Source organism: Hoplias malabaricus, chromosome 2 (genome assembly GCF_029633855.1).
Source record: "Hoplias malabaricus isolate fHopMal1 chromosome 2, fHopMal1.hap1, whole genome shotgun sequence".
NCBI classification, from domain to species: domain Eukaryota; kingdom Metazoa; phylum Chordata; class Actinopteri; order Characiformes; family Erythrinidae; genus Hoplias; species Hoplias malabaricus.
In genome coordinates this window covers 42046511-42177068 of record NC_089801.1, presented here as the reverse complement: position 1 = coordinate 42177068, position 130558 = coordinate 42046511, and the positions used below count along the sequence as shown (strand labels likewise).

Below are 130558 nucleotides of genomic sequence, written 5' to 3'. Positions count from 1 at the left end.
GGTGTTTTCCCCAGAATACACCTCTTACAATGAGAAACATACTCTTTAACATCTTCCTCGATGGAAGCCCAATAAAACCTTTGTCTTCCAAGCCACAATGTACGCTGTTGCCCTTGATGACCAGCCTCATCACGTATCCCCTTCATGACATGATTTCTCAGAGCTGTAGGAAAAACATATTGAAACATGTTCTTTTTAGATGCTGGGTGTTTTGACAAACGATACAATATACCCATATGCGCATTGCAAGTTTTCCCCACTGTCTCAAAGTATGCATGGTTTCCTTAGACTCATGGATCCTTTCTCTCCTGGAAGGCAGCCTCCCTCGCTCCACAAAAAAACATCACTCTACTAATGACATGGTCTTGACACTGCTTATCAAGTAATTCCTAATGTGAAAAGACAATTCCTCATGTGAAAAGAAGTGTGCTTGTCCCCACTGCAGTTTGTCCCCACCAGGTTAGATGCTTGACTGACCATTGCATCACATGCCGAGGCCTCAAAAATCTATTTTTCTCCAGGAAGCTCACAGGATAATCGGAAAATGTTTTGAACATCATCCACATTCAGTGACCCTGCTTCATAGCGCAGCACATCATAAGGAGTTCTAGTCAGTCTGTTCATGATTCGTGATTCAACAAATGGCTCTCTACTCAGTGCATCTGCAACAACATTCCTAACTCCAGAAATGTATTGAATGTTAAAGGGGGCTAACTTTGCTACCAACCTTTGCTCACAAGCATCGAGTTTCGGCTTTGTCAATATATACTTGAGCAGATTATTATCTATCCAGACTGTAAATCTGTGTCCATGTAACCAATGACTGAATTTGTCATGTATGGCCCACTTCATGGCCAAAAACTCAAGCCTGTGTGCTGGATACTTTGACTGTGCATGATTATGAGATTTGCTGGCAAAAGCTATAGGCCTTGCAATGTCACAACTATCCTGAAGCTGCGAAAGTACAGCCCCAAGGTCGCTGGAAGAGGCATCAACCAAAAGTAAAAACGGCTTTGAAAAATCTTAATGAGCCAACAAGACTTGATTAAGTAAGGCTTCCTTCAGATTTAATAGAGCTTGCTTACACTCAATGGTCCAGTCAGCTGGAGTTAGTTTACGGGTTTGGGTAGATTTCTTGGCACCCTTGCCTTTCCGAGGCTTTTTCTGACCACCCAACAGCTGAAATAATGGTCTTGCTAATATGGAACAGTGCTCAATAAAATGTTGATAATACACAACCATTCCCAAAAACGATCTTATCTTTCTTGCCGAAGGAGTGACGCCATCATTCTCCATAAGCTGCTGTTCTGTCACATTCACAATCGCCTCCACTATGACTGGATCAGTGCTCACACCATCTTCAGACACTATGTGCATATTTAAAATTTAACTGACTTCCTTAGAAACTTGCACTTAGATGGAGATAGATTCAAATTGTGTTCCCTGAGACGCTAAAACATCATCTCAAGTCTCTGCAAACTTTCTTCTTCTGACTTTCCAAAAACCAGCAAAAAAAATTTTCAGTACTTCACAGGCTGTCCAAGAACGTCCTTAAACACTATAGCAAGATCTTTGTCCGGACAGATTTGAATGAACATAACTGCTAGTTCCAAACTCTTATTAAACATAGCCCTCCCTTCACTTTAAGACATTGCTCAGCCACTTCTGCGGCTTGATTTAATCTTACCTAATAATCTAATGGGTTTTCATTAGCATGTGGTTTTACAGCATAAAATCAGCTAGAGGTAACCCTGAGCTAATAGATTCACTGAAATGTTGCCTCAAAATTGCAAAAACTGCATTTGCATCAGTAACACCCGAGTTATTTCCCATCAAGACCTTTGTTATGTCTCTTGCACGACCCATGAGCCTATTCAGTATTTCTGCCATGTACTCTGATTCAGGGCAATCATGTTTGTTGAGGTAAGCTTGCATTAATTCTTCCCATTCAAATATGGTGCACCTATCTATGCCATCACCACGGAAATATGGTGGTGCAGATACCTGACTTGAGCACCAAATTTAGCTTGGATGCATCAATAACAGTAGCACTCAGCTGATCAGCGCTAGGAGCTGGTGTGCCCGGCTCATAATGAGTTCTTAAGACTGGATCAATTTCTGATCTACTTGACAGACTTGCTCGAATGGATGCACCAATCTCAGAACCTATCTGTTGGATTAGGTCATTAATATGATTGTTAGACAAACTCTGATCAGATAAATATTGATCATGTGCATTTTCTGAGCTAAAGATAAAGATTTCTCAGATAAATCAAGTAATTTCCCCCTTCCTCTACTTGTGAGCTCAGGGCTACTGAATATGACATTTTTCTCAGTGCATGCCATAGAAAATAATCCTCACACTGCACATATGCACATGTAAGTTTGCGATTGTGCAAGTTTTATACAAGTGTGCGAATGTGTTATGCACCATATATACAGCTACAAATGGAGCAAAACTGTGAGCGTATTGATGGAGATGGAGATTGAGCATGGGAAAAACATATTCATAGGTCAGGCATGGGACATTAAGTCAGGCATGGGATTTTCCTCACACACAAACAATATAGAGACATGTGGCTGTGAGAAACAAAGAATATAGAGACATATGACTGACATATGACTGTCACAAACAAATAATATAGAAACATGTGCTTGTGTTAAAAAAAGAGTCTTATGTATAGAAAGACACTTGAATTGATGACTCGGGCATGAACTCTGTCGTGAAGAGAATGGTGTGTGGAATAATATGAGACAGCCTGGTAGCATTTTGTTTACTTAGTAAACAACCTTGTTAAAAATAGGAGGGGCGAGATGATCTCACCCCAAAAGTTACGTATATAAACTGTGCTACTGAGATGCTCCCCAATACTTTGAAATAAAAACTGGACCTGCTGGATTTTCCAAGAGGTTGTCTTCACATATTTCTTTAAATCAAATCAAATCAAATTTATTTATATAGCGCTTTTCACAACTGATGTTGTCACAAAGCAGCTTCACAGAATTCCAGTAAGACAAAGATTTGACATGAAATGTAAAAACAAATGTAAAACCCTCAAGTGAGCAAGCCAGAGGCGACAGTGGCAAGGAAAAACTCCCCCAGCTGAGGAATAAAACTTGGGAGGAACCAAGGCTCACAAGGGGTGACCCATCCTCCTCTGGTCAATCTACTGGTGATGATAGTTAGTAGTCCATGAGAACTTTAGACTAGCTATGAGATCAAAGAGTCATGGAAACGACAGTATGATATTTTTGTACTTGTGTGTGTAGAACTGGATTTGTGCAGCTGCAGTGAAGAGTTTGTGAAGGTGTAACTGTTAAGCTGTACTTGTGGGAGAGGAAAAAAATCTACAGGTTTGCAACTCCTGAAGTGATTTTCTCTGTGACTTCAAATTTACTGATACATGTGTGACTATTTTCTACAACTACAAATCTCACTGTCACAGGTGCTCAGGGGTTTTGCACCAAATATACCTCCATTCTGGTGCCTCCTCCAGGGTGTATTCCTGCCTTGCACCCAATGATTCCAGGTAGGCTCTGGACCCACCGCGACCCTGAACTGGATAAGTGGTTACAGATAATGAATGAATGAATGATACCAGATTTATATGCTCTAAAATCGATTTGCAAATCAATACATCGATACTTTTGATACTCCAGTCATTTAAAAGGAACTAAACTATTGAAATCTTGTCTAAATGATATGCAGTTGGTGGGAACTATTTTCTAGTAATGTGTAATGTGTAAGCACATCAGCACAATGCTCAGCCAGTCAGTCACATAGTCTGCTTTTTCAGCTCCACAAACAGCCAATATGTGGTTTGTGAGATATGTGGAGAAACGGTAAGGAGTTGTTGCAACACAACAAACCTTGTAAAACAACTCAATGTAAACCACAACACAGATTACAAGGCTTTTATGATGCAGTGGACAGAAGGGGAGAGCACAGTGTCATGTGCTTCTGCTAGGGCAAGACAGACGTCTCTGGCTGAATCCTTCACTGCTGCAGGCAGGCACTATCCAGGTACAGAGGGAGAAAATGTGGAGCTTTAAGCATCACTAAGCACTGTTGCTGTTGGGGTTGTTCAAATTTATAAATATGGTTAAGAAATAAATACATTTTTTGTTTAGAATTACCAGACACAAAGTTGCACAAAGTATTGGTACTGGATCGGTATTGTACATCACTAATCAATGATAAAAATGGCCGCTTTGACCAATTGAGTGACTTTGGAAAATGGGGGTCTGAACTTGGGGTACTTTCAAAATGAATATGTCTTTTATAAAACTTTTCCAAATGGGCTTGCCTGAAGTTCATATGGACTTTTTACTGAAGTTCAAGTCCAAATGTGTCAGTCTCAAATGAGTTGTCTCATGGAAACTATAAAATTAAAACAATAAACACTTCTCTGCACTCCATGCATTGACTGAATGTGGTACTGATGTGCTAGACAGTCAGATCACAGAGACTAGAGGAGTTCACAAACAGTGGCAAAAAGCCACATCGTTTAGCTCACCATGTCAAGCTCAGGATAAATTAACATTTGTCACTCAAAATGAGTGAGAAGTTTGAGCACTTTAATAAATAAATAAAACATATAAAACAAACATATAATGAATCAGAAATCAACAGAAAGCAGATGCATAATGACTGGACTTATAAAAAGAATATTGAATGTTTTCACAGCTTGACAGAAAATGCTGTGTTATGCTGGTAAATTACATTCTGTAATTTGTTCTGTAATTGATCTTTTGTTATCGGTTAAATGAACACATTACTGTTCATTTACATTTGAAGTACAATTATTTAACAGTATTTTACAGTTATTCTAAAATACAGTAAGATGCTGTTGTAAATACACAGTAAATTTACAGGAATTTGTTAGGCTTCTAGGATCATATCAGGTGTACACATAATTTTAAAATATTTTTGTATAACATATAACTGTAATTCAAAATTGTGATAAATTGGTTCTGTTCTAGGAGATAAAATTGTATGCAAAAATACATGTGAGTTTTGGTAATTTTGAATTACAACTATGTAAAAACTCTTGAAATCTTATTATACACTTAGCAATACCTAGGATTCTGTATTTCCAGAGTCATGTGTTCCTAAGCTTTTTTAGGTTCTGTGGTCCAATATTTCCTATGACCTACATTCATGGCCAAATATGTTGGTACCCCTGAAATTTGTATTTCTCTCAGAACGTTATTGAAATTACACATTTTGTTATACACATGTTTATTTCCTTTATGTGCATTGGAATAACACAAAAAAAACAACAAAATTATTAGCATCCTCAACTTAATATTTGGTTGCACAACTTTTCGAGAAAATAACTGAAATCAATCACTTCCTATAATCATCAACAACTTCTTAGAACTCTCAACTGGAATTTTGTACCACTTTTCTTTTAGGTTTTTGCAAACTGTTCCAGGTCTCTCATATTTAAAGGGTGCCTTCTCGCAACAGTAATTTTAAGATCTTTATACAGGTGTTCAATGGGATTTAGATTCAGACTCATTGCTGGCTACTTCAGAACTCTCCAGCGCTTTGTTTCCTTCCATTTCTGGGTTTTGTATTAAATATATTTGGGGTCATTGTCCTGCTGTATGACCTAGGATGCAAACCTAGCTTTCCCTACATTGCGACCCAAAATTGTGTGTGCTTTACCAAAAAGCTCTTTCTTGGTCTCGTCTGTCCACAAGACGTTTTCCCAGAAGGATATAGGCTTACTCATGTTTGTTCACACTGACACTGATGCACCCTTAGCCTGTAGGACAGCTTGAATTTCTTTGGAACTTGATTGGGGACTATCCTGTGTTGCAAACTTTCATCAGTTTTTCTTTTCTGTCCATATCCAGGGAGATCGTTACAGTGCCATGGGTTGTAAAAGTCTTGAATAACCTTGATATTGTTGATATTTTTCAACAATTTTGGTTCTCAAGTCCTCATTTCTCTTCACCTCTTTCTGTTCTCCATGCTTAGTGTGGCACACAGACACACAATGCAAAGACTTCTCTCCTTTTTATCTATTTTCAGGTGTGATATTTATATTGCCCACACCTGTTACTTGCCACAGGGAAGTTTAAATGAGCACCACATGCTTGAAACAAAGTTATTTACCCACAGTTTTGAAAAGGAACCAATCATTTTGTCTGGCCCATTTTTGGAGTTTTGCACAACATTCTTATTCTTAATTGTAGGGCAGTATGATGAATGTGCATACATTTCTAATAAGACAATTGAATTTTTGAGACCTAATCTACAGAAACCTCTGTAGAAACTCTTGGCCACTGTTTTCAACCCCTTTTCCCAGGATCAGGAATCCAGATAACATTTTGGTGCCTAAAAGTCTGCATAAGGAATCATAAAACTGACACTACAGGCCACTCCAGGCCCTGTTTATGACACGAGGTCTCTAAATGTGTCAAGAAAAGGATTTGGCCTGAGCCACAAAGACAGAGACTCTATAAATGATTAAATTTCTCCCATCCGTGTAATAGCAGGACTGTTAAAACTAAAGGATCAAACTACTTAATTCCCAAAAATGAGAATTTTCACAAGTTTCTCTCTTTCACAAATATTAATGCTATAAAATTTAATTCCAATTAAACAATCAGAAATTGAATTATAATCTTGAGTTTAAAATTACCTTTTGTATGAACTTATTCAGGAACCAAAGTTGTCACATATATATATTTGTTATTTGGTTAAGAATTATGTAAAACAAGGTTTTGTCCAAATGATATTAATTTTTGTTAACATATAATATTTTATATTTCATCTTAATGAATTTCTCTCTTAAATGTAATCAACTCACTCTATCCTGAGAAAAAAATAATATTCTCACATGAGGACTCGTGTAATAAGATGGCATTAGGAATATTGTTTGATAATAAATGCATGAGCATGATTCAGAAAGCTTGGACACTCATTCAACAGAAAGAGATTGCAGGAGTCTTTCTCCCAAAGTCTGTGTCTTTTCAAATGTTGTAAATTATATGTGATGTTACTACTTAAAGGAGGGTTTAGTCTAAAAGAACATCCTATCAGAGGCAAGAAATGCTCCAGTCCTCAATCAGGCCTTCAAGGCTGATTTCCCGAAACCTAGTTTAAATCGCAAAAAGCGCAAAATCTCTTACAGACTCTCTTCTCTCCAGACTATCTATGGCTCTCTCTTAGGCTCGCCCTCGCTCGCTCTCCACCTCTTCAATATTTCAGCCCAGGCAGAACAAACCCAGAACAAAGAAAGAAAATGTAGAGAAAGAAGGAAAGAGGAGGGGTGGAATGAAGGAGAAATTTAAATTCACCCAAGGGTGAATCTGCTTCCAGTCAGGAAGCTCAGCTAAGAGAGCCCAGAAATCCCAACAGAAATGTTATCTTTATTTCTATTAGTAATGTTGGAAAGCTATAGTTCAAATTCAGCAAATCTTGATTCTATGCCCAGGGCATGAAAGGGAGCTCAGGCTTCTGACCCTCAAAGTGGTAGGGCAAGAGCTTCAGGATCAGTGATGAAGGAGAAGGCCACATGCTTCTTCAGAATGATCACTTTTTGAGGTGGCGTCTGAGCAAAGGCCCTGGAAAGACATGCATGGACGTGACTCTCACAAGGAGGAAGATCAGCGATGAAGGAGAATCCCTACATGCACCCTCAGAATGCCACCAGCTCCAACGCAGGGGTTGCTGTGTCCAAGGCTGTGTCTTTGACCAAAAGCCCAAATGGAAAAAGAGGTGCAATGCTACAAGGCCCGTGTCTATGAGAAGCTCCAGAAAACCCAGCGTCTTTGAAGTATTCTGCTGGCATTGTCTCCAAGCCTCTCAAGTGACATGTGAGCTCATTGGTTAAATTCTTTCATAACTATGAAAACTGGTGCGGAACACTTTGCTGGGATAAACTATAGCCCTTTTAGGATTTAGGGTAATTATAACAGAGAATTTCCCTCATATATTAATCTCTCTCATGTATAGCTTTAATTTATTTCATTATATGAATGTATAATCAATATTTGCTATTTGATATTACATTTAATAAACCAGTTGAATGATAAAACCAGTCCTTGGTTATTTGTTTGTGTGTGCACCTTTCTTGTACGGCATTATTACTTTTGGGTAAGATTAAATTTCGAGTCTAAGAACCTACAGTGGGTAAATAAGCATTATAATTATTTAATAACAATTACTTTTAGCTAATTCTGCTATATTATATGTAAAGTCGGCCAACACAATGGCCTATTTGTCCAAGCTGCACTGGACAGGAAAAGACACTACATATTACTTAATGGTTCCCAACCCTGGGGCTTAGCAAAATGGATTAAATAATTAAATATTAATTTAATAATAATTAATTATCACTGACTCCTCTACACAATTTTGGCTTTTTTTTCTCTGTTTTTTTTTTTGTGTTGTTCCAATTCACATAAAGGAAATAAACATATGTATAACAAAACATGTGTAATTGCAATTATTTTCTGGGAGAAATACTTAATTTTCTGGAAAAAATTCAGGTGTTCCATGACTGTATGTTCATCCTGTAGCTGCACAAAGAACAATATGTTACACACGCACGCACACAGTTATAAATAATGAGCTCATTGTGTATAAAGGTATGAATGGGGTTTGGATACAGCTGCAGTGTTTTGGGGTCCTGGGTGGGATCCTCTCCTCGGGTCACTGTCCCCCCCCCAGGAGTGACTGTGTGAAATTGTCCACAGGTGTATTTGTGTGTGTGTGTGTGTGTGTGTGTGTGTGTGTGTGTGTGTGTGTGTGAGGGAGACTGGGTGAGTGTGTGAAACCCCATGTGTGAGTGTGTGAAACTGTCCACAGGTGCGAGTGTTGGTGGGGAAAAACCAAAGAGAGAGAGAGAGGGGGGGACATAACTGAACATAAGTGAAGGGAGACAGGGCTAGTACAGAGACAGAGAGAAGGGTAAAGAAGGAGAGGTGTTCTAGTGGAAAGAAAGAGAGGGGGGGGGTGGTAGAGAGACAGAAAATGAGTTAAGGAGAGAGATATATATATAAAGAAAGAGAGGAAGAGAGAGAGAGAGGGAGGTAAAGAGAGAAGAGTGTATGTCATGCTGTGCCTAGGAGATTAATCCTATTTTAATCGTGCTGGGATTAAGAATACACAGCGGCTCCTAATCCACCCAGATTACCCATGCTGCTTCCACAAGGTTGGGGGTGGGGGAGTGTTAGGGCTGGGGAGAGGGTGAGCATTGTGTAATGAAGTGCATATAAGGTGATTTACTTACTAAGGTTTCATTCCTCTAGATCCAAGGTGCACACTGTCTTGAAACGCAGATAATGTCACATCTGCTGCCAATAATCCTCCACACCAACAGAGGTCGCTCTCACCAGAATAGAAGACAGAATGGCCCGCCAAGAACAAAGCATGGATGACTTACTGCGTCTCATGTAAGAAGTTTTACTTCGCACGGCTCCTTCCCTCCCTGAATCTCAGAAACAACCAGCAGCAGAAAATCAAACTTCTACAGCTGAGAATCAACCCTTAACCATATCCCCACCAGTTAACATCGCTCTACCAGAAAGGTATGATGAAGGTATGAACACCATCCAGAAGAATTTCATTCTGAAATGGACAGAATTCATTTTATAATTTCTCTGCTTACTGGGAGGGCCAAGGATTGGACTACAGCTTTATGGTCACAGAATAGTGGCATACTCAAATCTGAGACCCAGTTTCACTCTCCGTTTAAAGAGGTTTTTGATCATCCCAAGGCTGGTTGTGATGTGAGTACCCAGCTATGTGATATAAACCAGTGAAATTGCTCTGCTGCTGAATATGCTTTAGAATTTAAAACTTTAGCCACATGGAGTGGTTGGAATGAACCAGCACTTCTGATTATTTTTCGGATAGGTTTAAGGCCAGAATTGCAGGCGGAAATGGCTGTTCGTGGAAATGCTATCAATCTAGTAGAGCGTATCGAGTGTATTCGATCTGCAATTGCCTTGGATAATTTACTGGAGAAGAAACATAGAGTGACTTCATACAGATCTGTGGGTTTAACTCCTCAACATACGGCTACTGATCAAGAACCCATGGAATTGGGGAGAGCCCAGTTATCTGAAAATGAAAGGCAAAGATGATATAGAGTGCGTCTCTGTCTTTATTTTGGGGGATGTTGGAGGTGAGTTCTCTAATGCAAACTGACATCAATAACAGTTGTATGACAATAAAGGTACAGTTGACTTGGGGTTCAGAGTCTATTTTTGTTTCAGCATTGATTGACTCTGGAGCTGCCGGTAACTTCATTGATAGATGCATGGCTGAGAGGACAAGGATTCCCCTGACCAAGATGATGCACCGCTTGTCCCTGTGTGCCATGGATGGGAGTCCTCTTGGAGATGAGTCAGTGACTGAATGCACAGCTGAACTGACTTCTGCACGATTAGTCCATTTAATTTTTTGTCATTAAAGCACCTAAACATGCTATCATACTTGGGTTTCCATGGCTGAGTAAACACCAACCCACCATTACATGGAGTAGTTGTGACATTAACAAATGGGGAAAGAACTGCTTTGATTCATGTCTGAGTATTCTTCTAAGATCCACTGAGGGAGAGAGTCCAGAATGCCCAGTGTTGGAAAATATTCCTTCTTGTTATGATGAATTCTCTGAAGTGTTCTCTAAAAAGGCAGCTAGTCAATTGCCACCCCACAGACCATGGGACTGTGCAATTGATATTCTGCCAGGGTCTACGCCTCCCAGAAGTAGGATTTATCCTTTATCTAAGCCTGAATCAGAGGCCCTAGAGACTTACATAGATAAAGCCTTAAAATTAGGATATATTCGTCCATCTACCTCTCCAGCCGCAGCGAGCTTCTTCTTTGTGGAGAAAAACGATGGAGGACTATGTCCTTATATTGATTATCAGGGGCTTAACGCTATAACTGTCAAGTATAAATACCCTTTACCTATAGTACCAGCTGCTCTGGAACAATTGAGAGGGGCCACAGTATTTACTAACTTAGACTTAAGAAGCACTTACTATCTCATTCGCATTAGAGAAGGCGATGAATGGAAAACAGCATTTATAACTGCTAGAGGTCATTATGGGTATACTGTGATGCCCTATGGTCTGGCTGTGTCACCTTCTGTGTTCCAAGCTTTCATTAATGAGTTATTCCAAGAAGCTCAGAACCATCTTGGCTTCAGAGAGGCAAAGACTTTTAAGTTATCATCATCAACCGTGCATAACATCATCAAAAGATTCAGAGAATCTGGAACAATTGCTGTGCGTAAGGGTCAAGGCCGTAAAACTCTACTGGATGCGCGTGATCTTCGGGCCCTTAAACGTCACTGCGCCTCAAACAGGAATGCCACTGTCAAGGAAATAACAGAATGGGCTCAGGAATACTTCCAGAAAGCATTGTCAGTGAACACAATCCACCGTGCCATCCGCCGTTGCCAGCTGAAACGCTACAATGCAAAGAGGAAGCCATTTGTAAGCAAGCTCCACAAGCTCAGACATTTGCACTGGGCCAGGGGTGTTTTAAAATGGAGTATGGCAAAATGGAAGACTGTTCTCTGGTCAGATGAGTCACGATTTGAAGTTCTTTATGGAACACTGGGACGCCATGTCATCCGGACCAGAGAGGACAAGGATAACCCAAGTTGTTATCAACGCTCCGTTCAGAAGCCTGCATCACTGATGGTATGTGGTTGCATGAGTGCTTGTGGCATGGGCAGCTTGCATGTCTGGAAAGGCACCATTAATGCAGAGAACTATGTTCAGGTTCTAGAACAACATATGCTCCCATCTAGACGTCATCCCTTTCAGGGAAGACCCTGCATTTTTCAACAAGATAATGCCAGACCACATTCTGCAGTAATCACAACATCATGGCTACGTAGGAGAAGGATCCGGGTACTGAAATGGCAGCCTGCAGTCCAGATCTTTCACCTACAGAGAACATTTGGCGCATCATAAAGAGGAAGGTGCGACAAAGAAGGCCCAAGACGATTGAACAGTTAGAGGCCTGTATTAGACATGAATGGGAGAGCATTCCTATTTCTAAACTTGAGAAACTGATCTCCTCTGTCCCCAGACGTCTGGTGAGTGTTGTAAGAAGAAGGGGGGATGCCACACAGTGGTAAAAAATGGCCTTGTCCCAACTTTTTTGGGATTTGTTGACGCCATGAAATTTTGAAACAACATATTTTTCCCTTAAAATGATACATTCTCTCAGGTTAACTTTTGATCTGTGATTTGTGTTCTATTCTGAATAAAATATTAGATGTTGGCACCTCCACATCCTTGCATTCAGTTTTTATTCACAATTTGTTTAGTGTCCCAACTTTTTTGGAATCCGGTTTGTAGATAAAGAAGGGGTACGGATGAATAATGATAAGGTGAATGCTGTTTTTAATTGGCCCAAACCTAGTAATGTTAAGGAATTACAGGTTTATTATGGGTTTTAGCTCTGTTGTGGCACCTCTAACATCCTTGCTATGAGGCAAACAAAGGGTCATGAATTGGAATGAGGAAGCTTCTAAAGCTTTTGACACATTAAAGACTATTCATGTCTGCTCCTATTTTAAAGCATCCTAATCCGGAGCATCCATTTGTTGTAGAGGTGGATGTTTCTGAGTCAGGTGTGGGAGCTATTGTTTCACAACGTTCTGGCTCACCTTCTAAGCGTCACCCATGTGCGTTTTTTTTTTTCAGGTAAATTGAGTAAAGCTAAACGCAATTATGATGTGGGAAATAGGGAGTTGCTGGCTATGAAGTTAGCTTTTGAGGAATGGCGCCATTGGCTCGAGGGTGCACAAAATCCTTTTCTAAGTTCTAACTGATCATCGCAATCTAGAATATCTCAAGGCAGCTAAACGTCAAAGCTGATGCCTTATCAAGACTGTTGCCTGGTACACTAGACAGAGAGAGAGCTGACACCATCCTCAAACTGAAATGCATCTTGGCACCTATCCAATGGGAATTCATGGAGGAAATCAGAAAGGAAAGAGAAGCTGAACCAACCCCACCAAACTGTCCTAGTAATCGTGAGTATGTACCCACTAATATGAGGAAACGAATACTAGAATTAATCCATTGTACTCCTAGTTCTGGACATCCAGGTACTAATAGGACCACCATTTTAGTAAAGAACAAGTTTTGGTGGAAGGGGTTAGATGGGGATGTGGCAGCCTTTGTTAGTGTGCTCAATCTAAGAATCCTAGACAACTTCCTGCAGGTCTCTTGAAACCTTTACCTTTTTGTAATAATTGACAGATTCTCTAAGGCCCGTAGGCTGGTCCCTATAAAGAAATTACCTTCAGCACTGGAAACAGCTGAGTTATTCCAAAATGTATTCATGTTTTATGGTATCCCGAAAGACATAGTTTCAGACAGTAGTCCTCCATTTATTTCTCAAGTCTGGAAAGAATTTTGTAAGTTGTTAAATATTAATGTAAGTGTAACATCTGGATATCACCCTCAATCTAATGGGCAAACAGAATGGATTAATCAGGAAATTGGTCAATTCCTGCGTTCTTGTTGTAGCAGATATCAGGTTGATTGGGCTCGGTTTATACCTTGGGTTGAATATGCTCAAAACTCTCTGGTCAATTCTTCTATGGGTCTTAAGCCCTTTCAATGTATTCTTGGCTTTCAACCTCCATTCTTTCCCTGGTCAGGAGAACCATCAATGGTACCTGCAGTTGATGAATGGATGAGGAGTGAACAAACTTGGGAAGAGGCTCATGTTCATTTACAGAGAGCTGTTAGTAGGCAGAGTCTACAGGCAAATTGGCACAGACGAGATATGCAGCGATTTCGACCTGGGCAAATGGTCTGGTTGTCCACTAGGGATCTGAGACATAAACTGCCATGCAGAAAACTGAGATATATTGGCCCATTTAACATTATTAGACAGATAACATCAGTGTCATATAGATTAAAATTGCAAAGGTCCTATCGTATCTCACCTACCTTTCATGCTTCATTATTGAAACCTGCCTCTTCCCAGGTGCAGACAGAGGTGGCAGAACCCTCTCCCCCTTTTGAAGTGGATGGATCCCCTGCGTATATAGTTCATGCTCTACTAGATTCCCAGTGCTGTACTGCATGACTGTATTATCTGGTGTACTGGGACGTTTTTGGACCAGTGGAACGTTAATGGGTCCCATCAGATGACATCTTGGCCCCCTCTTTAATCATGGATTTCCACTGTGATTACCCAGACATGCCTGCCCCTAGGCAGAGGGGCCGCCCACGTCAAAGAGTTTTTTCAGCATCAGGAGCTGCCTGTCAGAGTGGGGGGTCACATCTGCTGCCAATAATCCTCCACACCAACAGAGGTCGCTCTCACCAGAATTTTAGAACCGGTCACATATTTCCTGTGTCTGCCATTTTGTATAAAAGCCCTTTGTCTTGCAGGCTTCATTGTGAAGTCTTGTTTGGTGTTTTCACTGCAATTCTGAGCATTCTTGTACTTGAATTGCTTTTGTGTGTATTGACCCCTTGTTTGTTCTATTTGGTTACTGTTTTTTGGATTGTGTCTATTGGATTGCATGCATTGTACCTTGGACGGATCTGAAGGTTTGTTGTTGCTGCCGACTTTGTGTTATTAAACCTGCACTTGGTTCTTACTCCTGTTTGGAAGTCCCTCATTACATATAAATGGACACACAATGGTGGAGGTTTATGATTGGGATAACTTTGAAAATGTCTTTTGAAATACCTTAACAGGCTCTCTTTCTGTAATTATGCTTATACATTGTGGAACACACACACACAGACACACACACTTGTTTTCAAGCATTAGACTTCCATTAATTTGATGGATACTTATTCTATAGTTATCCATAAGTACTATTACTCTAAACCTAACCCTCAGCCTAGCCCTAAGCCTCACCCTAAATCTATAATGCTAATCTTATCATTTCTCTTCACCTTTATATGAAATTATTTCACAGGAACTGACTTGTGGTCTCCAAGGAACAGGAGTCCCCAGTCACTCACACATGTCACCCAGTCACTCACACATGTGGACAGTTCCAAATGCTCACTCAGTAGCTCACACACACACACCTGTGGACAGTTTCACACACTCACCCACTCTCTCACACCCATGGACAGTGTCACACACGCACCCACACTTTCACACACTCACACCTGTGGACAGTTTCACACACTCACCCACTCACACCTGTAGAGAGCGTCAAACACTCACCCAGTCACTCACTCACAGTTGACAGTTTCACACTCCACCTACCAATGCATGTGTTTGGACTGCACACAGATACAGGGAGAACATAATAATGTTAAAAAAGGGCGCACTGAACATAACAGTTATAAAAACATATCAAACTTTATTGTTTATAATACCTCCATCCCAATTCGAGATGGTGAATAGTTTGTAAATACAATACCGTAAAAAGACTTATTATAATAAACACAACAAACCACACAACAACATCACACACAAAAGCAGATCATTAATATTCAAGAGAAAAACCCTGTTTAGAAGTGTATCGCCTTCCAGAAATAGAGAAATCTGATGGTCCAGACTTGTGCCAGTCAAATCCCTTGTTTCTGATAGGCTGTGTGGTGCATTAGTGTCCTCTAAAGTAGCGCGCAAATGTTTGGATACACACATTGGAAGGTTTATTTCTTTTTATTTTTACACTTTTTACATTTTAGAATACATTTAATAGGTAAATTATCTGCATCTACCTATATATATATATATAATGACATAAAAAACCAAAATAATACACTAAAATATTGTAAAAACTTTGCATTTTCTCAGTAGCTACTTTAATAATAATTTAATGTAACCGTTTTTTTTAACAAACTTATATATTTGCTGGTTATCCAGTGGTTCCTAAAAATGTATATATATAATTTTTTTCACACATCATTTGGCATCCAGTCTAATCAAGATGTTAATCGGGCAACTAATGTAGAGGTTAAACTCTGGTTCAGGGACACTTATTGGTGCAATGTGCTGCCTGAGCAGGGATTTGAACCACTGTCTTCTGAGTGAAAAAATAGCAATTTAACCTCTATGCTACACAACCCCACTCCCAGCTCAGGGGAAGTCAGCTCCAGTTCTTGGAGTCATTGGTCAGAACTCAGAATACCTTTGATAAAGTAAAATAAGTAAAAGAAGCTACTGAGAAAATGTAAAAACCCAAATGCTTTAACCTTCTTGCCTGGATAATAGGTCTCCTTCAACATGTTCTGTTCATGCAGTGTGTCCTACAAGCCAGTCAGAAGGATTTAACTATATGTCTTCCTTGATTTTTTTTTTAAAAACAGTGAAAAAGCTCAGTTCGAGCAAGTGAGTTCAGACTGTTTACAGCAACTGTGAAATCCACAAGCATAAATATGCTTTCAGACACAAATACACTTGTGTGTGTTTTTTTTTTGCTGCAGCCATCACCAAATGTTGTTCTGTGAATCAATTTGCTGGTACAGAGAAATGAATGGTATTTAAGTTTAGCTTAGCTCATTAATACAGTGGTGCAACATCCTGTGCATTAGCGCACTGCTGTCAAGTGCCAGCAGGCCACTAATAATGTATTCTTAAAAATTATGCCGGCCAATTAAAATCTTACAGCGGGCAGCATTTGGCCCGGGCGCGGGACTTTGGACACCCCTGCTTTAGGACATTTAAATTTAATTTCACTCAAAATAAACAAAAGCAGGTCCTTTTAACCAGTGATGCACTAACATCTCTACATGACTTTAGCCTGTAGGACAACCAGAGGTGAGAACCTGGAGAGCTCAAAATAAGAGTTCAAATAAAACAAAAAATACAATAAAAAAAACAAGAAATTTTATTTTCAGGAAATATATAATGCGACTAATCAGAAACTTGGCTTTCTTCTTACACATTGCTGTGCTATAATATTGTCACTGTTGGTAAAAATATTATGATCCTTAACATTTAAATAAACCATTTCTATTGGTTCTCTCATTACAAAACATTCATGAATATGAAGGGTGGCTAGTGTTCTCAAATTTGCTAAAAACTAATTGTTCTGACAGCAACAGAATTACAGCATCAGGTAAAGCCAAAGCTAATTTCTTTATAACAGTACATTTGCAATGCAAATTTATCAAAGTGTCAACAATTTGACCCGCATTTAAGTTAATTCCAGTTGTGAAAATGATGAAAATGTATACATTCTGGCGGGAGGACAGCACAATAAATAAAAATCACTAAACTTCTATTAATGAACTCTTTAATTATTTAAACATGTTCAAAGTGGAGATATCCAAGAACAACATAGTTTTGAAATCTATAGTCAATAGGTCTATAGGTTTGATGTCCAATTCTCACATCAGCTAACATATGCCTGTGTGAGGTCATGCCACAATATTCTTGGGTAGTTCACTCTAGGACTCATCTCTTTTAAGCACCGCTGCTGGCTCCACAGTTCAGCTCCACAGTTTCAGAAATTTAACTTTCATTCCCATCTTGGAGCTGCATTCTGTAATTTCATGAGCAAAATAAACACACTAGCTTCTCCTTTTAAAAACGGGAGGTCAAAATGTCACGCCACGATACTTCACTAATTAAAGGAGCTAGCCGAAGTGCAAAGTCCTCTTGAATAAGCATGGGTAGAATTATAATAATTAGTGCTTTTTTTAAAATCCAAACACAATCTGACAGACATTTAGAAATGCATCGGATGCATGACCCTTGACTGCTAGTGTTGGAAACAATAGGTTAGAAAAACAGCAGTAAGTGGGCAGTGTCACTGACCCAACAAAGTCTAGCAAATTTGAATTTTATACAAATCAGGAGCAAAAAGTCTAAGCTGAATTTTTCTGTGGGATTTTTGAAAATTGTTGCTAGACATTGGGAGTAAAGTCATAAAATTTTGAGAAAAAAATCTGTTATGAGAAAGAATGGCAATATTTTGTAATATGACAGTCTTTCTCATAATTGTATGATTTTATTCTCAAAAAATTACAATAGTTTCTACAATTTTTTTATCACATTCACTTTATTTTAAAATATTACACACTTTACACACAAGTCAAAATCAAATATTTTTAAAGTGCTCCTAAGACACTGTCATAGGAGGAATTGTATGGCAAAGTTTAATATGCATTCAACAGCACTAGTCAGTAAAGTATGGTAGACTGTCGCAGCATTGGGGTGATCATCTGTGAAATGAGCTGGAGTCACTGCCGGTGTGAACACACATTAATATTAACTAAATATTATTAATCCTACACATTTTAATACACAGTGTTTGACTCTATGTATTTTCTGTTTACAAAATTACAGTCGACGTGTCTACAGTCGACTTCGTATTTACACTTCACATCTTAACATAATCAAAGTCTTTGTAGAAAGAAAAATAATAATGTTCAGAAGTCACATTCTAAAATTTTAGCAACAGCACCATCTGCAGGACTCATTTGCTTCTACTATTCTGGGGATGATTTATATTAGAACATTCCTGTGGATTTGATACTAGTTCTGAATACTCCCAAAATCCCCAAATTATTGTGAGAACACAGTTCCACTTTCTGCACAAGTCAATGCTGGTTGGCTTTATACTTGTCTGATGCACTTTTGGCCCTGAGAATGGTGACCTTAGGCTTGGTCACATTTGCTCCAGAACCATCACCAAAACAACAAATTTTGGATATAGACTACACTATTATCTAAACAAGACAGCATGCTAACTTCACTGGGAAACATCATAGTGTTTATAAAAGTCAAAGTGGTACTTTGCAAAAAGGATTTCTAAGTTTAGCCAAATAACTCAAGCCAAGTCTCAAGCCTGTCCAGGGAACAGGAGACAGGAGGCATGAGTACTGCACATGAGTATTCGAGTGCTTGAAGAGAGGAGTTGGGCTTAGAAAGGAGTTATCTAGCGAACGGCTATGAGAAATGTTCATTTTTGTTGTTGCTCGAAATAAAGCCAGATTTTTAAAAGAAATATTTTACCAAAATTTTCATTTACACTTTCTTATTTTTAACCCAGTTGTAACTGATTTCTTTGTATACCGTTGAGCCACAGATTATGAATAATTGTCTTATATGCAAATTGGATATTGACCAGGTAGGTGAGTATAATATTTAAACATTTGTTGTCTAAATTAGCCTCTTTTTTATCACTAAAATGTAGCTAACAATAGATAGAATTTATAAACATATGCTAAGCAACAGCTTATAGACTGACTATGTGGTTTCTGACACTTCTTTAAACACAGTAATCTTTATACTTCAACTATGAAGCTAATAATGGAGCTAAAATGGATTTATGTCTGTCTTGGTATGCTTCCATTAACAGTTAGCTTTGTTAGCCTTGTAACTCTAGTTCCAAAATAAAGAAAACTCCAGACACTTAACCCTGTTTATAAACATGGGTAAAATCATATTAGCATGAATAATAAATATTAATAAAGAAATCCTGCTTTGTGGACCACCTACCCAGACAAAGCTTGCTAAGCTTTCATTTCTTGTTAGTTGCATTAGCCCCATTGCTCCAGTACTTAAAACTACAGAAGCAAAGCTCAGACAGCAAAAGTGTCTCGGCTACAATTAATGGGGGATAATATGTGTATATTTCTTTTGAAAACAGCAGTATTCTCACATTCAAAATGGGGGATGGTGGGGACATCCATCTGCATCACCAAAATGCTATGACACCTTGTGGCCACCGGATGAAATGCAGTCTATACAACAGTCTATAAAACAGTAACACGAGACGATAGTTTTTTTTCACTATGCGAGGCCCTGCACCATTTTAAAAATGACACAATGTATGGATATTCATTGTTGTCATGGTAACCCAAAATCTTTTATTTAAGAAAAAACAGGAAATAAAAGTATGAAAATTCTTGTTGGTTGCTAGGATACAGAGATGAGGCTGAGTTGCCAGGCGACGGTGAGGCGAGTGGGTTCAGCTTGTCAGGTAAACAAACTGGAAGGGGTTTAAGAAGATGGAAGTTAAATAAAATTCAGGATAAAGACATAAATAAAGCCTTTCTTTCACAATAAACATCTATGCCCATGAATATAGAGTTTGGTGTTATATTGATTGGGACATTAAACGTTGAATATAATGCACAAATGTATTCTAAATGTAAATTAAATAGTATTCCTGGCCATTTAGGGAAAATTAAGTTGTGTTAGATATCATTGTTTAGACTGATGTGTACTAACTTTCCTATTGGGGAAATTTCACTTAACTCCTTGTTCAATTCCATCAACTCAACGGCTCTGAGGAGAACACTAAATGCTGATTCCTTTTAGTAGTAAAAGTTTAAGGTTATACATGCTAATAGAAATAATTTAATGTAGACACTGTTAACAGTAAAAATTTAAGGTGGTGCCTTTTAATAGAAATAATTTAAGGGGGAACCTGTTAGTAGTAAGAGTTTATCATGTTACCTGTAAGTACAAATAATTTAAAGTGGAACCTGTAAGCATTAAGTGCATAAGGTGGTAACTGTTAAAGTACCTTTAACTCTTAGTAAGAGTTTAAGAAAGAGAGGGCAATTTTTAAAAACAAAAACAGAATAGTTCTGCGGTAACTGGAGGTCTGTTTAATTCTTACCAGCTCTCTCTCACGGCCTCAATGTCACTTAGCAGATTCTGAGCCAAACAAATCCCAAAAATCTGAAACCACACCATCAATACATTCAGATTAAGAAAAGTACTGATGTTTGTACAGTCTGACACACTCGTGCATTTGGACCACAAATGTAAATGTAAAGAACTATTATAATTATGATTCTGTTAAATAGAAGTGTAAATAATTATGGGATGTGAAGTCACCTGCAACAGAGCGATTCCAATGAAAATCCCAGCCACTACTGTAAGATTCTCCTGAAGCCACTTTTCAAACTGAGGCACACAGCCTTTAGTGTAAATAGATGTCTTCTGCTCAGGACGCTCCCCACCCTACACACACATACACACACACACACTTTAGCAGAAAAACCTACAACCTACAAAATAAAGTCAGAATTAAAGAGTGGGATTTTTGTGATGCGGAAAACTGGAAGCAGTTTGTACTCACATTTTTGGATATTGCACGGATATCATAACCACATTGCGTGTTAATCACATCCTCCTGCAGAAAGATAGAAAGAGAGAGAGAGAGAGAAAGTAGTAAGAAACAGAGAAAAGAGACCCTCTAAATGCATCTTATAAGGGTGTAATTTCACTGAAACTATTTAAACAATTCTCCCTCCAGCTAACTCAACCTCACTGGAGCTCAACATGCTTGGAGGAGAATACTAACAGCAAATTTTAATTTTCATCATTTTAAATTAAATTATGCTGAATGTAGTGGGGAGAGGAAGTAACATCCTACCCACCCAGAGAGAGAGAGAGAGAGAGAGTGAGAGAGAGAGAGAGAGAGAGAGAGAGAGAGAGAGAGAGAGAGAGAGAGAGAGAGAGAGAGAGAGAGAGAGAGAGAAAAGGGGGGACTCCCAGATATAGTTGTCTGTGAGTGTATGTGTGTTTCTACTTACAGCAGGGTCTTTAGTGCAGCAGGAGAAGGGAACTCCACATTTTTCCCGGCTCAGGTTGGTGTCTGTGCAGTTGAAGTAAATGTTGAGATTCCAGTCCTCTGGCCCAAATGCTCCACAACACTCCCACTGTACACACACGTACAAACACACTATATGCTTTAACTTCACACAATCTTAGTACATACACAAACATACATTCATTCATTTTCTGTAATCACTTATCCAGTTCAGGGTCATGGTGGGTCCACTGCCTACCCGGAATCACTGGGAGCAAGGTGGGAAAACACCCTGGAGGACACAGCATGCACGTAGACACTTTTGAGTAGCCAATCCTCCTACCAACATGTGTTTTCTTTGGACCGTGGGAGGAAACCGGAGCCACACATATATATATATATATATATGTCTGTGTGTGTGTGTGTGTAGGGCCGGCCCATCCATTAGGCAGACTAGGCAAACGCTAGGAATGATGCACTTCCAGGGGGTGCCCACAGAGAAATAGAGATGAAACCTTTCCTTATTTTTCACTAATAGTTTTTAGATTTTTTTAAAAATAATATGATAAACCCAAAACTTCGTAAGTTTATAGTTAATCTAAGCAGTTTCAGACAATGAATGAATGAAAGCATGAATATAAGACCTAACATGTGGCATCACTTTGGACATCAAACCCCCTCTTTCTCCACGCATTTAGATTTACCTATGGTGGAGAAGGGGCTGAGTGTAAATGTAACACCATATTAAATAGAAGAATTCAGCGAATATGTCAAAATCACAGAAACCTTCTGGTGCAGAAAAAAACTGAAAAGAAAATAAAAATATGACAGAAAGAATGAATATACCAGCTGCTTATTCCAATTATCAGTTCTACCTTAAATGGAGCAGAAACTGTAACATGCATGTAACATACTTCTTATGACGGAACAGAGAACTAAACAAAGTAAAAATAGACACACAAAAAACACTAATAATAAAGGAATTAGTACTGACGTTTGTTATGTTTAGTTTTTGTTTAAGCAACGTAGAGGCCTGCTAGATTCCAGTATGCTCCTTGGTATTGTAAATATTTTGTTTTTCTTTACTTGGATTAAACAATTCTTCCTAAAATGTAACGCTGTGTAAAGGGTCATACACGCCCTAACCAGAATATACATCTAAGCGTAGTTAGACAAATATGGCCAACTTATGTCTTACAACAGGTTAATCTATTTCAGATCCAGTCTTTGTCTTAGTTTTATGACAGTGTCCATGTAAGGTTGTATTTAAATAGATGCCTTAGTTGTTTTCTTTTTTTTAGACATTTGAGGAATTTTGAGATATTCTAGACCTTATCCTGGAACCTGAGTGTTCAATAAAGAAATTCATTGCATCCAGGCTGGTCTCCTCTCTTAATTTTGACGGCGCCAGAAGAAAAAGTTTCAACACTGCAGCACAGCAATGAAATGTGAAGAAATGAAGTTTTCCCCCCGTCTCTCTGTATGATACTCTAGTGTTGGGTAGCACATTGTTGTAAAGTAACAGTTTATAATGTGTAAAGTTTTAAGTATTTATACTACTGTAAACAGAATTCCCTTTTTCATTTTTATTATGTAAAATAATATCCAGAGTATATATGCTTAAGTTTAGGAGTGTGTTTAAAGTAAACCTACTGTAGTATTTTATTGTGGATCTCATATTTTACATTCTGCTTGTTTTTATTTTATTATGTGCTGCCTGAATGAGTTTAACTTTGCAGTTTTGTTTTGTATATCAAATAAGACTCCAATGAAATATTTCACTGCTTAAGTATTTTTTTCTTCATTTTATTTAAGTAACATTTTAAATGAATAATATTGCTACTGTTCAAGTAATTATAACTTAATAAGTTAAAAGTAACAATAATTTTACTTGAGAACAGAATTTGGCACATAATGTACTCCTCTGTTCTTGTCAGATGCACTTTTGAAATATTTAAACCCCATCCCTGTGTCAGTGTTAATCCTTAGTGTTTGTTCCTTGTTGCTTGTTGGGGTGTTGTGTTTGTGTGTCTCTGTGTCATTAAATGTCCACTTCAGTGTATGCTTCCATCTCTCATGTCCCTTTCACTCAATTAGCATGACACCCTGCATATCATGGGCCAGGGGGCACCAACCAAAATCTTACACAGGGCTAAAATTTGGTCAGGGCCTGCTTGTGTGCGTGTTTGTGCACGTACGTATTCCTGTGTGAAGTCAATGAGGTTCTGCAGGTCAATATCATCTCTGTATGCTCTGATGTTGTTGTTGATGAAGAATTTGAGTTGGTCTTTGATCCAGTCTTTAAACACGAAAGCCAGGACTCCAGTGGTCAGCTCCAGGAAGAAAATAATCCCCAGAAAAACAGAAAACTGGACAACAGGGAGAGAAATGAAGGGAAGCGTTTATATTTTGCTTGCTGTAAAATAAATCAGTGAACAAGAATGGTTACCTCTCCATGAGGAGGGTCCCCCACATGGGGGTGGCCATGTTTATTATAAAATTAGGCACAGAATCTCTGATTCATCCAGGCCACTAGGTGTCAGTATTACAGTTGGTTAAAAATGTGAGAAAATATTTCAACCACCATCCCACTGCAATTGTGGCAACAGATGAAGTATTATTATAGGCTCCAAATTGATATGATATGCTCATATTTTGTCTCAGCAGTCCGTTTTGTACACTGCTGCTATCACCAGGAACTAGAAAGTTTGATCAGTGCAGCAGTTCAGCCAATGGAAACATTACCTAGTAGCAATAAAATTGAAAACAAATCTGTTTTTTCCCAACAAACGTAATATATTCCATGTAGTTTTGTAACATAACCATACTTAAAAACACTAGTTACTGATTGCTTAAATTGTTTATATTATATTTACAATGATTTGCCAAAAGTCATGGGATAGTCAGGGTGGGACGTCTGTTCCAATATCCCATGGAAGTTAAAGAATGTGGCACTGAGCTTCCTGCTTTCTTGTCTGTTCACATGGACAGTTCCAGTCAGATGGCGCAAGTCACCACCATTAAGCCCCAGCAGTAGTGATGATGCCTTCCATGACGTATTCCCTGGTATATATGTGACAGTGTGGATCAAGGAATGTTAAATGACCACACAACTTCGGAAATGGGGTGTCAGATTTATCCAGACAGATTGGTTGGCTAGATTGCGCAGTAAGGCAAGATAGATTGATCACGTACATTGAATTCATATTTCCATCTCCTAATGATAGTTTTAAGAGGGCACAATTTCAAAAGGGGTTCTGCAAAATTAATTGAAGAGGCATTTAGAAACACCCCTGCTGCTCTGTTATCTTCCACTCCATAAGGTTCCACCCCATCACCCGACAGACAGCCTGTACAAGGTTATTTACCTCTAACTGGATCGGAGTTAGGCCCGCCCACTGACGGATGATGGATGATGTTGACATATTTAATTATTTCATGGTGCAAGGCTGCAAGATGCATGAAATAAATATATAAATAGTTATATAATTAATTAAATTATTTAAATAATACAATTTTAAAAATATTTAAAATGCACATTTAAATAACGATGAAACAAATCACATACAATTATTGAAGCTTTTATTTCAAATTTTTTATTATTTAAAGAAACATTTAATTCTCCTTTTAATTAATTATTTATTTATTCAGTAAATTACAAAATATTGTCACAAAAAACCCTCCATATAAATCCAGCTCCTTTCCTGGATCAGGGCCTTGTTGTGGCGGAAGGGCTTGTGTGGTCTCATGACCTCCAGGGCTATTTTGTCAGGAGCTGTTAGCTCCCAGTAGGGTCTCCCATGGCGAACGGGTCTGGAGTGAAGATCCAGACAACCACGAGCCAAAAAGCACCTCTATGAACATCTTAAAAAGGATTAAAGTGTACCCTGCCTGGGAGAGGGTTACAGGGACCAAGCCCTGGAGCCAGGCCTGGCGGTAGTGTCTGACAACGAGTGCCTGGTGGCTGGGCAGCCCACGTAACCCAGCCGGACACAGCCTGAAATGGCAGCATGGGAAGATCATGTGGGCTCACTATGCAAGATCCAGAGTAGGGGTGCGGTGCAATGCCCATCGGGGGCAAAGGGGCCCCTGGCGTCGTGGAAGTTGTCAGCGGAAGCTGGTTATTGGTACGTGGAATGTAAATTCACTGGGGGGAGGGAAGCCAGAGTTGATGCGTGAGGTTGAGAGATACCAGCTAGATATAGTTGGGCTCACCTCTACACAAATTCCTCAATAGGGGTTGGTCTCTCTCCTACTCAGGAGTTGCACAGGGTGAGAGCTGGCTGTACAGCTGAGTTTGTCTCAGTAAACAAGAGGGTCACCTCAATGCAGCTCTGGCTTGCAGAGTGGAAAACTTTGACTGTTGTGTATGCATATGCACTGAACAGCAGCTCAGAGTATTCTGCCTTTCTGGAGGTAGTGAGTGGAGTTCTAGAGAGGATTCCATGCACTCACTCTATTGTTTTGCTGAGGGACTTCAATGCTCACGTTGGCAATGACTGGGAAACCTGGAGAAGAGTGATTGGGAGGCACGGTCTGCCTGACCTGAACCTGAGTGGTGGGATGTTGTTTGTACTTCTGTGGTAGTCATAGTTTGTCCATAAAGGACACCATATTCAAACATAAGATTGCTCATAAGTGTACTTAGTACCAGAGCACCTTGGGCCAAAGGTCAATGATCGACTTTGTGGTCATGTCTTCTAATCTGAGGCCATATGTTTTGGACAATCAGGTAAAGAGAGGTGCTGAGCTGTCAACAGATCACCATCTGGTGGTGAGTTGGATCTGATGGTGGGGAAAGCTGCCGGACAGACCTGGTAAGCCCAAACGTATAGTGAGGGTGTGCTGGGAAAAGCTGGCAGTTGACTCCGGATGGATTTCAACTCTCACATGTTCCGGAGGAAGTAGGCAGAATGGAGTCTGAATGGACCCTGTTCAGGACTTCCATTGTGGAAGTGGCTGCATATAGCTGTGGTCAAAAGCTTGTCTGTGCCTGTCATGGCAGCAACCCAAAAACCTGCTGGTGGACACCAGGGTGAGGGAAGCTGTTAAGCTGTGGCAGTGGGCGTGCAGAGCACGGGAGGAGTTTGGAGAGGCCATAGAGAATGACTTCCTCAAAGAGGTTCTGGAAAACACTCCGACAGCTCAGGAGGGGGAGGGGGGACACTGTCCAAGCTGTGCTCAGTAAGGATGGTGAAACTCTGAACTCGACTGAGTGCATTGGGCATTGGAAAGAGCACTTTGAGGAACTCCTTTACCCGAGAGACATGCCTCCTGTGCAGGAGGTAGAGCTAGAAGTGTCTGGGGTGTTGGATTCCATTTCCTTGGCTGAAGTCACTGAGGTGGTGAAAAAGCTTCGCAGTGGCAAAGCCCCAGGAGTGAATGAGATGTGCTCAAATTAACTGAAGGCACTCGATACTGTGGGGCTGTCTTGGATGACACGCCTCTACAATATTGCATGGACCTCGGGAACAGTGCCTTTGGATTGGCAAACAGGGGTGGTGGTTCCTAGTTTTAAAAAAGGGGCCCGGAGAATGTGTGCCAATTATTATATAATTATATAAATAATTATATAAATGTGTGCCATCCGATAGTCAACCCTAGGATTTTGGAGGAACAATGCAGATTTCGTCCTGGCTGTGGAACTATGGATCAACTCTTTACTTTTTCACAGATGATTGAGGGGGCGTGGGAATTTGCTACTTCATTCTATGTGCTTTGGAGACGGCATATGACGATGTTCCCCGAAAGATTCTGTGGGAGGTTCTTTGTGAGTATGGGTTGCCAGGGTCGCTCCGGCAAACTGTATGGTCCTTGTACTCTCAGAGTTTGAGTTGTGTTTGCATCCTTGGCAGTAAGTCAAGCTTGTTCAGTTTGGGCATTGGACGCCATCAGGGCTGTGCCTTGTCTCCACTCCTGTTCTTGATGTTCATGGACAGGGTTGCGAGGTATAGCCTGGGACAGAAAGGCTTCGGTGGAGGGGCTTGGGAGGTGGCATCTCTTCTTTTTGCAGACAATGTTGTTCTTCTGGCTTCGCACAGAGGCCTCCAGCGTTCATTTGAGCAGTTTGCAGAGTGTGAAGCGATCAGTATGCAGATCAGCACCTCCAAGTCTGAGGCGATGGTTATTTCCTGGAAACAGATGGCATGCTCCCTTCAGGTAGGGGGTGAGAACCTACCCCAGGTGAAGGAGTTCAAGTATTTCGGATTCTTGTTCATGAGTGATGGGAAGAGGGATAGTGAGATTGACTAGGTTAGGTGCAGCATCTGCAGTAATGCGGTCACTGTACCAGAACGTTGTGGTGAAGAGAGAGCTGAGCCATAAATCAAAGCTCTCAATTTACCAGTCACACTACGTACCCACTCTCACCTATGTTTATGAGCTCTGGGTAATGACTGAAAGAACCAGATTGCGGATGCAAGCTGCCGAAATGAGTTTTCTCTGACAGGTTGCTGGGTGTACTCTCACGTGATCAGGTGAGGAGCTCTTTGATTCCAATTAGGAGTTCCACCTCAGCATCAATTTGAGGCACCTTCACTTCACTGAGATAAGGCCACCTGTAAATATCCTTGTGCTGAGGAATGTTCTCTTGTGACAGTGGAATATTCATTTGTGTGAACACTTTGGAAAGCACAGTAAAGATGTTTTCTTCTAATACGCAAACTTCTAAATCTGAAAGGATGTAGTTTTGCACATGCATTCTTGAATTCATGATGCTTAACATGAGATCAGATTTTCTGCCTTGAACAATCAGCTTCCTGACTAATGGCTCTGTGCAAAATGTCGCTGAACTTCCTGGGTCGATGAAAGCATAAATTTGCACAACTACGTTACTTTTCCTTGCTTTCACTTTGGAAAGAATGCAGCTGTATGGGGGTCCAGTGAAAGCAGGATTTCTACTAGTACAGTGGCAGTTGACAGTTGCATCTGTAATTCATGTCTTGCCACGAACACACTGACCAACGTTCACTCTCACTCACAAGACAGCACCCCACAACTTATACAAGTGTGATTATTCCCAAACCAGTCCCTGATGTAACACCGCTTTTAATAATTTTACATACTTCCATGACTTTTGGCATATCAGTGTTTATGTAAAAAAAAAAATCAGTGTACATGTAAAAAAACAAAATCAGTGTATAAAAAAACAGTGAGGGTGGCGCCCTCTATTGGCCTACCACATCTAGGTGATTTATAAAACAAATCCACAACAAAATGATGCCATGGGTATATAAAATATAAGAAAAGATTAGTAAATTTCAACTGAAAATCAAAATAATATATTTAATATTTGTACGTCAAATATATTTCCCTATTTTCCTAAATATATGTCCTTTATTCACTTCATGAACGACTAGAGTGTAGGAATATCCACAAGGTTAGAAAACTCCAGATCTGAACACATCCTCAGCTGTGTGTTTATCCTTCCACTGTAAGTAGGACAACACTGAGGGCAACAATCACAGAAAAAATTGTGTCTCCCTCAATGTGTCAATGAAAGTTCAAGATATATTTTCATCCAGATCCTTGCACAAGACTGCAGTTTTTTCTGACATAGAGAGTTTCAACCAAAGTTAGACAAGCTACTCTGGGAGATGGTAAGAGAACTGACAGTTGGCAGTTTGTTGTGCATTTAATTACCTAACCATGTTATTCATAGCTACAGACGATTTTAGCCTGGTGTATGCTGTGCGCCAAAGCCTAGCATTGCCATTAAAGTTATAACAACCTCAGTTCCAATGAAGTTGTGATGTTGTGTTAAACATTAGTATAAAACAGAATACAATGATTTGCAAATCCTTTTCAACATTATTTTCAATTAAATACACTACAAAGACAATATATTTAATATTCAAATGGATACATTTTATTGTTGTTTTTTTTTCAAATATTCACTCATTTTGAATTTGAGGCCTGCAACTCTTTCCAAAAACATTGGGACAGGGGCATGTTTACCACTGTGTTACATCACCTTTCCTTTTAGCAAAAATCTATAAGCGTTTGGGAACTGAGGAGACTAATTATTGAAGATTTGTAGATGTACAACTTCAGTTGCTCAATAATCCGGGGTCTCAGTTGAGTTTGCATTTCATAATGCGCCACACATTTTCAGTGGGAGACAGGCCTGGACTGCAGGCAGGCTAGTCTAGTACCAGCACTCTTTTACTATGAAGCCCCACTGTTGTAACACGTGCAGAATGTGGCTTGGCACTGCCTTGCTGAAATAATATTGTCTTGCTTATGATGGCAGCTTATGTTGCTCCAAAACCTGTATGTACCTTTCAGCATTAATGGTGCCTTCACAGATGTGCAAGTTACCCATGCCATGGGCACTAACCATACCATCAGAGATGCTGGCTTTTGAACTTTGTGCTGATAACAATCCGGACAGTCCTCTTCCTCTTTGGCCTGGAGGACACCATGTCCATGGCTTCCAAAAACAATTTGAAATGTGGACTCATCAGACAATATCTGTTACAGAATTATGTCTGTTTTGAATGCAGTGCCGTCTGAGGGATCGAAGGTCACAGGCATTCAATTTTGGGTTTCCTCTTTGCTTACTTGCAGAGATTTCTCCAGATTCTCTGAATATTTTGAAGATATTATTGACTGTAGATGATGAAATGAGAAACGTTCTTATACTGTTGGACAATTGAGTGGACATCCTTGCTTTTGAATGATGCTTTTTGATTGGCTCACTTTATACCCAATCATGACATGTTTGAATGTACCAAACAGGTGTTTTTTGAGCATTCCTCAACCTTCCCAGTCTTCTGTTGCCCCTGTCCCAACTTTTTTGGAATGTGTTTGCAGGCCTTCAATTCACAATGAGTGAATATTTGCAAAAGAACAATAAAGTTTATCCATTTGAATAATAAATTTCTTGTCTTTGTAGTGTAATTGAGTACAGGTTGAAACGGATTTGCAAATCATCGTATTCTGTTTTTAACTATCTTTTGCACAATGTCCCAACTTCATTGGAATTGGGGTTGTATGATGGACTCAATTCATTAGCAAACTTGACTTTATGATTCTGTGCATGTTTCTTTTAAAAATAGCTCCTTACGTTCATCGTCTTTTTTGCAGCATTCCTCACCTGCTTTTGACACCCATGTGTCACCCATGTTGCACCTGAGTCTTGCACAGTAAGTCTCGCATATGATTGGAAAATTTTCCTTCTAGTTTTGGCGCTGTTCACAACCAAACATAGCCAAACAGGGTCTCATGTAACAGCAAGGAAGGGGGAGGTAGGACTCTAGTAGAGAACGTGATTTAACCTTTTCTGCACCTCTAGGTTAATGAGACGTTCACAGAAAGGTGTTTTTTTTTTTTTTTTTGAGGGGATCAAATTATTGGAGACAAGTTAATAATCGCTGGACATTGTGGGGGACAGGTCACTTCTACGTAATTCTACGCCCTTGCCTTACACACATGCATGGTAATTCTGAAAAGTTCCCAAGGTTACCTGAAGGATCTGTATGTGTGAATGTAACCACCCGCAACATTCGTCCTTGACCTTACCCGGACACCTTTATACACCTTGCATCCTAGTAAAGACTCCGGGTGAAGTCCAATTCAGAGCATGGGAGAAAGGCAAGGGAAATATTCTGGAGATTCTCTTGCATGTGCAGTCCAGGTACTTCATCATGCCAAAAAGCAAGTGTTTCATTTCCTGCTGCGAGAGCACACGTGACACAGAAAATATCCTGCTGTGCGCTGCATGTGTGAATGACCACTCTCCAGTCCCAGAGTTTCTGGGAGAACTCCAGAAGTTTCTCTAGAAATTCTCAGAAGTTCATGTGTGAAAGAGGCAAAATGGTCCCCATGTGGCCCATCTTACACACTAAAAATGTAATTACTTGTATTAAATGTTTTGAGCCTCTATAAATGTATTTATTCATATACCCTTATTATTGAGCCATTTTGTTAAATAGTGTTTTAATATAAAATTAGAGGAAGGAAACAGACTTACAAACTTGAGCAGGAAGGAGTTTTCCCGCAGAGCTCCAATGCAACCGGCGAAACCCAGGACAAACATCACCCCGCCGACCACCAAAAATAACCAGACAGGATCAAACCCCCCAAGATCAGTAATGGAGGAGATGTTGGAGAGAACGCCCTACGAAGGAGAGAGAGAGAGAGAAAGAGAATCTTTGTCATATAAAAGAAAATAATTACAATTATACACTTATTATATCTGATTATAATTATATCATGTTTTATTTGGACATACAGGGGTTGGACAATGAAACTGAAACACCTGGTTTTAGACCACAATAATTTATTAGTATGGTGTAGGGCCTCTTTTTGTGGCCAATACAGCGTTAATTCGTCTTGGGAATGACATATACAAGTCCTGCACAGTGGTCAGAGGGATTTTAAGCCATTCTTCTTGCAGGGTAGTGTCCAGGTCACTATGTGATGCTGGTGGAGGAAAACGTTTCCTGACTCGCTCCTCCAAAACACCCCAAAGTGGCTCAATAATATTTAGATCTGGTGACTGTGCAGGCCATGGGAGATATTCAAATTCACTTTCATGTTCATCAAATCAATCTTTCACCAGTCATGCTGTGTAAATTGGTGCATTGTCATCCTGATACACAGCACCACCTTCAAGATACAATGTTTGAACCATTGGATGCACATGGTCCTCCAGAATGGTTCAGTACTTGGCAGTGACGCGCACATCTAGCACAAGTATTGGGCCAAGGGAATGCCATGATATGGCAGCCCAAACCATCACTGATCCACCCCCATGCTTCACTCTGGGCATGCAACAGTCTGGGTGGTATGCTTCTTTGGGGCTTCTCCACACCATAACTCTCCCGGATGTGGGGAAAACAGTAAAGGTGGACTCACCAGAGAACAATACGTTTCACATTGTCCACAGCCCAGGATTTGTGCTCCTTGCACCTTTGAAACCGATGTTTGGCATTGGCATGAGTGACCAAAGGTTTGGCTATAGCAGCCCGGTCGTGTATATTGACCCTGTGGAGCTCCCGACGGACAGTTCTGGTGGAAACAGGAGAGCTGAGGTGCACGTTTAATTCTGACGTGATTTGGGCAGCCGTGATTTTATGTTTTTTGGATACAATCCGGGTTAGCACCCGAACATCCCTTTCAGACAGCTTCCTCTTGCATCCACAGTTAATCCTGTTGGATGTGTTTCGTCCTTCTTGGTGGTATTCTAACATTACCCTGGATACCGTGGCTCTTGATACATCACAAAGACTTGCTGTCTTGGTCACAGATGCGCCAGCAAGACGTGCACCAACCACTTGTCCTCTTTTGAACTCTGGTATGTCACCCATAATGTTGTGTGCATTGCAATATTTTGAGGAAAACTGTGCTCTTACCCTCTGCTAATTGAACCTTCACACCCTGCTCTTACTGGTGCAATGTGCAATTAATGAAGATTGGCCACCAGGCTGGTCCAATTTAGCCATGAAACCTCCCACACTAAAATGACAGGTGTTTCAGTTTCATTGTCCAACCCTTGTATATTCCTAATGTAATAGATTGTGTGTGTGTGTGTGTATGTGAACCCACCTTCTCGCTCCAGGCCCATAAAGCCACAGACAAGAACGCCACCCCGAGCAGCTGAAGAGAAGAATTACAGCCACAGTTCAGAATTAGAATCACATTGGCCACTGTGCTTGCACACAGAATTTGTTCTCCGCATTTAACCCAGTCCGTGCAGTGAAACACACATTTACACAAACCCACTAGAGAACACTAGGGGGCAGCAAGCACACATGCCCAGAACAGTAAATAATATATTTAATATATTAATTTATAAATAATATATCTTGTAAACTGCAATCTCTGCCATGTTAATTCTCACAAACATTTTTAATGGCAAAATTCACAAGAAAAGATTTCCATTGTTTATGAACAACTCATCTGTATTTTATAAATATAAACACATTTAGAATCAGACACATTTTACTCGCTCCAAGAAAAGCTGTGAGGTGATTTTCATGTTGAGCTCCAACATTTTTTTTACTGACACTTTTTAGGTGTTTGGGAACTGAGGAGAATCAGCACTGCAGTTTGGTTATTGGAATTTGTGATTCGAGTTTTTGATCGATACAAGACATGAAGGAATACAATGTATGAATTGGCTTTTTTGTCTCTTGAGCACCCCCTATGTGCTGCTGAGTGTAATTCACATTTACAGTACTGTCACGAAATCAAGTCTCACACACATATTTCTTTCTCTCTCACTCGCTCCCTCACTCACATAAACATGACAGGCTCTCTGGGCTTTTATTAATACACATTCTCTGTGTCTGCCTTACACTGACAATCACACACACACACTGCTCTCTCTCTCTCTCTCTTTTTCACACACACACACGCACATGCACACACACACAAGTGATGGTTACAAAAGTTGTGAACAGCTCGCTGGGGTTCAGCTGATGTTGAGTCAAGGGAATGTGTATAAAATGATGTCGACCAAATGATAATACCCATATACCGCTCATAACAACACTAAACACTAAACACTAAAAAGTGACCTAAACTGGCTAAAGTTATCAGGTACTACAACTCACCCTATTTCATCAGTAATTCTCAAATACCTGATTATAACACTGTCCTCAACAAAGCTTGTGTTCCTTTGACACAAAGTGTAACTCAGTAACTCCCAAAACCCTGAAAATAACACTTTCATAAACACAACTTCAGTAACTACCACATGAAAAAAGGGCAACAAATACTTACTACTCTAACTTGTGTCCTCATGTCTGTTTCAGCTCACGCTACTATGTAAATTCAGACCAGTATTAACTCATGTACAGCTCATTCTCTCTCCTCCTTGCTCTCTCTGCCATAATGTCCATACTTGGAATATCGAAGCTAGATTCTTCTTGTAGCTAGGTAACCACCTGTGAGATTTGTGCCGTAAAGCGTTACACATTTCTCGTGAGAGACCCCTGCCACAAGACTCAGAAGTTGCTTAGTCCAGAAAACCAGAAGATGACCTGGCATAGCAGCCACAGAGGCTCTATTCTCCTTATTACAGCTCCGTGGAACAGCATTATTTACAAGCTGTCATTTTAAGGTAGAAATACTACATATTGGTCCTTAAAGCTGCTCAACCATCCCTGGTCACTGTCGTCTGATTCTCATCTTCATGATGACCATAGGAGACAGATCTGGATGCAGACCCATGTTGCAAAATGGGGTCAGGCCACGTCCCGCTGAAATTACTAGGGACTTCCTGGAAAAAAGGTGTCAGCTATACAGCATTTCATTTATATAAATTAAAGGAACACTAGGTATTGTATGGGTTTTTTGCTCATAGAGCTCCCCCTAGTGCCATTCGTTTTTTCAGCATTAATGATGGCAGGGGTTGGTTTTCTACAACCCTCCAAAAGTTACCTAGTGCAGTTTCTGCAGTGCTCAGCCAGGAATGGCAATGACAGAGATTATGCTCTCCCTATTACAGCTCAGTGTAATATCACAATGATTTTGAAGCTTTAATTTTTAGGTAAAATTATTACATAGTGTTCTGTTAAGGTGCTGGTTTGTTTGTCATTATATATTTTTGGCCATGACCTGACAATCCACGTTTTCATGCTTACAATACAATATACAGTAACAGTTGAACGTTTGGACACGCCCACTCATGGAGGGTTTCCTTTGTTTTGGGACATTTTCCATGTTTTGTGAATATACAGTACCAGTCAAAAGGAAAAAAAGTAAACAAACCAGAATACGTTTTATACTTTAGATTCTATAAAAAATAGCCACCTTTTGCTTTGATGAGAGCTTAGCCCACTCTTGGCGGTCTCTCAATCAGCTTCAGGCGGTTGTCACCTGGAATGGTTTTCAGTGAACAGCTGTGACCTCATCATTCAGTTCATTTGTAAGAACTTCTCGCTTTCTTAATCTGTTTGAGACCATAACTTATCTTATCTGAATCTTATGTGAATACCCCAGCAAGTAATGTGTGAGATCTTTTAGGATATGTCTGGAACATGGCCACCATCTTGAAAGCTTCCATATATTGGATCAAAGGCAAGTTCATATCATATCAAAGACATATCAAAGACGTAAAGGGTGTCTTGCAACCTTTGACTCACTATATATATATATATATATATATACACACACACACAATTAACCAAGAGAGTTCTCCAAGGTTCTTTTAGTAGTTTCTTTTATCAGTTGATGTTCATACTCAGAACCACGAGTTCTGTACAAAACCTGCTACATTGTCTAATTGTTCTTCAGATTCATGCAAAATGTGGTTCCAAATAGCACTAAAAAGGGTTCTTCTGTTGTAACAGGCTGGAATTTGTGACAGTAGAAGAAGCTTTTTTTGGTGCTACAATTTTCCAAAAAGGTGCTACATGCCCGTATTAAATATTTTATTTTCAGCAATCTGAAGAGGCATTTCTTTAGGGTAAGGTCCATTTCAGAATGGAAATAGTTGTATATAGAACACACTTCTAACTAGAACCAAGAACCCTAGAAGAAGATTTTTTTAACAACGTGCAGGACATTGTGTAAATATCTATGGCCTTGTCCACAGTACTTTTAAAATTAAGGGAGTAAAAATTAATATTAACCTGGTGGTTGGCCCACCTTGGCTAAGGTTGTAGAAAGGCTTTACATTACATGCTAGACAATTGCTGTGAGTATTTGATTGCAGGTGCTGATGTTGGATGATGAGATGTAGCGTTCCAGTTCATCCACAGTCTCTCTGCTCCACAGATCAGGGCTGGAGGGCATTATTTTCTAGCATTGAGCATAAGGATCTGGGGTTTAACTTCAAAGTTTGGACCCATAATCACCGCAGATGTGCTTAGGCAATTATAAATATGTAATGAAATGGTGCCTGTAGTGATGACGATGATGATGATTATTATGAAGATGACTCTTACCCAAAAGATGATGTTGAATCCAAAGATGAAGTATTTAATGCAGCAGCCCACCTCCTGGACGCTGAAGTGTTTCCCTGTCATTGTTGCTGTGTGTTTTCTCAGTGTGTGTTGAGTTTCTGGATCAGGACTGTCAGCCTTATTATTATTAATCTATGCCCAAAAGAAAAAAAAATCCTCTCTCTCCGGTTAAACACACATTTCAGCGCCGTCCCAGCTCTTCACCCTCTGTGTAAACCCTCTCCCATCCTTTATAACCGAGTAAACGCCACTGAAATGTGAGTTTTGTTGAAAGAACAGAAGAGAATCTCGAAATAACGGAGCGGCGCTCCCAACACAACACTCCCTCAGATTCAGCCCTCCTCCGCTCCTCCAGTGCAGACGCCACAATAAAAGTCCGAAATACGGAGCCCCCGAAATACATTCACCATTTCATGATGCCTGGGAACACACCTAAAAACGCGGGGGGACGAGATATGTAACGTATACAAACGATTTCATAATTAATTTATAGGAATATTTAATACATTGGAATTATTTTAATGACTTATGAAATGTAATACGGAGCCCTGCTGTGTCATACATTAAAAATAAATGAATCATTTCATGCCTGGAATTATTCCTAATAACTCATGGAAATTAGATATTTAACATGTATGAACGACTTAGTAATATATGGCAAAGACATGAAATATTATGTATAATACGGAGCTCTACTGATGGCATATGCACTCAATTTAAATTCACCACTTCATAATGCTTGGGAACAGACAATATTTGGGAACAAGATATGTGTATTAATTATTTAAATTATAATATTTAATGATGCATTTACTAGAAAGAGATAATACCTGGGAATTATTATTAATGACTTTACATGTCTAATACGAAGCCTTACACTGTCATTCATTCATTCATTCATTATCTGCAACCGCTCATTCAGTTCAGGGTGTCAGTGGGTTAAAGCCCACCTGGAACCACTGGGCGCAAGCAGGAACACACCCCGGAGGGGGCACCAGTCTTCTGCAGGGCGACATACACTCACACACTCAGCCACACACTCACACCTACAGACACTTTTGAGTATCCAGTCCACCTACCAACATGTGTTTTTGCGTCATTGGAGGAAATCCACACGAACATGGGGAGAACACACCAAACTCCTAACAGACAATCACCAGGAGCGGGACTCAAAACCCCAACCCCAGATCACAGCAACACAATCTGTTGCGCCACCGTGCCACACTCCTGCTCTGTCATATACGGTCAAAATAATTTAATGATTCATGCCTAGGAATAGATTTAATAAAGCATGGGAATAAAATATTTAACCTGTATGAAGAACAACAAAAAAAAATTATAAGAATGATATATTTAATACATGTGTCTAATACAGAGTCTTGATGGTGGCATATTCCCTCAAAACAAATTTCAGGGCCTGGGAATGGACCAAGGATATATTTAATGTGAATGAATGACTTAATAATGAATTTACTTGAATGGAATTTAATACATGGGAGTAGCTTATTAAGTCTACAAAAGTACTTTATATGCCATGTTTCTTACATCTAATTAATTTAATCACTCATATATTAAATTGTTATAAACTAAGTAACGTGTTTGATATAACTAGATAAGTAACTAGATATAATGTGTGGGGATGTATCATACGTTGGGGGAAATACACATTTTACATAATTACAAATGGGAATATGTAACATCTATGAATTAATTTATAATACATTTATTGGAACCAAATATTTAAAGAAACAGTAGGTTGTATTTTTTTCCCTTAAAATTACAGCTACAATATCATTGTGGTGCTTCACTTAGCAGTAATAAGGAAAACATAGTCTCTCTTATTGCTAGTCCTGGCTCAGCACTTCAGAAACTATACTATGCAATTTTGGGAGGATGGTAGGTTATATCCTCCCTCCCCAAACCTTATTAAGTCATTCATTAATTTAAATGGGATGTTAGAGCAGATTTCTGTACCAGATAATTAGAATATTTTAGGATTAATTTAGGACTGATGTTCTGTTTGTCTTTGGAAGCTTCATCTTTTGTGAATCCTTTTAACAAACAAAACATTTCACAGCTTCTCCTAAACCACCCAAAACCAGTAACAGTTTATTAACCAGTGCTATGTTTAGATTAAACACAGCAGTGCTGCTAGAGTTTTTAAAGACCCCAGACTCACTGCTGGACTGAGAATAGTCCACCAACAAGGTAGGAGTGTCTAACAGAGTGGATTGTTTCAAATCTCCAGCAGCACAGCTGGGTCTGAACCACTCATATAAGCACAACACCACCACCAAAAAGTGATATTGCAGCGCTGAGAATTACCCACTATGCAAATCATGCCTGCTCTGTGAGGGTCCTGACCATTGAAGAACAGGGTGAAAGGGTCTAACAAAGGTCCCTTACTTGCTCATGTAATCATTGATGCTCTGCGATGGGGTGCTATCCAGTGCTTTGCATCTATTACTTCCTTTTTAATTTAATGATTATTGAACCCTGGTGAGGTGCTCATGAGTCTGCTAAGACGTCCTGAAGACAAGCTTTCTCTGGGTAAATATGAAAATTATCTCTCACAGGTTTACCAGAGCAGGTTCAAATGAGGGTAACAAATTATGCAGAGCAACTGTACAACTACACATTGTTGAGCTGAATAATAATAATAATAATAATAATAATAATGGTAATATTTATTTATTTATTTATTTATTTTTGTCCAAGTATTGTAGTTTTAAGTATTAGAATTTAGAGGTTAGCGTAAGCATGCTAAGGACTTTTATTATGACACGAGTGAACTGGTAGTGAATGTTCCCTCGCTGTGTGTTTGAGAGTGAGAAAGCGCAAAGCTCGGTTTGTTTCTTCATTAAATTGTCTCTCTCTGTTTATTAATTACTATTTTGTTAATCGCCCAGTTAACCAGCGCGGGTCGCAGTCCAGCTCTCTCCGCGCTGAAGAGGGTTAAAGAAGTCCAAAATGTCCACAGAGGAACCGGAGAAAACCGCCGCGGGAGACGAAGAGGAAGAGTGGCTCTACGGAGGTACATAATATACATTTATATACACACAATTTCTACGCAATTTGATATTTAACTTTATATAACCGTATGTACGCACACACATATTAATATTCTCAGAGGAAAAATATATATATATTTGATAATCACGATATGTATGTGATATTCAATATGCACGTCGTATACACACAAGAACTAAATATATAACCTTACACTCACACACTTCTGTGACTTCAGTCATATACACACTCAGAGAAGGAAATATCCACACACACATATATCTTTCCGCTCCACTGATCACACAGGAGCACTTTGTAATTGTACAGTTACAGACTGAACTCCTTCTGTTTCTTTGCATATTTGTTAGCCCCATGTTAGTGTGTGTTGTGCAGGTACAAGTAGATCAGGCACAGAAGTGCTGCGAGAGTTTGTAAACTCCTCTGTTGATGTGTTGATGTGTGAGATCGGCTCATTTGATAGAGACACTGTGTCTACTTTTGCAGATGAAGGAGAAACCAAAGAAAATAAGGAGGAGGAGGAAGAGGATGCCAAACTGACGGCAGCCATCAGGTGAGAGGGCTCCAAAGATAAAGACCATAACAATTTGTACAGTATGTTTATCAACATGTCATAATAAAATACTTCTTTTACAGGGTGTATGATCATTTTTCAGGCTTATTGTTGATTTTTATATATTGGTTAATACATTGTTAGCTGTAGATTTATTGTGTAGCTTATATATATATATATATAATGTCATATGTTCAAATTTAATTAGAAGTACTGGTGTATTTTACAGTGAGTGTAATGTATCTGCTAAATGTGTCCTACAATTAACAGTGCCCCACCTGCCGCTCTTGTTACTGAAGAGACCACTACTGGCAATGGAGTGACCAATCAGGTAACTGGGCTATTATTTTATTTAAGGTTATTTAGCGGCTTGTTTTGTAACATGAAAGATCAGTGGGAAAATTGGCCCTCCCTCTTGCGAGTTTCTTAGCATGATGCTCGCAAACGCAGTTCTCTGTTAGTTAATGTAACAGGATTAGCTGTTAGCGTTCATCTCTAAGCCTGGTGAGCCGATTAAAAGGAATTAGCGTTGAGTTCTCCTGCAAATGTGTTGATGTCCAATAGGTCTGTCACGATCATGAAATTGTAACTGACGATTAATTGTCATACAAATAATTGCGATTAACGATTTAATTTATTATTTTTATTTTACACCCCCAGTATTTTAGTAGGCTTATATGCTTAATGATAACATAATAACGTACACACATCATCATGGTAAAGAACGTCAGTTTATTGAACTGTTTATTCTTAAAGATATATAAAGATTTGTCCCTTGTCCCGTCTTTACATTAAAATTGTATGCTTGAAAATGATATTTGCAAATCCTCAAATAAGCAAAAAATCAAATCGCATGTACTACGGCATAAACATCTGTTATTTACTGGTTTGGCATATTCTGGGCAAGGAATACTAAGGCTACGTTTACACAGCGGTTAAAGAGACTCAGTCATACGTGACATGGATGTGTTGTTCATGTGTCTGTGTGAACAGCACAAATAGCATTGAATCTGACTTTTTCACATCAGATTTGGGACACTTTCATATGATCCATGTCAATCTGTGGAAATTCGACGCTGTCTGAAAGGCCAGGTTGGAATTTATGTGACTTTTAAATCAACTTATACATCACTCCAGCGCTGAGAATAGTCTCCGGACTATGGTCCAAAGCATTTTAATTTGAAGTGTTTAGGAGGTGGAAATGGCCAGGTCAAAGGATTTCCGTTTTGTAAAAAATATGAAAAACCTGTGAAACTCCTGGAGCCAGCTTCCTATCTCTCATTTATGAGAACATAAACCACATGGAAATTTGTATAAAAGTGGGGGGTCTTTATTTATTTATTTATTTTTTAAAGTTCTATATCAGTTTGATATTTTTTGTGTCGGTATGAAGCTGTATAAATACGGCTCATGGAAATATTAAACTCATTATGTCTGTGCTCGTCTTCTCTTTTGAGACTCGTGTTTGTGAGAGACCCAGGAAATCTGGGCTTAGAGTGAAAGAAAAATCAATTCACGTTTTAATATTCTATAGAATATTTAATCAATACTCTGTTTTTAACATATAACTCATTTGGAATGAAGAAATGGGAGGTTTTGTGAAACAGCGCTGCACTAAAACACCAGTCTGTTCCCAGTCCTTCATCTGAAAAATGAAAGTGCTTTGTATGAAACAGACGGATATTTCCTTCTGGTCAGGGCCTGAAGCATCATTCTCTGTGCGCGCGGGTCAGTTTAGGAGCATGATCTGTTCACACTGATGTCAAATATAAGTCACATTATATGGACATTTTGAACAGCAGAACAAAAAAAAATTAGATTTTGTCACAAAATCAGAGTTGGTATACTTTTACGTGCTGTGTGAATGTAGATACTCGTCCGAGGGTCTCTGGAATGGCCAGCTGCCAGGAAGAATGTTGATGCCGTTGTGTTCCCAAGTTCAGCAAACTGCGGTGGTGGATCCGCAGATGATTTCTCAAGTTTGTTTTATTGGCACCTTTCACAGCCAAAGTTTAATAACAAATCCGACTGTTTTGACGAGTTGTGCTACCTTGTCGTAATGTGCCGCATGGTACATTTATACTTACTGTTGCTGAAATAAGACACACACTCTGATAGATGAAGTGTATAAAACAATGCTGCTGACAGAAGAATAAACAGGAGATATGCACAGCCTAAATCTCATTATTCATTTGTCTCACAATTTGTTTAGAAATACACGTAATAGACATTCTGTTTGTTGGGATTGAAATTAAATATAATATCATCGCGGTTAGCGCAAATAATTGCGATCATGCGATTGTGTAATAATCGTGAGAGGTCTAATGTCCAATGATGTCCATTTTGAAACTGTGGTGTTAAAAGTGAGTCTTAAAGAGTTTAATGTGTTGTTGATCAATGGAGGTCAATTTACCTCTTACGATACCAAAAATGTCATGGAGGCTGAAATTTAAGAGCGGCATGTTTGAATGTAAATCTCTGACATGGGATCAGCTTTCAAAAACTTTGAAAATGTAATTGTGCTGTTAAAGCAATATTAGGTAGTATTTTTAACTCTAAAATTCCAGTTTCAATATCATTGTGATCCTCTACTGAGCTGTAACAGGAAGAATAGAGAGTCTGTTGTTGCTACTCCAAGTTTGGCACTGAAGAAACTGCACTATGTAACTTTGGAGGAGGGTAGGAATCCAATGCTCCCTCTGTCCCCTTCCCCTTTGACTTCAGAATATGCCGTATGTAACTTTTTGACGAGGGCAGGAAACCATCTTTCTTTTGATTTCAGGACGGTTTTATTACACTCTGTGACTACAGGGGTAGCAAAGTGTGTTTAGGATATTTACATCAGAGTTCCACAACTCCTGGAGGGACAGTATTCAGCAAAGTTTGTTGATTCCTTTGCTCACACACATACACCTGATTCAACTCATCTGTTAATTGCCAGGCTTAGTGAGTCTGTTTCAGCAGAGGAATCACCAAACTTTGCTGCATACTGGTTCTCAAGGACTTGAGTTGTGCACCCCTGATTTACAAATCATTTACAAAACTAAAGGAAAGTGAGATGCTGCGGTTCCCTGAATAAGATGTGCCAGACACAGATTATATAATAAAACTCCGACACCGTTTCTTGTTGATCAGGACGAAGCTCCAGGAGAGGATGAAGATAGTGAGAGCGACAGTGACGATGACGACGATGATGTTCGCGTCACTATTGGAGACATCAAAACAGGCGCTCCACAGTATACGTAAGTATGGCAAGGGTATAGATGTCTTAATCTGGGCTTATTTTGATATTTAGTGAGTATGGGCTTTATTAATCCAGATAGTGTCCTGATCCTGTATCGAGACTTCTTTGCGTTAGTCATATGTGTCATATGTTTTAGGACATATGGAGCAACACCAGTGAATCTGAACATAAAGACGGGCAGCAACAGGCCGTATGGAGCAGGTACAAATTACAGCTTTACCTGGGTCGACTTTGTGATTACTTGTGATTGATTGTTTATGTACTTACTTACTTATTTATTTATAAACTATGCATTTGTTCCCTTGATGCTGTTGTCAACAGAAACAATAATAACAATAGTAATAATAATAATATTAAAGAGCATGGTTATGGTCATGGTTTGTGTGTTTGCATGCTAGTTGTTGGCAGTAGTTTCCTTATGCTGTTTAAAATCAGAGTTTAATTAATTAATTAAATTATTTTTGTGATACTATGTTTATTAATGATGTTTGTTACAGAAATAAAATCAGTTGTTATTAAAATTTTAAATAACACACGCACAATATCTTTGCACAATATCAGTGGGAACAAAGGTGAAAGGAGTGGACCTGGACGCTCCAGGAAACATTAACGGCATTCCCGTCTTGGAGGTGGACATGGAGTCCTTCGAGGAAAAGCCCTGGAGAAAACCTGGTATGTGTGTTTTCTTACATTCTTTTGTTTCTTTATTAATATTGTAATTGTTTAATTTATTTTATCTGATTTATATCAAGATGTATCACTTGACATTTGAGTTTGTCCAGCCTTTATCTTCACTGAAATTATTATTATTAGGTTTAAATAATTAAAAAGAAAGCACCTTATTGTAGTTTTTAGACCAAGAAAACTATTTTTTCATATCTTATTATTCACTAAAACAAAAATAATTAAATTACAAGCAAGCCGGTAATGTTAAAGGCATATTGCACCCTCTTTTGGAGAATTAGTGAGTGAGTAAACGTAGAATGGAATGGAATAGAATAGAACAGAATGCATTTATTGTATACAGTGTGGAAATTCAACTTTGGTCTCTCATGGCATTAAAAACACTGATAAAGTATAAACACCCTCAACAAGAAATGTAAGGAAAGAGCCTCACTCCCGTTATGCTGTATATGACTGTTGTAGTGAAACTCTGTGTGTGTGTGTGTGTGTGTGTGTGTGTGTGTGTGTGTGTGTGTGTGTGTGTGTAGGTGCGGACTTATCCGACTATTTCAATTACGGCTTTAATGAGGAGACGTGGAAGGCGTACTGTGAGAAACAGAAGCGTCTTAGAATGGGTATCGACCCTATTGCCATCAGCTCCACCACCAGCAAAATCTCTGTAAGACCTCAATTACCCACAATCCACTGCCTTATCTACCAGTTCCACTGTTGTATTTTCCCACAATCCACTGCTTGATACAGAAAAAAACATTACTTAGCGTTAGCTAACACTACCCACAGTTCTGCTGAATTTTGCTGTTTTGACCTAGTTAGCTGTCTACATAGAGAGCATTTTACATTATAGTGTGTTCCCTCATAACACGTAGGCGGCCCCAATTCTTATATACCTTGAAAATGCTGCCTACTGAGGTATTTTAATCTGCCCAAATTTTAAGGCAGCATCAAACCCTTCCTCAGCCGTGAAGGCAATCCTATGATGCAACGCAAACACAACTGCTGTCTATTTCGCTCATCTCCAAGAGCAAAAATAATTCAAATCATGATAAAAATGGGCAAAGGATAATCCATTGCGCTGACACTGAGACAATGCTAGCCACTGAGGTAAGGAGGGAAAAAGTGTGAGTGTGTTGCTCTCTAACTCAATAATCTGCCTTATGAGGACAGATTTTGGTTAGAACGGTGCCTACTTAAACAGCTACCTATGTATGAAGCTATATTAAAGTCAAACGTTTTGTTCATTTGGAAAAAAAATCTGAAACTGAAAGTTCAATTCTTTAGATTGAACTATGAAAAATACAATAATGTTTTCAAAATCAAAATAAGTGTAAGATAAAAGTTTCTCAGCACTTTGCTGGTGATGGCATCCGCTCCATCAGGACAAAGCTGCAGTGAGCCGGTAACAAATCTGAATAAGCTCCCTATTCCTCAGGTTCTTAGTCTGATGTTCTATTCCACCTTAAATCGTGATTTAATTTAAGCTGGACGCCATCACCAGCAAAGTGCTGGGAAAAAAAAGTGTGGCTGTGGAACTACACACTCTGACAGAGTTTATAGCTCTTTTACAGTCCTAATATCTCTCCTTGTCTGGAGAGTAAGAGATACAGCGCCACCCTGTGGACTTGCAAAATTTGAATTTGTTCAAAGTACTAGTAATTCTTTGTATGGGGAGGAATAAAATAAATTCAAGTGTATGTTAATGTAATATACATAAACTGGATAAAGGAATCTTTTTTTCTTTATTATAATTTCTGAATTACAATCTCTTAATTTTCTAAATAAATGATGGGGAAAAACTTTGTCAATTTGTTTTTAAAAATGAACACAACCTAGACAGCACTATTTTAAAGCTTATAGAATCTAAACTTTTCCTCTCCTCTCTATTTCTTTCTCTCTCTTGCTCGCTCGCTAGCTTGTCAGGTGCATATAGAAGCAGCGTGGTAGGCATCATTTTTCCACTTTGTGTATTCTTTACTCCAAAATAAAAGCCCTCTGCTTTGTAATTACTTAAATTCTGATGGCAGCGGTGGGCCATCACTGCAAAATACGCATAGCGGAAACACTGGAAACCGATTCACAATTGTGTATTGTGTTTCTCATGTCTTTAAAAAAAGTTTTTGTTTGTCTGTGTCTCAGGTTCAACAGGGACGGACAGGTAATGATAAAGAAGTGTCTGTTGTTGCTCATGTCACGAAAACAGACTTTACTTCTCCTCCAAACATCTACAAAACAGGACAAAACTCGTCCAGGTACACACACACACACTCTCTCTCTCTCTCAAGTCTTTAAGTTAAGCAGACACCTGCTAATATCACTAGGATTGATTTTAGATGGTTGCAATAGTCAATCTCTGACTGAAAAAGAAACATGAACCAAAATGTAAGGCACAACATAAAACATTCTGTACTGCCCTCTGGTGGAAGACAGAGTTCAGAGACTTCACACTTTCTCAATATGAGAAAGTAAAATCTTACAATAATAGAAGCAAAATTCTAAGTGTAGTGGCTGTGCAGAAGTGTCCACAGGTGTGAGTGATTGGGTGAATAGGTGAAAGTTGCCACACTGAACAGAATGAAGAAAATGAATCAATGAGTGTTAGCTAATTTAGACTGGTAGCTACAGTATAAAATTACAGAAATCATACATCAGACACGAAACTTGTCGAAGTGACTAAATTTATAGTAATTGGGAAAATTTGTGGATTTTTTTAAAATTAATTTTTATGGTAATTAACAGGTCATTGTTGGTAGTATTTTTTGTGTGTGTGTGTGTGTGTGTAACATATTTTCTCCTGGTGTGAGAGAGGAGGTAACACTTCTCTGCCTGTCTCCTTCACTCATTCAATCATAGGATTTCCCCTCCACAGTGGGCAGGGCCACCCTCCCAAGACACGCCCTTTTATACGTAAGTGGGTGTCTATATGGGCAGAGCTTCTTTTTCACAGCACCTGAGAGTTCAGTAAATCCAAAGTTGTTTGTTTTTTAAAGGGCCCATATCAGGGAAAACACAAACATACATCTGTTACCTCTATTATATTCAATAAAAATAAGGTTAAGATATATATATAATGTATGTGTGTGTTTGTTTATATTTGTTTTTACATTTTTTAATGTGGATTTTTTAATGCCTTCCACATAAAAGCATCATTTTTTTCCCCCACTTTTAATGGGTTTACTTTAAACATCACAACATATAATCTTAAAGATTTTACAGTTAACACTGACTGAAGAGGAAATATGGGCCCTTTTCATTTATCATATTATCTTTTGATCACATAGTCTGTCACATTGGGACGTTTGTTTACGTCTCTGTTACAAAGTCTTACGTAGCTTTAACTGGATGTGGCTTAAAGCTACGGACACTTTGGGACATATTTTTTAATTTGTAGCAAAATAAAATGTAATATAATTTTGCATGTGTTGTTGAATAATTTGTTCTTGTTTTGTGGAATATTTCTTGTGTGTTTGTGTATGTGGTGTTTAATTCTGATGCTGAAAGTCCTGTAGAGTTATGTTGTTAATCACTCTGTCGTATATTTGTGGTCTGTGTGTGCTGCAGGAAGTCCAGCGGGACAATCGATGTGATTGGTGGACAGACGGCAACCATCAGCCGAGTGGAGGGCCGACGGCGACACAATCTGGAGGAAAACAACATCCAGGTACACACACACACACACACACTGCTCTGGTCGGGGCCCGCCTTGGGTCACTGTCTGTGAGTAGTGTGTTGTGTTCTCTCTGTGTGTGAGTGACTGGTGAATGTGTGAATGAAGGGGTGTGTTTGTGTGTGAGAAACTGTCCATATATATGTGTGTGTGTCTGTGAGTGACTGTGTGTGTATGTGTGCGTGTGAAATTGTCCACAGGTGTGAGTTAGTGTAACTGGTTGAATGTAATTCTTGGGACTCACCCTGAACCTAATCAATGACTTACAGAAGATGAATGAATAAAAATCAAAATCCAGAAGCTAAATATTTATTTAAGTCTTAAGAAAACCAGTTTCGTGCAAAATGTTCTCCTTCAAGCGTGAAGAGCTGTTGGAACAGATATCTGTATATTCAGTCTCTGTAGCTCCCTGTTTAGCTCAATAATGTTTTCTTGTTTTTATTGTCTAGGTGATTTCAGAGCACTCTTCAAACGAAACAGAACCAGCGCCTGTAAAGCTGCCGACATTCTTCCCCCCGGGACCACTTCCTCCGAATATCCCTCCGCCTCCGTTTCTCCCTCCTCCCCCTGTCAGCCAGGCCCCGCCTCTCATTCCGCCTCCACGTCAGTCTCTTTTTCTCTATTATACATACTATCTGTTTTTCTTTTTCTCTTATTTTTCTGTCTCTGCTGCATTTTTTTAACTATTTCATTTATAACCTATTTCTCATGTCTTTATCTCTCACACACAATTTTATATTTATTTATTTAATGTTTACTGTTGTTTACAGGATTGCCCATCACTGTTCCTCCTCCTGGTATGTTCTGTCCCAAATTTACACACACACAAACTTTTTATTATTTTTTAAAAATTATAAAATATTTGAAAAATGTCTTTTTTTCCCCCACAGGTTTCCCTCCTCCTCCTGGAGCCCCACCCCCTTCTCTCATCCCAACCATTGAAAAGTAAGACCTTGGCCAATCAGCTTTCAGACTCTAACCATGTGGGATGGGCTTGTTGCCTTTTACTGTGTAGACGTGTTTTCTGTTATTTATATGTTGTTTTGCTGTAGCAGTGGGCATCCTGGAGGATATGACTGTCGTCCAGTTGCTCCGTATCCGTTCCCACCAGGTCAGTCTCCAGTAATAAACCAAGAGATTTGTTCCTGCTATGGTAGAACATGTGCTGGTTCTAAAATTTGAATATCATGAAAAAGTTTATTTCAGTAAATTCATTCAAAATTGAAACTTGTATATTATACTCATTCATTACACAAATGTTTATTTCTTTTAATTTGATGTTTATAACTGACAACTCATGAAAACCTCAAATTTAGTATCTCAGAAAATTAGAGTTTTGTAGAGTCTTAAAATAAGACTATTACAAAAAAAAAAAAGGATTTTTAGAAACGCTGGCCAACTGAAAAGTATGAGCATGTACAGCACTCAATATTTAGTTGGGCTCCTTTTGCCTGAATTACTGCAGCAATGCGGCGTGGCATGGAGTCAGTCTGTGGCACTGCCCAGGTGTTATGAGAGCTGAAACCCCTGTCTTGCATTCATCTGTGGTGGTTCTTGGAGCACTGACTCCAGCTGCAGTCCAGTCTTTGTGAATCTCCCTAACATTTTTGAATGGGTTTTGTTTAACAATCCTCTTCAGGGTGTGGTTATCCCTATTGACTGTACACTTTTTTTCTACCACTTCTTTTCCTTCCCCTCGCCTCTCTATTAATGAGCTTGGACAGAGAGCTCTGTGAACAGCCTCTTTACAATGACCTTTTGTGTTGTGCTCTGCTTGTGTAAGGTGTCACTGGTCAACAGTCAGCAGTCTTCCCCATGATTGTGGAGGTGTTTTGAGTTAATTCGCTGATTAGAGTGTGGCACCAGGTGTCTTCAATATTGAACCTTCTCACAATATTCTAATTTTCTGAATACTGAATTTGGGTTGGGGTGGCACGGTGGTGCAGCAGGTAGGTGTCGCAGTCACACAGCTCCAGGGACCTGGAGGTTGTGGGTTCAAATCCCGCTCTGGGTGACTGTCTGTGAGGAGTTTGGTGTGTTCTCCCCGTGTCCACGTGGGTGGTCTGGTTTCCTCCCACGGTCAAAAAACACACATTGATAGGTGGATTGGCATAGGTGTCCATAGGTGTGTGTGTGTGTGTGTGTCGCCCTGTGAAGGACTGGCGCACAGTAATTCCAGGTAGGACCCACCGTAACCCTGAACTGGATAAGCGGTTACAGACAATGAATTAATTTGGGATTTTCATTAGTTGTCAGTTATAATCATCAAATTAAAAGGAATAAACACTTGAAATATCAGTCTGCGTGTAATGAATGAGCATAATACACAAGTTTCACTTTTTGAATGGAATTACAGAAATACTTTTCCATGATATTTTAATTTTATGACCAGCACCTGTATGTGTAGACTAAAAGGCAACTTCACTGATTGCTTATATATTTATTTATTTTTAAAGGGGACGTATTATGCAAAACTCATTTTTTGCATGCTTTTGTACTTCCACTTGGGTCTCTACTGCTCCTATAAACACTCCAAGTGCAGGAAAAAAAACATCCGTCAGGATGGTGTCAGGAATCATATGCTTCTACGAGCCGTTTGGATGGCTTCTTGTTGTGATGTCACACTATGGGAATGTTCAGAGAAACAACACTGGCATTCATGAAGGTCTTTGTGCAGGCAGACGCTCACTACGCATGTAGGGCCCCACCGATTAATGAAGGCCCCTAGTCCCAAATAGGGAGAGTTTCTGTATTATTAGAAGATGAAGAGTAACTATCAGGAAATTAAAAAAAAATAAAAAATAAAAAAAAAAGCAAAAGAAGACTCGAGACTGAGCTGCAGGAACAGCAGTGAGGTAAACCTGTGGCTGTTCTTCTCGAGGTTGGATTGTTATAAATTATAGTATACGTACATAGCAGCGGGAATGTATTTAGAGTTGGCGTGTGCTGCGTCGCTGATCTCCACAACTTTAAAAGCCTTCCAGTGCCAGGGTGTCATGAACTAAACTTTGAAGCAGAAAAGTGAACATATACTGATGTTTTTATACTGTGTAGTATTTGTTTAAACGTCCCCAAACACACTAGTGCAGTCTAAAACTTGCTTAAAATTTAATTCCACCTTATAAAATGACATAATAATTTCCAAGTGCTATATTGAGTTATTCAAAGTTTAATTTCCACTTTAAATGCTGCTACTATATTCACACAAACACACTAACACTGGCATATTTGACGTTTTCATTAAAAAAAGTGAAACAGTTACATGCGTCTGGAAAAAACTACTGCATCATTTGAGGTTACACAGTGTTGTAAGGGTGCAGAATAAATAGCTATGTTAGCTTCTTTTTCTTTTATTTCACCTTAAGGGCTGCATCTGTTACAGAATCTGACAAATGCTGACTTAATTATGACTTTAATTATGTTAAAACTGTTTATTTATATATTGTTTTTTGAATAAATATTCTCAATATGAGAGGCTCTCTGTGCAGGTGGCTCCTCCTCTTCTTGCGCTGGGGCCGACTCAGGGTCAGACACAGGGTTGGATATCGCCTCTGTTTTCTGGTATTTTTCAAGAATGGAGCTGGTGATATTCCATTATGTGGGAATGATTTTGTTCAAAGAACTTCATGAACATGTTTTGTGTAATTAATAGACCCCTTTAATATGTCCCCTTTAATAAATACACACTGCTTAAAATATTAACAAATAAGTGATGAAATGAATAAAAGTTGATGGCTAAATCAAAACCAAAATTTAGAAAACAATTTTTATCAAAAAAGAAAAACAAAACTGGCAATAAATAATAATAATAAAAAAGACGTAAAATTAATTCCAGGCGCAGCAGGTAGCGTCGCTGTCACATAGCTTCAGGGTCCTGGGGTTTTGGGTTCAACTCCCTCTCCAGGTGACTGTCTGTGAGGAGTTTGGTGTGTCCTCCCGGTGTGGGTTTACTCTGGATGCTCCGGTTTTCTCCCACAATCCGAAAACACATTGGACACTTTTGAGTCACCAATCCACCTATCATAGGTGAGAGTGTGTCGCCTCGTGAAGGACTGGTGCCCCCTCTAGGGTGTGTTCCTGCCTTGCGCCTAGTGATTCTGGGTAGGCCCACAGTGACCATGAATTGGATAAGCAGTTACAAACAATGAATGAATTAATATAATTCATTCCGCTGTCTAAGCTTGTCTTAGAACTGTCCATTCTGCCTTAAATGGCCTGGCACTTATATTTTGATCATAAACTTAATCTTATTAAAACTTTGTGTTCTACTTTCAGTAGAGCAGCCACTGTGGTGCCAGTCCACATTAAATGGTTCAGCAGTTTACTTTAGGTTTTTTCAGTTATGTTTATTGTAGGATTTATTTGTTTGTTTGCAGGTGGTTACCCCCCGCCCATGCAGGCTCCAGTGAACAGCTGGTCTGGAATGATGGACAACGCCAAACAGTGGGATTATTATCCTCGCAGAGATAAAGAACGAGAAAAGGAGAGGGAGCGGCCGAGAGAGAGAGCACATGACCGAGAGAGGGAGAGGGAGAGAGACCGGGAGAGAGAGAGAGAAAGGGAGCACAGCCCTACATCCATGGCCTATAACAGGTCAGATCAGGAAACAACAACATTTCATAAGTGACAGGATTTATTTGCAAAAAGTATATATTTATCCATGGTTTTATACATCTACAGTGGAGGTTTAGGGCCACGGTAATAAAAAAAAATAGATTCAGAGAATAAAGTCAGAATTCTGAGAATATTCTTTGAATAATTCTGAGAAAAAATCTCGGAATAATTCGCTGCGTATAATGGAGCAGACACACAGTGTAACACTGGAACGCAGTGTGTTGCTTAAGTCATACTATGGTATATATTTCAGGAATAAACACTCAGTTTTCTTCCACATAACCCAAACAGTGTTTCTCTAAATATTCTGATTATATTCTCGAAATTATACAGACCTTCTTTACTCAATTATCCTGAGATTTTTTTTCTCAGAATTATTCAGAGATTATTCTCAGAATTCTGACTTTATTCTTGGAATCTTTTTTCACTCAACACTGTGGCCATAAAACTCCGTCATATACAGCTATTCTTGTCAGAGTCGCCCTCTGTTTAACAGTTGTTTAATTTATTCCCTTATTCAATCATTTGATTATTTCCGTATGCTAGACAGGGAAGGAGAAATCTAGCCGTTCACTTACAACTCTGCTAGCCTATCCACTAGCATGTGCTATCAGAGTTAGCTAGGGTAGATATTTTTAGTTATTGAAGTGTGTTAGTTGGCTGCATACAATTATGCTGTGTTTTGTGCTCATCAGAAGGGTGTGTACAGACCTATTACAAAAAAAATTGAATATCATGGAAAAGTTGATTAATTTCCATAATTTAATTCAAAAAGTTAAACTTTCATAGATTATAGATTCAGGGCCCACAATTTAAACGATTTCAAGTATTTATTTATTTGTTTTCACATAATTTAGACTTACAGCTCATAAAACCCAGGAAAACAGGATTTCAAAAGATTAGAATACTATGGAGAAATCAGCCCAAACTACTTCTCAGATTTTGCAGGAAAAAAGAAATTAGGATCACAACATATCAATCAAAATATGGTTCAAAACTATGTCAGTCTTCAATACGTGGTTGGGAATCCCTTTGCTTTAATCACTGCCTCGATGCGACATGGCATTTAGGCAATCAGCCTGTGGCATTGCCTAGGAGTTATGGAAGCCCAGATTTCCTTGATGCTTGCTCTTCTTTGTTGTTGGGTCTGGTGGCCCTCATTTTCCTCTTGAGAATACCCCATAGATTCTCAATTGGTTATAGGTCTGGCGAGTTGGCTGGCCAGTCAAGCACTGTGATGGCATGGGCATCAAACCAGGCTTTGGTGCTTCTGGCGGCATGGGCAGGGGGCTGGTCCTTCTGGAAGATGAAATCTGCATCTCCATACAGATCCTCAGCAGAAGGAATCATGAAGTCCTCCAAAACATTCTGGTAGACTGTTGCGGTGACCTTGGATTTAAGAAAGCGGAGTTTACCTGCACCAGACATTGCCCCCCAAATCATGACTGACTGTGGATATTTCACACTGGACCTCAAGCAGTTTGGGTTTTGTTCCTCACCTGTCTTCCTCCAAACCCTTGGACCTTGATTCCCGAATGAAAGACACAGTTTACTTTAATCAGAAAAGTGAACCTTGGACCACTGGCCAATGGTTCAGCCCTTCTTCTCCTTGGCCCAGTTGAGACGCTTCCTACGTTGGATTCAGGTTCAGAAGTGGCTTGACCCGAGGAACCCGACAGTTGTAGCCCATCTCCCGGGTACGTCTGAATGTGGTGGTTTTTGAAGCTGGGTTTGAAGCTGCATCTCTGCCAGATTCTTGAATCTTCTCTTTTTGATAATCTACTGAAGCCCACGGTCATCTCTTTTGCTGGTGCATCTTCTCCTGCCACATGCTGTCCTTCCACTAGACTCTCCACTGATATGCTTGGACACAGCATTCTGTGAACAGCCAGCCTCCTTAGCTATGAACTTTTGTGGCTAACCCATCCTATGGAGGGTATCAATGATGGTCTTCTGGCCAGTTATCTATAATCTGGCCCTGAATCTATAATCTGTGAAAGTTTAACATTTTGAATGGAATTAAGGAAATTAATCAACTTTGCCATGATATTCTAATTTTTTTGGAATAGGTCTGTCTGTATACCAGGTGATAATAAATAAGACTTCACTTTGTTCAAGTAAAAATCTGGCCTCTGTATAGAAAATTTCTCCAAAAAGTGATTTATCATTAATTAACAACTAAACTCTTTTTGAGTAATGACAAATCTGATCATAATTTATATTCAGAAAATATACATAATGCGAAGATTCAAATGCATATTTGCCAATTTCTCCAGGGCAAGAAGTAAAATATTGCGATATACACATCTCGTAAACACGCTTATAATCTAAAATACCAAGTTGACTAGTGGTAAATATGACTTTGTCCGCCATTCGGATGCAATGAATGCAAAAATAGTTTTTTCCCAGTTTCCGGCATCACTCGAATTCAGCATTAATAGAGTTAGCCCTTTTTGATTAGCAGATTTTCCTAAGGTAGCTGTTTCAAATGAGTATGAAAAAAAATATATATTATTTATTTATTTATTTATTTATTATTATTATTTTTTTTTTTCCCTGGATGTCCAACCCATTTTTTGTCTCAGCACTCTGAAATCACAGGATGACTCTAGAAGAGGTAGAAGAAATTGGTTCATTGAGTAGGAACCATGATTAATTTATCATTTTACTGTAAGCACTGTAACTAAACAACACTGTATCTGCCCAGTCTCCATGGGGAGAACATGGAGTTCAGCAGTGATTCTGAAGGTCACTGGGGGATTTTGAGACTTCGCTTCTGTGTGTTGCTCCTCTTGTTAAAAATATTTTTTCTTTAACCTCTGCAGCTTTATAGTCAGCGTGTTGCTTGTTCTTTAAGCTTTTGTGTCCTGCTGCAAACAATATGAGCTGTTACTCCACCATCTTCCTGCTCATTTGTTTGGTCTGTAACCATGACAATGACGCTCTGCTTGTTTGATCAGATTGATTTTAAATGCATCCATCAAACGCAGAAAACAGAACAGGTTCTAATTCCAAATCTGACACAGCGTTGCGGTCCATCAGTTTTGGACTCTGTGTGAAGGACATATATAATATACATATGTTTGTTTTCAAAACTGGACATGCGAGTTTTTTTTTTTTTTCTTTTTTTGTGCATAAAAATCGGAATTGGTGTGAAAAGGCCTTTAGCAAGGCTGGCAGTTTTTAGGGTGTACATTTTGGAAAGTGTATGTTAAAAAAATCCTCTGCATAAGTTTTTGTTTATTATGATGTATCTTTTTTATTGTTTTCTTGTCCCCAAAATGTACACTTTTATGGATGTCTTTTCTTTTATTGGGTTACTATTATTCTACATTGAGAAATCATACATTTACGCTAGAATTTTACAATACGATTCAGAATGTGATAAGAATATAAATAGGTATGTGATTATTATTGATATTTATAATGAATTAATATTCTGTCCCTTAGTGACGAGGAGCGCTACCGTTATCGTGACTATGGTGAGCGCGGCGGATATGACCGCCACAGAGAAAGATCAAGTCGAGAGAAAGAGGAGAGACACCGGGAGAGGAGACATAGAGAGAAAGATGAAGGGAGACACAAATCCTCACGAAGGTAACTCGTGCTTCACCAAACAAAATCAGATCCGTGCTGATTATTATTTGATGGAATGATTATTATATGATTATTTATTTGGTTAATGAAGTGCGTCTTCTGCATTTAACCCATCCATGGCAGCGAACAATCCCAGCGTGCCGGGCATTCATCCGTGGCACCTGGGTAGCAGTTGTGGGTTCGGTGCCTTGCTTAAGGGCACCTCAGGGATTGAGGAAGGAGAACACTGCTGTTTGTATAAAAGTGTTGTAGTCTAATGGAGACTCTCTCTCTCTCTGTGTGTGTGTGTGTGTATGTGTTTTTATGTGTGTATATGTATGTGTGTGTGTCTCAGCAGTAGCAGAAGGAGGCATGACAGCGAAGAAGGCGATGGTCATCGCCGCCACAAACACAAAAAGTCCAAGAGGAGCAAGGAGGGCAAGGAGCCAAGTGAAGAGCGAGCAGCTGACCAGGAGAACCAGGAGGCCATGGAGTGATCGAGGGATTATTTCACAGAGCAGAATTATTTCTAAAACTGGAAAACTTGAGCCCAAAGTGAGGTTTTACTCAATTGGAACGTTAAAGGGAGGCTCCAGTCCTTTTCAATTTGACCTCTATGTATTGCATCGGCATCATTCTTTCGCATTTTGCCCTAATCTGAAAAGAAACAGAAAACAAAACCACAAATTTCTAATGGAAACCAGCGTGCAGTTGCTTTAGCATCATCTGACTGCTTTTTTTTTTAACATTTTAGCTTAGCTTTGCACCTAACCATTAAATTCTGTTAGATCAAAGTTTCAGGTCTTTGAATAGAAGGTAAAGTTGTCGTAATGGCTACTCCAGTTCACTTTACAAAATGTTGGAATTATTGGAACTTGTAGGAATAAGGTTTATAAATGTTAGAAATATTTTTCATTTATTATGGAGGGCCTCATGAACACAGCCCTAGATTTAAATGTTACCAAATTATTGTCGCTGTACTACAAACAAATTAGATAGCTTAGGTTACATTTACACTGAAAAAAACTTTAAATTATGTGGCTAATGTTGAAATTCCAGCTCTGTGAAATATCTCATTGAATCAATGCTGTCCTTTGAATGTCGTATCATTCGAAACCAGATCATCTGTAGTGTCTCTGCAATTTGTCATCTTATGTTTTACTTATTTTGTCCTTTTGTTTAGGTTATTTTCTAAGTACCATTTAGACATTTATTTGTTGGATTAAAAAAAGCATTTGGTAATTTCTCTAACGAGTCTGATGTGGGTTTATCCGGCAGCTGAACAAATTCCCAAAAAATGGTTATCTAGTTAGTATGCAAGTTTTGTTAGTCTTCATATTTAGTCTTGACCTGCAGGAATGGTTTGGTAAATTTAAGAAAATTAACTGTAGAATAGATAGTCAAAAATAGTTTTGACATTGAAAATTACAGGTGATGAAATTCCTGCCCTGCTAGTGATACCCCAATCAGAAAAAGTACTGTTGTGAAATGTGACTAGGAGCAACAATATATAAAGAAGCAACTGCCTACAATGGCTGCTATTAGTCATTGAGATACTACTTTTTTCACTCATTTCATGATCAGGTTCAGATTCAAATGTAAGTAAGTTTAGGGGTATTTTATTACTGTACATACACCGTACTTATATAATCTTCAAAGAAATAAAAAATAAAAAAGGTTGAATGCGTCATAGGCATGGAAAAAAAACTGGATATTTCAGGATAACTTAACATCTCTCACACATACATATACACTGTGGATTAGGTATTTTAGAGTTGCATGTTGTAGTTTGAATTTACTTTTTGACATAACTTAAGCTTATAACACAAGATAAATAGAACAAATTTGACCTCAGATTCAAAGTAAAATTTGAACATGCTAAAATGTTCAACCTACTTGTCACAGTCAAAAAAAATTATATAATAATATATAAAACCAAATCTAGAATAATCCACATCAGGTATTTCATGTCTCTCTGTTTCCTCACAGTGAAACAAAGACCTTAAAAGGGGAGGGAGATATTTATATAGATACAATATTTCTCCATTTCTTTCAAAAACACTCAGACAAGTGAAGATTTTTCACCAGGTATCGCTCAAGGACGGACCCAAAACAATAAAAATCAAGTGAGAAAACATCTCTATTTTCTCACAAAGCAGGTAAACAGTGCTAAAAATAACATTTAAAAAGAGGACAAGGGAAAAATATCTTTCTGTGCTGCATCACTGAAGCCTGGCTATGATGTGGACCTTTTAGAAAAGTTGTTCTTTTCCAAATTGTGGTATTTTCAAAGGACAAACCAGTCATTTTCTCCTGTGGTTTTTCTTCATCTTATTGAACAGGCCTTACATCTGACACCTAGTGGCCTGGATGTGAGTGTGTGTACTAAACCCATTTAAAATATGGCTGCTCCCATTTCGGGGACCTACTTTATATAGCACAAAGGGATAAAACAATGACAAAGCTAGTTATACTTCATCTCAAAGGGAAAAAAAACTACATTAACATTGTCTTCTACTTTTTTTGCTGGTGAAAATGATTGATTGCTCCTTTAATCCATGTCAAAGTGTGGCCCTTAATCACCACTGCCAGTGTGATTGTCTCTGGGATTTCATGAGCAGTAATGATATTCTAGAATGACCAATTTTTGGCCCAATTTAATTTCTTCCACTAATCCCTCAGTAGTCCGCTTCAGATATCTCTCTCCATTGACTTTAAAAAAAAAAAAAAAAAAAAAAAAATATATTCCATAACTGAATGTTTGAGAAATAAACCGTGATTGAATGTTGCTTTGTTTTCATGTGAAATGTGTTCTAAACAAACCTATTAATTAAGAACTGTTCACAGTGGAGGTGAATGGAATCAGACATCCACTCATGGAAGCTCCATTGAGAAAGTGGTTTATAATTCACTGCTGATCTCTTAGACATTGTTTTACAACTGTTTTGAAAACTTTGGGCCTTAAATGTATTTTTTTTAAAAACATCCTGGATTTCCAGTATTTTCTAACATCATTCCATATTATTTTTTTCAGGTTGTAGAGGTCAATACAGGTTGTGGAAATAAAACGTGTTTTGGGCATGGAAACTCCTGGCACCATGCACCATAACTGAAAAGTTTCTCTACAATCAACCATTTCAGGCTAAAATGCATTTCTTTACTGTTTACATTCGACAACACTCAAATTATAGGAGAATTATAAAAAAATAAAAATAATTTTTAATAAAATGGTGGAATTTCCACTTAAAGTATGAACAAACTTTAAGAAAAGTTTCCCTTCTTAACCTAAACATGGTCAGTCAGACATTGTCTGAAGTTAGCTTCTTTAATTCTGCAATGCTAATGTAGCTAACCATTAAGCTCTATGTGCACTGTATATAATTTAATTCCATGTGCACTAATTTCATTGTATTAAAATTACATTTTACCTCAAATAGTGTTCTGACACATATCTAGAAACAGACAAAAGTACAGAAAAAAATTACTAGCCTTCAAGATATGAGGCAAGGGATTGTAACTATGCTAAGTACTGCAACAATTCACAAATAAATTGTCAAAAATAGAGTAAATCACTTAATGATTCTGAAACACATAAACAAATTATTAAAAGGTGAGAAATATCCCGTTACACTATAGCTTAGCAAATAAAAATGTAAATGTTACCATTGTTTTAAAATGCATGCTAACATACTTTTGTCCATTTCTACAGCTAATGCTGTGTAATATACTGTCAAAAATGTATACAACAGTCTACTAAACATCCACAGTTTACAACATGTTTGGTGGTTCAGCCATTGTGCTAAATTTCACCATTATAGGCAACACTAGCATTCAACAGCTTTTTACCTTCAGGTGTAATGTAAAGCTAACTTCACACAGGCTAACCAACTATATTTTTGGTAAGAAGGGAAAGTGTAATTTTAATTTTCTCTCCCCAATTCTTTCTTTAATGCGTGGCTAGCAAACAAGCCTTGTGCTGTGGAATAATTCCTCTTGGTTAGCTTGTTGCTAGCTGCTCCAGTAGTGGCTGAATGCAGTGTGCGAATAAAAGGTGCAGGTCCAAAAGTCTTAAAACATTTGGATGTTTTCCAGTTTTGGGGCAGAGGTGGTTTTTAAGAAGTGTTTGGACTCCTCCTAGCTTCGCCTGGGCTATAGTTACAGTTTCTTGCTGCATATGAAGTGCCCAAATTTACATTTTTAAGGTCCGGGAGGGTGTAAACAATGCTCTGAATTCCGCAGAACACTGAGTGAGTAATAAGTGGCGCATATATATAAGGATGAGAGTCTGTAGTCTGTTTGGGGTCCGAGGGCACATGGAGACAGTGACAGTACCAGAGAAAGGCACCATAAGGCAGAGCACAGCCACTAATCGCTAATCCGGCCTGAAGATAGGGATTTTGGGTAGAAACTCTATCAGGATTACCTGCACAAAAAAAGAAAAGAAAAAGAAAAACATACTGAAATAAGATACAGATATTCATCTAAAGGTGCAAGCAGAAAAATTCTCAAACAATTTATCATGTTTTCAAACAGCCATTAAACTGATATCTATCCTAATTAGCAACACACTAGCCACCACCTGGAACATAACAGCAACCACCTAGAAATCTGCCAACAACCACCACCAACATTATAGCAACCACTTAGTGTCATTTTAATAACCACCTACCACAGCTATCACCAACAACTGGGATCACTACCACAACTACCTACCAATAACCACGCAACCACCAGTTATACCGAAACTTCCAATTAGCCACATCGTAGCAACATGGCCAATGACCACCCCCCCATGCAAGGCAGCCTCTTTATGGAACATGAACTGGTTCAAATTGGAACAACAAAGTAACTTGCTTCTTCATTGCGGGTAAGAAGCCTTTCAAAATAAACTCTTTCATACATGGTGTTTAGTATTAATTCCCACAAAATGTGTTCCAGATTCTGATGGTCAGTTCCTTACATGAAACTTTGCACATGAATACATGATACTGATGGATGAAGTGTGCTAAAAAACCTCAACTATCTGTTCTACTATCACTGCCCCAGGATTCACTTTATTACAACCACACCTACTGAGTGTTAACGTACCATCAATGTATAGAACTTAATTCTGAACTTACGTATTCCATCATGTTGTTGGTTTCACACTTCCTTTTGCTCAGCCTCCAATGCAAACACAGCTGAAAAAGAGCAGCAGATTAGTGAGATTGATTTACTGAGTATCATCAGCACTGGACCCAGACAAACACACTCACCTTGTGATAGAGCCGGTTGTTCTCCCACTCAAGTAACTTCTCTATGGATCTGCGTGTCTACAGAGAAAGGGATAAAAAATAAACACCCTCTTTACTCACTTGTACACTCAATGACCATTCTATCATAAACCCCTACTGTACAGTTTGAACTGAAATACTGATTCAGGAAACATACAGCAAAAAAATACTAAATTGAAACAAACATGCATAAAATACATTGAATGCACTATAATTACTTCACTACCATATGAGTTACTCTACATGCCTCAAAATTCAATGTCCATGACAACAGCATGAACACACAAGACAATGAATTAATCTCCATTACTTGTATTAACCTGGACCAAAAATATTACCAAGTAGATAAATAAATCAGCTGCACCCTGATTTTATTAATGTAAATGTAACTGTGCTGTTTTAGTCAGATCATCTTTGTTGAGATAAACATTTTTTTGGTCTGAAAATAATTCCAGTGGCCAAAATCGCAATGCATTTCCCACATTAGTACACCCTCTTCTGGGTCCCACCTGTAATTATCCCGGTCAGTCGGGGTCACTCACCCGTTTGCTGAGGCAGATAACAGGCCATAGGCTGAAGCCCAGGGTGCAGCAGCAACACAAACAACCGCAGAGTAACCAGCGCACATTCACTGGCAGAGACTTCCGCAGGCAGCTGTTCACTCGGCTTATGCTGGCTTTAAACTCCTCTGGTGCTACCTACACACACACACACACACTGTACTCACTGCCCCTAGATACATGGACTTTATTCTGTTTGGTCCACCCATCTGTAACAGGATCAGCTGGCTTTGGAAACCACAGTAACAGCAGTGGTAATAGTTTAATTATTGTGTATGTTGTTGTTTGGGACTGAACACAGCTTCATCATCAGTTAGATGAGATAAGGTAATAATTTATTAGTCCCACAGTGGAGAAATTCATAGTGTTACAGCAGCAAAAGGGATAGTAAAGTACTCATCAGTAATTAAAAAAAAAAAAAAAAAAAAAAAAAAAAAAAAAAAAAAAAGAGTACCAAAACCATAACTTGGTAATTACTGTAAACATTAATAATAGAATATGATAAAAATTAGAAATATCTAAAACTCTGCAACTAGGAAAGAATAACTCTACTGATTTGTCTGAACTATATACCATGTGTAATAGTCATATCCATTTAATTGTAAATATCCTTCAGAGTCCAGCTCTTGCTGGATTCTTTTGTTGGCCACTGATCCAAAGAGCGTTGGAACCTCTTCAAAAGATCACAACATAATTTTATGAGCTGCCGATGTGTGTCTATGAAAACAAATATGTTCTCTGCTGTGGCTTGGAGATTTTACAGATCGCGAGTTTGTGCACTCTCTGGCAAATCAGCATTCTGCAAGGTTTACACGTCACAATATAGTCTCTACTCTACTTGCTTGGAACCTTGAAAAAACAGGGATTAAAAGAGGAAATTGTTCTAGGACCAGGGCCAATTTTACCCGACGGAAAAGGAGAAAAGCTGAGTAGAATCGAGTAAGGATCAAGCAGTGAAAAGCATTGCATACTCACCTTCCCCGTGAGAGCAGAGGGAAATTCTGTCTCAAATTTATTGCTGAGACCGAACCTGTGGAATGGAGAAGATAGCACTCAGCTAAAGACAGACCTCACATCTATCAGTTACAATCTCTTATCTCCCTTTCACCACAGCACTCTGAAGATTATAAATTGGCTCAGATCTGTAACAGTCTTATTCAGATCCTAAGCCTGAGATCAACTTGTGCACTGCCTGGCTGTCTACAGGGGTGTAAAGGCCCCCAGGGTTGAATTATCTGAAATGCAGAACGACTGCTATCAAATCCTCACAGCAATGTTCCACTATATAGAACAAACCCTGCCCAATGTATATCACTGGTACAGAGGCACCATCGGGCAAGAGGGTTTCCTCAAATTTTGGTGCATCTTCAGGTGTTCAGTGCATAGACTGCATATTCTCTACACTCTATAGGTGTGTTCCAAATCCTAGGCTGCGGTCGACGTAGGACGTGTCCTCGTTAGCACTGTCCCATGAATCCCATAAATGGAATAGTCTAAAGAGGCTGCGTCATGATGTCACCGGTCTGCCTTAAAGAACTAACATTTAAGTTAAAACAGATGATATTTGATTATTAAAATTATCCCGCAAAATAATTACATATTAAAAGTGTTTTTAAAAATCATACTATAACTTTAAACACTCAAATTTCAATTTTAAACATTTACATTTTAACTGGGATTAAAATCAACATACATGCTATGGTACTGTAATATGCCAATAAATGTATTAATTAAATATGGTATAGAGATAAATATTTTAATTAATCGATTATTTTACACTTTACAAGGTAAAGAAACTCTGTTCCTAAAACTTCTGAAGCTGTTTAATGCCGTGTCTTGTTCATTTTCTATAGAATCAGATTTGTGACAAAAAGAATCGCACAAAAATAATAATAAATCATCTCAAACATAAAACATATAACTTGCAAACAAAATATCCAGTTCTGATGTTTGTGCTTCATGACTTTTTCGCGTGAGCTCTGAGTCCTGCACGTGCTCTCTGAGTTTTGTACGTGAGCTGCATGAGTTCTATGCGCGAGCTCTCTCAGTTGTGTGCGCCTGATCCCTGAGTTTTGCTAGCATTTTTGACACAAACCTCTCACGTGGGCGGGTTTTCTCAGGGGTGCCTTCCCATTGGCTAATGAATTTTTAAGTGACAACTCAGTGGAGAAGGGTTATCTCTGCAGGCCGGAGGCAGCTCCAGCACTTGCTGGTTTCCGCCCACTTGCTGCATACGCCCCTCCCACTTTCTGGTCTCCGGCCAGATATAGTTGTGTGTATTTTGGACTGCACATGCGTACTTCACGTTGCAGCTCAGCAGCGGAGACACAGTGGGGATTTTACATAAACACGAATACTCTCTGTGATTTACTGTTTTAAAACGCTGAAATATCTGCAAAGTCCGACGATATCAATGTAGATATAGGTAGTTTCGTCTAAAAAAAAAAAAAAAAAAAATACTGTGAAAACAAACCTGTTTGTCTCTAGATACTGATCTGAGGTAAATGCACAGTGATGTCTGTGTTTACTAAGGATGAAACTTAAATTAATTAGTTTTTGTTTATTTGTAAAACATTTTTAAATGAGTGCTTAATCATTATCAGCAATAATTACAATAATAAGTATTATTAATATTAATTAACAAGAACTGGTGAAGTGACAAAAAATGTAAAATGTTCTAATAGTATGCAGTTTAAGCAAAAAAAGGGCTATATGTTTAAATATTAGGAAAGGGGAAATTCTATGAGAGCCATTCAGCAGCGTTGATATGAGTGATATTCGGCACATGCGGAGTCCCAAAGCCAAATAACACACGCTTGCTGCAGTTGAGTCGTGAACAACGTCCAGTGCACTGAGTTGTCCCTCAAAGCTCATTAGCCAATGAGAAGGCACCCCCTGAGAAAACCCGCCCACGCCAAAGGTTTGTGCCAAAAATGCTCACAGAACTCAGGGATCAGACACACAAAATTTGGAGTGCTCGCGCACAGAACTCGTGCAGCTCGCACACAAAACTCAGAGAGCATGCGCAGAACTCAGAGCTCACACGCAAAAGTCATGGAGCACAAACGTCAGAGCTAGATATTTTGTTTGCAAGTCATAAGATTTTTTTTGTGCCATTCTTTTTGGCACAAATCTGATTTCATATTTTTCTACTTTGCACCACATGTGCACAGACAATTCTGGGGAACTGAAGGTTGTGAAGGATACGTCTGTTGCATCCTCAAAATATCTCGGAACGAAGGTTGTATACAAAAGGTCTTTCACGTTGGAATAGCCTTTTGACGTAGCGGCCGAGAAATACAGCCGAGCTCAGACGCAGCCTAGGTTTGGAACACAGCTATTTAAGTGAAGTGTATTTAAGGTGAAATGGTAGCGTTCAATACGTAAATATTTAGATGAAGAATATTTAGGTGAAAAAAAAAGGTACAGTTTAGCTATATTTAACTAAATATATGTGTGTTTAAAGTGGTGTATTTAACTGAAATGATAATCCACAAATTAAACAAAAATATGTTACACTGCTCATAAATTAATACATCCCAATCTGTGTCTCACGGTCTGCAATTTGTACAAATACAGTTACATTCATAAATACAAGCTTTTGATTTTCATATACATATAATTGTATGCAAAAATAGATATATTTGTTTAAGTGTACATGGCATATATTTGTAAAGTCTAAGTGTCTAATTTAAAATGTATTTCTAAATAGTTGTATCTGCACTTGTGTATCAAGTTACTCACGTGTTTTCCGTGATGTGCATTTGTTAATTTCATCCAAGTACAAAAATACAGCCTGATCCACAAAAGTGGCCAGCAGGCGAACAAGCCACCGGTGAGTGGCACTGTTGTTTTAGGACGTGTGGGGCCAACTTACATGGAGACGCATTTGCGCTACATTTAATGTGGAAGTTCGAACAAAATGCAGCCCAAGCCGCTGAATTCAGCTTCATATCACAGAGAGTTAGAAGCGGCTGATCACTATGGAACACTTTTGCCCTCCATTTAACGATGTTGAAATCCAGTCGAACTTCCCTAATTTTGCTGGAGACTAGGGTTGTTACATAAAATACATTAAAATCATCCCGTATTTGGACACTAAAACCCATGCTGCGTATTCGATACGGGTTGTTCCGTAATTTTGAGACTGGATTGTTAAAACGGATGATTCGTTTCAGACAGATGCTCTCCCTCAGCCGCAGGGAGGAGCCGATACCCCACAGCTCCTAGACAGAATATGCGCTTCTCATTGGTCATCACTTTTACTTAGCCAATCAACAGCCAGAGTTAGCTGTCTATCATTTACTGCGGCAGCCAATGGAATCACAATCCCGCCTACAGGGGGTTGTTTTGCAGCGGCCCTGACAACAGGTCAGTCCTGAAAAACCAGGGAGAACAACAGTGCCACCTAACTATGGATTATTCTGCTGGCCACATTTGTGGATCAGGCTGCATTTGTATTTGGATCGGGTGAAATGAGAAAGTCTCAACATCCAAAAACCCGCGAAAGGAAATGAACGTCACGGACAAACACATGAGTAACTTGATCCACAAACGCAGATTCAACAATTTACAAATACATATTAAATTCGCGACTCCGAATTTATATATATTTATATCATGTAAATTTAAACAAATTTATTTATTTTCGCATAAATGTATGGTGTATCGATGAAAACCAAAAACATGTGTTTATGAATGTAACTGTATTTGTACAAATTGCAGACCACGAGACACACATTGGGACGTATTAATTTGTGAATAGTTAAAACATGTGTTTAATATCTGTATGCAACTGGCAGTATCCTGAAGACAGAGTCGTGCACTGAAAATATCAGACTCTCCAATCAAATTGTGGGACGAGTGTCTGTAGCTGAGACTAGGGTAGACTGACTGTATTGTTTATTTAATACAGGGTTATGTGAGGTGGAATGTTAGAGTTCAGGTCGATGGAAGCCTTAAAGGTGAACTGACTGTATTGTATGTGTATTTAATTCTGTGAATTTAAGATGGACTGACTGTATTTTGTGTGTATTTGTAAGGCTGTGTTATTACCAAGGTCTGACTATTGTTTGCATACAATTCTGTGTATTTAAAACTGCATTTTGTGTGTGTGTGTGTGTGTGTAAGGTAGTGTATTTAATGTGAACGGCCTGTATTGAGGTTAATGCTGTAAATTTAATGTGGACTGACTGCACTGTGTGCCTAATGCTGGGTATTTCATGTGGTCTGCTTGTACTGTGTTTAATGCTGTGTCTTTATGGTGGACAGATTGTACTCTGTGTGTGTGTGTGTTTAATACTTTGTCTTTAATGTGGACTGACTATATTGTGTGTTTATTATTATATATTTAACGCGGACTACCTGTATTGTGTGTTTTAATGCCATGTATTCAAGAAGGTTTAATGTAGTTTAAGGGGAACTGCCTGTATTGTGCGTCTTTATTGTTATGTATATGTGGACTGATGGTACTCTGTGTTTTTTAAAGCTGTGTATGTAAGGTGGACTGTGTACAGTGTGTTTAACGCTGTGTATTTAAGGTGGACTGTCTATATTATATTATGTGTGTTTAATGCTGTGCATTTAACTTGGAGGGTCAGTATTGTGAGTTTGTTTAAGGTGTGTGTTCTTACACAGTGACCCGTCCTGAAGCCCGGACCAATACCGGTTCTGGAGAGTATTTTAAGAGTTGTTCTTCTGCGGCCCTCTGCTCGTCCTCCTCTTCTTCATCATCTTCGTCCTCTTCTTCCTCCTCGTAGATCTCATCAAAGTCCTCCATCATCGGGGCGGAAGACTCCCTTAAACCTCCCTCAGCCTCCTATTAGCGGCCCGTTAACACGGGGGTCCCAGTTATTGTGATTATTATTAACGCCACGTACGGATCCGAGCCAAAACAACATCAACATCAGCCGCACATCTCAGAAGTTATCGCGAGAACAGCCACACGCCATAAAGACGTCACGGGGTGCCAGTCAATCGGCTCTTTACTCCTCCCTACTCCCTACAAACTACTTCCTATGTGGTGCACTAGATAGGTCACAAATCAACGTCTGCTTTATACAAAATACGAGTGCGTTCTATTTTGTTACATAATCAACATAACGTCATAAACTAAACCAAGGTATTAATTTTATATATAGGTCTCAATCAATAAATCACGCACAGAAAAATCCAGTTTATACACAGAATTCCTCGTATGAGCTTGACCCTGACTGCCCAGCGCCGGACCACACTAAGGGTCTGTAGCTCTTGCCATAGTCACGCTATGGCCGGAGTGATTGATTAAAATTCATTAATACTAATTAGAGAACATTTTCTCAACCGAGGTCGGGAATATAATGTATAACTTGCATTATGATCAGTGCCATATCCTGCACATTGAAATAGCCTTATAGCTATAGCAACATTTAATGTCAAGTCAAATGACACAATTGCAACATATTTCAAAAAAATATATTAATATTACATATTCTAAACAAAATTTCAGTTTCTCGTTTCAAGTAAAATTTACAAATATAATAAAAATGAAAAAAAAAAACACATATAAAAAATGCACATTTAAATAAAGTCCCTAATGATTTGTCTTGTAGTTGTAGTTGACTGTACTAAGTTTTCATAACCAGCAATCTGATTGGCTCTAATTGTTGGAGAGCGGGACTTTATTCGTTAAAAGAATCCATGTTCAGCATTATGAGAATTTCAGCTGGCAATCGCTCTCTTATTAAAGTTTCTGGTTTCAACACCGTCATCCAAAAGTGTCCCAAAAGAGCTTTTATCACGTGTCCTATAAGATTATTGAGGTCCTCTGAGAGCGGTGTTTTGTCAGTACCCAAATTCATATTAGTTACCACTGGAGGTAGATCATTCACTGTGATGGCACCCAAGCTCTGGACTGACTGCTGCGCATGCGGATTCATCAAAGTCTACTCTCTGCTATGGAACACCGTTGGTCTCTAAACGTGTTGGATTCTCTGTGTTAACACGTTAAGTTTGTGTGGATTTTTTCGCTGTGGGGAATCATGATGTTCGTGAATCATGATGCTTTACTGCCACCCACTGGTGCAAGGCTTTATTGCTGAAACAACAGAACTTACCAAATAACGGAAAAATTTCAGTGTTTAATGTACTTAATGGTCTTTAATGAGATTTTGTGTGTATATATATATATATATATATATATATATATATATATATATATATATATATAATGAACCCCTCACTTCAAAGGATGACCACCACGGAATTCACTGCTGAAAAATAAAGCAATTTTTAATTGAGATTTTTTTGTTCAGTTCTATTTTGAAGGAGATAAAAACCTATCACGTTTTTAATGTGTATATATAGAAGTAGATAAAACATGAGTAAATTAATGCATCTTTAAAAACATTGTACATGTTTACAGAAAGAGGAGGATCTGGAAAGTTCATTTCACTATGGGTTTGTATTGCCACTGTATTGTTTAGCAGTTTACTATTAAAAGAATGCACATAATGTATCAATGTGAATTAATTACGCCCCAGTAGGTGTCACACACATAGTGTGAGAGAATAGTGATGCTTGTTTGATATAAAATTATGAAAAGCTTAGTTATAGTTATATAATAATATGCATGTTTACAAATTTTAAGGTATTAAACACCAGAGTCTTTTATTGTAAAAAATAAACTTCCAGTTGCTATGGGTATCAGCTTAGTACTGCTGTCTTCACACTGCTCACGTAGGGCTCAACGTAGCCATAGGTCAGCGCTTAGCTAAGTATGTTATGAATAATTCATATGAAATGTAGGGACTACATTCACAAAGGATTTATGTTTTGTGTCAGCTACAGTGTGTGATGTTAATCCTATTATGAATATGTAAGTACGCCCGAATTTGAGGCTTCCCATTGGCGAAAACCTTAAGAACTGTGTAAACGTGTCATTTTTGGTCACGTTATCATGACAAATTTTTACGTTAACACGCAATTTTTTTAATAACTTGTTAACGTGCATGTGTTCACATGTTTAGAGCCCAACGGCGTTCCATACTCTGCTTGTAAGAGTAGCTGCGCTGTGTTACACACCACGGAGCAGTGCCCCCTCACCCCTCTCGTCTTTTGTTGTATATGACGTGGTTCAGCGGCGCCAGCCAAACAGCCAATCAGGAAGAGGCTCAGCCTGGCCCACCCACTCGCCACGTCACAAATGTGAACATCACATTATTCTTAAATAAAAACCTCTAATCCTTTGTTCCCAACAGGAGAGGAGGAACCACGTATTCTTTCTTTATTTATACTTTATTTCAACTTTATTTATTTAATTTTCACTTATTGTTTTTGAAAATTTGTAACTGTTTACAGTATTTTTTGTGGTGTGTCAATTTTATTGTAGAGTTTGTCAGCCCTCTACCTCAGGATATTTTGTTTTAAGTTGTGTTGAGTGATATTTTTTTTACACTCTGTTTACTTTAGAAAAAACAGAATTGCACTGAAAGGAAGAAAAGACCATATTTTTTATTGTTTTTCTTAAGAACAATTCTATTTGAAAAAAGAAACAAAGAAACATAGAACTAGAAATGATGTCTAGTCAGTGCAGAATTTTTATTTTATTTTTTTTATTGTGGTTTCTCCTTTTCTACCTCAAAAAAGAGGTATTTCCCTAACGTTAAGGCAAAATTTGTTTTGTTAATGTTCCATTGTTTCTAAACAAAAATGTTGATTGTGATAATAAAGTATTTTGTTGTCAGGTACAATGTTTGGCAAAATTCTATCCTAGGTCTTTTGGATGATACTGGCTCTGTATTTACTTAGCATCGGATCTATAACAAAATTCCCAGTATCACCCACCTCTGCTTAGTAGCCTCACATTTGATATGCAGAATCACATCCGATTAGTCTGGTGATTTCCTGGAGCACTAAACCTGAACTGCAATGACTAGAAAAGCTACACCACTTAAAACAAACACTCTGTTCAAAATTAAACAACTCTTAATAATATATCAGTTACAGGTCCAGGTCTGGATAGTACAGCGTCTGGGTCTGGACCTAGACCTTGGTCTGCCAGTTTGAGTCCCCTGCTCTAGGGAGAGGCTACATATCTGACTTATGTGACCAAGGACCGCTCGGAATACTGTAGGAAATTAAATTTGACTGACACTCAAAAGGACCTATTACAAGCCTGCTATGTTTGTATGATGAGCCAACTTAATACACTTAACTGACTTGTGGGCGGAGTGTCTGTGGCTGAAACTACTTTTGCCATGACCATACGCTTCAATGGCACGGTGGAAGCACTGGGTGGCAGCAAAAGTAGAGGTTGTATACTGCCATCCATTGCCTCAGGACCACACCAATGGCTGAACTTTGAGCTTGACTCAAAGGGTGGGTTGGGGTGGTACACGAGATTTTAGTGGAACCCTGGTGGGATACCTGTATCAGTTAAATGTAGACAGCAAAGTAACTCTGTATATATGGAACCCACATGGACCCACAGTGGGTTTTCTTAATTCAGGAAGGCTGTCCAGACTGACCCTACATTTAACCCACCCTGGTCAAATCACTGACTCTGCAGGACATCTGTATGGTGGGCCAACTGAACTTATTATACAGCTTGTACAGATATAACCTCCTTATACAGACCCCACAAGGGTGCATTGGCTGGTAAGACATTTAATTTCTATTATGTTAACATTTAGCTGCAGTGTGTGAGTAAAAAATACTTGTTGTATTATTAAATATAACTTCTGAAAAGTGATCTATATATTATGGCCACATGAAGTTTGGAAGTCTGTAGCGATTGACTCTGCAGAAAATTGGGAATCTTTGCAGACTATGCGACTCGTCATCCTCTGACATTTTATGTGGCCTACTGCTTCGTGCTTGAGTCACTGTCATTTCCAATTGCTTGTGCTTTGTTATAATACTACTGACAGTTGACTGTGAAATATTTAGTAACTAGAAACTTTCATGGCTTGCACAGGTGGCATCCTATCACGTTATGACACTGGAATTCACTGAACTCCTGAGAGCGACCCAATCATCTTTCAAAAATGTTTGTAGAAGTGACTGGAACACCTGAATTCAATGATGTAGATGGGTGAGTGATATATAGTGTATATTCAACACAGCTATTATATAAGTTATACTTCTTAATAAAATAACTTTAATGTTTACTCACAACTGCAGTTAAATGTTAACACAATAGAAATGAAGCAACTGAGCAACTGTCACAGTCATCATGTGACAAGATCAGTGTCCTACATCCACACACACACACACACACACACACACGCATGGATGGATGATTAAATAATTGTCTCTGAATAATTGCAGCACTCAAACTCATCCTAGAAGTTTTAAGTTGAGCTCCATCATTCCACTGCTTCACAGTCCAGGGCTGGAGGAGGTTAAGACCCCTCTGGTGGACCTTTGTCATTGGGCATGATGAACTCAATGTCCACAAATATTTGGAGATGAAATGCAGTTAAATAATATATTGATCTTTATGTGTGTTCTTTGTGGGGGAGTCATTAATCAATTCCAAAAGCTCCACCTACATCCCTTCAGCATTGGTTTGATCAGAAGCGTATGGAATGCTCTTTATATGGCTATAAAACACACCCCTGACACACACACACACACACACACACACTCACTCACTCACTCACATTCTCACATACACACCTCAAAATCTTACCGCACACTCACTCCAGAAGAGGAATCCACGCAATTATTTACCTGACCAGGTGAGAGACCACTCAGGAGTGTAAGTGTGTGTGGACATATTTTGCCACTTCCTGGAAAAGTGTGCTAGTGTGATACTGCTAATTTTTACCGATACACACATCCACACAAACACACACACAGCTGGAGTAAAGGGAAAATTTGAGGATTTTGACTTTCAGAAGAACTTAAGTGACCAAAGTAGGATCATCAGGAGTGGACACAGATCAACCAATGAAGGTAAAGCATTTCCATGGCAACTGTCTGGTCTTAGTTATCATTTTGCTACAATGTTTCAATTGTATAACTTAACAGTTAAATTTTAATTTTGTAAGTAATGAATTTAATTTACATTATGACAAATGGACAAGTTTGCAAATTTATCAGAATCAGCAGTTATCGTCGTCCCACCCAGCATGTTGAACTGATGAACAGAATCATCAGTTAGTGTTCCCCTCTGAAGGGCACAGTGGCGCAACAGTTAGTGTCACTGTCACACAACTCCAGGGACTTGGGGTTGTGGGTCCGAACCCTGCTCCAGGTGACTGTCTGTGAGTGTGGTGAGTGCCGTGTACGCGGGGTTCCCTCTGGGTGCTCCGGTTTCCTCCCACAGTCCAAAAACCTAAATTGGTCGGTGGATTGGCTACTCAGAAGTGTCAGTTGGTGTGAGTGTGTGAGTGAATGTATAAGTGTGTTGCCCTGCAAAGGACTTGCGACCCCTCCAGGGTGTGTTCCTGCCTTGCGCCCAGTGATTCCAGATAGGATCCAGACCCACCATAACCCTGAACTGGATAAGCAGTTACAGACAATGAATGAATGAATGAATTAATAAATGAGTGTTGACCTTAAGTGACAAAAGCTTAGAGAAAGCCGTAAATTTGGTATTATTCTTTTAAATTTTAGAGAAAGTTCTCAGGCTCCATGCTGGATGTGAGCGATTATGTAAAGGCCAAACTGAGTGGTCCGATGGAAAGTCCTGACCACAGACCGATCAATGCTGGTCCCAGTCCTGGGGCTGAGGGCTGGTTAAGGGATGGTTATCTTTCCATGTGTTATTTTTTCAGGGTTCTATAAGTGAAAACTGAAGGTATATTATAAATCTATAAATGCTATATGTACAAAAGTTTATGGACAGCTATTTGGCCACTATTTCTTGTGAAAACAAGGGCATTAATCAGGAGTGTGTTTCTCTATCACATCCATAACAGGCTCTACTCTTCTAGGAAGGATTTACACCAGATGTTTGAACATTGCTGTGAGGATTTTTATGGTATTTCTCCACATAAATATAAATGAGGTCAGGTACAGGTACTGACAGAGCTCTGATTTGTCAAAGAGATATTGAATAGAGCTCTATCAATCTACCCCAGTGTTTGGGGTCTTTTTACCCCTCTCTGTTCTACTTGCAACTGGCCATTGTAAATGTAGGCTTATGTGCAACTTAGCACCTCACACTACTGGCAATGTTTTCTATGGAGATTGGAGATTACATACAAGTGTGTGTGTGTGTGTGTGTGTATGTGTGTGTGTGTTTTTAGAAGATGGTACCTCGGCCAGATTTGGAGGAAAACTCCCAGCAGAAGCACATGGAGGGTCTGGATGGTATGTTAAGTGTGTGTGTTTGTGAAGTGAAACAACACTAAAACATCATTATTAATAGGTTTTATATATATGAATAATATGAATATTATTTTAAACCTTGAAGCTGAAAACTACAACTGACCTTCACACCCTCAGACATGACAGCTTAAAAACATCTGCTTCTGTGAGGAATAATGCCACATAGACTCCTGGAAATCATGGGCTCATGGAAATTTTTAAGAGTCTGCTTTCAGTATCCACTTTTTGTTGTTACATTAGTGAATAGTCACATAGTGGACATAGCACCATATATAAATATATATATAAGGGCCACAAGTCACTGAACATGTTCAGGACAAACAAAACATTCACTTTTTCTCTCTCTCAGTTCAAAAGCAGAGGTCTGTATTAATGGCTCCTGCTTTGTCCACGGTGGCTTTGATTCCATGTGAGTTAGAAAGAGAGGAGGAGGATCCCTGGGACCTGCCAGAGCTCCAGGACACTGGGGTGAAATGGGCAGGTATTACAAATACTGATTATTGCTATTGATATTATATTTTGAGCAAAACCTAATGGAGTATATATTTACTGCCACATAATGTTTTTAAATTTTTACATTTATTTTCAAATTTAAAGTGTTTTTGTTTGACATTTAATTGTACTTAACACTTCAAACATTTTCTCATTCTTTTGCTATTTTATGGTACATTTTGTGTAGTGTTAAATATGACAGTAGAATAGTCTAAATTAAATCTCTTGGATTCAATATTATCTCCAAGAGCAGAACAAATAAATTACATGCTTTTGCAGTGCATTTTCCTGATGAACCTGATAACGAATGCAACAACCAATAAACCCAACATTTTCAACCTGCTTCATTTTAGGTTCTTTTTGTAGAATAAAATGAAAATGTCATTTTAATAATTTAATACACAACAGTCACCATAAAATGACAAGAGTGGAAAAATGTTTAATTTTGGATTCACTTTACACAAAAAAATGATTTAAAACATCTATACACATAATATATCTCTCTATACATCCTCTCCTCTCTCTATCTCTCTCTCTCTCATCCTCTTCCTCTGTCACTCTCTCTCTCTCTTTTTCTTTCTCAGATTTGGACTCTAAAGCAAAAGTGTCGAGGGTGTGTGTTTCTGTGTTAAAGCTGGTGATGTTGTTGGGTTTATTGTATGTGTTTGTATGCTCATTGGATCTCCTCAGCTCAGCATTTCAGCTTGTCGGAGGTAAATACACACACAAAAAAAACACACACACACACACATACACACACACACACACCCCAAATGGCACAAGTTGTATTCTCTAGGTAGGTCTTTGGGAGTTGAACAGAACACTTAAGCTATCTACCAGCATCATTAGGAAGTGACTGATGAATCAAAATGATCCATTATTTTGATATTATTTTTGTATGAATATATTTATTCATTAAATTTTCCTCTTATATTGTTATCAATGTCCATGTAAGGTCTATTTGTTAGATGTTTATTGTTACCACAGACTGGTGCCCCTCCGCCTTGCGCTGAGGCCCCAGAACCAGTGTGACCCTGAACTGGATAAGCGGTTACAGATAATAAATGAATGAATGAAAGAGTTAATTATTGTTATCTTCAATTTGAAATGGATGTGCCTGTTATAAGCTTAAGCCTTTAACCTTCTGGAAGTTCTAGATAGGTGAATCAGTGTGAATGGGAGCCCTACATTTAGTAGGCTGCAGTCAGTTTTTAATGTAGGGAAATTTATCGAAGGATTCACTGTAAACCTGATACACATGCAGATGTTTGCTGCAGTTTCTGAATGGGAATTTTTTCAGTGAAATCAAATACAAATCTGCTGATGTACATTTTGTGTTAGTCCTTCGTCAACAGACACTTTCTCACCACAGAGCTATTGCCACCTGTATAATTTTGGCTGTTGTAAAAGGATTGGAAGAAGTTGATAATTTATCATTTCTGTCTGCAGGTAAAGCAGCTGGAGATATTTTCCAGGAGAACGAGGTGCTGTCCAACCCTCTGGCTGGACTAGTCATCGGGGTTCTGGTCACACTTCTTGTCCAGAGCTCCAGCACATCCTCGTCTATTGTGGTCAGCATGGTTTCATCAGGACGTAAGTAAACAATGGATTCAGGAAACATGCATCTTCAAAACAACAACTTTTTAGAAGGAGAATAATCATTAAATTGAACTTTCAACTGCATTAAATGTACTGGAATTCAATTAAATACAAAGGAATCCTTAATTTTTTTTATTTTGTTTATATATATATATATATATATATATATATATATATATATATATATATATATATATATATATATATATATATATATATAATTGTCTTCCAGTGCTCCAAGTGCCCATAGCTGTCCCCATCATTATGGGCACTAATATTGGGACGTCCGTCACAAACACGGTGGTCGCCATGACACAGGCAGGAGACCGCAGCAAGTTTCGCAGGTCAGAAATTATTACATAGTTTAGCCCAATTGAAAAAAAAATCTTTATTCAGGGAGACACTGAGTGTTAAATAAATAAATAATTACACAGATTTACACAGCAATTAGTATTCCCCTCTGAGCGTGATAAGCTTATGGAACAAAATCAGCATCCAGTGCTCTTCTCCAAGCATGTTCAGTTTTTACCTCCCATTTTGTACCATTGTGCAATAGGACGTGCCAGACTAAATATTTAATTCATAATAAAAGCTTAATGAACATAAGTTCAAGGTGCAATTTATAGCAGGTCCCTGTCTGAAGCCCAACACCACTGTGGTTTTGTTTTCAGGGCATTTGCCGGGGCCACGGTTCACGACTTCTTTAACTGGCTGTCAGTCCTTGTGCTGTTGCCGTTAGAGGTTGCTACAGGTTACCTGTATCACCTCACCGAGCTCATCGTCAAATCCTTCAACATTGAGACTGGAGAGAACTCCCCACAGCTACTCAATGTCATCACTGACCCCCTCACACATTCCATCATAGAGGTACAAGCCAGGGTTCATAACCATGTCACAGCTGCCTATGACATAGTAATTATACTGTAAAAACAGTCTTCTATAGAAGAAATAAGATGAATAAATATTTAATAACCCATGACAATGGAAGGAATTTAATTTTTCTGCACAATATTCATGTTACATCATCAGAAGGTGCTTTTAGTCTTTAAACTGACAACAACGTCATTTTTATACCATTGTAGGACGCTCTCTGACATGTTTACAGTAGATTAAGCTGTGAAAACATTTTCCATTTTGACCAAAACTGTCCCTTTAGATTATATTACTATTGTTTATTTGATCATATTAACTATGATATGAATATAATTTATTGTTTCTGATGCAGTTGGATGAGTCAGTCATAAGTGGAATCGCGACTGGAGATCCAGAGGCCAAGAATCAGAGTCTCATCCGAATCTGGTGCAGGACATCAACCAACAAGGTATAATAAATCATACATTTATCTTAAAAATATTATTATATGAAAGTCTGTCCACTCTGTAGCCATCTTGACTCCATGGGTAGATATTGATGTTTTTTTGTTTTCCAGACTCTACAAAATGTGACTATTGTCAACTGCACTAGCGCCCCCTGCTGGGAATGGAAGAACGTCTCTGAAACTATTAATCTCCAAAAGTGTGAGTTTGTTTTTATGCTAAAATTACTAATGGCTCTATCGGCAGGACTGTGTTAGTTCTAGACGTCAAGATGTTTTATTCCCTGGTTGTTTTCTTTGTGCAGGTCACCATTTCTTTGTGGACACTACCCTACCTGACATTGTGGTGGGGGTCATCCTGCTGGTTGTCTCTCTGTTGGTTCTCTGTGGTTGCCTGATCTTCATCGTTAAACTTCTCAACTCGATGCTGAAAGGTCAAGTGGCATCCGTCATCAAGAAGGTCATCAACACAGGTCGGTCTCTCCACCAGGGAGCAATTGTTTCAGTTACAGAAATATGGCAATAAACAACTCAATATCTATATTTTATATACAATAATAATAAACTATAATTCATATACAATACACTCTAATAAATTCTGAATTAAATCAATGAATATGAATAATGAACTGTAGCGCAACCATAAAATTATTGTAGTGCTGCCATTGAAATGAGTGTAATGTTACCATGGTTATGCATGTAGTGTTACTGTGAGGGGTGAGGTTACCAGGGAAAAAGGTGTATGGTATAATATCACCATTTAAATTAGTCTAATGATACCATATAAATGTATTTTTCTAAAATTTCTGAAACTCCGATCAGAGAACAAACTACAGTTATTATATTTTGCCAAAATAGCACATCTTTTCATTGCACGGAGTACATTTACTGGAAATAGCCGCAATGGCTACAGCGGGAGCCCAAGATGCTAAAGGATCGTTGGCAAAGTGCGGAATCTATGTAAACACATAGGTGAGGAGCGAGTTAGTAATACTTATAAAGACTTAAAAAAACATAACGTCCAACAAACGGGAGGTACACATCAATAGCCAACCTTAACAACCTTCTCACTTTTTTGTTTATTTATGCATATGAATATTTTGGTTTAAGCAATGTAGACATTGTAAACATATACATGTAGTGCATTTATAGCAAATAAACTGTTACTGTGAAGCATCCATATTACTTACAAACTTTAAAACAATTGTGGTTCACAGAGATATACCTTACTAACATACTACAAATTTATTTCGTTAAATGAATTTTCCTTCATACAATTCATTGATGGTCTCAGACATTCATATGATATATGGATCTAAAATCAGTTGTAGTCAACAGAAACACATCTGACCAATATACTACAACCTTTATTTTGTAAAAATATGTCTTCATTAAATTTTGATTAAAGTTACAAATTGCTACTGTGATACATCCATATTATATATGGATCTAAAATCAGTTGTAGTCTGCAAGGACACATATGACCAACATACTACAACCTTTAGTTTTTTTTATATATCTTATATAAAATATATATATTATATATATTTTGACAATTTTTTTAAAGTTACAAATCACTACTGTGAGACATCCGTATGATATATGGATCTAAAACTGGAAGAAAATGAACCGGCTCCCATTGAGTGAAAAGTCCAATCAGGGATACACCCTGGAGGGGGCATCAGTCCTTCACAGGGCAACACATACACTCACACACTCACACCTACAGACACTTTTGAGTCACCAATCCACCTACCAATGTGTTTTTTTAGACTGTGGGAGGAAACCGGAGAACCTGGAGTACACCAGACGGCGCTCTGTCCTCCTATTTATGGAGCTATATTAGGGTCAAAAGTTTTGTTCATTTGAAAAAAAAATATGAAACTGAATGTTCAAATCTTAGAGCCCTGATCTGGCCTGGGAGGTGGGACATCAGCTGAGAGGGGCATGGTATAATGACTGACAGCATAGTAATGAAGGCGAAGGACCTTCCCCACTGTTGACTATGAGAAATATCACTGAACACTCAGTTACTTAATACTTAATATTCAGTGTAAAACATTAACTTTAGTGACAAAGTCCTTATAGTGAGCTCTTTTAGACAACGTTCAGCACCAATCGCAATGAAAGAGCTATAAACTCTGTCAGAGTGCATAGTTTCAAAGCACTTTGCTGGCGATGGCGTCTGCTCCATCAGGACAAGCTGCAGCGAGTGGGTAACGAATCTGAATAAGCTCCTTATTCCCCAAATTCTTAGTCTGATGTTTCGTTCCACATTTATACTCACCCCTGACACTCAAATTCGGTTCTGACACTGGAAATTTGTGGGATACATCAAAACCGGGCCAAAATCTGGCTAGATTTCTATAGCCTGATCCTGGTATTACTGTGCGGGACTCAGGTGCAACTTGGGTGACACATTGTGTCAAAAGCGAGTGGCAGCATAAAAGATGTTTTTCAAAGAAATTTGTAAGTCACTTTTATCCCCTTTCAATCCAATTCAATTAAATTCAGTTCACATATGCACGGTAATCCAGAAATGTTCTGGTGTTTACCCAGAGGAACTGAATGTGTGAACACGACCACCTTCAACATTTGTCCCAGACCTTACCCGGACTTAATCCACCTCGAGCCCTTAAAGTCAAGTTCTTTAATGAAATGAGTCCATTATAATAACGTTAATGTCAATGCTAGGCTTTAGCGCACAGTATACAGCAGGCTAAAATCGTCTGTAGCTATGAATAACATGGTTTGGAAATTAACTGCACAACAAACTGCCAACTCTCAGCTTCATATGTCCCCACCAATGTTAAGAGCCAGTCTACACCCTTGAACTATAGCAAAGATATATTAACTCTGTTTTATTATTGGTGGCAGATTTTGCATTTCCTCTCGGGTGGCTGACCGGATACTTGGCTATCATGGTGGGAGCGGGAATGACCTTCATCGTCCAGAGCAGCTCAGTTTTCACCTCTGCCATCACACCTTTAGTAGGTCAGTGCCTCACAAAACTCCTCTGAAATACGCTTTACACTTGTGTCCTTTCTATGGAGCAACTGCATGTGTCCACAAAGGGAGCTTCTTAAAGTAGTATGTGGTTTCTACACCACCAGGTCATACAGTGTACTCCGTCTTTGTATCTCAGCTGATAATCAGTGTGTTTTTATGGATGTTATCTGATGTGCGCTTGAGTTATGAGGTTTTGCCCGGTACCTTTGGAACAGAACAGTGTGTTTTATTAGTTCTATACACTGTGGACAGTTAATGGGGGAGAGAGATTAGGTCAAATTTTGTAACTATGGGTTAATTATCTAAATTTGGTTTGAACTTGTTATAAACCAATTACAGTGCTTTTAATCTGATAGTCTTTAAACTAGATTCACATCATATATTTGTTTAAAAGTGTTTTGAGCCTTAAAATTATTTTAATGTTGATATAAATAGATTCATTTTTATATGTGCACATTATTTGCCCTTGAAATAATTTCTGATGTGCTTCAAAAGTTGAAATCATTAATAAGTGCATGAAAAGTATTTGAAATCAGCAGTTTTTGGTGCGTTAATTAGTGCTACCTTGTTTTAGTTTTTGAGTAGGATTTATTATTCAGGCAAAAATGATGTATATGTTTTATAGGTGTTGGTGTTTTTGATGTGATGTGGTGCCAACATTTCACCCCATCACTAGACTAATCCCATGGCAAAGACATTATTTTAAAGAGGCGCACAATAAAACACCTATTTGACATGTAAATGGAAGTTGTTTTACCCTTACTAGCCACACCATCCTCAGGGACCTAAACCACTCAGCCTGTAAATCCCTTCCAGGAGTAGCATCATCTCACAGTGATATATAATATATATTCATTGGCATGTATTTATATAGTATAGCCACATTCCCTGTTTAAGCATATGCATTTAAACATGTTTATGTATTCACATATATTTATGTATATATATCAGGTATTGGCGTTATCAGTATAGAAAGAGCTTATCCTCTGTCTCTGGGTTCTAACATCGGAACAACAACCACAGCAGTGCTTGCAGCTCTTGCCAGTCCAGCAGAAACTCTGAGAAATTCACTACAGGTGAAAAACACACAAACACACGCGCATACACAAATATCTGCATAAACATAATACAAAAAATCCCTTAAAGCATAAATTCAAAAATTGTAATGAATTACCAATTCATAGACACTGACAACAGTTTGTGTTCTCCTCCAAAGTGTGTTGAGCTCCATTGATTTTGTATTAGCCATTCCCCTCAAGCTTAGCAGCAATTTGTGAGTGTGGGAGTCCCTTTTAATCTGTGTAAATGCCACTGATGGTAAATTAATTTTAAAAAATCCAGAACACTTTAACTAAAAGTTAGGATTGTTAGGGTTCTCCTCTAAGCGTGATGAGCTCTCATGATGCTGATGTAGTGACATATTGAAAATATTGGGTAAAACTCCCCACAAAAACTACAAAGAATAATAAATGAATTTATTATATGAGGTTTTTACGCAATATATTTTTCTCAGAAATATCCATTTCAGACAAAAATTTTAAACCTTATTTTTTGACTAACTAAACCAACATCTCTTTTCTCTGCAGATCGCACTGGTCCACCTGTTCTTTAACATGTCTGGGATTGTGCTGTGGTACGTTTTGCCGTTCACACGTTTTCCGATAGTTCTGGCAAAGGCTCTGGGAGATGTAACTGCTCGTTATCGCTGGTTTGCGATCTTCTATGTGGTGCTTTGTTTCTTCTTCATCCCACTGCTGGTGTTTGGCCTGTCTCTAGCAGGTTTGCCTGCACTTCTGGGAGTCCTCCTGCCGGTGGTGCTGTTGTTGTTGTTTGTTGTTGTAGTTAACGTCATCCAATCACGGTGGCCTGAGTGTCTGCCTGTTTGCCTCCGCACCTGGAAATTCCTGCCGATCTGGGCTCGGTCCTTGGAGCCGTGGGATGGAGTGGTTACTGCCGTAACAGCCAAATGCTGCAGCTGCTGTAAGGGCTGCCAGGAGATCACCCCTGCCGATGAGGAGGTGGGGCCAACAGACAAGAAAGGTATCGCCACGGAGATGCAAAACAACCCAGCGATGAGCAATGGCAGTGAAGGAAAGGAGAAAGTCCCGCTCACTCCAGTGATCCTTAAAGTGACAGCACTATAAACTCAAGATTTATGAGTTTATAGTGCAAGATTTATGAGTTTATATGCACTTGAAATCTTTCGCCGTGTAGTTGTTACATGGTTATAACACATCCATATCAACCTCAGCTCGCTGGACTACATTAGTGAACAAGTTTATGAATGTTGCTTTATAATTTATATGTTGTTTTCTTATCTTTATTTTATGAAATATGTCTTGGACTGAGTTTATGTAGCATTAAAGGAGTAACCAGTCATTTTCTACAGTACATTTTCTTCATGTTATGAAACTAGCGGTTACACTGACACCTAGTGGTCTGGAAGTGTCAGCGTTTCTGTCAAAACATAGGGATGTCCATTTCATGGACCACAAACTGATTCATTTAGGGATGACAATGCACTTTGACTTTTTACCTCAAGTGAGCTGCACTTTATAGAAAAATGTCAAAAATAATTAATAATCACATTCATAAACATTGTTTACTACTTCTTGGTGGTAAAATTGACTTATTGCTCCTTTAATATCATTGTTTATTGGTAGAGAGAGGATTACATTTAACACTCCATAAACTGAGCCATTTATGTGTGAAGGTTTTTGTAATTTTAATGTTACTAAATGCAGAATTCAGTGTTTTTTTATGTAGATGTTAAGCTACTCAAGTGATTTAAAGACTGGTGCAAAAGATGAACTTTATGTGCTTTATAAAGTCATAGGTGGAATTTATGATTTTTTTGACTTTGGAAAATTTTGTTAAAAAATCTCTGAACAAATATGTAATAAAATATTGAACAACATCATATTGTAAAGAAAACCATTTTAGATTTTGAGTATTTTTAATATTTTGTAATTTAATATAGTATATACAAATAAAGACAAAATTAAAAAACAAACATATTTAGGACAGTTACCTGTTTAAATTAATCTCTATTGTTGTTGTTCATATTCACCCACGCTTCACGCTTGTTGTAAAGTGGTTCCAGACGGTTTCCATGTAACCTCATGTTAACTGAAGAGTCCTGGTAAATAAACGGATGTGTAATATTGGTGACATAGAGCTGAAAATCCAATAGAACCTTTTTAGAAACCGGTCAGCACTCTGAGTGCAAAACACTGACCAGTAGGGTGTGTGAGGTCACAGCTATTGAATAGAATATCGATCAACGGTTACATGTGGAACTGCTGACAGATCATGTGATCTTTGGACTGGGGACAGGGTCAATGTAATTATTTTAATTTATCCTGTGTTTTCCCGATAAGTCACTATTTATGAATACATATTTATTTTTTTTTCACATATTTTTTATTTGAATCACCCTGCATTATATAACAAAAATTATATTATATATGCATTATATATGCAAATGTTTTGGGCACCAGAGATTATGAGGTTTAAAAATCTTTATCTGAGCAGTAAGGGTTTATTTGCTAAAAACCAACAAACAAACAACAAATAAAACCCAACACAAGAATAAAACCAATTAAAAGTATTCCAGTGTGTGATTGTTTTGGTTTAACTTTTTCCATATCTCTCCTCGTAGCAGTCTCTGAGGTTATCACCCAATAATGTGATTATATATAACTGTATACAAGCACCACACTAACTGAGAAGGCTTTAGTTTACATATATATAATTATCTTAGGTGCCTAAGACCTCTGCACAGTTCTGTAGATAAGAAGATTTCAGCTAGTGGAAAATGTGAAAACGTTGGAAAACTCACTACTGTCCAGATGTCTTTGGACATGGTGAGACTGTCCAAACTGGCAGAAACTGACTCCGACCAGTTAATTACGGCTTTTACTGTTGATTTTAATCAGTGGTGAATGCCGTACTCCCACACAATATCTTTATGACCAGATACAGGACGTGGACAAGGTTATCTATCATTACCACATTTATTACAACCTGCTCTTACAATACACACTGTACTGAGAGATGGTAAAGGGACGAACAGGAAAGAGAAAGTGATTCATCAGAGATAAAAAGATGAAAGGAACACGTGCAGATATTTTTTTAACAAAAGAGAGAAAATAAAGTTGAAGGTGTCTTGCTGACTAATTAAAAATTACAATTCCTTTATGACCATCTTTATCTTCCCTGCTGTTAAAACTCTGTAAAAGCTTTGATTACACAACTCAGCACTTTATACATTTCACATTTTTATATAAAATTTAAGATATGCTAACAGGTATAGTTAAAAATTAATATTTAATGTTTAAAATGTATAATTTTTTTTGTTAATTTTAAAGTTATTTTACAGTCTTCTGGATATGCATGGGGCGGCACAGTGGCACAGGAGGTAGTGTCACAGTCACGCAGCTCCAGGGACCTGGAGGTTGTTGTTGGTTCGAGTCCCACTCTGGGTGACTGTTAGTAGTTTGGTGTGTTCTTCCTATGTCAATATGGGTTTCTTCCGGGTGCTCCGGTTTCCACCCACAGTCTAAAAACATACATTGGTAGGTGGATTGGTGACTCAGAAGTGTCCATAGGTGTGATTGTGTGAGTGTGTGTCGCCCTGTGAAGGAGTGGTGCCCTCTTCTAGGGTGTGTTCCTGCCTTGTGCCCTATGATTCTGGGTAGGCTCCGGACCCACCGCGACCCTGAATTGGATAAGCGGTTACAGACAATGAATGAATGGGTATGTATTTTTTTTTCTTATCTCATACTTTATGATCAGGCCATTTAAATTTATCCTAATATGTATTTATTCTAATGTCCTAGTAGTGTCGCAATAACACAACTTCAGGGTCCTGGGGTTGTGGGATCAAGTCCCGTTCTGGGTGATTGTCTGTGAGGAGTTCTCCCTCTGGCTACGTGGGTTTCCTCTGGGTGTTCTGATTTCTTCCCACAGTCAAGTAGGTGGATTGGTGACCTGTAGTGTCTGTAGGTGTAAGTGTGTGTCGCCCTGTGAAGGACTGGCAACCCCTCCAGTGTCTGTTCCTGTCTTGCGCCCAGTGATTTTGGATAGGTTCCAGACCTACCGCAACCCTGAACTGGATAAGCAGTTACAAACAATGAATGAATGAATAATTGTAAAGTTCAGCTGATATTTTGCAAGTTACTTAACATTTATACACAGATTACTTTATATTTTCCAAAATTAAAGTGTAATTTAATTTATGTTAATTTTAACTGTAAAGAGAATTGTATGGGATTGTATGTGAAGCTCTAATTGATTGACATAGGATATTTACTTTAATCCTGTATATAATCACAACAATGTCCAATGTACAGTTCTCTGCTTATTCAGCTTCTATTTTAGTTTAGCCTTTGTGCACAGGTAGTTAAATTTTATGCTAATTTTTAAGGTTATTGATAAAACAGTTTATATGATTAACTTTGCACTTATGTTCAAACTATTAATTTAAAACATATCTGAATATTTAAGTGAATTATTCTGTTAAAAATAAACAACCTGATTATAATCACTACTTTTATTTTCATAGCAACTTCACATAGTTTTTGCAGTAGTTAATTCCAGAATTAGCATAACCTTATTGTTTTAAATTATTTGGCATTTTTGGAATTGTGTAAAATTATAAGATGAGATTTTCAGATTGAAATACATGAGTTTTCACTGCAGAAGTTTTACTCACTCAAACTGGACTGAAGTTTTTCATTCATGCTCTATCACTTTTGGTGCGTTCATCCTGTTTTTCCTATCAGGACTGGCTCATGACCAGCTGACAGAGTCCAGCTTGAGGTAACTCTGAAGATACTGTAATACAGTAATGTGCAGAGTCATAAAACTCTAGCAATTAATATTTCAAATATTAACTAAAATGTATTAATTATGAATATATTAGAAACAGACAATGTCAAGTTTATTTGTGTTAAGTATAGTGTTTAGGGGTGTTAGCCTTACACAATTTTGTATTTCATGTAGAACTAGTGCTAGCTGATGTAGCAAGTAGTTTAAATGCATTTTTATTATATATATATATATATATATATATATATAAACATTACTGAAATACATTTAATAAATGTATGGTGACAGGCTAGCCCTCATGCTAATCTTTAGGAAACAGCTACATGATAATGCTTATATTTATCATACTTTTTATTTTATAAAAGTTCTAATAGATGAATGCTATAGTCCTTCATTTAATGACCTTTTAAGTCAGTTATGTCTGTATAACAAACACATTATTCAGCAGAGATTATGGATAATTATGGCAATTTAGATTAGCTGAGGATGTTAATCATATTCTGATCTTTTTGAAGCATTTAGTCCCTTTCTCAGCAGCTTGGCACAAAACCTTTGATCTTTCAGGGTAAAGTGTGTTTGTATGAACTGAAACATCCAGGACAGAGGTTAGTGCTGTAAGAAAGGCTTTTACAAATGCTAATAAATAATTAGCCTATTTGTTGTATGCCCACTTCCTCTTTATTTATGTATTCTGGTACAACACCAAGATTAACTCTGTAAATTTTAAACAATATCTGAAATTTACTGAAGGAAACTTGAGTTCTAGAAAGAAATACTATATATACTATAGTGTATACTATAAGAAATATATATATATATATATAAAGAAAGAAAGAAAGAAAGAAAGAAAGAAAGAAAGAAAGAAAGACAGAATGAATGAATGAATGAATGAATGAATGAATGAATGAATGAAATGGACACTTACTTAGCCAAAAGTGAATGAAAGTGTGATAGATTTAAATTGTGCTATTTTAGAGCCCCCAAACATTTTACATTCTTTGGGACATCAGAAATTCACCTCAACCACTACCAATGTACAGTGTCCACCTGGACAATGCAATAGTTACTTCAAAACACATCAACTATTAGGCAGAGGGGAGAGAGTGACCAAACCAGTATTTTTTTCTAGTTGGGGGTGAGTGGTAGACCAAAACCTGCCGTCGTGGCAGATTTGGCTGATCATTGGGGTTACACACAAATTCTTCCCCTGAGTCTTTTATGCAAATCCATTGTGTATCTGTCACTGTGCTTGGGCGTTAGGATCTACAAAGCAATTGCGCCCCCTGCTGGACCAACACTACTTCCAGTAACGCCATAGCTTTTCTAGTAGGTAGTGCTGGGTGATATGAGCGCACATCATAATCATGATTAATTGTTCATTTTAACCATGATTACAATTAATGAACAATTATTTTGTTTTTGTATTTTGACCCTCATAATGACGAGGCATGTACTGTAAATATGCTCCAGTATTAAAGCTTGAATTTTTTTTCTAATGTTGCTGGGAGCTTGTTCTTCTCTTGTTCAACACTGTGAATGTAATTACAATAGTATAGTTTTCCCATTGTGTTTCATCAAGCTGTGTTATGAGTGTATTCTAAACTTATTTTTAATATATTACTCTTTTATATATTGTAACAGAATATATTATTCATCCATTAATGTTTTCTGCCAAATCAACCCAAATCAGCAATGAGATATTGAAGACGTGCACAACAATTTAGTTTTAGGGGTTTATTTTATTTGAAGGGTGCCCTCACTAGGAATCGGTTACCAGGTTTTGAATCTGTGAGGTATTTCCTGTTAAAACTGAGAAGTGAGCAGACTTTTGAGAAGCGAGTAGAGGTGGGTGATACTGGGAATTTTGGTATCGATCCGATACCAAGTAAATGCAGGGCCAGTATCATTGATATCGATACTTTTTAATATTTAAGCTTCATAGATGCAGCAGATCCAAAAGACCTAGGATAGAATTTCGCCAAACATTGTACCTGACAACAAAATACTTTATTATCACAATCAACATTTTTGTTTAGAAACAATGGAACATTAACAAAACAAAGTTTGCCTTAACATTAGGAAAATACTCTTTTTTGAGGTAGAAAAGGAGAAACCACAATAAAAAAAAAAATTCTGCCCTCACTAGACATCATTTCTAGTTCTATGTTTCTTTGTTTCTTTTTTCAAATAGAATTGTTCTTAAGAAAAACAAAAAAAAATTGACTTTTCTTCCTTTCAGTGCAATTCTGTTTTTTCTAAAGTAAACAGAGTGTAAAAATATCACTCAACACAACTTAAAACAAAATATTCTGAGGTAGAGGGCTGACAAACTCTACAATAAAATTGACACACCACAAAAAATACTGTAAACAGTTTCATACTTATTCTGTTTTTCAAGTCGAACAATACAATAAAATAATTTTAAAATAAGGAATTTCTTCCCTTCTCTACGTTTTTTCTTAAATAACGAGTGTAAAAATATATAACTTAAAGCTAATTAAAACAATATTTTGAGGTTAGAGAGCTGACAAACTTGTTCTTTTTTCAAGTCGAACAAGAATATAATACAAAGAATAAGGAATTTCTTCCATTTAGTGCACTTATGGCTTTAAACTAAATAAAAACAATACGTAAAAATTAAATAAAGAAAGTATAAATAAAGTATAAATAAAGAAAGAATGCGTGGGCCCTCCTCTCCTGTTGAGAACAAAGGATTAGAGGTTTTTATTTAAGAACAGTATCATGTTCACATTTGTGACGTGCCGACTCGAGGAGAGCGCTGAGTGGGCGGGCCAGGCTGAGCCTCTACCTGATTGGCTGTTTGGCTGGCGCCGACGAGCCACGTGAAGGTGCAACAACAAAAGAGGGGGAGGGTGCACTGCTCCGTGTGACACAGCGCAGCGCTACTCTTACAGGCAGAGAGTCGACGTTGATGAATCCGCGTGCGCAGCGGTCAGTGCGTGCGGGACTTTCGATTATTATCAATATCTGGATCGATCCGCCCACCACTAGAAGCGAGCGCAAATTTCAGAAGCGAGGAAAAAACTGGTTGCGCACTGAAAACAGTGAAACGAGCACAGTGCTTGATTTTCTGCTCTCGCTGTCGCTGTTTTCGCTCGGTTCTCTTGATTCCGTGCGCTCGGTGATTCTGACTTGTTCAATTTAATGTCGTTTTTGCGCTCTCGCATAAAAAACAGTGATCACACTCCATATAAAACTCAATATCCAAAAACCCGAGAGAGGAAAAAAACAAATGCACGTCACGGAAAACATGCGAGTGACTTGATCCACAAACGCAAATTTAACAATTTACAAATACATTTCAAATTCGAGACTTCGACTTTACAAATATATGCAATGTAACTTTAACCAAATGTATTTATTTTCGCATAAAATTGTGTTGTATGTATGAAAACCAAAAACATGTATTTATGAATGTAACTGTATTTGTACAAATTGCAGACCGTGAGACACAGATTGGGATGTATTAATTTATGAGCAGTGAAACATATTTGTGACTTGTGTTTAATTTTAGGATTAACATTTACACATTTGTAAAGTATTTTGACATCTCGCTCCATGATCGAGTCAATAACTGAGCTCCAAACCAGCTGTAACAGTTGCAAAATGGGAACCAACTCCACATTAATGCCCCTGGAATTAGAATGAGTGTCATTAAAGCTCCTGTAGGTGTAATATAGGTATCGTTCAGTGTACAGTTTGTCAAATTATACGTTCTTATAATTATCTATTTTATAAGCAACACCACCGCCTGGTGGAGAGTGGGAAGATTGCAGCTTGAGCATTGTTCGGTCTCTAGCTGCAAATACATAAAACAGACACCATTTTTAAAATTAATTATTACACGTGGACTCTCGCATTTCTTTTTGAGCTTCTATCCTTCAGAGGGGAAAACCATATTTTAAGGGCTTCGTTGAAATGTATTGAAATATGAGGATAATATTCTCTCATACGTTTCTTATTTTTACAAAGACTGATACTTTAACTTGAAACTAACACAGAAAATATAAAATATATCGCTGTAGAGAGTTTATGTTTACATCTGCAACAGAATATATGGTCCGTGTGAAATCTCGCGATAAAGGGAGGCACGGCACTTTGTCTTTGCGGGAAGTATGTGACTTCTCGCGGGTTTTGAAAAACTTCCCACGCCTCCCACTTTTTCCTCCTTCTCCGCCTCTTCTCACATTCTGTCACTCCTTCCCATTCGTTCCTCCCGCCTTCTTTTTCTCATCTGTCTTTCTCGGGCCCCTCTCCAGCTCCATTCCCCTTTCTGTTGATCTATGTTCTATAATGGGAGAAGGTGGGAAATCTCGCGATATTTGGACTTTATAACAGAGTTAATGGAAGATGGCGCCTGTTGTGACAGGGTAAGCGATGAAATGAACAACGATGGGGACAAAACTAAAGCAAAACTTCAAACTTTCTCGCTTTTGTTTTGTTTATATAACTTATATCTTCGTCTCCTCTTTGTCTTCAGCGTCATATCTTTTCCCCATCTTTTGATATTTACTCTTTTCTGCGCGGTTTGATCCCGTTCTTTTATTCACTTCGCCAGCGAGACCCAACTTTCTCACATTAAAGTCGCTGGTTATCTTTAAAACAAAGCATTTAAATCAGATTTTACACGGGTTTCTTGGTGCTTTAACTTTCGAACATGTTTTATATGCCTCTTGTATGACTTTCACAACACAAAAACCCTGTAACATGTTTGGCCTATTGAGGGACGTGATGCTTTTTCTTGTGTCTAGTCCACATTAAATTATTCCACCTTAAATAATGCTTAAGTTTCAATTTAGGGCTCTGTTCCTTCTTACATTTGTTATTACGCGAAGATCCAGTTCCACCTTAAATACCTCCAAATAAAATTCTATCTTGCTTCTATCCTAGCGCTCTATCACTTTTAAACCAACTTCTTAGATGAACTTTCCGTTCCACCTTAAATGCTGCATAAGATGCATTGTAGCACTTCGCAGTGATTTATAAGCCAAATTCACATGGCAACGTTCCGTTCCACCTTAAACAAATACCATTTTAATGCTGCTCAATTTTCATCTTAGCGATCTGGATCTTTTTATAGGCCAACTTTGTTTTCCAACTTAAATGGTGCTGCAGATGCTTTCTGTTCCAATTCTGTAATTTTATCATTTAAAATAATTTCAGTTTGTCTTAAACAGTCAAACATGTATTCAATCATGGTTTCTGCTTCTAAATCTGTTTTAAACTCTGCTTTATGTGCCTCTTTATTTTTTCTTTTTTATTACATGTTTAAACAACTTTAAAAACACACTACAACTTCACCCAGACTTTGTTGTGATTGAAAGTTTTCAAAGTTTCAAATCTATTGCTTATGTGTTTTGCAGGAAATTTGGGGAGCTCCCTCAGCCAAAGCGCCTCACCAGGTAAAGGTCCTGAGAACTCTAAGTACTAAGTTCCCTCAGTCTGTCAGCGTTGCATTAACATACTAAAGTGTGAAGAATTATGGGATGCATAGGTTTTGTTGATTTCTAATTTGAATTATAAGTGTCCTGCAAATCAAAGCACTGTTTCTGTTTATTTTGCTGAATTTAATAAGTTAACATTTGAAAAATAAAATTCCATAATGAGTGGCATAAAAATTGCAGTCAATATTTTGTGTTTTTAGTTATTAATATTGTTGACACTTTAAAATGAAGTAAGTTATGGCTGTAGCTGTGTGTGTGTATATATAATATGTAATGTATGTATATGTTACTTTTTATTCTCTATTATTGTAATGTAAATTAATCTGCTTCCAGATTTTTAACATCGTATATATGGCCCTACTAAATTCATGGGAAAATGTGCTGAATTTCACTGACCTCGTTTTTCAAAAAAACAAAATGTGCCCTGACTTCTGTAGAAAAGGGATGCATTTTAGTCATGTAGTCATTACTTAACCCTCATATATCACAAAGAACAGTAGCTAATACATAACATAGCTTATCTTAATGGTTGACTGTAAGCATATAACATTCAGCGATGGTGCTAAGCTTCGTGCTCTGCCTCAGAGAAGAAAACACTTGTGTTTTGATACAGCCCTCTCTGCATCGGCATAATTGGTAGGGAGCAGCGCCATTTTTCGAATCAAACGACTTTCAAAAACACAACACTAGCAAGGTTGTGTCTGCCTCTTGTGCAATGTGTTTGTAGATAACTCCAACCTACAATTTTTGATAGATACTATATTGATCCTGAAGGAAATTTAGCAGATTTTCCCAAATCCAGGAATGACATTGCTTAGCGAGTTTACATCCACTGTCAAAAGCAGAACTTGTTCATGGTAAAAATCCGCACTGCTTTCAGGAATTCTGCTGCTGGTTGATGAAACCTGCTTTGCGTGATGCTCTCAGTAACATGACGGTCCCTTTAATACCTGTGTTCGGGGTGCAAGCTCTTGCTCCACAAACTCTGTGTAAACGTCCAGATGAGTTGCATTGTATAGTACAGCTCGAAACTACTAGTTCCACTGTGTAATCACTGGTTCATGTGCCAGTGCCTGTTGTCCTATGCTTTGTCCAGTATTTTCTGCAATGGTTTGCAGATAGCGTAGTTTTTGGCTGGGGCATTGCTTGAAGACTTTTTAGACATAGCTCACCAACTTATAGACTCTAGAAAATTGTGCTTTCCATGGCTCGCTTACCAGAGAGATATGTTCATTGCATGTGATATGCACTGAATTTGACATGACACCTTGCAGTACAGATTTGTAGAACTTCAATATATAAGTTGCATTGTCAGTAATGAAAGAACATACCTTGTTAAAGTCTGTGCCTTATTTTGTTATAGTTTCAATTATAGCTTGTGAATCTGTGCTATGGTTTACAGCAGGGGTTTTCAAGCTATGGCCTGTGGACCATATATGGCCCGCTGCTTTCATATGACTGGCCCCTTTATCAATAGCATCATACTGCATGTTGTCTGGCCGAGTGCATAGAGTTGGGTAGAGACTGTATGGACATGCCTCTGTACCAATCCATCAATTACTGTATTGTCCCTCACAATCATTTTGGACGGAAATTACGATGGATCGGTTTGTCAGTGTCTAGTCTGTGGTACAAACAGTTAAGATCTCATTCTTTACTCTGAGTCCCTCCCCCTGGGACCACACCTTTTCTCTGTAATGTGTGACAAACGATGTAAACACGTAGCTGTGTGAGAGACGATGCCCACATCTAGTCTCATAAAGATTAAGGGACAGTGCCACCTGCTATGATCATGTTTTAGGGCCACTTCAATCCAGCTCTTTTGGAGAATCAGTGTGCGCTTTTCGGTGAGAAGTTTTCCCGGTGTGCTTACACACGTGTACTATAAAACTCAATGTAGATTGTAGATGGTGGATTGTAGATACTCCAGAGTGATTTTACATTTTTGAAATATTATGACTTTAATCTTGAAATAAATATTAATTTAACATCTAAAGATTTATGACTTTTTGACATTATGTGGATTTTTTCTAGATGTTTTCTTCTTTGGATGCATTCCGGCTTCCCAAGAAATTAAAAAACTATGAGCTGACCCTTTGAGAACCCCTGGTTCACAGCATCTAAGTAAATGCAGTCCACCAGCACAGCAGTTAGAGCTCCACCTGTAACATCCTCATCCTTGTCTGACATAAAACTGAAAATAACATGCAAAAAATAGTTGTCCTGTCTAGAGATGGAACGATCAACAGTTCTGAGGCCGATTCCGATCCCTGATCACATTTCAGCACGATTGGCCGATACCGATCGAGGGAGGGGCTATATGCCATGGCAGGGCAACATGCAATTTTTACCATGCAAGACATGAAACTTCATCTAAAAAGGTTTATTACTATTTTTAACGAACCCATGTGAAATGAATGGGTGAAAAACCGTTAGTTTTGATTTATATTTCTTTTTACAATTGGTTTAAAACAAACTCAAATTGTTTTAAAACAGTGCACCAAAAAATACAGTTAATATACTGCAACCATTAATTATTTTAACACGAAAAAACAGTATATTACATAAATGCAGTCAAAATTGCAGGTATTAAACTCAGAACCTGGGTTATTATAAAAACGAAAAGCTGCAACCATTAAATGTTGATATTGAATTATTGTTATACAATAAATAAATAAAAAATTCTTAGCGTCACTGATATTGTGCAGTTAAGTCTTGGGTGAATTATAGATAAAATAAAACAGCAGGTATAAAATATGGAACGTTTGAAATTAAACAACCGGGCCTGTTTTAATGGGGAAAAGGCCCATCTGCCGAACTACTGGTTCTTAATGTTGAGCTTTAAAAGCATATTTCTTTTCACAAAGAGTAACATTTCAGCTTTCTGGGATGACAGTCTGTTCCTCTTTTCAGTCAGTATATTTGAAGCGACGCTAAACAATCTTTCACTGTCCATGCTTGTGCAAGGCGCAGCGAAATTTGAGGCTCGAGCGACTTCGGCAAGAGCGGGAAAACGAGCCTTATTGCTTTTCCAATACACTAGTGCTCGCACGCTCCGTGGGCTCCGAAAGATAGCAGTGCACTTGGGATGCGATCTGACTGTTGCTCTCCTGGACCTCCATGCTTTCCTCCAGTATTTCACTGTACATGGTAGACAAGGAATCTATTCGTGATTTATCTGTTGGCTTGTCTGGGTTCATCTGACTTGGTCCTGGCATTTCTTCACCGGAACACGTCTCCCGTTTTGTTTGCGCGCTCAACACATCCATGAGCTGCTCCCTTGCTTGTGTTTTGTATTCACCGGCAAAATAGCGGTCCTGGTATCTGGCATTTAAAAAGAACACACGTAGCCACACTGTACAGGGTCTCTGTCTCTGGTGCTGAACCGCTGCTTGGTTGCTTCCAAAAAGGTAGCTTTTGATGTTTTGACACCATGATCCTTTTCAGAACATTTCTGGAGAAAACGTTTTAAGGCTCTAATGGAGGGTATTACGTCAGCAGCATGGGTAGCGGTGGAGGCGCTGATTTCTTTATTTAGCTCCTCGAATGGTGAGAGCAATGACAGCATGTTTTCAACAAGCTCCCACTGATTGGCAGTGAAAGCAGCCGGCAGATAATATTCGACTCCGTAAGCACCCAACACACGTTTTTGTTCCAGTAGACTATAACATGTAAAAGGTGCTGTACCATTTTGTCAGAATATCCTGTTGAAGCCTCTTTACAGATTGGCTCAGCTGAGTTTGGATACTCTGAAGGCGTGAATAAGCCAGAGGTGAGGGTTTGAACTGGCCAATAATCCGTCTTCCAGTTGCCACAATATCATTGATGCTGCGTTGTGACAACCCCTTCATTCACTACAAGCTGTATTGAATGCGCTTGCTAATTCAGCATCTTGCAGTGCTTTTGTGATGTTTCGTGCATTGTCTCTCAAGATGACATGTATTTTACTCTTTGGAATTGACCACAACTTAAACATGCTGTCGAACTCTGCCATCAGAGCACTAGCCATGTGAAAGCCTGTAAACTCGTGCATGCAAAATGGCGCAATGTAGCTCAAAGTCTGGCTCAATTCACTGAGCTGTTAGACTTAACATGGAGGTTGGGCTGACGTCGGAACTCCATATATCACTTGTAAAGCTCAGTGATGTAATGTTATTTTGCAGAAGATGGTCTGTGTGTGTGTAAACTGCTTCATGCAGCTCAGGAAGTACAACATCTGTAAAGTCTTTCCTACTATGAATGGCATAGTGTGGATCTAGGTGGGACATTAAGCGGAAGAATCCCTCGCCTTCTACAACCGAAAAGGGCTGGTTATCTAGCGCTATAAATTCCATCACTTTGGCTGTGATTCCTTTAGCCTTTTGGCTGTTGCTGCTGTACTTTTCGTACCAGTCAAATGTGGTCTGCATGGTTTTTTGAGTTATTTGTTTTGAGCTAGCTGCCCGTGCTAGCGCTGCTGTTTTCTGATACTCACTGTATTCAGCTGAGTGGTGCCGTATCAGATTGGTAGTCTTAAATGACTTTGTTTTGGTTCCCCCACGAGACACGTTGGTTTTACAAATTTTACAAAACGCCCTGGATGAGTCTGTCACACAAGGTAAACAACTGCCAGACTGACGACATGTTTTCTAACAGTTCAGATAGGAATTGCAGGGACTTGACTGAGGAGATTTTAAGGAGGCTCCTCCTGGATGAAACGCTAGCTCGGGATTGGCTAAAGTTGAGAAATATCAGCCGATCACCGGTCTCATATTTTGATTAAAAATCGGCCGATACCGATACATAGCCGATCGATCCTTCCATCTCTAGTCCTGTCCATTAGTAGACTCATCGGAAATTGCTGAGAACAGATCACATGCATTTACAAGTGACTTTGTTTTTTGTGCAACAAAAACCTTAGGAACGTAGTCCTGTCTGAGTTTATTTGCTGTGGGTAAGCTTTCTATGTTTTTGACATTGAGTTGAATGTAGTCTGAATTGTTTGCCCTGGCAAATGCCTCAAAGAGTTCCATGGTCACCAAATGGTGAGCTTCTATGCTCTCGGTTATTTTCTTAAACACTGAAGTAGTTATCTTTTGCATCTTGGCTCCATTTTGTGTCTCTTTTTCAGCAGCCTGCTTTTTGCTAAGATGAGTCTCACTCGCCGCGCTGAATTGTTGCTCGTCATGTGTCATCTATTGACACATTACAGCTAGTACAAAATAATTTCCCACTTTCAGCATGTTAAACCGTTTTGTCCAAATTCAGTTACCCTGTCCTCTGGAGTAGTGTTTATTGCTGCCTTAGACTTCGACATCTTGGAAATCTTGTCTAACGGATTGCTAATTTGCTTGTTGTAGGATAAGGACCGCCTCATATTGTAAATTAATGAATGAATGTAAGGCAATTCAAAGATATGCAAATTAAAAACATCCAATCATTAATAATAAACCTTCACTTCCCACTAAAAAATTGAATGTCACGATTTTCACAGCCGTGAATTAGTTAAGGCCTTAGTTATAAATGTTAATGTATCCACATGTGCAGATAAAATTGTGAGAGTATAAGAATATTTATATATCCCTACCTGTTTTGTTCATGACATTTCTCTTTATTTCTTTTCAGAGAGGCAATGCGCAACTATTTGAAAGAGAGAGGAGATCAAACGGTGCTCATCCTCCATGCAAAAGTTGCACAGAAATCATACGGCAATGAAAAGAGGTGGGAATGAACTTTACACTGGTTTTGGGACCTTTTTAATGTTGAAGGTAATAAGCTTTATGAACATGTTAAGTAGATGGCAGATATCAAACTTTTACAAAATGTCATCTGTTTGTATGCAATGTATGTCACTGGATCCTCAACCTGAAATGTCAAATTCCTGAAATCAGAAAAACAGATTCAGGCCTAGAGTGACTTTAAAAAAATGTTTCACTCTTTACTTCAACACCAACCGATACCGTAAGCTTAGCTGCTGCCATATACAAATTTCAGTATGAAGACATAGAATACAGTGCTCACATACTACACATTGCCTGAATGTCCAGTCAAATAAGGCTGATAAAATAATTACAGTTGTAATCCCTCATCTCTGTTTCTAATTATTTTATTGACCACAATCTTTATTCAAAATAAAGATAACTACAAAACATCTGCATTGCCAACAAATTATAGCAGTATTAATTTACTTAGTGTGAACAGTGCAAACTAATATAGCCTGACAGAGCTTGGACTGGTATGTGTCCTTTTGTGTGTAAACCTGTTTTATTTAACTAGTGTTTTGTGTGTTAAGGTTTTTCTGCCCTCCACCTTGTGTTTACCTGATGGGCTGTGGCTGGAAGAAGAAGAAGGAGCAGATGGAGAGAGAGGGCTGCTCCGAACAAGAAGCTCAACCCTGTGCCTTCATCGGCATTGGGAACAGTGAACAGGAAATGCAGCAACTCAACCTGGAGGGCAAGGTAATTCAGAAACCAACAGAACACTAATGGAAACCGGTAGAGACCAGCAGAAAGACCCAAATAACCACTGGATCACTGATATAAAACCCCCAACAGCCATTATATATATCATACAGACACACTAGGAATCAGCTGGCATATTTTAGCACTAGTGCTGGAAAAAAAAAATCAATTTGTTTTGCAATGCATCATCATCGTCATCATCATCTTTGCCGCTTAATCCATTTCAGGATCACGGTGGCAACAGGGCTATAAAGAAGCCCAGGCATCTCTGTCCCTTGCAACCTCCACCAGCTCCCCCTGGAGGATCACAAAGTGTTCCCAGGTCAGCTAGGAACATATCCTAGATCTACCCACGGGCCTCCTTTCAGTTGGACGTGCCTGATATACCTCCAGTGGGAGGCATCCAGGAGGCATCCTTATCAAATGCCTGAACCACTTCTCAACGCAAAGTAGCAGCAGCTCTAATCCAAGCAGCTCCCTCATTACTGAGCTCCTCGCATGACCACGGGCAGTTCTTTCGGTCATTACCCAGAGCTCATGACCATAGGTGAGAGTGGGTATGAATATTGACTAGTACATTGAGAGCTTTGCTTGGCTCAGTTCTCTCTTCACCATGATGGTCTGGTAAAGTGACTGCATCCCATCACTCATGAACGAGATACTTGAACTCCTTCATTTGGGGTAGGTTCTCGCCCCCTACATGACAGGAGTATGTCAACTGTTTCTGGGAGATAACCATCGCCTCAGACTTGGAGGTGCTGATCTGCATACCGACCAGTACCACCTCCCACAGAATCTCTTGGGGAACACTGTCGTACGCCTTCTCCAAATCCACAAAGTCTGTGTAAAGTATACTAGCAAACTCCCATGCCCCCTTCAATTTCCTGTGATAAAGTAAAGAGTTGGTCCATAGTTCTGCAGTTTTCCTACATCACCACGATTTGCCAGTCCAAAGGCACTGTTCCAGAGGTCCATGCAACATTGTAGAGACGTGTCAGCCAATACAGCTCCACAGTATATTGAGGGCCTTCAGTAACTCCATGCAAATCTCATCCACTCCAGGGGATTTGACCCTGTGTAGCTTTTTAACCACCTCAGTGACTTCAGCCAAGTAAATGGAATCTGACACCCCAGGCCCTACCTCCTGTCCAGGAAGCATGTCTCTCAGGTTAAGGATTTCCTCAAAATAATCCTTCCAATTGCCGACAATAAGCTTTGTCGAGTTCAGAGTTTCAACATCCTTACTGAGCACAGCCTGGACTTTCCTGAACTGTTGGAGTGTTTTCCAGAACCTCTCTGAGGCCACGTGGAAGTCATTCTCCATGGCCTCTCCAGCAGAATTTTCGCCTGCCTAATAGGAGGTTCCCCGAGCCAGCCAAGCCGAAAAAGCTTCTTCCTTACACTTGAAAGCTTCCCTCAACCTCTGTGTCCACCAAGTGGTTCTTGGGTCACCACTATAACATGCACCTACAAACTTTTGACCACAGCTTTATGCAGCTGCTTTCACAATGGAAGTCCAGAATAGGGCCCATTCAGACTGCATGCTCCTTTCCTTCTCCTCCTCCGGAAGTTCTCTCGGAGGTGAGAGTTGAAATCTTTCTGGACAGAGTCTTCTGCCAGCCTTTCCCAGCACAGACTCACTATATGTTTGGGCTTACCAGGTCTGTCGGGCAGCTTTCCCTGCCATCGGATCCAACTCACCACCAGGTGGTGATCCGTTGACAGCTCAGCCCCTCTCGTTACCCGAGTGTCCAAAACATGTGGCCTCAGATCAGAGAATATGTGTGCCATGAATAGCACAGAAGTCCATCTTCTGTCCATCACAGAAGAACATCACAGTCTGGTTCAGATCGGACAGGCCGTTCCTCCCAATCACTCCTTTCCAGGTTTCCCAGTCATTACCAATGTGAGCATTGAAGTCCCCCAGCAAATCAATAGAATCAGTGCATGGAATCCTCTCTAGAACTCCACTCACTACCTCCAAGAAGGCCGAATACTCTGAGCTGCTGTTTGGTGCAGATGCACACACACCACTCAAAGTTTTCCTCTCTGCAAGCCAAAGCCGCATTGAGGGGATCCTCTCGTTTACTGGGACAAATTCTGTACAACTGTAAAAACAAAAAAAAAAAAAACTGTACAGCCGCCAGCCAGGGACTTGAGTCCCCACACCTACCCGGCGCCTCTCACCCTGTACAACTCTTGTGTAGGAGAGAGACCAACTATATCTAGCTGGTGTCCCTGAACCTCACGCCCCAGCTCTGGCTCTTTCCCTCCCAATGAGGTTACGTTCCAACAACCAGTTTCCGCTGCCAAGTTCTATGACGCCAGGGGCCCCTTCGCCCCCCACTCTGTGCCCGTTGGGCATTGCACTGCACCCCTACTATGGATCTTGTGTATGGTGAGCCCACATGATCCTCCCACGCTGCATTTTCGGACTGAGCCTGGCCTGGTTACATGGGCTGTCCAGCCACCACACTCTTGCCGTCTGACACTACCCCCAGGCCTGTCTCCAGGTGCAGGTCCCGGTAACCGTCTCCCGGGTAGGGTACACTTTATTCCTTTTAGGCTGTTCATACTGTTCATATGGTGCTTATTTGATTGTGTTTGTCTGGATTCTCACTCCAGACCTGTTCGTCATGGGAGACCCTACTGGGAGCTATCAGCTCCCAACGACCATGGAGGTCATTAGACCCTTCCGCCACAACAAGGCCTCAATCCAGGAAGGGTGTTTTTTCTTGCTAAAAAAAAAATGCAAGTAAGACACTGATTGTTCATTACTGTACAATATTCATATTTACTATCAGGCTACACATTCGCACATTAAGAAAAAAAGAAGATTTCACTGGAATCATTCTGATTCTGTTTTGCAATACATTTTTGCTCAATGATTATAAGCTTGGGGTAATAGATTTCAGAAACATCCATAATCAGAATGATTTACATTATTCCAGTAAAGTTTTTTTTTCTTAGTGTGTGAATGTGTAGTCTGATGATAAAATATGTATATTGTGTAGCAATGAACATTCAGTGTATTATTTGCATTTTTTGATTAAAAAAAAGCTCTAACAGTGTTACAAAATTTGGTACCATTTTAAAATAAGGCCACTTTTACAAAGCTTCATAAATAGTTAAAAAACAAAACAGTTTATCTCCTGGTTATTAATTAGGTTATAAACACATAAGTCATTAATATTCATTTTTAACACAGAGACAGAACGGATAAAGGTGACCACATTTTGTTTAATGACAAAGTGTGGGAATCTACTGAAAATATCAATGTAAAGAATAAGCCAAGACCTCAGTATGCAAATTTGTTTATTTCGCATATTTAGATACATACCACATAATCACCAGTGTCTAAAAAGTCACTCTGTTGGGGGTTATTCAATTAAACTTTGTAGATAATTGATTACACTTGTTAATAAATATTGGCTGAAGCTGGTGGAAAAGACAAAGTAAGGTCAGTATTTGGCAAGACCTGAGCTTTGACTGTGTAGATGGATGTGGGTTCACTATTTGGCAAACATCATGTCACAGTTACCTTTTCTAACTAGGTGATATAACTGATTATTGATTATTATAAATGTATTAATACAGTATAAATCTGCCATCAGGTAAATCAGTATTTTCTTGCCCTCTTCTCTGCAGAACTTCTGTACGGCTAAAACATTGTACATATCGGACTCAGATAAAAGGAAGCACTTCATGCTGTCAGTGAAGATGTTTTACGGAAACAGCGCTGAGATCGGCGTGTTCCTTAGTAAACGAATCAAGGTCATCTCCAAACCTTCAAAAAAGAAGCAGTCACTCAAGAATGCTGATTGTAAGTCTAATAGAGTTACTGTCTGCTTTAACAGGAAAAAAATTGTGATTTGTGACCTAGTACTAATGACACACCATCAGTACCTGACCTCACTAATGACCAGTATCTATCTCTCTCTCTCTCTATCTATCTCTCTCATATAGTGTGTATCGCATCTGGAACAAAAGTGGCTCTGTTTAACCGGTTACGCTCTCAGACGGTCAGTACCAGATACCTTCACGTGGAGGGAGGAAACTTCCACGCCAGCTCACAGCAGTGGGGGGCTTTCTACATACACCTGTGTGAGTAAAAAACACACAACCACCACAATGGGGGGCTTTCTGTTTCTGCTTTAATATTACTGAGCCAGAAACAAACCAAACCTTAAAAACATCACATCACATATAACCACCTACTGTGAGGAGACAGAACTTACACTACATGGCAGCTCAGAATCAGTCAGATAATTGGAGGAGAGTATGTTTTGCACAGAACGTGGTTTGGCATTCAGACTCTTCAACACCATTTTTTTCTCTCTCTCTCTCTCTCTCTCTCTCTGTTTGTAGTGGATGATGACGAGTCTGAAGGTGAGGAGTTTACAGTGAGAGATGGATATATTCACTATGGTCAGACGGTTAAACTGGTGTGTTCAGTCACGGGCATGGCTCTGCCTCGGCTGGTGAGGACACACACACTGTCATACTGACAAACTGGGTAGCATCTATTAGAGGATGTTTAAAATGCTTTTGTGTTGTATTTGTTTGTAGATGTTTCATAGAGTATATACAGATGGTTATGGATGCTGATGTCTACTATTAAGTGATTATTAGGGATAAATGAGTGTGATTTTGGGTTGTAGGTTATCCGTAAGGTGGATAAACAGACAGCTTTGATGGATGCAGATGATCCTGTATCTCAACTGCACAAATGTGCATTTTATCTAAAAGACACGGAGCGGATGTATCTCTGCCTCTCTCAGGAACGCATCATCCAATTCCAGGTCAGTTATTGCACACAACCCATGGCCCAGTGTGAGATGACACTGATAAAATCTAAGTGAGTCTTGTGGTCAATAATTTGTTTTATTCGTGACTTGGAAACCCTCAGGCAACGCCGTGCCCCAAAGAGACAAACAAAGAGATGATTAACGATGGAGCATCATGGACCATCATCAGCACGGACAAAGCAGAGTACACTTTCTATGAGGGAATGGGTCCTGTCTCACTCCCAGTTACTCCTGTACCTGTTGTGGAGAGTCTACAGGTAACAAAAACACACAAAGGCAAACACGGCACTGTTAATGTGAGCCTATTTTCTTTGTCTAGTTACAGGTTTTTTTGTTTTTTTTTAAAATCAATTGTGTTAGAACTTCCACATGCCTCTCCAGTTAAGTTGGCACCACACATCCTAAAACAACAGTTCCACCTAGCGGTGGTGTGTTCGCCTGCTGGCCACATTTGTTGATCACATTTGTGGATTGGGTGAAATGTGAAAGAAAATCTCAAAATTCAAAAACCCGTGAGAGGAAATCAACAAATGCACGTCATTGAAAACGTGTGAGGGACTAGATCTACAAATGCAGATTCAACCATTTACAAATACATTTTAAATTAGAGACTTAGACTTTACAAATATATGCAATGTAAATTTAAACAAATGTATTTTCGCATAAAATTATGATATATATATGAAAAACATGTATTCATGAGTTTAACAGTATTTGTACAAACTGCAGATCGTGAGACACAGATTGAGATGTATTCATTTGTAAACAGTGAAACAGACTTGTGACTTGTGTTTAATTTGTGGATTAACATTTACACATTTGTAAAGTATTTTGAGGCTAAACTCTCTCCATAAATATGTCCCTTTTAAGGATAGGAATTTCTGTCAAATTTAAGGACCATTTTCCACAGCATTAAATGTTTAATAACTGATTAATAAGATCAGATTTTTCATATGTTAAAATACTGTAACTGTGGTGAGGGTTGGGGAATATCTCTCTCCATACATATTCTCCTCTTTCACTTTCAGCACTTTAAATTATATTGAGCCGCTCGCTTTTCACCCTTACCCGAGTGCACAGCAGTGATGTGCAAAGAGCGGAAGTGCTGGATTTTAGCTGTTCTCTTTCTTCACTGTTCTCATTTTGTGTTTTTAATCTGTGCTCTTATTTCTCTGCACTTGCTGTGTCAGTTTTGCTGCATATAATCTTGTCTTTGCACTCTCACATACTCCACACCAAATGCTGCGATTAGACAGACTCAGACATGGGGGCGAGGCAATTCTAAAGTCTCTGCACCTGATGTAAGATGCAGAGCAGAAAAAGAATGGCTTGTTTTATCCCATGTTTTCTGACTTAGGCAGCACAGAAACTAGACTGGGTGGTCTTGTTTCACAGTTGACGTCCTTTTCAATGATCCTTTTAAACAGTTTGATTTAATGGTGTGTTTGTGTGGTTTGTAGCTGAACGGCGGAGGTGATGTGGCCATGCTGGAGCTGACAGGGCAGAATTTCACTCCTAATCTGAGAGTGTGGTTCGGAGACGTGGAGGCGGACACTATGTACAGGTCAGTATAGCAACCAGTTACACACCACGTTACTGCCTTGTGGCTTATGCTAATCTGTTGTTGATTAAGATGATAATGAGAAAAACAGATGTCATATGCAAATGGTGACGCTAGTAGATTTATTAATTAAAACAGGTTTACTTTCAAATAATTTCTGTACAAGGTGTGTATTCAATGCTGTCAGTCCAGCTTTAATCCACCTCACAAGGTTGGATAAAATTCATCCTGATATTTTTTATAAAAAGCATTCAAGATTTCTGCTTAAAGTTTTAAAAAAGCTTTTTGTTGCATTTAATCATTCTTATACTGCAGACTCGATTACAGAATCCAGTTCCAAATCTTTAGGATAAACAAACCTGTTTTGATAAATTGTTCAAATTTAATCCAATTAGACCACTTTAATCTAGTCAAAATCTTTTTGAAAAACCAGCCCCAAATGATGGACTAGGGTTCAGTTCCCCTCTCAAATGAACACATCATGCCTCATGAATTAGAGTCCATGGAAAACACTTTAAACACTCTGTTCTCCTGCATGAAGATCAAAGCTGAAGTGGATCTGGATAAGAACGGTTCTTAAATACCTTACATTTAAATGTTTCAAAAATAATCTAGCAGGTTCAGGAGCACTTTTATGCCCTGATATTAAGTTCTGTCCTGTTTTTTTTTGTGTGTGTGTGCGTGACTGCAGATGCGGGGAGAGTGTTCTCTGTGTGGTTCCAGATATCTCTGCGTTCCGTGAGGGCTGGCGATGGGTCCGGCAGCCGGTCCAAGTCCCGGTCACTTTGGTCAGAAATGATGGGATCATCTACTCCACGGCTCTCACCTTCACATACACACCTGAGCCAGGACCCCGCCCACACTGTGGTGCCGCCGGGGCCATCCTCAGGGGCCACTCTTCCTCATCCTCCATCTCTCCATCATCCTCTTCATCCTCCTCTTCATCGTCATCTTCATCAGCGTCCAGCCTCCTGCTCCAGTCCAGAGTCGAGGCACCGTCCAATTACCAGGCGACAGGGGGTGTGTCCTCATCCTCCTCGTCTTCATCCTCAGCTATGTCCGTGTCCTAAAGAAATGGCTTTCTCCTGATTAGAGGACTCCGTGTTGTGGAGAAAGAGGAGAAGTAAAGAACAAAAACTCAAGACCACAATTGGCTCTTAAACCTCTTCCATTTCCTTCGGTCTCTGCAGAGCTGCTTCCATGAGTCCAGAGGCCAAAATTACAGAAAACAACAACAAAAATCACGGCGCCATGCAATCAGCCAAAACACGGAACCAAGTTGGCAGAAGAAATAAACAAAATATGGAACGGATCCGGATGGAATGTGGAAAAAGGAAAACGTTCAGTTTCTGTTTCTTTCTTTCTTTCAAAAGGGCTTGAGGCACTGGTGCAGCATCAGGTGTGGAAGAGAAGTTATCATAGTAATATAGTTTTCAAGGACCAAGGAATATTATTATTATTATTATTATTATTATAATTTTTTATTTTTATTATTATTATTTTTATTGGTATATAATTTCATAAGCTTTAGCTAAGGTACATTTTTCACAATTTTTTTTGTTTGTCTTTCGGTTTTATAACATATTTTAGTAAACTTTTGTTACCAAATAGTTTTGTATATTTTTTTGCGAGCGTTTTTTGGGGACGCTCTAAAGTATAAGGTTCAGGCGATTTGCTCAAACCCTTTTTATCTGTCACTTTGTTGTTTGGTCATAGCTGCCTTTTAATACTGTGGAGACTGCCTTAAATCTTCTGGACATGTACCAGACTCTCTGTTTTGGGTTTATTTTCTTTGGTAATAGTTTTTATGTCATGTATATTTGTCACCTTTCCCGAAGTGAATATGTAATATAGTGTGGGTTTTTTTTGGACAACTGTGGCTTTACCTGTGGCTTTTTTCATAGGAAGGCTTTAACAGAAATATTTAATTGACATCTGTCGCTTAGAAACTGCCACTATCACTTCACTCTATTGTTTATGGAAGTTTTTTTTTCTTTTCTTTCTCCCCTTTTCATTTCTTCTTTTGGTCCTTTACAACACCAGAAACACACTGGACTGAATTCCCTCTACACCATCATCAGACATTTGACTAAACAATATCAAAAATATAATGTGATAAAATAAAATAAAAAGTCTGAGCTGCAATAATCCAGTACAGTAGAGCAGGTACTTTAACGAGTACTTTAGATTTTCTTTTTGGAAAATAATATTAATATTAAAATAATATTAATATTTCTTGATTATATGATCTACCAGTACAGGTTTCTATAAAATGTGCTTGTTTTTTCTTCTTTATTTTTGCACGACACAAATTTAGCTAGCATAATTGTGGAGTGAAGAAATTTAATACATTGTGAAACAATGAACTTATTCTTATTGAGAGGATTAAAGGCCTTGAGCATAACAGAATTGGGAATTAAAGTTGCAAATTGACTTCTACTCAAGGAAAAATACTTGAGTACTGCCTGATGCCAGAATCAAATCACAGCTCAATTCAGACTTTATTATTTTATTTATTTAATATTTTTTTTATTTATTGTTTTTTATTTAGATTTAATTTTATTTTTGATTAAAGTTAAAATTTTAAATGAAGCACTTAAGAAACCTGCAGTGAAACATGCAAAAGATTACATCCCAATGGGAATGAGTGCAGTTTCTGGACAGATTTGCTACAGGATTTGATTCATTTCTTCATAAACATATGCAGTTTATCAGCATTGTTAAGTACTTTACAGGAGTTTTTTCCCTTCCCCAGCCAAATAATCAGGAAAGAATAATAAGTGATAATGCTAATAAAGCTAATTTGTGTTTACGTCAAGTGCAAAAGTAAAAACTGTGGAAAAAAAGTGAAACTTATCAGAAGCAAATATCACAGTAGGTCAACTAAGTTTAAGGAAATTATGGAAATATTTGTTGAAAGATTTGGCCAATTATACCAAAGGCCAATCTCATTTAAAAATGGCCTTGTTTTCACAAATATCATGTTTTAAAGTTTTTTCTGGAACAGTAATGTAAAACATAAAATGGCAGCTCAAACCACTGTCCAGATAATGCTATCAGATCTGGTGTTGAATAGAAACACTACAGTTTTCTGCTTTTTATTTTTTATATTTTTATTTTAAACCACCCCCCCCCCCAGACGCACATTAATACAATGATCTTAAAACCCTACATGTTAAAATAAAAACAAAATATTATCACCAAATTATAAACATAATCCAAGGCTTATATTTGGAAAAAATATGTGTTTTTCAAGGTGAACTTTTGGTGTGGGGAAAAAATCAATACAGTATAAAATCATATTTTGGGTGTTACAAATCTAATTAAAGGAGTAAATTAAATAGAGCAGCTACCTAGCATCTCCAACAAATTATGTGAACAGTAAATATTTCCTAGAAATTTAAACATACATTTTATTTTTATGGAAGTCTGCCTACACCAGTGTAAATAAAAATGGTTAAATTATTAATAAACCCTAAATTTTGGGTTGAACGGCCAACCAAAGATATTTCATCATTGGATTCATATTTGTATTTATTACACCTGTTGTTGGATGAACACATTGTGGATGAAGTGGGGAAATGCAGTTTGGCCATTTTTTTTTTTTTACTCTTTCTGCCTATTAACAGGACAGTTTCCAATAATTAGGGAAATGTGGACAGGGTTGTGAAAGCACACTCACCCAGCAGTTGTTTTTTTTTTTAAGTTTTGAAGCATGTAATAACCCAAGTATCATGACTGTACTACAATGTGGTTAATATCAATGCCAACACCAGATATTTTTGGCTTTTTAAATTTTTTCCCCCCACATTCTTAGCTACATAGGCATCAAACTGTTTATTTTTTATTATTATATTTTTTTTGGGGGGGGGGGTCATTTTTTGTAAAATAACATGCTCTTAATTGTCTTTTTCTAAGCTGGTTTTAGTTTGGAATTTGTACATCCTGAAACTGTATGAATGATGTGCTAAATGCTTCCACTAAAAGTCACAATATGCCTTCCAGCATCTAGAGCTGGACACACATTCTTCTTCAGTGATAGAGGGGTGATTGTCTTTATTGTTCTTCCCTGAACAACTTTACGAAATGTTCAATTTGTTCCCAGGGATTTTAAACAGCCACGAAAACAGTCCTAGCTAAAATTAGCTAGTGATACAGAAGTAGAGGTAGAAGTGAACCTGTAAGATTCAGTGTTTTTTAAAATTAATATCTGAAGCTATGAGGCTTAAAATACCGGACTGATTAGCATGGTGCTGACTGCTAATATAAATAACACATTTGCCTTAAATCTTATACTTGATATTTTTGTTTTATGTTCTGTATATTGTTCTGTATTAATTGGCTGAATTCTCTTTTTCAGATCAATTCAGAATTTGCATTATTTACAGAAAATCTAAAATGGTAGACATAGACATTGACTGCATTTTTTTGCGTGCAGTTTATACGGTGCCAAATTTGCTGGGATTATTATTATTTTTTTTTTTTTAAACTACAGCTTAACTACAGCAATTTTCAGACACCATATATCTTGAATCATCAACTGTGGATTTGATCTTTCACTAAACTGTATAATGGTTAAATCTGGTTCTTATTTCATCACCCCTCAACCAGTGAAGAATACTTTGTGTCCTTTTTTTTTAACGAATGCTTTGTGCCTATAACAAAAAATAACAAAACACAACAACAATAAATCATAAAATGGCAGCCACTCCATACTGTATCCAACACAAGGTCAACATTTGAAGGTCAGGACCTTTACCAGGACATTTTTCAGTGTTGTGTTTTTTTTTATTATTATTATTATTTTCCCCAGCTCTTTGTTGTTTTTGTACTGGTCTTCCTTATAATTCAATAGGGGCCTTACTCGAATCCGAGGCTAATACTGTTCTAGTTTTTCATTGCTTTTGTTTTTCTTAAAAACAAACTAGTTGCCTTTTTATCTGTGCCACTTTACCTGCTTTAGGAAGAAAGAAAAAAAAGAGTGCATTCATTAACTATTTTTGTCTGTCTGTTTGAAATGGAATAGTTTCAAGGAAAAAAACAACGCAAACAATTAGAAAGCCTTTTATTGTTTTTTTTTTTTTTTATTTTTTTATTTTTATTGTATTGTATTTTATTTTTTGCCAAAACCTTGCCACTAAATTCAGGGCCTGTGTCTTTCAAACACCTGAGAATTATAAACCTTGTTGCCTTACAACCTTACATGCTAATTAGGCTAAAAGTAGCATTATTAAATTTGGTCAGTGACTATTTTTACTGCAAGATTAGTATTATTCAAATGTTCATATTGATTCTAATGTTGCTAATAGTAAATGTAACCTAGTGGTAATTAGCAAGCATGATATGTGGTGAAAATAATGTTAAATTGTGATTTCTTTCATGGTTTTGGCCAAATTAATTTGGTACAATGCTAACTGCTGACAATGTACATATATTGTTATTAACATTAGCATTGACACATGCTACAGTAAGTGTGAGTCTCCATTCATTGTTAGCATTATTGCTAGAGTTGTAGCTCAAGTAATGCTGATTGGTTTGGCATTTACTCTTCATTGTTAGGGAGGTTATAATTATTTAAATTAATTTAATTTTAGCACACATTCTAATGTTGCTAATCAAGCTCATCTAGCTGAACGATTTATTTTTCCTGTGCTGTTTGATGGATGCTCGCCCTGGTTCTGAGTGTGTGTTCTCTCTTCAGTTGGGACAATTTGGGGATGTCTAACTTTTTATGGACCAGTGTATTTGTTGATGTTGGGATGGATCACTAAAATCCTGTAATAGACTCAACATATGTCTCAACGTTTGTTTCTCTGCATTTAGCAGTGACCTTTGTTTTGTATTTTATTCATAAAAAAAGTCTGAAGGCTACAATGCACTTTAGTGGTCAGAAATACATATGCCAGCTTAAGTATTTTCCCTAGTAACTGTTGTCTCGTTGGTCACACTGTAAAAACACTTACTACGGTCTTTTAGAATTTTCAAGTCATTGAGCTACAGTTTTAATTCTAACCTTAATTCTAAAAATTCAAACTGGGGGCATTGGGCTTCAATAACTGACTTTGACCAATCAAAAGCAACTGGACATTGCACTGTGGACATGACCCCAAACACGACTGACTGCCTGTCGCTCTACACACAGCGCTCAGAGCTTCTGGACCTTTTTTTTTTTTTTTTTTTTATCTACTGAGGCCTGTAGATTTGTTAATAGAAAACAATCACAATTAAGCATTATAATTTTAATCAAAAAAATCACAATTTGATATTTTCCTTCAAATCAGCTCAGCAAACCTGAGAAATCCTGCTTTGTGAAATATCTCCTGTGCACCAGGTGCTGTTTGGCTAAGTTTCTAGTAGGTGGGACTTTTGCTCAGCTGGTGCTTGATTGGCTGAATGTCTGAAGTGGGTGTGACCTGTGCTCAATTGATGCTGACAATGGGAGGAAACTCAACATTACCCGTCAGTCCGACATGTTTGGAGGGTCAAAAGTCAATGGTTTAAATTCTGTAACAGAGATTCTGATAAATTCAGTGTTCTGCATTTTATACTGAACTGAGAGGAACAGCAAGAGATCAGTTGGGGTATTTTAGGTTTTAAAGGTAGTTATATGTAATACATTATTTTAAATGTACATATACAGGTGTTTATTTTGAAAATATGGATACATATGGGGGCACCAAGTCCTGACAGGGATTAAATACAAGTGTTTGTGTGTGTTTGCACAGCTGCTGGTTGTCTGTTGATTTTTTTGAACAGGTTTAAAGAGCTGCTTTAAGAAAGAAGTGTTTTACTGCAGTGTGATTTCCTGATCTGAGCTCAGGCCTGCGGCGGGAGTTATCTTTAGCTTTTACACACACACACACACACACACACACACACACACACACACACACTCCCCACTGCATTTGGCCCTCTCAGTCCTCAGGAAGAAGACAGACACTGGAGAGACAGAGACAACTCTCTAGACACAAGAATTTAAAAGGAATACACTGGAAACTACAACCAACTGTTTTTCTTTTACCGGGTGACATCAGCTCTCTGACAATGGAGGATGGAACATTTCTGAGGATTCTGAAAAACAAACTAATAGATGAATGAATTTTTAGTTACACGGCAATTCAGAAAAACTGGAAAGTATACTTTTTGCCATTGGTATCCTGAGTTGTTTTTTAGACATACATTTCTGAACAATTTTATGAATTATGTTTTATTGAAATTTTGTAACAAGTCATCACTAATAACATTTAAAAGTATGCCAGGTCTGCTTTTGAAGGAAAGAATTTGGAAAAGAATTTAAAACCAAAAATTAAGCCAGTATAACTATTCTTATTCTATATCTTGCAAAAAAAATTTCTCAGTGCCTGATTTCAAGTAAATACATAGGGAAATTTCTGTTTACATTTTGAAATTTAAGATAAATAGGTACATGTTTTGTCCTGGGAGACTTTTAGGGGAGATACAACTGAATACAATCCAAAACAAAATTTGTAAATTTGATTTCAGTATTTGACAGGTGTACAATTCTTGAAAGTAATGATTTTGATATACATTTTTAATTGAATTTTGTATGTGATTTTTGACATTTTTCAACAACCAAAAAAAGACAGAATTCATACACATTTTCTAGTAGTAAGTTTTCAAATTATTCTACCGATTTCTGATTTTAAACAATTTTCACAACACTTTAACAATTAAACATTTTTCTGCAGGAAGAGATTTTAAGGTGAGTAATCTTAAATTTCTTCTGTTCAAAATGTTTTGTTGTTACATCTGATATTTTTATAATTCAGCCAATCTGCAGGTTTACTTGTTCTGTTCCGAGGGAACTTTTTTTTAAGCATATTACACTTCAGTGAGCGATATGAAGTTTTATATTTCCATGCTTAAAAATACCATTTTAGTCATTTATTAACTGCCAAGTTATTTTCTCCAGAAGAATGTTTACTGAAAAATGATTATTTTTGCTGAAAAAATGGCAAAAATATTAAGTGGTCAGAATTATGCACAATGTTACGTATCTACAGATCTTCTAATGTGCATTTTCTTGTACTCAAGACAGTGCCATAATGCTGCTGTTCTGTGTGGTGGTGGTCCTGGGCCTATTTGGACCGGTGAGGTGTGATTTCTCCACCGATGAGTACGCTGTGATTAAAAAGGAACCCAGTCAAGCTACACTAGGCAAGAAGTTTCTCAAACTAGCATGAATAAATCTAAACAGCACATGTCCTTAGCAAAAATGTTTCTACAGGTCAAAGAGATTTCTATTCCAGTAAATGGTTCTTTTGAAATTGCAGTAGTAGTTTTTAATGGAGACATTCTTGTCCGTTTAACATTATCACTGGGGCTCAAAACACTTGGAGGACAACACCTATTACTTATTGTTAAATTAGCTGAACATAGTTGAATAATAAGTTTGGATTCAGAAGCTCAACACACTTGTCGGAAGACGCAAACTTCCCAGTTCAGTACTGTATAGAAACTTTTTTGCAAAGGGTGTTCAGAAACAGCAAATGATTTTATGAATATATAACAGAAGTGTATGTATATAAATAGTTTTTGTACAATTTTTCTATGGTGTTGTTTACATGACCCCTGTGTGTGACATTTGACCACAGACACCTGCCTGCAGGTGTCTCCCCCCTGTGTGACCGAAGCTGACCACTTCAGTTTGGAAGCTCTGCGACACATACACCAGGAAATGGATGATGACCAGGATGGAGGGATTGAGGTGGAGGAGAGTGTAGAGGTAAATGAGAGAGAGGGACAGAGTTTTTTATATTATGAACCACCATTTCCAATAGCAAGTGTTCACTAGTTGGGAATAAAACCCCCAGCATTAGGCTGTGGAGCAGTGGAGCTGTGTTCTCATATACAGGTACATATACTATTTAATGATATTCTTATTTTATGACCAGCACCTGTACTTTCTGGAGTTGTGACTCATGGAAGCCTGAGGGTTTGGAGGATATAGCTGTTTGGTTTTAGAAAATGGACGCTGTGTATCTGGATAGGATTGTGTTTCTTCCACTAGTCGCTATGACGACAGAGAGGGGTCTGAGAAGAAGGAGATGCCTGAGGGTCCCGTTACAGAAGAGCACACATTCCAAGATGAGCTATCACACACACACGTAAACACAGTCTGTCAGACTCTAAATCTTATTTTCTGACTCGCTCTCAAAGTTAAATATACTAATAGTAAACTTACTATTTATTTTGTTAACACACATTTTTAGAGAAACTTAGGGACACGTTTTGGCACTGTGCTAGCAGAGAACTTAAGAAATCAAGAACATCCCCTTTAAAGGAAAATATGAAAAATCTCATGGTCCGCACCTGTGATCAGTAGCCCATAAAAGCCCATGGTGACTTATTTGTCACAAACCCTTTATAAAGTATGGAAAGTTCAGTACACTGCTCTATCCTTCACTTTAAATCACAACGTCCCTAAGTGACAATTACTGAAAATCCTGAATGCAGTTACATGACAATACATGTACATGTGTGTATGTGTGACCTCATTTATAGAATGACTGTGCGCTTGGTGAGTACTGACCATAGAAATTATTATTATTATTATTTTTATTTCTAAAAGGCATGTTCCACTCTGTGGCATGGTGGCACAGCAGGTAGTGTCACAGTCACACAGCTCCAGGGACATGGAGGTTGGGGGTTCGAGTCCCGCTCCGGGTGACTGTCTGTGAGGAGTTTGGTGTGTTCTCCCTGTGTCCGTGTGGGTTTCCTCTGGGTGCTCCAGTTTCCTCCCACAGTCCAAAACCACATGTTGTTAGGTGGATTGGTGACTCAAAAGTGTCCATAGGTGTGAGTGTGTGTGTTGCCCTGTGAAGGACTGGCGCCCCCTCCAGGGTGTATTCCTGCCTTGCGCCCAATGATTCCAGGTAGGCTCTGGACCCACCGCAACCCTGAACTGGATAAGTTACAACAGATAATGAATGAATGTTCCAATCTGTTAACATATACTGTGTTACATACTGCCCAGCCTGAACCTTTTAAATGATCCTTTAAAAAGAAATGTTGAAATACATGTTACAAAATGGGGGTTATGATGTTATACGTTATATGTTATATGTTATAACATTTTATATGTTACATTGGTATTTTAATCCAAAAATAAATACGGCAAGAATTGTGAAAAATGTTCCACGTTCTTTTTTTGGTCTGTTTTATGATACTCATAATTAGGCATCACGGTGAACGGAGTCTGTCCTCTTTGGATTAGTGTGGGGATCTGGAGCCCACCATCTCGCACGCTGTGAAGCAAGACCACCCAGTCAGTTTTCTGTCAGAAAACATGGGATAAAACGAGTCGTTTACAAACTTTAGAATTGCCCCAATCCTTTGTTTGTGTCTGCCTAATCAAAGTGCTACGTTTATGTGGGTGCGCAAAGATGAGGCTAAACAGAGCAAAACAGACACAACGAGCGCTGAGAAATAAGAGCACTGAGTAAAAACAGAATATAAGAACATAGAAGAAATAACTGAGTGAAAACGGCTAAAAAACTGAGCTTCTGCTCCTCGCTCCTCACTGCTGTGCCTTCATTTTGGGGTGAACAGCAAGTGGCTCATTATCATTTAAAGGAATAGGCACTGAAAATGGCCATTCTGAACAGGACTTTTTAGACAGGGGGAGAATGCTGTTAGGCTTGTGGGGTTTTTACCAAAAGCAGGACACAGACATCTCATTTAGTCCTAGATCTGTGTTCCGCTTTGGAGAAGAGGGAGAATCGTAATTCACACTTATTTGGATGGTTTTGGCAAGTTTGTTCATTTTGTGTTACACTGATGTGTGTGTGTGTGTGTGTGTGTGTGTGATTTCTGCAGTTCATTATCGAGGACATGCAGCAGCAGCAACAGACCAATAAACACAGCAAACTTCACCAAGAAGATCAGCACATCACCGTGGAGGAGCTATGGAGGGGCTGGAAGTCCTCAGAAGGTACATTAAAATTTCTAACATCGGAGAAGAAATGAACGTTTCTCATGATGATATGATATGATTTTGAAAAACATTTCCATAATTTCAGTAAACATTATTTATAGCATCTGTCACAGATTGATGGTCATTGCAGGTCACTGACCTCAGTACACTCAATTTTAACGTTAATTTAAAAATATTAATATTGTAAAAGCCAAGAGGTTTATGTTTATGGTAATATCATGTTTCTCGTTTGCTATTGTCAGTTTTTCTCTGGCTTTCATATTTTACATATCGATATTTGAGATATATTGTATTGACCGAAATTAAAAAATATATTGTGATATAAAATTTGGCCATGTTGTCAAGCCCTAATATCTGTTATATTTAATCAAAAAGTTTAGGTTTATTCCTCTCCTCTAAAGTTGGTATTTTTAAGAAATTTTTTTGTGCGGATGAGTCTGTATTGTTACTTCATTTCCATATTTGTTTTTAAATCATCATAGTTGTGATGTCAAATTTATCTCTTAAATGAAATATATATAAGTAAACATGATAAATTAATTCTAGTTTGGTACACCAACGCTCAAAGCTGGCCATTATTAGAATCACCCTCTTTGTAGATGAAATAATTTTATTTATTTATTATTCCTTATTCTATATATTCCTACTTTATTACCTGTTAGATTTTTAAAAAGCAGAAAATGTAGTCTTTTATTATATTATATTATATTATGCAAGTCTTTCACGACTGGTTGTTCTCTCTTCTCTGTCTCAGTTCATAACTGGACACAGGAGGACGTGTTGCATTGGCTGCATGAGTTTGTGGAGTTGCCTCAGTATGAGAAGAATTTCAAAGAACTTCGCATCAATGGGAACACGCTCCCCAGGTGAGCTCGACCAATCATGCACTGGTGAGATCGGATTGGCCAGGAACCGCCACACACATCAAATCTGATTCTGTGTTTTCCAGGATAGCGTCCAATGAGCCGTCATTTATGAGTAACTTCCTGAAGATCCAGGACCAGCAGCACAAACACAAACTGAAGCTCAAGGCCCTGGACGTGGTTCTATTTGGACCTCCCACACGTACGTATACAACTAGCTCCATCAAGAGAGATTTGATTTGTGAGATTTAGGAGCTTAAAACATCAAATCTGTGACTGCTAGAGGTCATTAAGTTAATTAAGCTGCATTACTAACTAAATAATATTACTAATAATATTAATTTTTATGAAATGTAATCATTTCAAGCAGTCACACAGCTCCAGGGACCTGGAGGTTGTGGGTTCAAGTCCCACTCTGGGTGACTGTTTGTGAGGAGTTGGTGTGTTCTCCCCGTGTCCGCGTGGGTTTCCTCTGGGTGCTCTGGTTTCCTCCCACAGTCCAAAAACACATTGGGTAGTTGGATTGGCAACTCAAAAGTGTCTGTAGGTGTGAATGTTTGTGTGTGTTGCCCTTTGAAGGACTGATGCCCCCTCCAGGGTGTGTTCCTTGCCTTGTGCTCAATGATTCTGGGTAGGCTCTGGACCCACTGTGACCCTGAAATAGTTAGGTGGTTACAGACAATAAATGAATATATTTTAAAAGATAATTATTATATATAATTTTATAACATAATATTTTTAAATAAAGAATGATTAAATTGATAATAATGATTAAAATGTTTTTGTTATATATTTTCATTTAGTTATGACAAAATATGACAACATTTTTGTTTGTATTTTTTAAAAAAGTGAAATCATAATAAACAAACATCTTCGTATGAAATATAATACAATCTATGTGGATTAAAAATAAACCGTTTTTTCTCTTGCTCTTATTAATTAAGAGTCAGAAGTTATTCATGTAAAACTACAGCACAAGGTTCTCTCTCTAGGCTCTCCTTGAGCATGGGTTTTTGGTACATTTTACATTTATGCATTTGGCAGACGCTTTTATCCAAAGTGACTTACAAAAGAGGATCTAACATTCAAACTACAGCACAATTTATACAAAATACCTTACATTGAGTGCAATATGCCAGGAAGTAATAAGTGCATTAAAGAAAGACTTTCAGTGCAAAAGATACTCTCGGAAGCTGGGAGCTGGGTTTTCAAGATTTCTTGAATGCGGAGAGGGTTTCTGTTGCTCTGATAGTGCTTGGAAGCTCGTTCCACCAGCATGGTACCAGAGATGAGAATAGCCTCGACTGACCTGTACGGGGGGTTGGTCGTGTTAGTTGGCGCTCCTTTGAGGAACGGAGAGGGCGGGCGCTAACGTATGGTTTTAAGAGTCTATTGAGGTAGATGGGAGCATAACCAGTGAATACTCTGAAGGCCATCATTAGTGATTTAAATTTGATGCGAGCAGCTAAGGGTAGCCAATGCAGCTCAACTAATAGGGGCGTGACATGTGCTCTTTTAGGCTGGTTGAAAACCAGGCATGCTGCAGCATTCTGGATCATCTGTAGCGGTCTCACAGCACAGGCCGGAAGTCCTGTCAGGAAGGCGTTGCAATAGTCTAGACGGGAGATTACTCATATCTGAACAAGGAGCTGTGTTGCATGTTGAGTTAGGTATGGCCTAATCTTCCTTATGTTGAATAGGGAGAAGCGGCACGATTGAGCTACAGCGGTAACGTGATCTGCGAAGGTCAGCTGATCATCAACCATGACAACCAGGTTTCTTACAACCTTGGTGGGAGCCACTGATAGGGACTCTAGCTTGATACTGATGTTGTGGAGAATAGCTTGCTTGGCTGGTAGGACCAGTAGTTCAGTTTTGGATAAATTCAATTGGAGGTGATGTTCCTTCATCCATGTAGATATGTCAGAGAGACAGTCAGAGATTCGAGTTGCCACTGAAGTGTCACCTCGAGGAAAGGATAAATAGAGCTGTGTGTCATCTGCATAGCAGTGATAGGAGAAGCCGTGTGAATGTATGATTGGGCCTAGAGAGGTGGTGTACAAGGCAAAGAGGAGGGGACCCAGCACTGAGCCTTGGGGCACACCTGTGGTGAGGTGGTGTCGCGCTGATGTTTGTCCAAGCCATGACACATTGAAGGATCGTCCAGTGAGATAAGACTCAAACCAGGAGAGTGGATTGTTCCTGAAGCCCATGTCAGTAAGTTTGTTTAGTAAGATGTTGTGGTTGACTGTATCAAATGCTGCTGATAGGTCAAGCAGAGTGAGAACTGAGGACTGACCTGTCGCTTTGGCATCTTTAAGAGTGCAGTTTCCATCGAGTGGCCTCTCTTGAAGCCGGATTGGTTCGAGTCAAGAAGGTTATGTTGGGAGAGGAATTTTGTTGCCTGCTTAAAGACAGCTCTTTTAATGATTTTAGACAGGAAGGGGAGGAGAGAGACTGGTCGGAAGTTCTCTACTATAGAAGGAGCAAGAGAAGGTTTTTTGAGTACAGGTCTTACTTGAGCTTGCTTAAAGGTGTTTGGAAATGTTCCGGAGGTTAGTGAAGAATTGATTACATGAGTGGCTGCGGACACAATGGACGGAGCTATGGTTTGCAGTAGGGTGGTAGGAATGGGATCCAGTGGACAGGATGTAGGACGGCCGCCTCTAAGAAGATTTGATACCTCGTCTTCTGTGAGAGGAGTGAAAGAAGGGAAGGAAGCAGTAGGTTTAGGAGGATTCGAAGGGAGAGCTGGAGGCTGTGTAGAAGGGTCGGAAAATCGGCTGATTGCAGCAACTTTGCTGGTGAAGAAGTCAGCAAATGCGTCAGCAGTGAGGTTGGTTGCAGGGGGTGGAGGTGGAGGGTTCAGTAGAGACGTGAAGGTTGAAAACAGCTTCCGGGTGTCAGTAGCATTGTTGATTTTGTCTTGGTATAAAATCAACCGTCAGTGACATGCCTAATGCTAAGATTAGCAGGTTTGGATGCTAAGAGCTTTGACTGTTTTAATGTGATTGGTAAATATAGCTGTTATATTTTAGCACCTCTTCCAGCCCCTGCTGAATCAAAATAAAACATAATGCTTTACTGAATAAGTGTGTACTAAAACTTTTAGTTTTCTCAGTTGTATCTACTTTATTTTATCATCAGTTCAATTAAATATTCATGAAATATTTTCAAATTGACTTCATTTAACCATATTACATTTCTGTATCCTGATGTAGGATACTTAAACATTCATAACTGGAGCTATGAGGCTAATATAGATAACAAATAACGGAAACCCTATACACTGTAGAACAGCATGGTGCTAAGTACAGAATTAAATCCTCACACATTGCCCTCAGAAAAGAACAAAAAAAATTATACAACAGATGAGTATAAAAAATATTTTAACACTGTGTTTTGAACCTTAAAAAATTCATTTTTTTGAAACTAAAAAATTAGTAATGGCTAATATTCATATTTTCATTCATCATCTTATATGCTTGTCCATTTCAGGGTCACGGTAGTAATAGCTAATAATTAAAGCAAGCTAATTAATTAAATTAATTAATATTTAATCAATATTAATAAACAATTAACAAATTTATATTAATACATAAAAAAAACTAATAATGAATAAATAAATTTAGTTAATTAATTGTGCTGAGTATTTGAGGAGAGGGTAGGCCGCACCCAAAGCGAGAGAAGACAATTATAATCTATAGGACTCTAGATCTAACTCTTATACATTGTCAGGACACAGAGCAAATTTTGTTACTTTGCGTATTTTGTGTTTATTCTCCAGGGCCACCCCACAACTGGGTGAAGGACCTGCTGCTAATCATTTCCGTGGTGATGGGGGTGGGGGGCTGCCTCTTTGCTCAGGCTCAAAACAAAGCATCGAAAATTCACATTGCCAAAATGATGAAGGACCTGGAAAGTCTTCAGATAGCGGAACAGAGTCTGAGAGACCTTCAGGAACAGTAAGGAATCTCCCACTTCTCCCTTTTATATATATTACCTAATAAATTAAGTGACTTTTGGTTTGAAATGTTTGATGGAATAACTCTTTCCAGAGATTCCTTTCCAGAGGTGGTGAATGGAACCAGACATCTCAATGTCCAAACAAAGCTTTTTTTTCTCTCTAGAATAACGGTCATAATATCTTATGAGGACTATAATTTTACTGACAATTTTGTGTGTTGTTGAGACTGGAGCAAGCTCAAGAGGAGAAGAGAACAGTTGCAGTGGAAAAGCAGTTCCTGGAAGAGAAGATGAGAGATGAGATTCAGGGAGCTCAGGAGGAGGCCAGCCGTCTCCAAGAGCTTCGTCAGGGAGCCGTCAGTGAGCTGAGTCGACTCCGCTACGCAGAGGAGGAGCTCGAACAGGTCAGCACTGGGCAGGATTTGTGCAGTTACCAGTGGATCAGACACAGTCTGTTAGACACTCCTACTTTGATGGTTCATCTTGTAGATTTAAAGTCAGAGACAGTAGCTCATTGGCTGCTGCACAGTTTGTGTTGGACTGCAGTCTGTAATTGTAGAAGTACAAGGTGCTTTTTTATGGACAGTGGAGCTAAGAGAGGGGCCAGTGAATGTAGAGGAGGAGGAGGCTTTAATAGTTGGCTGATTTGTGTACAAAGAGTTAAACAGTGTCACTGAAGTCTAGGTAATGCACTGTGTGTAAGGTGTGTGTGTTATATTAAGACAGAGTGAGTGAAGTGTATTGTGAGTGTGTATTGCTTCATTACAGGTCCGTGGGGCTCTAAAGAAAGCAGAGATGGACATGCAGGTGAGCTGGTCGGTTCCAGAGTCTCTGCAGCTGTGGCTCCAGTTCACACATGAGGTTGAGGTGCAGTATTACAACGTTAAAAAACAGAGCGCTGAACAGCAGCTGTCCACCGCCAAAGATGAGGTATTTACCCACTGACTATTAGCATTTACTCTGTCAGAATTATGTTCTCCGGGCACTAGCGTGGGACTTTCTAAGTTAAACTGACAAGCTGCCAATGCCCAATGCCCAGTGTTTTCAATCACTCCAACACAGATATATGGAATTGTGGAAGTGTCTTTTTCTTTAAATATGAACATTTTCTAATCATAAGAAAGCATTAAAACATCTGGACATTTATGGCACTACCACTCTAGGGTCCCTACACTACTCGGCTCTGGTCCTGGTCCCTGGATCCGGGTTCTTTTTTTAATCCCTGCTCTCACAGTTCTGAGCAAGCTGAGTAGGGACAAAACCATGATGTGTAAACCTTGCAGAACACTGATTTTCCAGAGAGAGTCGACACTCTGTTTTACGTAATGCAGAAGTCCAGTACAAACTTGCAATCTATAAAATCTCCTATCTCCAGGCAGAGTGCTTTTTTCATTTCACATTCACAGAGTGCAGAGATCACATTGTTTTTATTTGACACACAGCTGCAGCTTGTAAAAATTATGCCATGGTCGTTCGAAGAGGGAGAGTTGGATGCTGCAACAAGTAAGGGAAAAACCTCTACTGATCTGTCTGTACTGATGACACAGCTGTGTTCAGTCCTAAAAGACAACACGTGAATACATGATGAGTAAACAAAGCTTAACCTTACCACTGCTGTTATTGTGGTTTCTAAAGTCCACTGTTCCTGTTAGAACACCGGATACAGTTCATGGGGAGATGTGGTAGTGGAAAACCAACCAGGCACCAGGCACCAAACAGAAAGTCGTGAAGCTACCATTCAGTGAAAAAGTGCAATTAGTGTTCTCCTCCAAATGTATTCAGCTCTCAAAGGAGAGCACAGAACCAGTAGTTGGCTTCACATGTCTTAGAGGAAGCATCAATTGGTGGCATTGTGTGAGATTCGTTGGAGACTTTATTTAAAATAATAAAGTTAAAATATAACAAATTAATGCTGAATCCATACTTGCTGAACTACAGCGTACATGTTAAGTCCATACTGTCAGTTATACTATCATGATGCAGTCATCATAATAATTATGCTACTTTTGACATGTACATTTTCATTTATGTATATAGACATTTTTCACTTGTGTTGTAATATATATTATCACTTATGCTAAGGCATCTCTTGTGTCATATACTCAAATGTATATAGACCCTACTCAATTTTAACATATTAAGATTCATAGCACTGTTGTACAACACTTTATTAGCCCTGTAACCCACTACTATATTCCTGCAATAATTATTTTTTCTTTCTGTATGTTTTCTCTTGTGCACTATGTACAGTACTGTGACACTACAATTTTCTTTGGGATCAATAAAGTGTTATTTCATCTTATTTTATCTTATTAGCATGCTAATGCTCGCCTCACATGGCATATATCTTGCTACAATTATATGCCAAATTAGTTCTGCATATAATTAAACTTACCTGGTTGTATTTTTGTTTACTTGCTCCTCAAGGCTGAGAAGATTAAGAAGAAGAGGAGCTCAATACTGGGGACACTTCATGTGGTACACAGTTCCTCTTTGGATCAAGTGGATCACAAGATCCTTGAGGCCAAGTAAGAACTAGAGAATGTGTCAGTTTGTGTTTGTATGTATAAAATTAATCTGTGGAGTTTTGTTAATTATTACAAAATCTAGATGGAGTCGGGGATAAGATTCAAAAGGAGACCTAAAATTCTAGTATCCGTGAATTAGTTTGTAACCAAGTCTCACACCTATTCGTGATATAGTCACATATATAGGGGACTGCAATTCGTGACAAAGTCACATATTTTCGACATTTTACGCGACAATATCATAATTATAAGTGTATGTGTAATTACCATACAAACACTCATATCCGAGCCCCGTGTTCTGCGACAGTAACATGAAAACTCCTCCTCATTAAGGCGTCATTACCATCCTTTAATACCACTGTCTTATTTTTATTTACGGAAAATAAAACCTTACTAATTTATTATTTGCTAAAATATCGAAGCAAATAATGACTAGAGAAATGTTCTTTTCAGGATTAACCTTTTGAAAATTAGTCAAAATAACATTAAGTGAAAGAAATGTTCTTGTTAGAATTAAAGTAGGACACCAATAATAAGCATTGCTTAGGAGAAATAGTATAATAAAATACTTTGTCTTTGTTGGAATAACAACCTATGTCATGTAATTCGCATTATGCCTTTTTCTATGTTATATGAGTAATGACGCCTGTAATGAGGAAGAGTTTTCATGTTACTGTCGCATAGTGTTTGTATGATAATTACCCATACACTTACGATTGTGATATTGTCGCATAAAATGTCAAAAATATGCGACTATGTCACGAATTTCATTCCCCTAAATATGTGACTATATCACGAATAGGTGTGAGAGCGGGTTTTAGTTTGCCCTGTGGAGGGTGCTGATGTTATCCACTATGTTAATCAACCAACTGATAAACGAACAATTTCAGTGAGAATAGGAACCTAAGCAAGCCACTAGAAGTGTCTAAATGATAGAGGGTAGACTAAAGGAAAAGCTCAGAACTGAAAATATGCACTAACAAGAATTTTTCTTGGCATAAACATCAGTAGTTATTGTCTCTGACACAAGTTCATTGTCTAACAAGGTGTTTGAGAGAACACAAAACATTTTGGCTAAAACAGTTTTTGGAAATCTGTGCCTTTTCCTCGTTTTCATTGACTTTTTTTCATGTGATAAAGTACAGAAAGCTCTTTAACAGGACAGTCATCAAATTAGACTCTAACGAAGTGGACACAAGCAATATCAAATATTGAGGAAATACTGTCCCCTGGAGGTGAAGAGAAGAACCCTCGGAAGCTAATGTCACCCTAATATTAGGGCAACACTGATATCCTAGAAGGTGCAGTTATTTTTGGAGGCTTGAAAGTGTAGGAGCACTACTGACGCTGTTATGAAATACAGCTCTTGCTTTATTTGGATGGTACGCTATAGATGAACTTTCAACAGACTGTGGTGAAACTCAACAAATGTACAATGATGGATATAAGGATATTTAGGAAGGTGAGAGTTAGGTTTAAGTGTTGTGCTATGGTTAAGATTTAGGATTTAGGAAAACAAAAAAATATTTATTTGACTGTAGTTTAAATGTAAGTTAAATATGACTAACAATTCTTCAGTGAACAGTATAGCTAAGATCTTACAACAGTAACACAACATCATTCATATGGTGACCTGATAGCTTTCATAGGGTAATGTGTTATTTGAGACTTGAGAATCTTTTAAGAGTGGTGGATAAGAGAAGAGGGGCAAGATGCAAGTAGTGACGTTTTAAGTAATGTAAACATTACCTGCCATTTAAAGGTGCCTTTGGCAAGTAAAGAAATGAAAACTGCTCAAATCTTCCCTATCCCTGATATTATTGATACTATTTGTATTAGAAATGCTCTGGCGGAGGTGACCGCGTGTTTACAGGAACGTTTACACCGCTGGCAGCAGATCGAGTGGCTGTGTGGTTTTCCTGTGATGAAGAACGGCGGCCTGGCAAGTCTCACTGCGACTCTTTACCCCGATCCCAACTGGATGCTCCTCCCCAGAGCTGCCATGTCTTCTTACCAGATCCCTGCTGGAGTGGATGACATGGAGGAGAGCCTGCCCACCGTCATGCCCCAGATCCCTGGTACATATCTTATAGTAAATAAATACTAAGCTGTGAATGAGCAAATAATGATGAAGTATAAGGGATTAAAAATGATTGGGTGTTTTACAAAAAAACTTAAATTTTTTGCAAAATTTACATACACTGGATTTATGTGCATTTATGATTCTTGAATCTGTTTTGTTTGTAGTTACTGTTACACCGATAAAGCTGTCCCCTCGAGCACTGGTCCGATCACGAAGGACCAGCCACATCGTCCAACAACCTATGATTTTGTCCCCTGATCCGGACCTGCTGATCCCCATCCGGGCTCCTATTCCTCGATATGGAGAAGAGGAGGGGGAACGCATCATTTTTCCCACACTTATGAAACAGTTAATTAATATTATTTGTGGTATTATTTATTATTGTTTTAAAAACCTTCTATTTTTTGTATTTCTTATATATAAATATATTTCAACTGTGGATTTTAAGTAGTAAGTAAACATGATGTTATTCCAAAAGTCAAGACTCTCCTCACACTTGCTATTTCACTGGATATATATTTTGGATTTTAATAGCTTTTGCTATGTTATTTTCACCCTTTTGCATCTATAGTATTTTCAGGGTTTGCAATTGATAAATCCCACCAGACTTATCAAGAGTAATGGCAGTCAGACATGAATATTTCTGTGTAAAATTAAGTTCATATTTTTAGATTCTGTCAAATGCCTGAAATCACAGAATAAGCTCTTTTGGGATCATCATCCAGACTTTTTTGTGCTTGTTAAAACACTGACGTACAGCATGTGCCACTGATTTCACTGGACATATATTTTTAATATGGGTTATAACAGTATTTCACTCTGTTCCTTTCATAGAGAATGCCTGGAGACACCTTCAGACTCTGAGCCCATTGGATCCACTATTGGCAGAATCTATACAGGACCTGAGTTGGAAACTCCACCTAGAAGACTATACCGCAAAGACCGTTTCTCCAGTAGCATCACCAGGAAAGTCTCTTTTGAGGAACAAGAAGCAAGTCCTTCACGCAAGCTTTCTCGTGAAGAACTTGGGGAATCGCTGTGGGCCAGCCCTAGAAAAGTGTTTCAGGATGATCTTAATGCTGAAACCCCAGTCAGAAAGTCATCCAGAGAGGACCCAGATAGTGCTATGGAAACTGTGGCAAGTCCTGTGGATATAGACGGACTTGATTCCAGGAAGATACAAAAAAGTTTTCCAATTGATACTCCTAATTTCTCTTTAAGACAGTTCAACTGGGACAAGACAGAATCTTCACTGGAAGCATATACTGGAATGAGACTCAAGGATGAATTGGACATCAGTGTAGTCAACCAAAAGCGTTTGTTATTCAAGGAGAGGAAGAATCTATCTGGAGACAGTCTTTCTAGAATGACGCCAGGAGAGGAAATTGGTGGCAGTATCCAATGTGGAAATGCAGGCCTAGATCTTGAAGCGGAGATGGACCTTATTTCAAAACTTTTGCTTAGTGAGGATACTCAAACCGGAATGCTGTCAAAGGACATGTCTTTGGAACGTGCTGCCAGAAAACTCTCAAGAGATGAGCTTGATGTCTCAACAAGTGTGCAAATGAAGGAAGTTCTGGACAACAATGAGCTGCCCAAAGAAGAAATTTCTGGAAAAGTACTTCAAGATGAACTTGACCTGTCTATGAACTCCGAGAGGGGGATGCTCTTTACAGGGGCTTCCATGGATAGTATAACTAGGAACAAGATGCATGGGAACATGGAAATGCCCATTGAGAACAGATGTGGGATGTCTTTACGAGAAAGAAGGGGAGAGACCACTTTGCGGAAACTTTCTAGAGAAGACCTTGATGTTACCGTGGACAGACGAAGACTTTACTGGGACTTGAGGTTGGACACTCCTCCTGACAAAACCAAAGATAAAATCCAGAGAGAGATCTTTGACTTGCCAATGGAATCTGGAAGGTGCAAGATATCGAGGGAAGAATTTGTAGACTCTGGAAATAGTGCTTTGAGCCAGCCTGACCTTACGGCCCTGATGATCCGAGCTCCACCGCAAGAGCCTCTTAGTCGTCTAGTATATGATGGCATACTGGAGAAGTCTTACCCTCTGAATGCACCCACTCCTGGAGATCTCAGTCATGCCTCCTCAATGCCCTCAGTTTCCTCCACCTTACAAAGCTTCTTGGGTATTGAGTGCTCTGGAAGCAAGTCCACTCACTCTGAAAATGCCTCACCACCAGAATCTGGCAGTGGAGAAAAAAGTAAGAAGACATCCAAACTCAAGAGACTCTTCAAGAAAAAGAAACACAAGGAGAAAGAAACAGACAAAGACCCACCGGGAGATTGTTCACAGGGAGGCTTACAGAAGCTTTGACCCCATGGACACCATTTTTAACAAGAACTCAGTGTACATACTTAAGCACTACTAATATTTTTGGAATCTCTGTAACTCAAAGGATTTAAAGTGTGATTTGAAATGCATTAAGAATGCTTGTGTTGTCTTCTGATCAAGGTGTTATTGAGACAAATGCTAATTGTGGCTTTGCTTCTTTCCTTGTTTCTTTGTCAAATAATAATTTATTATAAAATATTTAGTTTTGATTACTTTTGCTGTTTTTTTGGAGTTGCAAAATTATAACTTTTACTTAATAAAATGGCAAATGTTTGAGTCTTAAATATTGTTTTAAAGTTTTTAAGTGGCCTTGGGCTAAGTTTCTGGAGTTCGGCCAAATTTGGAATAATTAATTTCAGTGAGCAACTTCTGAGAACTTTGATTTTTCATGTGAAATTCTTTCATTTATTATTTTAAATATATGCAGTAAAATGGGCAACATGACGGTCCTGGGGTTGTTGGTTTGAACACTGCCTGAATTCACTGTCAGTGAGGAGTGTGGTGTGTTCTTGTGTCTGCCTGGGTTTCCTGCAGGTGCTACTGTTTCATCCCACAGAAAATTAAAGAATGACTGAATGAATGAATGATGGGAGTCATGGTGGTGCTACAGATGGTCTTGCCGCCATGACTCTCAAGGGTTTTGGGATGCTGGGTTGATGCCTATTGCCATGCTGTGAGGAGGGTTGAGTGTTTGTTTAACCTCCAGATGCTCTGGCATCCCACAATCTAAATGGATAGGCTATGTGAAACTGTGAATGAATTAAATACAACATTTAACAAGTGAATACTGGAATACTGTGTTTAGGCCCTTATTCATGCTACACTGTTTTATGCCAATCTTGGAACACTTTTCGAATTTTTTTAATGCACTGTGCAGAGACATTTTGAATCAATGATTGTGCCTATACTGCTGTGCTGAGTTACATTTTGCCAACTGTACTTTTGTGTTTGATTATGTTTAGCTGATTATTTGTTTAAATGTTTTATTTTGATTTTCATTTTTACATTGAGAGGCATAATGTGAGCTCAATTTGAGCTCAGTTTATTTCTTTGAGTCTCTCCTTGATCTCATAACCGAAGCTTGCCATAGCATAACTGCTGCATATTTCAAAATAAAATCCTTGAAAATAATGATTTATATTCCACTTATTTTAGAGGCTTTTTCAGTGTCTAGTTCTAGAGGCTCCGTTCTAGATGCCTTTAGGTCAGAGCAAAAGATCCTTCTTGCAAGAACTATCTAGAACTGTACTACAAACCGGATTCCAAAAAAGTTGGGACACTAAACAAATTGTGAATAAAAACTGAATGCAATGATGTGGAGATGGCAAATGTCAATATTTTATTCGTCGTAGAACATAGATGACAGATCAAAAGTTTAATCTGAGTAAATGTAACATTTTAAAGGAAAAATGTGTTGATTCAAAATTTCACAGTGTCAACAAATACAGCTAGTAGCAATAAGTGGCTGGAAAATGGAAATTGAGCATATAATGAACAGCTGGAAGACCAATTAACACTAATTAGGTCAACTGACAACATGATTGGGTATAAAAAGAGCTTCTCAGAGTGTCAGTGTCTCTCTGAAGCCAAGATGGTAAGAGGATCACCAATTCCACCATTGTTGCGCAGCAATACCAGAATGGTGTTACCCAGCGTAAAATAGCAAAGACTTTTAAGATATCATCATCATCATAACATCATCAAAAGATTCAGAGAATCTGGAAAAATTGCTGTGCATAAGGGTCAAGGCCGTAAAACTCTACTGGATGCTCGTGATCTCCGGGCCCTTAAATGTCACTGCACCTCAAACAGGAATGCCACTCTCAAGGAAATAACAGAATGAGCTCAGGAATACTTCCAGAAAGCATTGTCAGTGAACACAATCCACCGTGCCATCTGCCGTTGCCAGCTGAAACTCTACAGTGGAGAGGAAACTCTAAGAGGAAGCCATTTCTAAGCAAGCTCCACAAGCTCAGACGTTTGCACTGGGCCAGGGGTCTTTTAAAATGGAGTGTGCCAAAATGGAAGACTGTTCTGTGGTCAGATGAGTCACGATTTGAAGTTCTTTATGGAACACTGGGACGCCATGTCATCCGGACCAGAGAGGAAAAGGATAACCCAAGTTGTTATCAACGCTCCATTCAGAAGCCTGAAGCATGGAATGGAGTTGACCCTGCATTTTTCAACAAGATAATGCCAGACCACATTCTGCAGCAATCACAACATCATGGCTACATAGGAGAAGGATCCGGGTACTGAAATGGCCAGCCTGCAGTCCAGATCTTTCACCTATAGAGAACATTTGGCGCATCATAAAGAGGAAGGTGCGACAAAGAAGGCCCAAGACGATTGAACAGTTAGAGCCCTGTATTAGACATGAATGGGAGAGCATTCCTATTTCTAAACTTGAGAAACTGGTCTCCTCTGTCCCCAGACATCTGTTGAGTGTTGTAAGAAGAAGGGGGGATGCCACACAGTGGTAAAAAATGGCCTTGTCCCAACTTTTTTGGGATTTGTTGATGCCATGAAATTTTGAAACAACATATTTTTCCCTTAAAATGATACATTCTCTCAGTTTAAACTTTTGATCTGTGATGTGTTCTATTCTGAATAAAATATTAGATGTTGGCACCTCCACATCAATGCATTCAGTTTTTATTCACAATTTGTTTAGTGTCCGAATTTTTTTGGAATCTGGTTTGTACGAGTAGAGTAAAGAAAATATTTATGTATTAATATATATTAATACATATATTAACGTGAATTAATACTTACAGTATTCATTATGGTGATAAGTTACACAGATCTAAATTTTCACTCTACTTGTTAATTTTTCTAAACCTCAAATATTTTCTCCATAGAACTCCTATAAGATTTGTGTGGACTCTTGTCCAACGATCGAGAATAAATTTGAGTGGAATAACAGATCTATCACAAATACAGTCCCAAGTGTATATGCATGTGTACAGAATTACAATATGATTAAGTGAGTTCCAAAACAAAAGTCCACCTTAGCTTGTGCTTAAATTTGGTCAGGTCAGCCATATGATATTTTAGAAGTCCAAGTAAGAAACATAAGAGGTTAGTTCAATAAGTATTCAGTAATAATTGCAATATGCAACAATGTGGTTATCTTTCCAAAACTCCACAACAGATCTACTTCAAACGTAGTGTGGACATTTGTCAGATGATGTAGTACAGAAGCCACATGTTAAAATTGACATACTTAGACCATGTACCTAGTTTCATGCAGAGAGCCGTGTATGAATATGCTATGTTAGGACATTGTGAGAATAGGTCCTTCCTGGTAGTATTTCACAAAACGATTGAGCTAGGTAACGTTATCCATCCATCCATTATCTGTAACCGCTTGTCCAATTTAGGGTCGC

General features: G+C 38.5%; 6 protein-coding genes across 9 annotated transcripts; 4 read left to right on the top strand and 2 right to left on the bottom strand.

Moving 5' to 3' along the window:
• Positions 1 to 15354: 15354 nt before the first annotated feature.
• On the bottom strand, positions 15355 to 36725 carry tspan5b (tetraspanin 5b). Its single transcript, XM_066661455.1, has 9 exons — positions 36368 to 36725; positions 33021 to 33071; positions 31444 to 31590; positions 23669 to 23839; positions 21475 to 21600; positions 21018 to 21071; positions 20774 to 20899; positions 20553 to 20614; positions 15355 to 19916 (listed from the first exon to the last, which is right to left on the bottom strand). The coding sequence occupies exons 1-9, from the start codon at positions 36446 to 36448 to the stop codon at positions 19904 to 19906; spliced, it is 831 nt and encodes a 276-aa protein (XP_066517552.1). The 5' UTR covers positions 36449 to 36725; the 3' UTR covers positions 15355 to 19903.
• A 2448-nt stretch (positions 36726 to 39173) lies between these two features.
• On the top strand, positions 39174 to 57243 carry fip1l1b (FIP1 like 1b (S. cerevisiae)). Of its 3 annotated transcripts, none has more exons than XM_066659672.1 (17): positions 39174 to 39419; positions 39899 to 39965; positions 40236 to 40296; positions 43101 to 43207; positions 43346 to 43410; positions 43771 to 43881; positions 44421 to 44551; positions 46027 to 46139; positions 46741 to 46794; positions 47449 to 47548; positions 48004 to 48157; positions 48325 to 48351; positions 48445 to 48499; positions 48610 to 48665; positions 51931 to 52147; positions 55619 to 55765; positions 56100 to 57243. In XM_066659672.1, the coding sequence occupies exons 1-17, from the start codon at positions 39356 to 39358 to the stop codon at positions 56239 to 56241; spliced, it is 1671 nt and encodes a 556-aa protein (XP_066515769.1). In that variant the 5' UTR covers positions 39174 to 39355; the 3' UTR covers positions 56242 to 57243. The 3 variants fall into 3 exon arrangements, with proteins under 3 accessions (XP_066515769.1, XP_066515768.1, XP_066515767.1); XM_066659671.1 differs by having other exon boundaries at positions 48607 to 48665; positions 56103 to 57243; XM_066659670.1 differs by having other exon boundaries at positions 48607 to 48665.
• Positions 57244 to 57347: 104 nt separating this feature from the next.
• On the bottom strand, positions 57348 to 67615 carry chic2 (cysteine-rich hydrophobic domain 2). The gene is made up of 6 exons (XM_066659673.1): positions 67211 to 67615; positions 62553 to 62607; positions 61560 to 61715; positions 61000 to 61056; positions 60865 to 60924; positions 57348 to 60167 (listed from the first exon to the last, which is right to left on the bottom strand). Exons 1-6 carry the CDS (start codon positions 67357 to 67359, stop codon positions 60117 to 60119), a joined length of 528 nt encoding a protein of 175 aa, XP_066515770.1. The 5' UTR covers positions 67360 to 67615; the 3' UTR covers positions 57348 to 60116.
• A 6201-nt stretch (positions 67616 to 73816) lies between these two features.
• On the top strand, positions 73817 to 82454 carry slc34a2a (solute carrier family 34 member 2a). Its single transcript, XM_066660292.1, has 12 exons — positions 73817 to 73877; positions 74245 to 74376; positions 74972 to 75100; positions 75837 to 75980; positions 76219 to 76330; positions 76658 to 76853; positions 77212 to 77307; positions 77416 to 77503; positions 77607 to 77774; positions 80179 to 80295; positions 81262 to 81386; positions 81897 to 82454. Exons 1-12 carry the CDS (start codon positions 73817 to 73819, stop codon positions 82452 to 82454), a joined length of 1926 nt encoding a protein of 641 aa, XP_066516389.1.
• A 7984-nt stretch (positions 82455 to 90438) lies between these two features.
• On the top strand, positions 90439 to 108073 carry rbpja (recombination signal binding protein for immunoglobulin kappa J region a). Of its 2 annotated transcripts, XM_066661032.1 has the most exons (11): positions 90439 to 90533; positions 91527 to 91565; positions 97212 to 97307; positions 97879 to 98044; positions 101696 to 101870; positions 102014 to 102151; positions 102416 to 102528; positions 102709 to 102849; positions 102957 to 103112; positions 104316 to 104419; positions 105108 to 108073. In XM_066661032.1, the coding sequence occupies exons 1-11, from the start codon at positions 90514 to 90516 to the stop codon at positions 105484 to 105486; spliced, it is 1527 nt and encodes a 508-aa protein (XP_066517129.1). In that variant the 5' UTR covers positions 90439 to 90513; the 3' UTR covers positions 105487 to 108073. The 2 variants fall into 2 exon arrangements, with proteins under 2 accessions (XP_066517129.1, XP_066517130.1); XM_066661033.1 differs by lacking the exon at positions 90439 to 90533 and having other exon boundaries at positions 91530 to 91571.
• Positions 108074 to 112482: 4409 nt separating this feature from the next.
• On the top strand, positions 112483 to 128214 carry stim2a (tromal interaction molecule 2a). The gene is made up of 12 exons (XM_066660282.1): positions 112483 to 112594; positions 113032 to 113162; positions 115256 to 115370; positions 116128 to 116239; positions 116323 to 116438; positions 120024 to 120201; positions 120429 to 120606; positions 120971 to 121132; positions 122630 to 122730; positions 124570 to 124808; positions 124978 to 125161; positions 125648 to 128214. The coding sequence occupies exons 1-12, from the start codon at positions 112483 to 112485 to the stop codon at positions 127149 to 127151; spliced, it is 3132 nt and encodes a 1043-aa protein (XP_066516379.1). The 3' UTR covers positions 127152 to 128214.
• The last annotated feature ends 2344 nt before the right edge of the window (positions 128215 to 130558 follow it).

Coding starts and splice junctions, on each gene's coding strand:
- chic2 (XM_066659673.1), bottom strand. CDS start 67,359: ATGATGGAGGACTTTGATGAGATCTACGAGGAGGAAGAAGAGGACGAA. Junction 61,057..61,559: donor TTATCTGCCTCAGCAAACGG/GTGAGTGACCCC, acceptor CTTTCTCTGTAG/ACACGCAGATCCATAGAGAA. Junction 60,168..60,864: donor CCAACAACATGATGGAATAC/GTAAGTTCAGAA, acceptor TTTTTTGTGCAG/GTAATCCTGATAGAGTTTCT.
- slc34a2a (XM_066660292.1), top strand. CDS start 73,817: ATGGTACCTCGGCCAGATTTGGAGGAAAACTCCCAGCAGAAGCACATG. Junction 75,101..75,836: donor AGCATTTCAGCTTGTCGGAG/GTAAATACACAC, acceptor TTCTGTCTGCAG/GTAAAGCAGCTGGAGATATT. Junction 76,854..77,211: donor TCACACATTCCATCATAGAG/GTACAAGCCAGG, acceptor TTTCTGATGCAG/TTGGATGAGTCAGTCATAAG.
- fip1l1b (XM_066659670.1), top strand. CDS start 39,356: ATGTCCACAGAGGAACCGGAGAAAACCGCCGCGGGAGACGAAGAGGAA. Junction 48,500..48,606: donor CTCATCCCAACCATTGAAAA/GTAAGACCTTGG, acceptor GTTTTGCTGTAG/CAGTGGGCATCCTGGAGGAT. Junction 48,666..51,930: donor TCCGTATCCGTTCCCACCAG/GTCAGTCTCCAG, acceptor GTTTGTTTGCAG/GTGGTTACCCCCCGCCCATG.
- tspan5b (XM_066661455.1), bottom strand. CDS start 36,448: ATGACAGGGAAACACTTCAGCGTCCAGGAGGTGGGCTGCTGCATTAAA. Junction 23,840..31,443: donor ACTCCTTCCTGCTCAAGTTT/GTAAGTCTGTTT, acceptor CCTGTTGTCCAG/TTTTCTGTTTTTCTGGGGAT. Junction 20,900..21,017: donor TCCGTGCAATATCCAAAAAT/GTGAGTACAAAC, acceptor ATGTGTGTGTAG/GGTGGGGAGCGTCCTGAGCA.
- stim2a (XM_066660282.1), top strand. CDS start 112,483: ATGCTGCTGTTCTGTGTGGTGGTGGTCCTGGGCCTATTTGGACCGGTG. Junction 113,163..115,255: donor AGGTGGAGGAGAGTGTAGAG/GTAAATGAGAGA, acceptor TGATTTCTGCAG/TTCATTATCGAGGACATGCA. Junction 124,809..124,977: donor CGTCATGCCCCAGATCCCTG/GTACATATCTTA, acceptor TTTTGTTTGTAG/TTACTGTTACACCGATAAAG.
- rbpja (XM_066661032.1), top strand. CDS start 90,514: ATGGCGCCTGTTGTGACAGG. Junction 91,566..97,211: donor CAGCCAAAGCGCCTCACCAG/GTAAAGGTCCTG, acceptor ATTTCTTTTCAG/AGAGGCAATGCGCAACTATT. Junction 97,308..97,878: donor TCATACGGCAATGAAAAGAG/GTGGGAATGAAC, acceptor TTGTGTGTTAAG/GTTTTTCTGCCCTCCACCTT.